Below are 144,179 nucleotides of genomic sequence, written 5' to 3'. Positions count from 1 at the left end.
GAAAATAGTCAAAACAACGACTACTGTGAAATTAAAATTAGTTTTGAATTCTTATTTCTGTTTAAGGTCTCCAGGTATTTGAAGAGGAAAAATGAGACAAAAACAAACATTTCATATGTAGGTAGACAAAAAAAAAAAAATAAAAAATAAATGACTAACCTTGACTTCCATCAGCACACAAAATCCTACATACCCATTGACAGACTTCATTGTTTAAAAACTACTTGGGGATGATTAAGAAAAAGATGATGTAATCTAGTATGTGATAAAGAGAGATATAATATTCTCTACTGGAAGGCATTCCTATCATGTCATATCTAAGTCTAGCAAAACGTTGAAAGTTAGAAATGTTATCAAGCATTAGCAGGCATTTAAAGGACGTCTCTTGAATATTTCTAGCATAAAAAAGTATTTCATGTGATGTAAATGAATGGTAATTTTCTGACTTTAAAAGAGAGCCGTGCCAGTACATTTCAGCGTTCTGGACCCAATTCTGCAAACATGGAGACGCTTTCAATTTGCTCTGCCTGCCTTCCCGCCTTAGATGGCTGCGATTGCAGCGAAATTAATCCATTTAAAAATCTGCGGCTTAAACTTAAGGATTTTCAGTTTTTTCCCCCTTCTCTCCCTTTTTTTTTTTTCTTAGAATATCAATAAGTTCCAATTGAAGAGCAGATTCTTTTGCAATTCAGGCATGTGCCGGCGATAACGGGCGAGTTGGCATGAAGAGAGGCAGAGATGGATTAATTATGCAGAGAACATGGAAATTCTGCTTATCATCGGCTAGCAAAGGAGCCCGGCTCACATAATCAGCAAACGAAGGGAGAGGAAAAAATAACAATGCAATGGCACCTTCCAGCCCATCATCAGGATTTTTTCTACCCCCCCTTGTAATTAAAAAATAACATACACTTATAGCCCTATCTCCTGTGCAGGCAAGGAGTGGATGTCCACAAAATAATTGCACTGGGATATTGGAGCTGGCAACATGGGCTGCCCATGCCTGCTTGCTCTCCCTCTCACCCTCTCTTTTCTCTTTTGGCCTCTCCAGGCACGTTGCTTCTGAACCCGGTCCAAGTCAGACGGTCTCAGGTGTCATTTTAGCTCAGTTTCCAAAAATGCCCAACTGGTACCTTATCATGATCCAAGCAAACATACATACATACAGATGTGATAAATATTTGAAGGGCTGACTCTGGGGAAAGGCTTTGGAACTGATCACCTGTGGACTATCTGGTCAGTTTAGTTTTTCGATGAAACCTGTCCAAATAGCTTTCATTTTGCAAAGTGACTGGATTAAACTGGCAGGCTGTGGAATGGGTGTGTGAATCTTCTCTGATGATCTAACTTATTTACAACTTTTTCTTTCGATTACCTTTGCCAATTCATTTGATAAATTCAAGTACATATTGTTAATGATTGCTGTGTTTGTGCCTCCAAATCAGAATTCACAATTCTGTACTGTTACTGGAAAATCTGTAAGCTTATGGTGTTTTTTCTCTTCGATTGCCAAAAAAGACCATAATGAACCTAGTTTATTGTTTTAAAGAAAATAAAATTTAATCCCACACTCGTATCTCTGTATTTTCCAATTCTGAAAATGAGGATGCAGACACGGATGTTAAATGATACTCTGACTGAATGCCATCAAAGTAGGCTTTGCTGCTTTAATCATCATCCAAATTATTTGACCTAATTAAAGGCATAAGTGCCAAGGAGCCCTGCCTATGTTAGAGGCCATTTCTTCCTGCAAAACTTATTGGTGAGCTAGAGAAACACAAAGATGAAAAAAAACAAAAACAGGGAGAAACAAAAATTATGCAACATATGAAGGAAAAACAGTGTTGCAAAGTGCAGAAAGCTGGAATTGGAAAGCTGGCAGACACTGGAAATGTAATTTATTCATAGAATCCCACCAAAGCAGGGAACCAGTGTGGGGCGCAGTTTACATGCTTGTGGGAATGCTGTTAGTGACAGTGACAGTAATAGACTGATTTTTTAAAACTAATTATTTCCATGTCTATGCATATGCACACACACGCGTGTACACACACACACACACACACACACACAACTAGTACATATGAGTATCATCGAAAACAAAGACCAAGTAAAGGGATCAATTGAATGTTGGAGATATTTGTGATTATTGACTTTGTTAGTTCCTGAGAGAATGCAGGAAAAGTAAAGAAAGAAAAAAAATACTCACGTGGGGTGGGGTTCAAGGTTTGGGTGAGGAAAGGTAGAGAACAGAAAGATAATCCTAATGAAGAAGGATCAAGAGAATAAAAAAGTACATGGGGTAAAGAAAATTATAATTGTGACAGTAGAAATTATGATTTCTTTTAATGTCTAGTTGTTTTATCAATGGATACACACAGTGGATCACATGTGGATTAAATATATAAACAGAAACACTTAGAAAGTCACTCAAGTGTGCATCCCTACACCAAGAAATGTCCAAATGCGTCAATTAGAGACCACAGATTCTTTGGAGCCAAGCAAAGTTTACCAGTGATTTTGGAGCACAGCCACCCAGGTAGGGACATATAGCTGCTTAATCTGGCAATCCATTACCGTTCTACCATTCTGTGCCTCAAACACATTTAGTATCTCTTGGACTTAACCTCTAGTGTAATAAAACCTACCTCTTCGTGTAAATGAGCAGCGATAAGTAAATCTTACTTGGCCTGATTACCAGACCTCACTGATTATTTTTGATGCAAAAACGGGAGATGAGGTCACAACTAACAAAGCTGATCATAAAGTGTGATTTGAAGTTATAGATTACCTACAAAATAAATTGGTGGACTTCCTGGCTCGGGAGAAACTCTCCTCCTCATAGGATCAAAACGTAAAGAGCCAGTCTAATTCAATCAGACGCTAGGGAATTACTTCCCAGAGGGTTACCAGGGGAGCAGAGAATCATCCCAGTGAGTGTCCAGAGAGGTGGAGCTGGTTCTTTAGATGCTGTCTTGCTAAACTGGATGCACATTAGGGTCCCCTGGGGAGCCTCTTAAAATACTCATGCCTGAGCCTCACCCCAGACCAAAACTAGATATGGGACCTAGATACACATACAGATACGGGGGGAGAGAGACCTGTGTATATATTTTAACTTCTCAGGTGACTTTCATGTGCAGCCAGAGCTGAGGACCAGCCATTACCCAGGAGCATTCATTGGTCTCCACTGGGATCCATCTCCAATCCAAACCATTTTCACGGCTAGACTGTGAGCGCCATGAGGGCAGGGACCATGTTGCTTATTTGTGCTTCATCCCCAGCACCATCCCCAGAGTCGATGGTATCTCTTTCCTGATTTCATTTCCCTGATCCTCTTCGTCCCTTGGCCTGTGTACCTCGATTGATTAGAAACCAGGGATTTTCACTCATCAGCTGATGGGTTTCTTGCCTCTTACATTGTAGGTTCTCAAAAAATAATTTTGACCGAAAGAATAAAGCAAACAGGATCCCACAAGACAAAAGGCTCTGTGCCTATGGCTACCTCCTCTCCATTCCATCCCACAGGTCTTGACAGTCGGAAGCTTTCCCCAGGTTTTCTGAAAAGCTGTGCTTGGAATTTCATAGAAGCAGCATACCTCTATAATCTTTTATACTTCCTGAAAACATGTCTTAACATCTTTTACAAGAGACGGTAGATAATAGAATTCTCCGTAACCGTAACTGTAAATGGATTTGTAATCTACCCGTGATTAAAATTATTTTCATCATGAAGTCGGATTCTCATTATTGTTGCAATTTTAATATTATCAACGCCGAAGTGTCTTGGTGATTGATACTATAGACAGCGAAACCCTATATTATAGTAATTAAATTTAAAATGAATCAGACATCCTTATATGTCTCCGTACAGCACCTGATTATTTGAAAACAATTATCTCTGCATGTCACCTAATGCCACGCAGCACTTGGAGCTGCTACAAGGAATTATTCATGGTCACAAAGTTGCTGCAGAGTCGAAATACACAGAATCTGTGTCTTAGGTTCCCCGATGAAGATTTTCTCCATTAAAATGCATGACCACCAGAAAAGTGAGCTCTAACCCAGGAGGAATGCAGGCCCGAATTAGGAAACCTTTGAACAAAACCTTCAGGCTGAAACGAGCATTCATCACTGGCAAGTCTCACTGACTTTAAAGGAAACCCTTTCTCTAGGAAGCCCCAGAAACCACGGGCCCAAGAGCAGCTGTCTGACTTTGAGGATGAGATTTTTCCTTTCCGATCAGAGCCAGGATGTTATGCATAACGCTTTCTTACACTGGGCAGATTCCTTCAAAGGAAATGTCTCTAGGAATTAAATTAAATATTGCTACATCTCCCTGTGTCTCCTCTCCCTTCCCTGGTTAAGATTTCACAGGAATATGCATTTCTCAACTGCAGGCAAGGGCTCCCTTTTCGCTTCTCTTAATAGGACACTTTGTGCAATCCTTTCCGATGACAAGCTTCCTTCACTGGATGCAGTGTCCCACCACCCTCCCCGTACACATTTTTTTTTTGGGGGGGGGGGGAGGAATTAGTACAAAAATTCTTCCATACTTGGTTCATTTGCAGATTTCACCAGGCTTGCAAACAGCACACCTGTTGTGCTGTCTGGGTTTCCTTTTCTGATCATAGGCTTCTGACAAAGAGGGGGGGGAGAAAGATTTTTATCAGACGCTCTTCACCGGACAATGAATTTTCTTCACCATTTGAATGTATCTGTGGAATGCCTGAGTGATTCATTACAGCAGATTCTGAAGTATGACAATGGGCCGCAGAAATGACTGATGGTATCTCTTTCCTGATTTCATTTCCCTGATCCTCTTCATCCCTTGGCCTGTGTACCTCGATTAATTAGAAACCAGGGATTTTCACTCATCAGCTGATGGGTTTCATGCTCCACTCTGTCACAAATCTGCTGCCTGCACTATCTCCCTTACAGCTGGTGGCGGCTGCAAAAACTTTCCCTGCCTTTTTTTCCCACCTTTTTTTTTTGAAGCGGTGCTTTGTGAGTACAGGTTTAGGTCTTTTAAAGATTCAGACATATTTTTAAAGGAGAGATTAAAAATTAAAGAAAAGAAGATGCGAAATCTCTGATTAAGTTAATCCCTATCCAAATGATACGAGTCCAAAAATGAACTTTTTGAAAAGATAATAATATAAATGTTTCATAGCTCTCAGCTTTCTAAGTCCGTCCCCCCCCCCCCAAGATATAATAATGGAAGTATTATGTAAAGACGGAAAAGATGTATGAATATGGTTTGGGGTATGAGCACAAATGGTCACCTTTCATCCATTTTGGAGGACTTATACTATATTTCCAAACTCGGTTACATTCAAATTCCAGTTGAATAAGCCACTTTATAATAGCATCCTGAAATAAATTATTGAACCCTTATTGTTTCTGGAGAAAATATTTTATAATTGCAATATGCTCCCCTTAGGGTATCTACCAAATTAAATCCCAGGATGATATACTCCCCAAGGAAGCAAATTATAATTAAATGATATTCAAAATGCAGGACATTTTAAATACTATTATTAAAAACTCTCTGAAATCTAAAACAATGCTTGATTCAAAGGTAAAAAACACATAAACAATTTTCATCAAAGTAATATCTACCTACAAGATTATTTAGTAGAGCAGTTTCTCCATTTATATTTATTTAACATCAACTTTGAGCCAGGTTCCAGAATTAAAAGCAAACCCCTTCATTTTAAAAAATGCCAGAACTCTCAGATTTGGGGAGGCAAAGTGATGAGAAGAAATAGTGTACATTTTCATAGTTTTGCCTACAGTAGAAGATGGCGGGGCATTCAGAGACTTTATCTTGTAAGTCAGTTTTTTAGTAATTTTGGAAGTCATAATCAGAGGAAAAAATTGTATCATGCAGAGGAGTACATCCACCCTGCATCTGAGCATCCTTGTCCTTTTTCCCACACTTGCCAAGAAAGAACTGTGCACCTACTAACTATTCAGAATGACTGACAAAAGCCCTGGTCAATATTGAGGCCAAGCCTTTTGTATTGTGACTGCCTTAAATAGAAAATCACTAATTAACTTAGCAGTTCCTTTTTTTTTTGGTTGAGTGCAAAGCAAACTGGGCAGCAGAAAAAGCTACCATGCTTATGTTCCAGAGATCTACAAAGAAGTACATCCAACCATGCTATTCAATCTTTGTGGCACATTTATTTCCATGTATTGAAATCCAAATTGCTGAAGATGTTGATTACACAACTCTGGTCAATAATGTGTGCCACAGTATTAAATTCTGTTCCAGATGTCAGGCTAAATGTGTCTTGTTGAACTGGTCTACCATAAAGACTTACAGATTTGAAGTAAAGTGGATTTCATAGGATTCAGATCAATTTCTCGTTCCGTTGTATTTTTTAAAGCCTTAGTCATTTTGAAGATGGACACAAGAGAGAGGTCAGGAAAATACACCTGGAGCTTACATAGACGTGAAGAGAAATCCATTACTTTTGAAGTTATTGGAACCTTTTGTTAAGTCATACTTGGATTTGAGGATGATATGAAGGAAAAAATAATAATCACACTACATTTCAAGTAACTCCCCTCCCCCCAAATAATTAGTAAATGGGTAAGGAAAAAGATTAATTTTAAACAATCTCTGCTTTTGTAAATTAATATTTTCAATGTAGAACGTTACCTGCTACTTTGACCTCAGCTTTAAAATGAAACAAATCACTATCACCATGCTAGCTGGATTTAAAAGCTGCCCATATAATATACTTTCCTTCAGCAGTAATGCAAAAGAACTATGGAACAGTTGGAGAGTATTTTATTTTAACAACAACACAAGTGTGCTGATAATCTGGAGTATCAGGCCCATCTGTAAATTTCCCTAATTTGCTATGTCTTTCCCTTAACACCACCAATATTGTGATAATGCCACATGTTCTTGAGTACCTGCTAGTGCCAGGCCCAGGGACTAACAAGCATGAACAGACACAGTTAGAAACATTGGCCTGTGAGTCTGTACACTGTGGCATTGCCTCTGACTGACCATGTACTTTAGCCATCGCACATTGTTTACTTGTGAGGGTGCAGGAGAGTCATCACTTTAGATGGTGTGTTTCTAATCTGTTAGATTAATTCTATTCTATTTATTCCTTTCCCTGGAATGTTGCTTCTATATATAGCTTTTCAAAATAATTTTATAGACTAAAGTTTGCTATCATACGGGCAAACTCTGAGATACCGAATGTGGAAGGTCTTTTTTTTTTCTTTTAATATCAACAATTTAGAGAAGAAGAAATGGAAACATTCTCAAATAACAGTAAGTGATTTCAGCAAACTTTGTTGACTAATAAATGCACATACATTTAAACCAGATCTTGCATCAAATGATAATTTCTGATCAAAATAAGAAGGTCGTGCATTCACATAAATCCAATGCACCATCAACCCCAAACATTTTATTCATTTGCCTTATTATTTCAATATCTTTTAAGGTGACTGTAGAGAAACATAGTACACTTGGGTATTGTGTGAAAAATACTCAGATATCAGAACACGCTAAGCAGTGTGTCAATGAAAGAGCCTACATCTGTTGTTTGTGTCTTTGTTACTTTCCTGGACTATTCAGTTCACATCAGAAGTATGTATTGAATACAGAGATGAATATATACAGGAAATAACCTCAATATGGAGTCTTTTGATAAGAACATCGATATTTTTGTTAAAAATAAGTACATTATATAAGAAATCTTAATAGTATATCTAATGTAGGGATGGCAGTAGTATCTATCTACTTATTCTAATTTTTAGAAATTATTTTCATAATCTTTCATTATTTCTTTATCACACAGTCAAAAACCTTTCCAGTATTGAATAGGTCAGGTTATATGAAATCTGAACTCTTGGTCCAGATTTTCAAGTTACTCTCATTTGGATTTACCACTTTTTCAACCTCAGTTTTAAAACTCTTCATTAAGTATCCACTCTACCAGGGGTACCTGCAATCCTAAACTGGGTTTTCTTTGGTAATTCCTATACAATCAGCACGTAGTGCAACCTCTGATCCATGGTATTGTTATTGGTGGAGGTGGAGGTCCTTGTCCCCACATGGTGCTAGTGGGAGTGGTATTCTTTCAATATCCCAAGAAAAAGAATTTTCTGAGGCTCACATGGGAGAAGGAGTACTTTTTATTTCTGTGGAATTACATCCCTGAGTTTCCAAGGTCCCATTTCCCCTTATCCTGCCAAGGAAGAAGTATAGTTGTGGCTTCAATAGGACTAGAATCAGAGTCAGTGTCCAGAGTTTCATTCAATACTAGAGGCCTGGTGCAGGAAATTTGTGAACGGGTAGGGTCCCTAGGCCTGGCTGGTGATCAGGGCCAATCAAGTTCCCCTGCCTTCCTGCCTCCCCACCTCCTCCTTCCCTAGCTACCCATGCGCTGCTTCTGCACAGTTTCCCCCCCTTCCCCCGTCTCTCCACCTCCCCTTCCCTCACTCCCTCAGTGCCCCGCCGCTGCCGCTGGTCTCCCGCCATGTTCCGTGCTGACCCCTGGTGGTCAGCACATGTCATAGCGAGCAATTGAACTCCCGGTCTCCAGGTCGAACTCCCGAGGGGACACTTTGCATATTAGCCTTTAATATATATAGATTGGAGTGGTGTCCAATCAAGCATCAGGCTAGCTTAGCTGTGTTCCCCACTGCAGTCCATTGCATGTGGGGTCCATAGGGCCATGTGGCTATGGAGGAAACACAGGTGAATGCAAGGAAGCAGGAACAAGAGAGCCCCATGAGCCAAGAGCCAAGAGCCAAGAGCAACAAGAGAGCAAACTACTTTGTTAAAGGGATTATGCATTCCCAATTTTTCATGGGCTTGCAGTGGCTCTGCCCATTTTGGTTAACCGTCTCTGTCCCCAGGTTTGACTGACAGGCACGTACCTTCCCTATGTTACCACAACTTCACTGGGCATGTGTCTATCTCTCCTCTGTTGGACTCCTTCCTCCAGTGTTTTGCAGGGAATGGGCCCATGGTTCCCTTGGGAGTGTGAAATTGCAGCTTCCTGGTGAAGCTGCCCAAATGACGTGCCTATAACACCTGCCTCCCTTTGGGTCCTTTCCTATTATTAATAACTAGCTAATTACAATGGTATCAGTATTGTATCTTGTTGAATCAATATGAACACAGTTTCATTAGAATCAGGCTGGTCTTTACTCCTATGAACCCGTGTCAGCTAATTTGGGATTGTTTACTGGAAATGCGTTTCGGTCTTCATCGGCTAACGTATTCCTGTTTAAAAAACTCACTTCTAATAACAGTTCATTCCCCAAATCCTCATTATTTTTCTACTCTTTCATCATTCATTTGTCCAAACAAATATCGTTCAAATATTCTGTGCCAGTCCAAGTTTTGTGTTAGATGAGACAAGGTCCACACATGAGGAGATTTTTTAAAAATCCAACTTAATGTTTTAATCAACTTATTGTCTTGACCACTTATTACCATTTATTTAACATATATTGGTTTTCATTCCCTGAATAGATTATAAGTAACCTGAAGTTAGGGAACAGGGCTCTGTTCTTGCTTGCCCAGCACGTCTGTCCACCTAGCTCACTGTTGAATAGAGAAAATGTTTAATAAACTTGTCTACTGACTGAATTATCTTTTAAATACTAAGGACATATTTAGAAGTTTACCACATTTCAAAAATAAATTCAAAATAGGACACTGAATATGACCCTTCTATTAATTATCATATTTACTCCCATATTTTTCTGCTGTTTTCACTGTAACCTGGAGATTGGGAATCTTGCCAGCATCTGGAATTTCCACCTTTGGTAACCCTCGTTAATCTTTGTGATTATGGTCCCCATTTGCTAGAAGCACCCAAATTACATTACAATTACTAGGAATATTAATTGGAAAGTGGATTTTCTACTTTGTCTCCCTTTACTTGCAAGTTGTTAATGGCTTAACACAGGATTACTTTCAGGGTAGCAGCAGAAAAGGAACAAAAAATAGAAGAAGAAAAAATGTGCAGGTGGTTAAAACAGAACACAGGCATTTATGGGTTTCTTTTATTTCTAGACTCAGATTCAGACCTTAGACAAATTTTCGTCCCAGAGGAAAATGATGGGAAGCATGTTATCATCCTAGACTTTCTACTCATTCCCCCCAAATTTGAAGCTCCCCTGGAGACCATCTTGTCCTGATTCAGGAAACCCAAGGATGTAACAGATCCGTAAAAATAACAAGGGGTGCTGTATGAAACAGATACGTCTTTGCTTTCATTGTCCTTCAGCCAATGGCAAGTGCCTGCTGCAGCTTTTATTTACCTTCTGTTAGGCCTGATGAGGACATTATGTTCTTCTGAAGAGATCCTTTTGGCTGTTTTAAGGGAGGAATGAGTAATGTGAGAGATAAGGATTATAATTAAAAAAATTCTTCCTTTATCTTTTAAAATATTTTTGTATGTTTTTGAGAGATGTGGAGAGAAAAACACAAGCATTTTTCCTAGAATGGGACTTTGGATCACTGGTGCACTTGATTACATATTTCTGAAACCCCTGTGTTGTTGTTTTTTATTTTCAAATACATATATATATTATTGGTTTCAGAGAGGAAGGGAGAGGGAGAGCAAGAGAGAGATAGAAACATCAATGATGAGAGAGAATCATTGATCGGCTGCCTTCTGTACGGCCCCTACTGGGGATTCAGCCTGCAACCTGGGCATGTGCCCTTGGCTGGAATTGAACCCAGGACCCTTCATTCCACAAGTTGATGCTCTATTCACTGAGCCAAACCAGCTAGGGTCCCTGTGTTCTTGATTAAAGAAAATTCACTCTCGCCCACTGGCTCAGTGGTTGAGTGTCAACCCAACATGCCCGGGTTGCAGGCTGGATCCCCAGTGTGGGGCATGCAGGAGGCAGCCGATCAATGATTCTCTCTCATCATTGATGTTTCTATCTCTCTCTCCCTCTCCCTTCCTCTCTGAAATCAATAAAAATGTTTTTTAAAAATAAAAAGTAAATGCACTCTTTTATACTTTTATTTTTAGAAAATGGAAGCATACACCAAAATTTGGCCCAAGTTTCATAACAGGAATGAGATAATAAGTCAATTCTAAAACTGAGTTACACTTGAAAAGTATTTCCAAATCAGAGGCATTAAGAGTATTTCTTTCTTGAGGTTATATTGAATCCTTCTTAAGTTTTCATTCTGGTCTGGATGCCACATCTAGGTTTCACCCAGGCCTGGTTGGGTGTGTGTAGCAAGGACTTAAGTTTGATATGAATGAAGGGAGAGAGTTAAGCCAACACCTTCCCACTGTGGTGAGCCAGGATCCCAGAAGAATTGTAGGAATAGAAACTGAGTCTGGCAGGAAACACACAAGATCCAGGGATCACTAGCTCAGGGGTCCCTAGATGCTACAGTGAATATTTTGAAAGTGAGGAGGAACAGAAGAGACTCACAGTCTGACTCTAGTCTTTACTTTTCATTGGCATTTCACTAGGATTAATTTGAAGAAATAGAGTTGTATTACAAAAAAAAAAAAAAAAAAAGGAGAAGCAGGAGGAGGAGTTGAAGGAGAGGGGAAGTGAGTTGTTTGATAATCACCCGACAAGAGAATTTGTTTGTTCGTTTGTATTGTGTTTGTTTTTGAGAATGGAACAGTCTTGTTCACAATATGCCCCCTGTGCTTTGAGTAGAACCCGGCACATGGTGGGCATACAATACATATTTCGCAAACAAATGGAGGAATAAATAAATGAAAGAGTAAAAATGAGCAGGTGGTTAAGACAACTACAGACCAGTTGATTATGCATTAAATATCTCAATTGATAAGCAGAGTACAATAGTTGGTTAATGGATGCCAGGCAGGGAGGCAGACAGGTAGTGCCAGCAAAGCTGTTGACAAGGAACAAGGTCCCTGTCAATGGAGCAGAAATCTGGTGCCTGGGGGAGAGACTGGGCAGAGGACAGTCTGGGTCCTAGTGGAAGTCAGGATAATTGTAAGTGCACCAGGAAGGAATCTAAGTAACAACAACCAACAGCAGAAATCTGGCCTGTGGCTTGGCAGTAAGATGAGCAAACGGTTTAATAAGGTGACAGTGGATTTGGAGCAACCTTTCAGAAAGAAGACTCAAGTATTCAAGCCTGGTCCTCTCAATCCTTGTCAAGGTTAGTTCCAGGAACTGGGAGTAATCAGCAAATAATCTCAACCATGATTACAATTTGGGGGCAGAGTTAAAATCCAGCCTGGGTTTCTGGTGAGTCTTTTTCTTCCAAGTTGGTTCAGCAATTCAGATGTAAGGAAAAGAGTTGGGGGAGTTCTAAGAGGCATCCCAGACTGAAGAGTTTGAATGTCACTGATATAATGCCTATTAGGACACCTCACTACATTCACATTTATTGTAAGTGAATGAAATAAATTAGCTTATTTGACAAGTATGATTATCCAAAAAAAAAAAAATTTTACCACAGTGCCATGAAATATGGAGATTTATCTCCCAATGTAATAAACAGTACAGTACTTATTGAGGAAAGAATTACGATTATTCTTTTTCTGCCCTGGCCGGCGTTGCTCAGTGGTTAGAGTGTTGGCCCATGGACCAAAGGGTCACGGGTTTGGTTCCTGGTCAAGGGCATGTACGTGGGTTGCAGGTTCCATTCCTGGCCCTCACACCTATGTCTCTCTCTCTCTTTCTCTCCCTCCCTCCCTTCCATTCTCTCTAAAAATCAACAGAAGAAAATATCCTCAGGTGAGGATTAACAAAAACAACAAAAGATTATTATGCCTTCATTGGATTAATTTTATTATAAGATTGCACCAACTCATGGTAAAATATTTAAACAATAGAAATAAAAGTAAACATAGTCTTCTCCATTTGGCCAGTACCACTCAGAGAAATGTTAAAAATGCATCCTTGCATCCTATTATGTATGATTTTAGAAACAGTCCATGTACATACAAGTGTATATATGTTAATACTTTTCTTACACGAATGGAATCATGACATACTCAACGCTTTGTAATTGGCTTTTTGCAAATAATACTTCTTAAACTTCTTTCTATGTAGGCACATGTAGATCTATAGATCTATCTTATATTACCCATTAGGCTGCACAATATTCCATTTTTATGTATCCTGTATTGCAATGAACATTCATGAACATGTTATCTATGTCCATTATGCGAGTATACCTGTAGGATAAATTTCTAAAAGTAAAATTTCTGGGCTAAAATACACAGCCTCTTATTCATGGGTGCCACAACAATATATAGTACTTTTGTGTTGTTGTTTTTTTTTTTGTTGTTGTTGTTTGTTTCTATTTCATTTTATACAATAAAATGACAAAATATATTACTTTGTAATATGTATAAATGTTAATACTTTTAAAAGTATTCACTCTGGTTATAGTATTAAACCAGGCAGGGCCATAGCTAATTAACCAATATAACATTCTTTCTAAGGTAGCAGTCAAAAGACGCCTCTTAAATTCCATCTCACAACTGCAGAGAAAAACAGAGGAAAGAGAGACACTAGCAAAGCACCATCTTCTGCTCTGTGAAGACAAATTATTTGCAGCTGGAAGTGGCACCAGCTTTAAAGGTCAATGCTCTTTGTCTGTCAGAGGGAAACAATGGCCTTCACTGTGTTCGAGTCTATAAAAGTCTCTTTCTCTCTACCTCCCTTCAGGGGTAGATAGCAGGTCAAATCCAAAATACATCGTGGGAGAAGTCTTGCCCAGCAAAATCAACGTTGGGAGCTCATCCTGAGTGGAGGAGAGGCAGAGAGAGCTGAAAGGAGTGTGGGAGACTAAATTCCATCCCCTGGCAAAAGCGGGGTCTATAAGCTTCTGGACCGGGCTTCCGGTAACCAGGGAGCACTGGCCCCAGCTCTGTGCAGGAAATCGTCCTCCATGGGCCATAGAAATGGTGACCCTTGCTGAAGGAGGTTTCCCTCTTCTCCCCCAGCCTGGAGAAGTTGATGCCATCATCCTGGGAGTTTGGGAAGAGAGAACAAGAAAAGTTTCCTTGATCATGTACAGGTGCAGGGATCTTGGCTGTGGTGACAGGAACCGGAAGGAGGAGCAGCAGACAAGGGGGAGAAGAAAGGACTGGTATGGGGACCTGCACTCTGTGGCCCCACCCTGGGAGAGGTGCTCTGTGGAGCACAGCAGCAGGGAGGGAGGGGCCGGCAGAGCTGACTGGCCAGGAGCACAATGGCCTGTGTTGCTGGGACCAGGCCTAGGCTACAGAGGGAACCAAGCGTCGATCTTGCTGGAAGGCTCTCTTAGAAGGCATGCCACTATGAGCACCTCAGTTTACAGTTGCATTGTCACTATTGGTTTTGCTATCATTGGTGAAAAATTACCTGTAGCTTTCTCTATGTAGGCTGGAGGTTGGGAAATACATTTTACATGCACGATGTAGCAATATCACACTTATTACACACATGTACGCTCTAGAAACTTTGGCAACCATGGTTTTGAGAATGCACATCTGAAGAATCCAAAACTTTTCATTTGTGATGGTTCAGGTATGGGTCCTGTAGTATGAGAACAAATTATATTTGCCAGCACACCGCGTGGCAAAAATAATATTTTTTAGGTAAAAGAGAATCTATTTCAATAGTCAGGAAAATGTGCCCTTAATCACTACACTCATGTGTCAAGGACATTCTTAGGCTTGTGAAAATGAAAGAAGGGCAAGTGGCATGTGGAAGACATTTAATATTATGCAAAATAAAATCATCATTAAGAGCAAAATTGTTAACAGTGAAAATGGTCCGTCTGGTCCAGATCGATTGACGGCTAATAATGAAAAATGTATCTCCCTAATGAATATTCCATTCTTTTCCTGTCTCTGCAACATTGTTTTTTTTTCCAGTCTGGATGTTTTCCTGTGGCATTTTGCATCCGGCGTTCCCTGGTTTACTTTTCATGGTCATGTAGCTTTTAGAAACTAAACCGTAGTGAGACTGGGGTCCCTTTGACCTTGGGTGGCCTTCGCCTTGCCTTTCACTCTGCTTTGGATTTCTCCATCTAAGTCTGTTCAGACAGCCCTCCAATCACCCAGCAACAAGTTCAAATATAATTACGGCAAACCGAGGGTCTGGAAACCCTGCCTGGTAATTGACTTTGAAAGAGACCTAAAGCTTCTTAGAGAATCAAGCCTATTGTGATGGAATTGAAATACCAGCTCCATGATTGTCTACTTCAGTTCAGAATTGAGATGTGCCCTGCATATTCTGAATTTGCTTTTAACCAGAATGTGCTTTTACCCACCGGACCAAAACTTGACAGTAAGTCCTCCAGCTTACCCAATAGTGTGAAGACATCCAGACACTACTCTCGAGTCCTCATCTGATCCAGATAAATCACTACCTCCTGCATTTCAGCGTGTAACACTAATAAAGGGAAAGCCTTCTGGATCTCCAGTGTGACTGTGGTGGGAACACTTTCCTGCCCCGAACTAGGGCTCATCATTTACTGCGCACAAACAAAGCTCCCTCCCATCCCCACACTTTTATACACAAGCCAACTCTGTCCCTAATAAAATGTGTTCTCATTCTAATGGCATTCCAAATCTAAAATGATAGAAAAAAACATGCTGAATTAGTCCAGTGGTTCTTTGTATTGTGACTCCTGTGTGTTCAGAAAGCTACAAAGCACCTTTCTTGTACTGATTTTTGTTTTGTTCTACAGAATAATCCTAAATTTACTCCTGATTTTTCCTTTCACATTAGCCAGTAGTTGAACATTCCCAGAATCTCTAAAATTTCACAAACTCTATTGCTTGGCCTTTTCCCTTTGCATATAGACGCATGCTTATTAAAGGAGGCTCTGTGAGGACCAGAGAAGGTTTGGGTCACTGAGGGGTCCTATTCTGCATCTTTCTATGTAGAATGAAAGTGAATGGGAAATGATATTTGTATTCACACGATAAGTTTTATTTAAAAAAAAAAACAAAACAAAAAACCTTGTTCACAGAAAGTATCACACCCAGAATTCAATTCACACCCAGAATCCTTAGAAAGTATCTATCTTGCTCCAAGACCATGTTAAGAGGGATGCCTCTGCATGTGCCTCCAGGGCCTTGTTCTCATGCACCCCATGCTCAAAGCTCTCTGCTTTGTTGACTGTCGGGGCTCCACACTGGGGTCCTTCCACAGCATCCCCATGGATCTGAGCCGGTGAGCGTTTTCTACATTAGAACTGCAGAGAAACAGGTATCCCCTTTGCTGGCACTGTGTGAAAAGATCAGCTTGTTTTCTTTAGCTGTTGTCCTATTTATTTCACAGGCAGTCTCAGGAGATGGGCTGGCCCCTTACGACTCCCACACTATATAAGAGCTTGTTCCCAACGAGCAGAGAAAATTGACTAAGATCCATGGTTAGATGACAGATGCGCTCTGTCGCATTGCCAGAGACATGAAATTACAGGTGACACCTGATACACGATAGTAAAGAGCACCCATCCAGTCATCAGCCCGTGGCCTTTATTTTCATGATGTCATCAGCATGCAGGTGGCTTACCTGAGATTCTGGAATAAAATGCTGAGCATTGTCAAGAGGCTCACATGGGCAACTACTTATCTCCCCATCTGTGTGATCTCCCGTGTGATGAGCTTGGACTATAGCCATTTCCATCTCTGTTTTGGTTTACAAAAGTTGTCAGAAGGTTGACTGTGGGCCTTTTATCCTGCTCTGTCCTTTGTCTTAAAACACACACACACACACAACAACCCTGAAACATATAAGACAGTTCAATTATATAATTGCCTGTAATAGCAATAACTTTAGAGCTACATTGAAGTGTTTTATAAAATATAATAAAAAAGAAATGTGAGGTGAAAAGAATATCCACATAATTCCAACCTGGATTGATTTGCTCATGGTGCGCAGAAGACAAACTCCTGGCTTTATTGATTCTACAGGGGTGTCTCCTACAATTTGGTGGCATATTCAAAATACGCCCGAGGAAGTGGTGCCTTCCCTGCGGCCATTTAGGAAGTGGGGTGTTATGCTATTATTTATTTCCATCCGGTTCAGCTACCACTCTTTAAAAAATACACCAAGTTTATTTAATTTAAGGCCTCATAATAGAACAAAATCCACACAAATTGAAAAAAAAATAAGATTAGTTAATAAATAAACGCAACCTCCTGTAATAGATGCATGTCATGTATTTTAAACCGTTTGCCGAACAGCTAGCTCTTAAGGTAAAGTAACTAGCACTGTTGGGAAACGTGAAGCACCAAGTTCAGGGGTGTGTCCCTATGACCATTAGCTGGGTTAGAGCTCATGAGTCCTAGTGGGCTGTTTTGTTTTGTTCTTGCCAGTCAATCAATAAGGAAATGGAGGTGCAAAGGTCAAGTAGGTATTCAAGTTAACTATAAATAGCAAGATCAAAATTAAATTCCAGCTTCACTGATATCAAAGCAAGTGCATCATGCTGCTCATAAATCGTATGGAGGTAGAACAAGAGTGGTTTTTTACATATTATGTTATAATCCCTCCTCATTAAGATATGAGTGAATCCCTGGTCAGGGGCATTCAAGGAAATAGTTGTCATTATCAACCTACAGTTTTATTATTCCCTGATTGTCTTCTGTGTCCCATGCCAGTCCACATCCCACACGGATCTGGTCAAGCCCTCCCATCAATGCTGATAGACAGGTAGCCAAGAACTCTTAGCTCTCCAAGGGTACTGTAGAGAATTATCATTAAATAATTTATGTACTGGTAATTATATTGTTTATTGCTTTAGTTTTTTGTTTTATTTTACTTTCAGAGGGTGCTACTTGGGTAGATTGGTAAACATTTTTAGAACATCAGGCATTCTGGTGTTCCTATATATGACATCTACAAAACTTCTTACTTGCTGTGTGTGTGTGTGTGTGTGTGTGTGTGTGCGTGTGTGTGTGTAGAGGGAATTTTAAAAGGTGTGTGCAGTGTGTACTATAAACTAATTGGCTTTTAATAAGACAAGAACAATTTTAGGACTTAGTACTGCATCAGAAAATGTTCACTGATTTAGAAATAATTCTTGTGTTGGTTACCTTTCGTTTCATATGATTAAACATCTTACTTGGTAAAAGCAATTTATTTTAAAAAATTAACAATTTCATGTGCACCATATCAACACACACTAAAACAAAAAGGAAATGAAAATTTCAGAATAAATTTTTATATTAAATTTAATGACTTTCTGGCTTTCCTGGCTTTCCTGTATATTATATGCTAATGTTTAACACACAGAATAATTTGAACAATTTTTATATCATGAAATGGTACCATTTTGAGATAATGCTTCATATTTGAAGTGGCATTTGTTGTATCAGTGCCCTGGTACAATCGTGATATGGGGCAGGTCATGACATGGGGTCCAGCACTCTGACATATTTGCTTGTTTATATGTTTGTATAAATACAAATAAATTTGTAAAATTTAGTAATGAGAAAGATTCAACTGACTTTTTTTTCAGATTTTTTAGAATAATGTAAACAGAACTGTTTAGTATAATAAGAACAATGAAAATAACCCAACAGCCGAGACCGGTTTGGCTCAGTGGATAGAGCATCGGTCTGCGGACTGGAGGGTCCCGGGTTCGATTCCGGTCAAGGGCATGTACATTGGTTGCGGGCACATCCCATGTGGGGGGTGTGCGGGAGGCAGCTGGTCGATGTTTCTCTCTCATCCATGTTTCTAGCTCTCTGTCCCTCTCCCTTCCTCTCTGTGAAAAATCAATAAAATATATTAAAAAAAAAAGAAAATAACCCAACAATAATATAAAGTTGTGTTTTAATTATAGCATTTTTACTTCATTAGGAGCAATATGCTACTGCATTTTATTTGTATTCTGGGAGACCAGCTATGCGTAATAAATTAGAGATATTGAATGTGATGTGAGAATTGTAGGATTCTATTGTTGCCCATAGCGGATTTAGGGGTATATACCAATAGCAAATTCCCAAATGAGTTTTTAATACATACATATACCAAACAGCCTCATTATCTTCCATCTTCAAAATCAAGCTTTTTTCATATTGTAATGTTCTTTGTCCCACAGTCTAACTTGAACTCATAAAAGGAACACTTATAGTTATGGGAAATGAGGCATGAAATGCTTGCATCAAATGATACATCCACAAATAAATCACAAGTGAACCATGCCATCTATTGTGAAGAAATACAAATTTCTGAAAATCCAACTAAATACTAGCATTAGGCTTGGAAAGAATCCAATATGTAGGGGAGGAGTTATTCATTTAGAGAAAGAATTATGGTGATGTAACGAGACTAAAATTTCTCAAGTAGATGAAAGGAGTTAAAAATTGAGAATCTTCTACATAAATTTCTATACATAAATAGGACATCCTTCCAAAGTGACAGGATAAATATCTCTACAAATATGACCAGTAGAGTCTCATCAGAGTCCCAGAAATTCTTTTATAATGCCTTTTGCCATGAGACATGATGTAATGTTGGCTAACCGTGAGATCTGTCTTCCAATCTATGTAATTTTCACAAGTGGACTCTTAGAAGCACATTATATCACTTCCCAATGATTTTTCTTATCAGTTTGGTAAGTCATGCAATAGTCCCTAAAATAAAAATCAATACACTTCATGCAGACTGCCTTGCTTCTGATTCAGCACAGTCCTAAATAGGAAAGAAGCAAGCTCATGGATGAGATTTTGTGGTTTAACTACAAACACATCCTTTAGTCCAATTTCCATCACATATGTCTCATAATATTTTAGCACTATTCCCCAGTGTGAGACTTGCAAAACTGAAAATTGATCAGAATCTCTACAAAGTGGCTACTGATTCATGTCTACATTATTTCAAACATCTTAATGATCAAAGTTCCAATCATTGAAATGAGTGAAGGAAATAGAGACAGAAGAGTACATTTTACTTAGTTTGGACATTTAAGCTGCTCTAAACAAACAAAGCCTCAACTTGAAAAAAAAAAGTAATACCTGACTTAAAAAATAAAACACAGATAGAAAAAACTACTTTAGAAAACGCCACAAGGAAAACAAATATGCATACTTTTTATTAGAAAAGTAAAGTCTGATTTAAGACACTTTATTTTTAAATTCATGGTTTGTAATACGTTTCTGCTGGAGTAGTAAAACTAGCTAATGAACCAGCAAAATATTCCTAGAAAAAGATGGGAAGTGTATTATATGCTTTTATTTTATTCATTTTATATTTGTGTGGAATATAAAAATTATGCAAAAATATCTTATTTTGCACATTAAAACTATGTGAATCCTTTAGCCTTTTATTAATACCACCATATATCTCTTTGTTCTGAAGATGACTCCTAAAAATCCTCACCCACCATAAATCCATCTCTCATTGATCAGAAAGAGATTAATGATTTCTACTGGACCCAATTTATCTCAACCTTGAAGTCCAAGGCCTACGCCCCTTGTTCTTTAACTCCCAACAAAAAATTTACACTTCACTTATCTCCAAATTGCAAATGATCAGAACATAGTATGAATAATTTTACTGTCTCTGTATGTGTCTGTGCAACATTCTTATTTCGTGTAGAAACATTTTTTCTTTGTTTTTCTGTATCACAGTGATTTTATTCACATTCTAAATCGTTGAAAGAGAGGAACCCTCAGAAAGTACATTCGTATGGTCAAGCTTAATGTCAACAGAGCAGAAGAATATACTTCTCCTATAGAAAGGTACTGCACATTGCAGGGCAATGAGTAGGGATAAAGAATCTCAGAGGACAAAAACTTGGAAACAAAAATATAATTTATCATGAACTACAATGCAATGTGAGTAAATATGAAATGTGTTTGGCTCACTTAAACAGGATCATTTAAATACAGCACTTGGCAGCAATAAGGGCAAGAGAAGTTATACTTGAGCTGAGTCTTGCAGGTTGAGCAGGAGTTTGTCAGGGTGATGAGATGGGGAAGGTATTCTAGAGAGAGGTAAAGATGTGCATTGGCAAAGGAAGGAAGGAGCCTATGTGTTCAGGAAATGATGAGCTTTTTAGCAGAGTTGTGAGATTAGGTTGTTTGTTGTAATAGTGGTCTGAGTTTATATGCAATCTAAGAAGCTTTGACCATATACCTTAAGAAACAGAAAGCTCATGGAGGTTGATTTTTAGCAGGTGAGTGTCCCTATAAACCCAATATTGGGCAAGCCAATTAATTAATACCTTAGGCTCTCAGATTCTCAAGGTGCAATATGGCATTTGGGGGACAAATTATATATCAAATTCTTTTCAGATATGAGTTATATAATTCTATAAATTATGACTCAATTAAAATGATTTTCAAACTTCATAAAAACATGTCAATATTTCATTTTCAAGATTTGCATTTCCAAAATCTTAAGCATGAAACAAAATTTTCCTTTTTTCTCACATAAAGGATCCATAATAATTATTCAAGAACTACTGACATGTCCTAATGTATGGTTACAAATCCAAAAGTCAAAAAGCAGATTTTAGAACAGTTATGTTTTAAATTGTACTAAGTCATTTTTAAACAAAATGTGGAGAGAAAAAAAAATCCATTTAGCATAAATTTTCTCAGATTGCAGACCTATGTTATTTTATTTTACAATCATAATCTCTTTTATTTTTCTTCTAAATGGTGAGTGTATATACCATGAGATATGTGAAATATTGGAGAAAAAACTGAATTAGGTAAATGAATCCAAGATCGACTAGATTATATGGAGGTAACAAACAATCCTGAAATATAGTTAGTTTACAATATCAAGTATTTATTTTTAGCTCACCCAAAAGATTATTTCAAGTCCAAGTAACTCTTAAGAATAGCCATACTCATGTAGCTTTAAACTTTTGAAGACTCTTATCAACACATATTCTTTCACTATCACCTTAGCAGGGTGAAGTGTGAACAGGAGGGTGGAATATTGGCAATTAAATGCTTCTTCCCAGAAGTGACATATGTCACTCCTGCCAACCATCATATCTACACACATTTTATTGTGCAAAGGAAGACATACAGCCTCTCCTAACCTAAAAAAAAAAAAAAAAGAGTATGTGCTATGTTCCTCGTGTACCCAAAGACACAGGGGAATCAGATTTCTGGGGGAGAATAACAGCAATGTCTACCATCTATTATAAAGCAAGCAAGAAATTAACATTTGTTTACCATCTACCATAGGCCAGAACTGTGTTAGGACCTCCCTACTTTGTTAATTTAGTGGATGCTCACAAAAATCTCTTTGGTATTACCAGTATATAGCATCATCATTTTGCAAAAGCCAACAGTCAATCACTCAAGCAAGTAACAAAACTATACCCCCAAACTGCCCCCAAAAGACGAAGGGAACTTAACTCATAATTTTTTATTCCAGATCTGTGTTCTTTGTAAACAATCCTATGGCTGTTTAATGTTTCCACAAGTTTATAAATAATCAAATAGTAAATAGTATCCTTGCGTTTATCACTTAAAAAGTCAAATAGAAACTGTGTCTTGAGGTTGTAATTTTCTCTTTTCTTGAAAACAAGATTTATAAAAACATTATATCAAAGTAGCTGGATATTACAATTATCTGATTCACATGGTATTGAGAAAATCTCCATATTCCATTCCAACTCTTTGAGTGTTCTAAATATGCTCTTTCAGAAATTATAAACATCTGACTCACTGGCTAAAAACTTATCTTTTTTTTGTGTGTTTCATCCATCAATGGCCATAGGAATTAAAAATGGAGCCCAGTTTAGCATAAAATGTGAATCTAGTTACATGAGCCTTTTTTTAAGCTCAATGATAAGTAAAGAGCATTCATACCCATTGAATATCTTATCTCCATGTTTCAATGCAGGTAGGATGATGGTCTTGCAAGAGAGATTATTCAACATGGTCTATAGATTTTATTTCTAAGTTGAAAAAGCAACCCGCAATGTGGCTAGGATAATGGTTTCTATATACTCTTGAAGGCAGTCAGTAGTTCTATGAAAAGGCCATGGAGCACATTGTTCCTTTCTTCCCAAAATGACTATTATAATTTTTTTAAAAACCTGAATTGATAATGGATTTAGTTTGCATATATTAACATTCACCCAAATTGTCTATTTTGGATATTAAATAAATAATATAGGATTTGTGCATATGAAAAAAACGCTCTTTCTCTGTTGCTGAAATTCTCAAATAAGTTTCACTGATTGTACCTCCCTTTCTGGGCATCAGAATATGTCCAGGAGATGTGAAGAAGGAAAAATCACGCAAAGCTCTTCTCATACAGTAAAAATGGTATTTCTTCATTTTAAAACTTTGGGAGATAACTTAGCTGAACAAAAATGTCATAAAATTAAGCATTTCTCATTCACTTTCTTAAACATTGGTTTCCTAGCTATGTTTTCAATAAATGTTATAAAACAAAATAATCATTCTTGTTCAGCATAATTATTAATATCCAAAACCATAAAAGAAATAAAAACAGATAAAGGATGATTAAGATAAGATAAAGGATCTGTAAGGAACTTTAACATATTCTGAAACTCATCAGGTTTAAATGATGCTGGCAATTCGCAACTGACATGGATTCAAGCCCAATCAATGCATGAATGTATCCTGAAATCAGAGGATTAAGCTTCTCATCACACAGTACTAAAGACTCAATTGGTGAAATTTAAAACACACAAAATAAAACACCGAGTCAAGACGTTTTAATAAAAAAAAAAACATTATTCAAAAGACATAGGTATATATTAGAAATTTATTTACTCTTCTCTTGAACTTGGACTGTCTATGTTTGCTATCACTTACTGTATGTTGAATAGTTAACAGGAATGTTTCCCAATCTTCCCAACAACTCTGGAAATTAGCTATTACTATCCTCACTTATGGATTTAGTTAACTGGGGCTCCGAAAGGCAAATTAGCATGCATGAGGTTGTGGGTGGAGCAGAGATTCAAGCCTACTTTTGAGTGATTATATTGTCAGCTGTTTTCTGAAGCATCACAGTCTGTTACAGGTAATTGCACCCTAATTATCCAAGTCACGTGGGCCAGTCACTTCAGGTATATTTTAGAACCACCTCTTCTTCGTTCTCTTCTTTCTACAAATTTATTGCACCTATCCTCCTTTATCTATTGCCATTGATTCTGACCTAATTTAAAATGTCATTATATTTTGCTTTAACTTCTTTAATTCATTCAATTATCAACATAGATTGACTGTTTAACAATTTACTCTAAAAGATAATAAAGTAGTTTTCAAACCCGTACCAATAATCTTTGACACTCCTCCCATTAGGAAGTGAGGTTGATGTCACCTGTCCTTGCATTTACGCTCTGTAACTGCTTCACGGACAGAATATGGTAGACGTGATGCTGTGCCTGCCAGGGCCCAGGGCTTAAGAAACAAGGACCTTCTACTTCCTGTCTGCTGTGAGAAAGCCAAGGTCCCATGGAGAGACCAGGACGGTTCTAGCTGAGATCTCAAGTGAATTTCCAGTATCAAACAACAGGCATCTGATTGAGAAGGCCTTTGAGATGAGTCCAGCCCAGGATCTGAACAAGTACTATTTACCTGAACACAGTCAACCTCCAGGACTGAGAGAAAAATAGTAAAGTAACTGTTGCAGTTCGAAGTCACTAAGATTAAGGTGATCTTCTCTGTAGCAATAAATAACTGGAATTGATGACTAAAAACCAAAGCCTTACCAAGTCTAGTGGGAAATGAAGAAATAAAAGAAAATAAATGTAATGGGAAATTTTTCATCATCAAAATAACTTCAGGAGAGAGCCCAGTATTTGTCTGGGAGAAAAGCATGGGTGAGTTGATGGGCGGACGATTAAGGTAGAAATATTTTTGTCCACACTGTTCAGGGTTGAGAAGTTTGCTGTTTGACTAATCCTAGAAAATTTTAGTTGGAAGGAGTGTTTCTTTTTCTTTTTTTTTTTTTAAATATATTTTATTGATTTTTTACAGAGAGGAAGGGAGAGGGATAGAGAGTTAGAAACATTGATCAGCTGCCTCCTGCACACCCTCCACTGGGGATGTGCCCACAACCAAGGTACATGCCCTTGACCGGAATCGAACCTGGGACCTTTCAGTCTGAAGGCCGACGCTCTATCCACTGAGCCAAACCGGTCTCGGCAGAAGGAGTGTTTCTTAAGTGCCATCCACCACTACTAATCCTTTTTAATACCAGTTCCACTCTCTTGAACTATTTTTGCTATTCTTTTCGTTTTCAAAGAAATTTCTACTCAGAAGAGACTTTTTCAAGTATCTGTTGTCTCTAGGTATTTTAATTCTCTTGGGCTAATGACATGATAGACAGGAGAAGGAGGTGGGGAATTCTAGGAATGAATCCAGGTGCCACTGCAGGGGCAGGGATGCCAGTGGAATTTCTTCAGGCTGAATTCTGTCTGTCTCGGGATACAGCAGAGTCTCTCCCAGGAGTTTTCAGTGTCCCAATATTGATTTCAAATAATTTGAGGAAATATTTGTCCTCCTAAACGAGACGGTCTTCTATGATATTGATGTTTCCCGAAAAATAGGAGTTTTGTGACAATAAAAACATTAAAAAAACACACAGTATTATCTATTAATATGTAACTCTATAAAAGTCTGAATTAGACATTCAACATGTTATTTGGGGCCTAATTTCTCTGTCCCATCCAGATTGCTTTGCTGATTAAAATAAATCACAGTATATATGAGATTGGCAACGCATTTCCCTGGCATGGAAGACTTATTTTTCTAGTCAGCTCCAGGTTTAAAAGAAAATGTTTGGTTATTATTGTTGCGATAGATTAAATAATAAGTGTTTATTTACATTTTAAATTAAGTGTAAAACTTGAAATTATAAACAGATTGGTAATTGTAGGTTGTTCACATTTTAGCTGAAAACATCTAGTTACATGCTCCTCTATTCACATATTCATAAGGAAGTCACATAATCTGGAGAGACGAAACTATCTAAAAAATTCAAAGTCAGAGTTTATGTAATTATACTGAATCAGAGAGGTCCTGTTCTTTGTTCCTGGTTGGGGAAGAGACCTTATGTAATGCTGAAATGAAACATTATTACCGTCTCACTTACTGGTTCTTGGAATTGGTGTAGTGATTACTTCAACGTGGACATCAGTGAAAAACATTTGACATCTGGCCTAGAAAATCAGACAGTAGACCACAGAGACTTTGATTAAAAACTTCATGTAATTTTCTCCAATCAGTAGCTTGGCCTGTTCTTTTATCAGAGTGAAGGTTGCTCTCATCACCTGCAAATTTATACTAAAGCTTTAAACAAACAAGTATGAAACTTGTACCTGAACATCCCCTCCTGAAGGAATACTTACAGAGGAACTTGATGATTAGTGCCCTGGTGATTTGATTTCTTCGGTGTGAAACAAGCCTGGAAACTTTCGTAGATTTTTTTTTTTATTCCACTTGTGTGTGTGCACGTATATGACGTATATGTGTGTGTGCATGCACATGCATATGTGGTGCACATGCACATGTATGTGGACACATACGTGTGTGTGTTTAGCCTTCATCTCATAAAGCATGTGGGGGAAAACTCTGCACAAGGTACTATTGCTTGCTGAAAAAAAAAGTTTCTTTCATATCATCTGTGCTCCCAGCAACTATTCTGAAGCCAGAAATCATGCAAGCCACTAGGGTTCCGTATGTTTAACCTCCTAAAGGGAAGAACCGTTCCCATTACTGAGAAGAATGAACCCTTAGCGACACAACAATAGAGATCCTGAAATGAACTGCGTTGCAGTCCCCACAGATTTTTGAAGTCTCCATCAGAGGCTGTGGCTCTTGGCATCAGACAGCAAGGGCTTTGATGAAGTCAAGGAAGAACTGCAATAATGAGCCATTCTGCTGCCTTTTCTCCTTGAAGACAATTTATATGATGAACCTGATAATTAACTTATGTCCAACAAACTACATCCAATATATCTGTTTTCAGGTCAGAGGCAGTGGCTGTGTTCTGGAATATGCTACCCCATCTACCAGTTCCTTGACAAGGAGACAGTCCCTGCTAATACAGTGTCACCGTAAATTTGCTTATCTCTTAAGAACAACGAGGTGTGCTGTAAAATATGTCGGTACTATCAAAACATTCATAATAAAGCCCTAATAAAATTAGAAAGTTGAAGTAAAAAGAAATCACAGTCTTCAATTGCATGTCTTGAAATTAGCTTCAATAATGGCTGATACATTATATATATGGTATTACATATATATAAATATATACTTATATTTATATTTATAATGCTTCAGCCATAAGCTTGGAATTGGTTTCCCAGGTTCAGTTTTCAAGGAAGGAAGACAGTATGATGAAGTAAAAAACAACTTTCTCCAATTCTACAACTTTATCTTTCATGGTTTACAAATTGTCATTGCACTGGTACACCCTGGAGAATATGAAATCTACTCAATGATTAGAGACACAGTAAAAAAAAAAAAAAAAAAAAAAGAAAGAAAAAAAGCATTTCCTTCTTGATACTACCTGAAACAGCAAAGTAAAAAAACATAGAAGGTGAAAAAAGGAAACACTTGGATCATTTTTCAAAATGTCAATGTTTTATTTAAACCTGCCTGGGGCTGATCTTTGCACTCAATCCATGTACATGGCATGGTATTGGAATTACAACTCTCGGATAGAAAGAAATAAGAAGTACAAGGCCTATTTTTGCATCACAAGTTCTGACTATTTCTTGATACATGCTTACAACAGTCATTTATTGGTCCATTGGCCTACGTCCTCATGAAATCAGATTGCATTTTTTGGAAATCAGGCAGGGGAATAAAATCTGCTCTCAGAGATGGATATCTATTGGGAAACACTTTCATTATGTGACAGCTACAAGAGGTATTCTGCTGTAAAAAAAAATGATTTGTTCCATGTAAAAGTGCATCTAGAGGAAATTGATATTTAGTTACTCATATCAACCATGCTTATAAAAAAAAAGATATCTAGCTTTTATCTTTTAAAAATGTTACATGATCAATCTTTCTAGATGTATTTATTTGTAAAATGACATACCACAGGAAGCTTAAAACTGCTTCTCACAACTGCTGCCTTTCAAATATAAAATTTATTGCTGATAAATCATTTAACCCTTCTTCTGTCAAGTTAACTCATTAATGTCTTAAGAGTAGAAGTATTTCTAACTAAGTATAACTTTAGGCAATGCTTTTAAAATAATTTCTTTTCTAATTAAAGTTACCGTCATTTTATCAGAATAATCAAGTGAACAATGGTTGGTCTTATACGGCATGTGGGAGCATAACATAGATCATTTTCTCAAAGGCAAATTGATATCGGGACGAGTTGGAAATTGGACAAATGTCTTAATTCTAAAATAAATCCCCACTAATGGGATTTTTCTAAGTAATCAACCAAAATATACTTGTTTCAGGTGGTGGAAGCCAAAGTGAAAAGTGATCTCACTGTACTTGTCCGTGTCTTGTCTACCTTTAATATGTGTGCCTTATAAAATCATTCATTTAATAGTTTAAGCTAAGTCCGGAGACCATTTTACATCATGCTTTGCCATGATCAACTGGGCAAATTCAAACCAGAATTGATTTGTCTTGTACCTGGAGTGCATGTGGTAGAAATAAATCAGGGATTGAAATGAAATAGCAAATATTTTGATGACATTGACACCTTTATTCACTCAGGTACTTCTTTTTTGCACGCTCTGAAGTAAGAGGAGTGCCGCTAAGAAAACAGCTTTGTTCCAGGGGGTAGAGCTCGCAGAACCGTTCCTAAGACAAGGCACAGAGTACAACCACCTCTTACTATCTGTCTCAGTTTCTTTCTTTCTTTCTAATGATGATGTCATCCCAAAGAAGAAATGAAATGAGAATTTCTCCAGGTTTCAAACTAAGTAGAAAAATCACAATAGCATCTTGTTCTGTAAAACAAAAAGAGAGCACTTTTATCTCACCTGTGACTTAACTGTGCAAATACTGCTCGACTGTACAGAGTCAAAACCTCTAACAGAAGTCACCTTACGTTCTAGATAAGAATAGAAATACTATTAAGATGAAACTGTGTAAATGAGTGACAGGAAAATTGTAACTTGATTTCAAATATTAATTTGGTAATTATGATCGTCTTAAGGAGCCCTTATCTGCACTTCAGTGGCTGTTTTCACATTACTCTGCTTTCTCCCTTTTTTTTTTTTTTTTTCAGGCTCCTGTTCGTCTTTGTCCTTATTTTCATCTATGTTTTTCTCTTCTGTTTCTCGCCACTCACTTCTTTATTTGTTTGTTTTATTTTGGTTGTCCGCTTTTCTTATTTATTTAGTCATTTATTTACATCTGTTGTATACCATAATTTAAGGTGCTCTTGCTTTCTCTCGCCTCCTACTCTCTGTCTCCCTCTGCTTGCTTTTCTCATTTATCTGTTCACTTATTGAGCATCTATTGTATAGCATAATTTATTTTCTTTTTTTAAATATATTTTATTGATTTTTTACAGAGGCGGTGGGAGAGGGATTGAGAGTTTGAAACATGGATGAGAGAGAAACATCGATCAGCTACCTCCTGCACACCCCCTTCTGGGGATGTGCCCGCAACCAAAGTACATGCCCTTGACTGGAATCGAACCTGGGACTCTTCAGTCCGCAGGCCATTGCTCCATCCACTTGTATAGCATAATTTAAGGATTTTTCCTCCTCCTAATCTCTGTCTCCCTCTAAAGTTGTATCTTCTATGCCTTTCCTTTCCCCCACTTATCTCATATCCTTTTTCTATCAAAACATACATGCACGCTCACACACAGATAATCACACATAGTTCTCCTTTTGTTACTATCAGAGATCAGTTGGCATTGAAACAGGATATAGGTGGGAATGGCTGAAACCTAGAGAAAAATCAGTTTTAATAGAGCTGGCTGACAAAAAGCAATAGAATGCCATCAGGGCAGCTGAGTGGCAAAGACTGTTTGGGGAGCCCAAAGAACAGACAATAGTAATCAGATAATTCTGTGTATTACAATTTCTGAGGAGCATGGATTTAGGAGAATCAGGTAGGCTCTATAAAGTGGCAACCAGTGGGGATTCAACACTTGGAAATACGTATGGAACCCAACCACTGTGACTATACTAGTATTCTCTCTATTAACAGCTAGAGAAAGTGGCAAGAAATCAAGTTTTTTATGCAGAAACCAACTCTCTAAAAATCAATTAAGACATATCATCAGGTATATATTTTTTAAAAAAGAATAGAACTACCATATGATCCAGTAATTCTACTTCTGGATATTTATCTAAAGAAAACAAAAACAAACACTAACTTGATAAGGTATATGCACTCCATGTAAATTGCAGCATTATTTATAATAGCCAAGAAAACAACCTAAGTGTCCATTGGTGGGTGAATAGATAAAGGAATTGTGGTATGTATAGACAGTGGGATATTATTCAGCCATAAAACAGGATGAAATCTTGCTATTTGCAACAACATGGATGGAACATGAAGGCATAATACTAAGTGAAATAAGTCAGAGAAAGACAAATACCCTATGATCTCTCTTATATGTGAAATCTAAAAAAATAAATATATAAATTTAAATTAAAATATTTAAAAAAAACACCTAGTTCATGGAATGGGTGATCTGTTTTTGTTGTTTGTTTATTTTTAGCATAAATAAATAGAATTAAAATATGTCCACACAAAGATGTTTATGCAAATATTTATAGAAACTCTCCCCAGTAAAGTAGTCCCAAACTGGAAACAATTCAAATGTTCATCATCTTGACGCATGGGTAAAAAAAAAAAATTATGTTACAATTCATACAATAGAATACTCCTCAGCAATAAAAAGCATCCAACTACTGATATATGCAATGATATGAGTGAATATCAAAATTATTGCTGCCCTATAACTTTGGTATCAATTCCTTTGAAAATAATTTTGAAAGTAAAGCTTATTTTAAATGTGAACATTGAGTTAGATCAAAATATGTGGCAAACAAACACAATAACCTTTGTTTTCCAGACACTTTTGAATCCTAGAAACAAATATTAGAAATCAGTAGGGATTTTAGAGATGAGCTTGTCCAGTGCCCACATTTTAAAATTCAGGAAATAACTGTATACAGACACCTATAGATTTACTTGCTTACAGTCCTACGTTTGCAAATATTCTTAATTCAGTTCTACACTTTGATAAGATAAATGCTCACTTTTTTATTCAGAAAGGATCATGAAACAGCTTTTAAAGTATGGTGTTCAGTGGGTTTTATTTTTGTACATGATCCTAATTTCAGTTATGGTTGACAATTTCAACTTGGAAATGTAAATTGTGCATGATGCAAATAAACAATGCAAAACAAAAGAAATGCTGAAAGAATTTTTGACATCACATGGGTGGGATGGTATATATCTGGTGCCTCCTACTGGCATATAGTAAATAATCAGTATATGGTTGCTGAGTGACTGAATGAATCAGAAAGCTATTGCTTGACAACTTCACAGAGTAGTTTTTCACACATGAAATAATTATGTTAATGAAAATTGCTTGGATTCAATACATCGTGGTTTTACTTTTTTCTTTGGCTTTAAGTATTTGTATCACCTGAGACACTACTTACATTTATACCTCAGTGGCTTAACCTGTAAAATGGTAATGAAAATGCTGTTTTCACTAAAATAGGTTTTGTAATGAAAAACAATAAGTGGGTTAGAAGCATTTTGATAACGTTTTGTGTTTTTATAAGGCATGTGAGCTATTCAATGTTTATATTAGAACATCAATCACTGAGATTTCTTCTAACTCCATGAGTTTATTTTTAAAGTGGATGTAAAAATCTTGATTACTTATGCTCATAAAGGGTTCTATATTATTGAGAAAATGAAAATTTGCAGATATAAATATGAAAAATCAATACTCCTACAATAGTGGGTATACCTGTGAGTACATACAGAATATTATTTTAATATTTTTAATTTGCAACGAGCCTACTTTACTAGGTGAATCTGAAGATGGGTTTACATTTAATAATCTCCTATGTCATGGCTGGAGATTCCTAGAACTAGGCAGGGGAGGGGAATCGACCTAACACCTAAAGCTGAGCATGGAAAAGAAAAAATTCTTGCATGGGATTCCAGTGGCTAAGAGAAAGTACAACTACCCTCATAGCCACACATTATCAAAGGAATACGTGTTTAAACTAAATTATATTTAGCTCTTGGGAAGTCTGCATATGTTTTCATACATTCTTACATAACTTCTCTGTGCTTCCTCTCCCGCCTTCAGCTGTTAATACAGCTGTTAATATAAGAAGTACAGACATGGCCCACATTGCATTCTTTCACCTAAACAGATCAGTAGCACGAGGGTGACATTTATTGAATAGGTTATTTTTTTTTTCCTAGCCAGTGGGCTAAGCATTTTGCATGCATCGTTTTATTTAATCTCACTACAACCCCATGAAGTGGGGAGTGCCTTCATTTTACAGCTGAGCAAACTGAGGGTTCCCGAGGTTAATAACTTTTTCAAGGTCACACAGCTGTTAAGGGGCAGAGCCAGGTCTAAAATGCAGGTAAATCCATTTCATCCTTGGAGTTCTGCATAACATACCAGTGGTTCTCAGAGTGTGGTCCCGAGACCACCAGCGGCAGCAGCCCCTGGAAACTTGCTGCACTGACAAATGACTGAGCTCCGAGATGGAACCACCAGATCAGAAACTCGGGCAGGAGTGGGGATTTTGTTGCCAACGTTTGAGAAACACCGAATTATATTATGTGTTCTCCATAACAGCAACATGTTTGACATTCAGAAAGAATGCATCTCCAAAAGGCTCCATAATGATTTAACCAGTGGCCTTCTTGGCTAAAGAAGCTCAATAAATAACATCAATAGCACACATCCTAGTAAGAATGAAAGGCAAGAAGCTACTTGGAATCCAATTGACAGTCTTTTGCACATCATTTTATTCATTTATTCCATGGGCCTCAAACCGTTTTTCCAAAGGGAAACAAAATTTTTAACCATAACTTATGGGAAACCAAAGTATACATCATTAGCTGATCGATGTGTTCTCGGCCAGTCAGGGTGTCAAGAGTCACAACAGTGAAATCCAGAGAAGACTGTGCGGAAAGTAGAGTCACCGTTGGCCAGGTTCCTCAGATATTCATAACTGTGATGATTTCACACGGCAAAGGATGAGGGGAGGAGCAGGGAGAATATAACTATTAGAGAAGGTGACAGGTGAGGTGGGAAATACTTCCACCCAAAATAACATTCCAGCCCGGCCTATATGGCTCCGTGGTTGAGCATCGATCTATGAACCAGGAGGTCACGGTTGGATTCCTGGTTATGGCACATGTCTGTGGTGGGCCCGATGCCCAGTGGGGGACGTGCAGGAGGCAGCCGATCAATGATTCTCTCTCATCATTGATGATCCTGTCTCTCTCTTCTGCTCCCTTCCTCTCTGAAAGCAATAAAAAATATAAAACAACAACAACAACAACAAAATAACATTCCAGCTTCCTTGGTAGACACGTGTACCTCTGCACTGCCCAGCACCCAGCACCTGAATACCAGACTCCGGTCAGTACACTGTAAACAGCCTTTATTCATCTAGGAATTTTCTTGCTATTGAAGTGGGTTTGGAGCAGCCAGTGCAGTGTTTTGCATTTCGGAAAATAAGAGAGAGAGAGAGAGAACTAGAACACAGTTTGAGTGAGCCCATGCTTCTTAATTCGTATGAACTGTCTATTAGGATTGTGCTTACTGATGTGAAAGGTTTGGAAAAACTATGTGAGATATCACATTAAAACAGGAAACAGATGGTGCTTAACTGGGTATGCAGGTGAGGAGACGGCGCTTCCTGCCTTGGCTGTGGGATGCACAAGCACAGCCGCGACCTGCTTGTTCTGCAGCCCGAGGCCGAGGGAAATAGCTGCTTGTTTGGGAACCGCTGCTCATCACGCTGAAGATGTACTAATTTCCTTACAGAGACTCTAACACGATAACGAGGATCTCATCTGACCACGCAGTCAGTGAATTGTGCTACGTTCTTGCTATGACAATTCTTTCTGAATATCAAAACCGCTCCCTCTGATGTTCATGTAGAGCCTGCTGGGTTTCAGGGCATGAACGACAGTGCCAGTTTAACCATTTGCAAGTCAGGTGAAGGCTGGGAGAAACGAAAATAATTTATAGAATGCACTAAAACGGAATTGCAAGGAAATTTATGATAGGTAGTCACACAATAATAAAAAACCAAAGATTAATTAACATAAAAATTCTAGCTGTCATATTTCTCTAAGTAGAAATAATTGTAATGTAATTGTATTTCACTGATTGCACCTCCGACTGGGTCCTTCATAAAGTCAATATGAAAATGAAAGACTGTGAAAGGCACCTTTCGGCCGGAAGGAAAACGGCATGATCTCACCAGCTTCGGAATTAGGACCATAGAATTATTTGCTGTAGACGTGCATGTACACACACACACACACACACACACACACACACACACACGCCTTTAATAATATTCGTATTGCTTCCAAAGAATGGGACATTTGAAAGAAAAATGAACTAGGCTTTTTAAAAAAATCTACTTGGGGAAATTGTGAAATGCCTCATGTATTGAGTTTTATTTTTTAAAAGGAAAAACTTTTTGTTCATTTCAGTAATTCTTAAAATAGCAAAGCATTAGAAGCAAAAAAGAATTCTTTAATAGACACTTTAACCAAGAAATTAAATTACTGAATCAAAATCAGTTGTGTGTGGCATTTTTTTCCCCACTCACAATGTGAAGTCACACCATAAGCAAAGTTTGTATGATTAAAACTAACATGTTCTTAGCTTTTCAAGCATCAGGCACCAAACAAATGTCTGGACTGCAGAAGGGAGAGCAGGCGCCGTCTACTTCATCTTTGTGTCTGTGGAACACAATGCCGGCTGCACCGCAGTAGCTCAGTACATGTTGGACCGAATGAAGTAGTTTCCTAATGACACATTGGCCGGGCCCATTACATGTAAGAGTGTAATGTTTCCGAACCAAGAGAGAAGCTCACCCTTTGAGTAGTGCAGGCATTCATCTGAGGCTTCTAAACACTATCTCAGGCACCTTTCATCTCCTCTAATGATGCTGAATCTCACTGCTTTCCCGGACTTTTGGTTAGTGGAGGATGTACGTGCATTTTTCTGTGCATAGGGTGACTCCTGATGCATTTGTGTGGCTTACGCACATGGTGAGCAATTGGCTGGCAATGCAGAAGTAGCCACCTGGAGTAACCCACAGAAGTGACCCGGAATCGTGCACATGCAAAGATAAGGCAGTTCTGTGCTGCTTTTGTATGAGATAATAGCACAGCCATCACTATTTTAGCAATCACAAAGCCTATAAAAATCAGGAGTCGTGGAGTCCAGTCCTGGATTTCTTGGGCAAGTCCATTAATATCCTTGGACTTCTGTTATTTTCGTCTTTAAAGAAATACTCACAAAAACCTATATCAAACAGTAACTGTGAGGTCTAAATAGAATGAAATGCTATATGTGAGAATGGTTAGGGACCTAAATGTTTAGGTAAATGTAGTGCCTCAGGTATTTCATGTTATCCAGAATGTCCAGAACATCAGAGAATAAAAGTTTCAGGTTCCATTAATTTTCTAGTTAATGGAAGATCAAGGGAAGCTATCTCTTTTTCAGTCTTTATTTTTTAAACACATTTCTGAAAATAATCAGTTTGCTCTCCTGCTGTCCTGATTAAAAAAAATCAAGTCTTAAGATTAAATGGGATTTAACAACCTGTTGAGCAGCAATTCTAACTGCAGTATTGTTGTAGTTCATGCTATAGGAGCTGGATCTGAAACTATCCTGATCTAGGGTCCTTAGAAATTTTACTTTTATTTTGTATTTAATTCCTGAAGTCAGCTGATTTTTTAGAACTTTTTATTTTCTATAAAAAAAAGAATGTAATGAAAAAATCATTAGTGGTTAATGTTACTTTGTCTTCAGTTAACACACGGTTTTCTAGTGAAATCTGTTTTGTAGATTTATCTGATTTATTATCAGAGTATTGGGAAATATAAGACATCTTGGGCATTTTTAATTTAGTTTAAGTTCAAAATAATGGGATGAGTGGACTTACACATGCACCTATCACTGCTGTTCAAGGACTTAGCAAATTCATGGCTAATTGGAATCAGTAATTTGAATAGTATTTCCTAAGGACAGGGAATGGCCTGCACTAAGAAAATGAAAATGAATGGAGTTGTGTCTGAGCTCGAGAAGCCCACAGTCTTTGTAATATCCAGCTTTTACCAGAGGCAGTTTGTCCATTTGGGGATAACAATTTAATTGTGGGATATATGTTAACTTAATGTAAGCAGATATGGTTAAAATGTGTTCTTCTGGATTTAAAAGGAGCTGAATATATATATTTTTAATATCGCATGGTGTTGACAACAGTGTCTATTTTAAATTATGCTTATAGATAAACAAGATGATGTCTTTTATTATTTACTTTCTAAATGTATATTTTAAATGGATTTTTTCTTTTTAAAATTTTCTTATGGAGGTATAGTTAGAAATACATAGATAAATTTGTACAAATATAAATATTGAAAGCAGATTGTTTAGTAATGTGTATCTGTTTACTTTCCAAGACTATGAGCAATTTAATGCCAGAGACCATATTCTGTTTGTTCTTTTGTGCAGGGAGATATTCAAAACAGTGAACCGACAATATGGCCTGGGCACTGCCCCGTTGGAGCTGAAGCTGGGCCGAGACACTGGATCAGGGGCCTGGAGTACTCCTGCAAGGGTGCCTGGTATTAATCCTTAGTTTGCTGACCTGTGGGGAAATCTGAATTCCAGGGGATTATGCAAGATAGCTGAAAGATGGCTGGGGTGAGTGGGGTACCCAGGCAGGATTTTAACAAGTAGCAAGGACATAATTCCCACACTGGCTGAAAGTCAGCGTCCGTGCTCAGCACAGTGCCTGGCACATACTGATGCTACTCAAGAACTTTGTGTTAAACAAAAAATAATAAATGTATCCCACACTCAGCAATTAGAGGTGAGCTGAGCCCATCTGAGAGGCTTCTTGGTGAGAACAGGAATACAGTCAGGTGTGTGCTGTGGCTGGTCCACAAAGGAAATAGCACACAGTACAGACATGCACAGAGACACACAAACATCCCATTGAAAATGGGTTGTGCATAAAGGGGAAAAGAATGGTTATGCACCAATGATACCAATACCCTTTATTTGTATAGTGTGGGGTCTGGTCAAAAGCATTCAGCCAGAAAAATATCTACAAAGCTGGGTGAATTGTAGCCATGATGGCTGAAAGTATCTGGCTTCAAATTGGGTATCATGTTCCCAAATTTATTTATTTTTTCCAAATCCCAGGAGAAAGAAGCAAAATGTCCTAGTTAACACTCAACCAAAATAAATCCCCAAAAGGTGAAAATCCCTAATACCTGAAGCTGGAGGCAGAGGGGAAACAACTGACAAATAGAAATAGTAAAAGAACTACCATAGGCAAATAAGCAACAGAAAATTAATGTTTTTAAACAAGAAGAGGGGGAGGGTTGTATCTTTTGCTAACCTATTCTGCTTTGGCTCAAAAGCACTCGAACTTCATTAAGGATGAAAGGCTTTCTACGAGCCAACAGCTATGGTTGCATAAATCCATTTGGGCAACACGTATGGATTAAACAATATCTTGTCCAGGAATTATCCATGTCAATAATGATTATTCCAAGGTCTCCATTTTCAGGGTGGACTCCATGTTTTTTACATTCTCTGGGTGTCTTCTGAGGAGACAGCTTCACAGACAACAACACCGCACTCACTCTAAGCCTTAGAGACAGGCACCGTGTAACCAATGGCACCTGCTTATCGGAGCCTTGGCAGGAAGCTCAAGATGCATAAACCCAGTCTTATACCTCTTCCTTCCACACTGAATGCTTTCAACTCAACCAACTCCCTGCTCTTCCTGAGCAGGCTACCCTCTTCCCATTTCCGCTGGGAAGCTTCTTTCTGTCTAGAACCTCCTTCTTGGTTGTTCACCCCTAGCCTTTGACCCTCCGTCTATCCACACTGTTGCTAGGGAAGCTTTCCTGCTTTCCCAAGGGGAAGCGTGTCCCTAGTGCCGTGTACTGTGTGTCTGGGACACGGCACACACCGTGCTCTGCTTCCTGTGGCCCCTGCCTGAGCTCCTTAAGTTGCAAAGGCCCTGAGGCCAGAGCCTCCTTTGCCACGTTGGGATCGTTCCGTCCATCCAGCCGGGTGTTTATGCCTAGAAGATTCTAGATCCGTTTGGCCATTTTTACTATTCAGAGTGAGAAGAATAACTGTGTGAAGCTTAGGGTTTCTAAAGGTTTCTACGTGTGCAAAACAAGGATTCCAAAAGGTCATGTATTTCTGCTGCAGCAGGGAGGTGCTGATACGTCTTAAAGACTCTCACTGTCATCAATAGTGCTCCACCACTCACAGCCCTGCAAGGGACTCATGCTGCAGCCCTGTTGCCAGTCTCAGACGATGACCTTCAATAAATCACCTGCTGTCTATATAATCATGTGATTTTTTTAAAAAAGAATAATACCTTGGCTACCTCCCTGGAATGATTTATAAGTTATCATTAATAATCACTGTCCATATTTTAAAGAACACTTCTCTAAGAGGCTTTGATCCAGAAATGAATAAATTCAAGGCTGCTTTCCACAGCTGACCCACTTCTCAGCGACCCATCCTGCTCCCTCATAGACCATGCAAATGGCTTTTCATACACTAGATGATAATATAAAAACTGATATTAAAGAAGATGTTACTGTTACATACAAGATAGCTATGCTTCCCAAATTAGTAATTCTGAATCAGATTTGTTATCCTGTTTGTCTTCTTTAAAATCTCATTTATGCTTTTTTTGCAAAATTAAATTACAACAAATACTTAGTGATGGACTTAAAATATTCAAATAGACCATATCTCAACTACGTCATTTTTTTATACTTGCATGTGATTTAATCTGACAAATTAACAGCAGTTTTGATGTTTGAAAAGCACTAGTCAATGAATGCTAATCTTTTAAATCATAGATTTGTAAATAAATGGAGTTAAGGTATCCGAATAAGCTTCTCTGCTTGTGGTATTTTTTTTTTTAAAATCCTTATAAACAAGAAAAATAAAGCACAAGCAAGAGCAAATTGCAGGAAAATGACCACATATTAAAATAATAACATAGATTCTACATTTGTGCATGAATGTGCCATCAAGGCTAATATAAACACAATGTACTCTACCTAGCAATTCTATCCGTACAAAAACACATTGTATTTTAAAGTCTAGAATATATTCAGCAATGATGAGTGTCGTAAAAGCAGCCATGAGAATGATCCTCATGTCTATTCTTCAAAACTTCACCAAGAAATGTATTTCCCATATTGTCATCAACCACCTATTTGGCTTCATCAATTCTTTTGAAGAACATACTATTGACATACTTCCAGATAATAAGAGATAGCTAAAATAACAGCTTTTAACCCTCTTCTTTGATGTCTCCCTTCATAATAGAATAGACTTTTAAAATGCATGTAGAATCATATCATTGGAAATTTTATTTTATCTACAAGCCTCAAATAAATAAAGCTGTGTGTTAAGCAAATTTAGTCTTTTCAAATGCTTTCAGACTAACCATTACATTTTTTTTTTTCTTTTGCCCCACAAAAAGCCACTGAACAAATTAGCAGGTCTGTCGGAAAGCCTATTTAGAAGCAGGGTTTTTTATCAAGTAACATTTTTAAAAATTGACTTAACTTTTAAGATTGCATCAGTGTTCCCACCTCTACCTCGCCACTAGTTATCAGCAAACTACTAATCTAGAAGCTCATAGAGCCCAGGATCTCCAGACTCCATTTGTCAATCACCTTACCTGCTTTGCATTAACCACAGGCTTTGTGGCCAATGTTTACCGTGCTGAGGAATATTTACTGAATTAAGCCAAGTTGTCAAAGTGATAATAGCCTTGTGTCATCAGTATTAATATTGACTCATCACACCTCCAAAACATATTTTAATAAATTACCGTTTCCTTAAGGAAAACAGAACACAGTATAAATTCAACGTAAAATCAAGAAAATGCTGTTATGTTTATTGTCGCAAAGCATCAGCGGAGCTATTCTCCAGGAGAAAGAAAGGAAGACACACACTCTATTCTCTTCTATAGCAGCTACCCGGACTGCTGTCCATCTCTGAATAGTTTAAAAGAAAAAAAAAAAGACATCTAAGGCTGAGGCAGGCTACCTTTAGGCATTGTGCACTTGGACTGTATTTACACATATACAGGTGGACCGTACTAAAGTCATTCATGAGAAATCCCATGACATGGCTTACGCAGGACTATGGAAAATTGGGGCAGGGGCAATGAAAACTCAAAAGGGAACCGTCATAGCAGAGGCCAAGTTCCCTCTAGTCAGGAGCTACAACTCCATTTCCATGTGGAATTGCTGGAACCCTGTACCTCGTTGGTCAGGCACGGTGCCACTAGAGCCCAGGGTGCTTGTTCTTTACACTTTCTGGAATGTCGAAAGCAGAGACAGTCTACTTTTAACCGGTTTTTAAGGCAGTGACAGCCTTGAGGTGGTTAAGAGTATGTGTTTTGAGTATCAGATCTGGGTGTTAGTACACAAATTATAAGAGAAAGTTTATTTAGAAAGTCACAGAGGTCGAAAAGGTGAGCCAGTTGGGCTACATGGGCTCAGGAAATGAGTTACAGAAGCAAGAGCAAGAGCCCTTGGAGCTCTGGGGGGAAAAAAAGAGAGAGAGAGAGAAAGAGAGAGAGAGAGAGAGAGGCAGAGAGAACTGGCCCTGAGGAAGGAGGCGGGTAGGGAAAGGGCAGGTATGCTGGTGAGCAAAAGAGAGCACTCACTGAGTCCTTTGTCTTGAAGGCTCTCACCTGAAGGTCTCAGGGGAGGGTCTCAATAGAATATTCGTTAGTTTTCCAGGTGTGTCCACTCAGGGGCGTGGTCTCCACTGATTGGCTGGTGCCAGGTCAGGAGACCATGAGTCTTTGCAGCTGGTCCTGATGTCAGCCATGGCGGCACCCAGCCTGACTTGCTGCTTCTCTGGGCCTGGAGCTGAAACACCATTTGAGCTTACATGTCACCTCTAGGGCTTTCTGCTTAACCCATCGTTAAGCACTAAGTGTCTGTAGACGCAAGTGGCGGACCTTGCTCACACGCCACGCGTGTCTATAAAAAAAAAAATGTTTTCCCTAAGTGGCAGCCCTGACCAACTTTAAAATCATGTTTCGTGAGACTTCGCAGCTGAAAATATTCAAGAACGCCCGAATTGTGAGTCATAACTTTATTTTTATAATATTCATTGCAAATTGATTTTTTAAATTAAATTCAAAATATTGTGGATTGTGGGGATGGTTTCCATTTTGGACGGGTGAGAGGGAGTGGTCGTGTAAGAGCTTGTATGGGAGCCGTATGAGGCTATTCTCTGACCCCCTTGTTCCTCCTCTAAGGAGGTCGACCCAGGGCTGGTGACATTCCAGGGGAGGAAAGGTCAGGGGAGGGTACGAGCTGCTTGACCATCCATCTGAAAGGCCACAGTCTACACCACGTGACCAGCGATATGCTAGGGAAGGAAATGAAGGCTTACAGAGAGCTCCAGTGAGGTCTCACCTTCAATGGTAGGATGCCAGGCACCCGGGGCTTTCCGAGTGGTGACTTTCCATACCTGGCCTATTGTTCCTACTCTGTTCATGCCTAACTGCCTACTTATATCACCATCACAATCATCATCATCATCATCATCATCATCATCATGATGCCCCAATGTAAACTGCCAACTAATTCCCAAAAGCATTTGTGGTGAATGTTCATAATCTGTTTACTTTATCTCATTAGTACACTTAAAATCACAGATAAGGGAAATCTTAGGAAAACAAAGGAGTTGCTATTATAATGGTGAGGGAGACATTCAAACCCATTCAGAGCTTCCAGTCCTGTTTGGGGGAAGAGAAGGAAAAGTCCATTTCAATACAATGTAGTGATGGTTAGCACTGTGCCCTCTGGACACATATAACCCCAGTTTGGGGGTCATCATGTGGAGCATCCTGGAAGGTTTCCTGAGGAAGTGATTTGAAGATGACAGAGACTACAAAGTGAGCAGGAGTTAGAAAATACATGCTGTTGTGTGGGGGGCGGGGGGCACGCGAGGGGGGGGGGGGGAGACAGGGATAAAGGATAAAGGTGCCGAGAGAGGGTTCACATGGCAGGAAGCCACCATTACAGACAATAATAATGCATGCAAAGGCCTGGAGAGAGAAGACTGCTGGAGTGTGTGTGGTGGCGGGGAGAAGTGTAAGCACAGTAGCCGCATTACTAACTTGACTTTGTTGGTGGCCGGCTAACTGGCACTGTGACCAGGCACAGGTACTGGAGTCACAAGGCTTGGAGGGAGTGACGGAAGGTCAGGTCAGGGCTTGGATTCCACCCTCAGAGACTCTTATTCAATCGGTTTTGGATGGGGTCTAAAGGCCGATGGTGTGGAAAGGCTTTCTAGGCAGTCAGTATTTAGATTTAAATTAAATCGACCTATCAAAAGGGAGCCCTAGCCCTAACTGGTCTGGCTCAGTGGATAGAGCGTCGGCCTGCGGACTGAAGGGTCCCAGGTTCGATTCTGGTCAAGGGCATGTACCTTGGTTGCGGGCACATCCCCAGTAGGGGGTGTGCAGGAGGCAGCTGATCGATGTTTCTCTCTCATCGATGTTTCTAACTCTCTATCTCTCTCCCTTCCTCTCTGTAAAAAAATCAATAAATATATATATAAAAAAAGGGGGGGGGAGGAGCCCTAAAGGACTTTCGTCCTGACTCTAGGGAAGTGGGTTGAGAAGTCAGGTAGCTCTTTCAGGACCTTGCAATGAGAACACTAGCAACTGCCCACAGGCACTTCCCCATCCTCCTAGGAAAGGGTGCCAACGACGGATCCTCAGGGCCACAGCAGGGACCCCATAGCCCACCCAGGGTCATGTTTCTGCTTTCCAAACCAGCCAAGGTTGTGTCCCATGTACCCATTCTCATATATATCCCAAGATGAATTTGTGTGTTGTTTTTTTTCCTGGAAATAAAATAGAAACATTTAAAAATCACTTTCCCAGATAATGACAATCCCATCCTTAGCTGGCAGCACATAGCTGTTCAGTGTATCAGCACACTCCAGAAAAATTCACAGAAAAGATACTCAGAGCTTGAAATCCCTATGATTTCCTTTTAATGTGGTCTATATACTCTTTGTTTTTCCATGCCCCAGGACACACGGGCATGGGCTAAGCGATAGGTGTTATTTATTCTCAGCCAGCACCCAGGAACTGGCCAGCGTTGGTAGCATGTTGCGCTGTGAAAGGAGCCCTGCTTTGGGTTTGGTGGGAAAAGAACCTGCAAACTTGGCTCACTGCACTGGAGCTCTCCCTAAGGAGTAATTGCTCATGTAAAGAGCAACGTTCCTTCCTTATACAAGGTAACACTGCTCTCTCGCCTGTATGCCTCATTTGAGTTAGCAGCAGTTTGAGGTGAGATTCAGCTTCCATCCAGACAAAATTACTTCGGCTATATTTTATATTCACTTTTCTTTTTCCTGGAAGTCAGAAAGAGCCCCTTGAGCTGTCTCCCACGATACTCCCGCCATTCATTCTCAGCCTTCAATCCTCCGAGCACCTTGGTGCTCTAAACCTTATTTCCAGATGCTGCCGGCTCCTGACTGCCCTTCAGAGAGTTGGAAATAGAGATCCTGTCATTCTGGGGAAAGTCATATTTGTGGTTCACAGTGGGGACCTGGGGCTTGATGTGAGTGAGGACACATTCAAAAGCAATATGCAATCAAATTATTGGTGAAGTTGGATCACCTTCTTCTGGAATTTTAATAAAGTATAACTAAATATTTTAGCTAATATCCCTATGTAATTATTCAACCAAGAGAAAACAAGTATGTTTTGTAGGATTTCTGTCAAGGAAGGAAGTAAAGCCGTGTAAGACACTTATTTGTAATGTTTAAACAAAATTCACTCAAAGGGAGCTGTTCCACTAAGATCATAGCTTTAGTCATCAATAAATAAATAATAACACAAGTCGCCAGAACTGAATAAAAGCTCCAGCACCCACTGCTTAAAACCTGCCAGGAAACACATCCCCCAAGGAAGAAAGGTAAAAATATCAGAGGGAAACTGGCAATCTCGCCCTGGGATCTACAAGATGCCTAGAAGTGAATGTCATTTTCTCACCAATAATCTGCACTTTAATCTTACATGAAACAATTTTTTTTTCACACAAAAAGTCTCTGTTCCCTTGTATTTGAAAAAGAAAAAGAATTAGAAATAGGCCCAATTTCTTTGAGAAAAGTAGGTTTCTTCAGGTTTCGATTGGCCTTTCTCATGACCCCCTATACAAGAAGACAGATAATAAATATAATGATTTATACTGAAAAGAGAGCAGTGAGGATAATGGCCCAAACAGTGCTGTCTTTTATTATGTTACCATAGTAAATAATAGCAGTGCCGCTCGCACTGTTATACTTAAGGTTGTAGCAGCGATTCCATTATAATTCCTGTTTTTCAGAAGTTTATAACTTGGTCTTGACAATATACTCCAGCCTGAAACTAGCCATTTTCTTTTTTTATTTTTTTTTAGTCAAAGGCTGGTTTTTCTTGATTGTCATGCTTTTATAGAATTATCAAATTGGAAAATTAACTAGCACTTTCAGTATTTTTTCTGGCTATACTTTGCATGTATATATTGAAATCCTATTCTGTAACACACACACACACACACACACACACACACACACACACACACACGTTTGCCTACATGCTAAACATTTGTATTTAGTAATATGGAGAGTATTCAATACATTCAGTGTTTCCTAGTTGGGAGAACCACTATAATAGTTACTACAAAATTCCTAAAATGGCATATGTTAAAAAGTTTTTATACATGTTTGTTGATTATGTTAATAGAATATTTGTTTGATTAAGGTGCATAGTTTCACTTGAAATGGAAACACAATTCTACTAGAGGGTAGGCAATCCAATTTAAAAAGAGACATTAATAAAGAGGAAATTAATATATCAATAAGCCAGAGTAAAAACGGACAATTTTTCAGTGAATCAGATTTGTACAACTAATATGAGGAGAGAAATGACATTTAGACTCAAGTTATAGTCTGTTTTAATTTTTACTTTCTCAATAATTCACTCAGTGGGAGACAAAATTTTTTAGTAAAAAAATAAATGTTACTTGTTCAGTAGAAGAAGGCGAATTGGGAACCACATAGAAAATTAAAAACAGTGAGTAACTTGTGTCCCACAAAGTCTGAAACTTAGAATGATCTGGCACTGGTGTTAATGCTACTGACTTAGACAAACAAAAGGAGTCTTTCGGTTAAAGGAAAAATGTTTCTTGAACAAATTATTGGGAGGAAAAATTTGGACACCATAGCTCTTGTTTGGACCTAAGAGAGCCAAGGCCTAAATCCACATACTTTCTATTGAAAAGAAAGGCTCTCTTTACTTTGTATTAGGAGCTTCTCTAGGATTCTGGCTTATTCACTCTTTCTCCCCAGTGCCTAGAAATGCAGTTTTGCCTAATGGATGAGTGGAAAATGGAACCTTGGCTTTCATAGCAGGTTGTCCAAGACAATTTGCCAAGATGAGCAACTCTTCTTAGATTTTTATGTCAAAACATGAAAAAAAAGAGGAACTTTTTCCATTTTGAGCAATACTTCAAAATATTTTAAGTTGAAAGAAATTGATTAATTTTGTCTTTTTCATTCCAAACTCAAGAGGTTGCTAAACATGGAGGGAAAATAATTAGCTAGGAAGACGTGGGGGAAAAATCTACTATGTTGGCAACATTCTTTAAGCTATTGCTTAGAGTATAAACTCACCACATGAGACCCTGGATTATAAGAACTATAAATATAGGGAATATTTGTAAATTGTATAGAACCTCACTGAATATGTAAATAAAAGAAACAATATCTATTAGAGATTCTGTTCAGAGAGTGATCCAGGAGAGTGTGAAAGGCAATGGAGACAAAGTAAGCAGTGTCTACAACAGCTGGATTGGAGCTGTGCAGACCAAATATTTGAAATCATGCATTTGAAAACTCTCATATTGTGAGAGTCTTTTCTATAAAACTGTAGGGAACATGAGGGTGGACTGGTATGCAATAATAAACAGAAGATGTATAAAATGATCTATTTTTATATCACAGAGTCTCATTAACTTAACTTTGTCATTTGCTACTACCCCAAACCATTGTGATCACCAAATATTGGAAAACCACCAGGAGTGCTTTGCCTGCTTTCATGCTAATAGCACCAGGGCGTTCCACATTACTTAATAGGTGGGAGGAGGAGACTCAGATGTGTTTTCAGTGTGGGAGTAAAGATCAGATTTAAAACAAAACAGTTAAAACTAACAAGCCAAAGCAGAGAATGGCCAGAGAGATGTTGCTCTTTACAACAGGCATCAGAGAGAACAATCACCTGCAAAGGGCAGGATGGTGCAGTGGTTACCAGAACAAACTCTGCAGCTCCGCTGCCTTCTGAGACTTTCTACTATGCCACACCACCTCTTGGATTTTTTTTTTTTTTTGTCATCAGACACTTGAGAATTAACAAAAACGACCCTTGAAACTTTGTCATCTTCAAAATTTGGGGGATAAAATGACAAAAAATGACATAAATTGGAGCTTCTCAAGACCCAAGGCTCCTGGAGGACCAGACAGCAGTTCTCTCTCACTGCCCATCCCAAAGGACCGGCTGGGAATGGCCGCTGGACATTGATTCAGAGCTCAGTGGGATGCAACTTCCAACAGCACGGAAGCAAACACTGCCTGGTGAAGGGAAAATGCTAACTCACCCATCTATCTCCACAAATAAGAATCTATTATTTTCTACGTTAGTCTGTGGCATTTTCACCATTGGTATTCGCCTGATACTCATAACACTCTTCACCAAAAGATATTATTTGCTTTAAAAATCTATTTCTGCAGAATAACCAACATTGGATGTGAATATGTTTCTGTTATTACGTTGATTCTATCACGATACTGTGATTCTTTAGTCAATAGTGAAAAGATGTACTGCATTGTAAAAATGATCATTAAGAAATATAGTTACCACTAATTGTTTCAAGAAATGAATGGCTATTTATTATATAACACCCAGACACATGAATGTGATTCCTTGTCCAGTTTGTGTTGATTTAAGTGCTTTTTATAGGTGACGGATATTGATCAAGTACTTTTGCAAATGGCCTCATAACATGGAAAGAATTTCCTTTTTCTTTTTTAGTAGCACAGATTTCAACATGAAATATTTTGCCAGGATGCCATGAGCACCAATAGTATAACATAAACCATGGAAAAATTCCAGGACGTGTTGACATATTTTATGAATGTTATGGGATGGCAGATTGGAGGTGTACATCTGTGGGGGTTGGCCAGTCATCCCACTGCCGTCTGTGTGTCTCAATGCTCAAATGAATTAGCTAATATAAAAACAGCGCCTAAACAAGTTTAATGGCACAGCATTTCATTGATAGGGTAGAGACTATTCAAATCTGAGTCAAGAAGTGGAGAATCGTGTTCAGTTGCTATTACTTGAGAATGAGGAATGTATAAAATGGAAAAGCTGCAAGCACCCACAAAGAAATGCCTTCTTAATAGAGCTTGGCTGTTCTCCATTTTCTCCTTTTTATTATCTTGTTCTGTTTTACTGGCAGTGATGTTTTTGCAACCTAGGATAGTGAGCAATGATCTTTTATCAGAGGACTGGAGAAACAACCCCACACCTCAAGGTCCTTTAATGACTTCCAAATCCCTTTCTTCTCGAGGCAAAACAAAACCATAATATGGAAACTCCAACCTTTAATTTTCATTTCTGAATTACTCCTTCTACCACACTTCTCCAGAGAGGGCCCCTGGTAGCTGATCTAAGAAAAGAATCACTTAGCAATATGACATTCTTGTCCTGTCCTTTGCATAGATATAAACACCCTCAACGTTAAATCCCAGCTACAAGGCTTGATGTCAACAGCTTCACACTGAATTCTCCTCTTGCCCCTCGTATTTAATTCCTTCATGACGCCTCTTACTGGTTAAATAGTGTAAGTGATTTTTGTCTGGTATATTGGCTGATTTCAACTTTCATTATGTCTATGCTTAATTCTTAAATATTATTTTGCTTGAGTCATTTTTTCTCCATGGATTCATTATCTGCTAAACAATTGTGTGTGTGTGTGTGTGTGTGTGTGTGTGTGTGTGTGTGTGTGTGTACTACAAATGAAAAAAAAAGAAGCAACAAATGATGCCTTAGGGGAAACGTTGCATATGCATATACAATAGGTATAATTGGTGTTAATTTCAATGGTGGGATTTTTAAGTTAGACAAGAAACAATAAAACTTTTTTATTTTTAGCTAACAGTTTGTGGGCTAATTTAGTCCTTGACATCTTTCCAAGCATGATAGCTGAAATTTGTCCCAGATGGACTTTCTCTGCTGTTCCAATTGCTCGACAGCAACATAACAGCCATTTATAACAAAGTCTGCAGAAATGGGCTGGCGCTCCTAGTCTTCCAGATCCGTGGGTCTGTTTGTAAGGAGAGTGCCCCCATAAATCACCGTGAATTAAAGGGGAACGCACACACGTCCCAATCAAAACATCAGGAAGAAACCGTTGCCCAATAGATAAGAACACAAACAAGTGCAAAGCATCACTTGAGTTTTTATAGAAGGCCCGTGTTTTTGGAAGGCACCCCGTGCTGTTTCACATGCTGTACTCTCTCTAATCGGACTGACTCACAGTCTTGTGATAGCGAGATAAGCTAGGTAGGCAAATTTTTATAGAGTTGCAATTACTGAAATTGTCATTACGCTGCTCACTGTAAAATAAATATAGATAGAAGTGAAATTATGCACAGGCTAGAAGTAGAAAGTGTTTTGCTTCTGTTTGCTAAATTAATCTCTTCCTAAATGGCTGCAGGCCAGGTAGGTTAGCATTTGTGGTTTCAAAGGTTTTCAGCGCTTGCAATGAGCCATGAAATTACTGCATGCTGCTGAAAATGGCAGCTGATGAAAGGAAAAGAGTGAATCCCAAAGGCAGAAAGACAGGAGGAAGCAAAATTACAGGCAGAAAGTCTGATTTTTGATGTTGCTCATTGTGAAATGTACACCCAAACTTTTAATAAAACATAAAACATTAATAAACCTGCTAACAATTCCTTACAATTTCTTTTGAAGTCTGAGTCTAATTTCTGAATACTTATTAAAACAGGCAATTCAGAGGGGGCTGAGCAGTTTTCTATCTACGGTGTGTGCCGTACTGGTAGATACTCTACTCGTGACTTTTGAAATAAGATTTTTATTGATGTTTTTAATTGAATCACACAAAAGGATTGATTTTCAGTTAATAAAAGAACCCAGAACCTTTTAGGTTCTGTGAGGATTAGCTAGTCTTAGTTTTGATACTGTCATGGGCGTATAGTACTGTGATCTGTGGTGCTGCCCTGTTTTAAATCATCAGAACTTCCTCGGAATAAGGTGATGTCCGAATCTTCAGGCATCAGTTGGAAAACTCTCCAGGCTAGAGTGCTGTGATCGGCAGCCTACCCCCGTTTTCAGGAAGAATGGGAATCAGTTGGATTCTATAAAACCAAACACCATGCCATAGAGAGGCAGGTTATCATGTCAAAAGGGAACATTCTCCCAGTCCCCAGGCTTTGTCCCTTGAGGACCAATTTTAAACTGAAGGTTGCAACAGTTCTTAAATGTATGTATAAAGGTGTTTCCCGTCGTGTAATGAAAGCCAATCTTTAAGACTCTCAGGCATTCCATAGCCAGGAGAAATTCCTGAAAAAAAAAAAAAAAAAAGATGATCATCAGTTAGAAATCCAAATTTCTGGATATTCAGTCTCCGTGCAACAGTGGTTCCTCCGTAGTAAAATAATCATGCCACTGCTAAGGAATGCAAAATAATTACACATTCTTAGAGATTCCAAGCACTTGCACTGGCGTGATTTTATAGATTAATTACTGGGAAGACAGGGGATTGTAAAAGTCTTTGGATTAAATTCCGTTATGGAAGGCATAAATAATCTAATGATTACTATGCATGCCTGGTCAAATAGTTACTGTCACCAAGTTATTGGAGTGCTTTTTTCACTGCTAGCAAGGAAATGATCTGAACTGCAAATTGAGTTCAGCTGTAAGGAAGAGATGCTTCAATCTCAGCTCCTGAACCTTCAACAAAGCGGGGAGCAGCCAAGTTCGGAACAAAATAGCCCAGGAAGTATTCATTTATGCATGAGATAGTGATAAATAAGGCCCTCACAAGGGAAATACCTAACTACAATCTGGTCATTTGTACATTCATTTTAAGTGGCCCTAAAAATATGTTTTTTTCTATTCATGGTGTACTGCCCCCAATTTGTTTTTTAAATAGTTATAGTGGCCCTGGCCAGGTGGCTCAGTTGGTTGGAGTGCCGTCCATACTCTAAAAAGGTTTGGGGTTTGATTCCAGTGGGCACATACCTAGGTTGCGGGTTCCATCCCTAGTCGGGGTTCCTGCAGGAGGCAACTAATCTCTCTCTCTCTCTCTCTCTCTCTCTCTCTCTCTCTCTCTGACTGTAATAAATTTTTAAAAAACATCTTCAGGTAAGGATTTCAAAGGAAATAGTCCCAGTTATGTGATTTCAAGCAGAAGTGGTTTACTGGGAGTGCATTTGAATTGGAGTGAGAAAAACAGAGCTTTGCCACCTAATGGCCATGTGACCATGCGGCAAAGGGCACTCACTACCTTCTTGAGTCTGATGTTTTTTGGGGTGGGCATCTGCATCCTGATAGAAACACTGACCTAATAGAATTAAATGAGTACGCTTTCCACCTTGTAAACTAGAAACTTTTCTACAGTAGTGAGAGATGATTTGAAAGTGAATGTTGGAGACATTGTTAGTTTTCAAATAAGATTGATGAGGAAGGTAACCAAGACGTCTGGAAAATGAATCAAGCTGAGGCTGGAGCCTAAGTGGCCACATGGAACGGAGCCCCTCCCTGGTGAGGAAAATCCGCCACCAGGCCACACACCTGAACTGCTTCCTGATCTCTGCAGGAAATGATTTGCTTTTCTTCCTTATTCTGATTCCCACCTTACTGAGTTTTGAATTGAGCTACAATTTTCAAGCAATTCAAAACAAGTTCCATAAACTCTGCTTGCCCTGGTCTGTATCAAAAGAAAGAGGAAGGAAGGAAGGAAGGAAGGAAGGAAGGAAGGAAGGAAGGAAGGAAGGAAGGAAGGAAGGAAAGAAAGAGGGAGGGAGAAAGGAGGAAAGGAGGGAGGGAGGGAGGGAGGGAGGGAGGGAGGAGAGACCATGCTTGCCCTTTGTTCACGTCAGCCTGAAAGCACATTTCCCAGTGTCACATTCACATACGGATCGTAAAAGATGCTGACCTTAGAAAAATAGGGTATAAGTTTTACCATCCAGTTCAATTTAGTCACAGTCATACCTGCTGTCAAGTTTGGTCTGAAGTCAAATTGAAAATTCAGAAGGAATGGAACTAGAGGATGCTCATCATACCGTTGATGCCGACGGTGTTTGGAAAATACAGCTATTTTCCATTAATGCTTCTGTTGCAATTGTTATTATTTATAGTAATTCAACAGAATTGTATTTTCCAGTAAAAAAAGAAAAATTGTTTCAACAAACCTGTCATATACAAATAGCATCAAAAATTTCCCTCAATAATCTTAGAACTAGTATAGTGACTTGGAAATTAATACACAAATAATCTATGAATGCTTTATTAAAATGCTATTCTGGCCTTTGCCGGCTTGGCTCAGTGGATAGAGCATCAGCCCAGGGACTGAAGGGTCCCAGGTTCGATTCCAGTCAAGGGCATGTACCTCAGTTGCAGATTCGATCCCTGGCCCTGGTCAGGTTGTGTGCTGGATGCAACCAATCGATATGTCTCTCTCTCTCTCTCATTGATGTTTCTCTCTCTGTCTCTCCCCCTTCCTTCCACTCTCTCTAAAAATCAATGGAAAAATATCATCAGTGAGGATTAACAACAACAACAAAATGCTATTGTGAATGTGAATAATATTGGAATCTGTCTTGAAAAATTTTTATCTAAATTTATTATTTCTCCATGTAGTCAACAAATGTTTATTGAGTGTATAGTATGTTCTAGATATTGTTGTAAACATTAATAAGCAAGACAAACAAATCCATGCTCTATTGGAGCTTAAATTCTAATGAGCTTGGGTACATGCTGGGGACTGTAAATCAATTTCACTTAGATTATCTGTGCACATTAATTAGATATGAGCCAGGAGAACTATGTTAAAAAGAAGTATGGTGGTTATATGTAGGTTCAAGAGGAAAGACTGCCAGGATTGTTGGGTGATGTCACATGAGAGCATAAGAGAGACGTACTGGCAAGCCTGCTATACTTTTGCTACTTCTGCTTTCTAGCAAATCACCAATGGGCTATAGGCATCAACTTCAGCAGTTCCCTCTGGGAAATTATTGGTGCTAACCGCATATACCACCTTGCAGTTTGCCATCTTTATGAGGTAAAATAAGGTAAAGGAATTTTCTACTTACATTCTATATGCACCAGAGTAGGCCCTTGAGTTTTCACAAAAGATTCACACAAAACATTGCCCATCACTGTCTTCCCAGAGTATGCCAAATTCAAACTCTCTGCTATCTTATAATAACCAAGTGCTTAGTCAGACTTTCAGGTTAACCTTAACTGAAAGTTGGTGAATAGCTACAAACCAAAGTTTGGCCAACTTGACAATAAAATACCTCTGAATACATACAGGCAAAAGATGTGACCCTACAATTCAAACAAGACATGCAAACACAGTGGAGCAAATAAAAATCTTCAACCATACTAGTAATCAACACATTGCAAATTAAACAATAACAAGTCTCCATCCCCCCACCCCACCATCAAATCGGCAAATGTTTTAAAAGAATGGATACATAGTGTTGGCAAGGGTGTGAGGCAAAGGGCACGCTCATACTTGGAGCGAAGGATTACCACCTTTTTGGAAAGCAATTTCTCAGTGCTTACAACATGTAAAGTATATACTCTCTTAGAGAGCATTTCCATTTTTGAAAAGTATCCACACAGACACATCTTTATTTATTGTTATATAAGTTATGAGAAAAACAACTTGTTCCTCAATAGCTGATGGTAAAACATCCATCCTATGGAATACAAAGCACCCACTAAAAAATAAGTTCAAAAGAGAAGTACTGAGATAAGACTAATGATATATTACACTAAGGTAAAATAGAGGAAAATGTGTGCAGATATGTGCATTATATGTCTGTATATCTATCCTATATAATAAAAGGCTAATATGCAAATTGACTGAATGGCAGAACGACCGGTTGCTATGACGTGCCCTGACCACCAGAGGGCAAATGCTCAACACAGGAGCTGCCCCCTGGTGGTCAGCACACTCCCACAGGGGGAGTGCCAATCAGCCACAAGCTGGGCTCACGGCTGGTGAGTGCAGCGGCGGTGGTGGGAGCTTCTCCTGCCTCTGTGGCAGTGCTAAGGATGTCCAACTTCCAGCTTAGGCCTGCTCCCCAAGGGGAGTGTACCTAAGTCATTAGTGTGACATCCCCTGAGGGCTCCCAGACTGCGAGAGGGTGCAGGCCAGGATGAGGGACCCCCCCAACCCCGCCGAGTGCACGAATTTCGTGCACTGGGCCTCTAGTATAAACATTAAAAAATATCCAATACCATATACACCAAACTATTAGGCAATGTTTATTTATCCTAAGAAGTAAACATTGGAGAAGTAGGATAACCTTTTAGTGTTCACTCCGTAAGTTTCTGTATTATTGAATTTTTAATTAGAATTACTTTTTTGTAATAAAAAGAGCATAATTTTGTAATAAGATGAGCATAATTTGTCAGAAATATTTAAATCAAATTAAAGTCATATGGCATTGTTAATTTTAGAAAAAATAAAATTTGCCACCCCCTTCCCACCACAAGCCCTGACAAAGGATATAGGTTCAGATTAATATAAAGGACTTTAAAGCTATAACAAATGCTTGTGTGCCAAATAGTACTATATTAATGCTATTCAAGGTATTTGAATAGTTTGAATAGTACTATATTAAAACTGTTACTAATTTAGATTTAATTACCAAATTGCAGAAAATACAGAGGACAGAAGAAGAGTACTTTATTAGTACCATTGAAAAAAAAGTGTTAGAAAATTTTAAAAAGTGTATAGAAATACCTTTTTCACAGACTTTAAAGTCGCACTAAACTTTTACATTTTAGATAGACCGAAAATAGTGATACAATAATAAAAAAGGATGTATTGTGAATTTCTTACATGTACTTTACCTCAAGCTAATCAAAGGATAATGAGGGAAAATTTTATCTTAAGTAAATTAATAGGTGAAGAAGAAATTATGAAATAAAAATATAATAAATATTTTAAAAATAAAATAAATGAATAAGTAAAATGAAATAAAAATCTCACCACTGCCCTAAGCTGGTTTGGCTCAGTAGATAGAGCGTCAGCTTGTGGACCAAAGTGTCCTGGGTTCAGTTCTGGTCAAGGGCATGAACTTCAGTTGCAGGATCCTTCCTGGCCCAGGCCCTGGTCTGGGATCATGCAGGAGGCAATTGGTTTATGTGTTTCTCCCACATCAATGTTTCTCTCTGCCTTTCTCTCTTTCTTCCACTCTCAAAAAAAAAAAAAAAATCAATGGAAAAATATTCTAGGGTGAGGATTAACAACAAACAAACAAAAATCTTACCACTTTGCTGCTCCTAATGGAATGATGGAGCTGGGCTGTGAGCGAATATTGCTAACAACACAAAGAGCAGGCATAGACATGAGTGTTTCCTGATGGAAGAACTCACCACCACAGGGAAGTCATTTTGCTTGAAAAAGAAATCTGATCAAGCATTTCTATCTACTTATAAAAATACAGGAAATAGAGGACAGAGGAACATCTTAAATGGGACCACATGGATGCAATCAACAAAATCCAAGCTGTGGGAAACCATGAAACAAACCACCTGGTTTCTTCTACAAACAATCTATCTATATACTAAAACGCGAATGGCCATAACAACCAAACGAATGGTCACCAGGAAGTATATGGACCAGGCCAGCAGGGGAGGGCCGTTGTGGGTGACCAGGCTGGCAGGGGAGGGCAGTTGGGGGCATTATGCAGGCAGACAGGTGAGTGTTTAGGAGCCAGTGGTCCTGGATTGCTAGAGGGTGCAGGCCAGGCTGAGGAACACCCCCCCACTGTGCATGAATTTCATGCACCCAGCCTCTAGTATATATATAAAAGCCTAATATGCTAAGTGTCTGACTAAGTGGTTGACCATTTGGTGGACTGCTCGACCAGTCACTATGATGTACACTGACCACCAGGGGGCAGACACTCCTAGTAGGTTAGCTTGCTGCTGGGGTCCAGCTGATGGGGACTGGGCAAATCAGGCAGGACACTCCCTGGAGCCCTCCTGGGGTCCTTCCCTGGCTGGCCAACCCCCATCAGCCCTCATCAGGACTGGGCAAGGCCCCAATCACCAGCCAGGCTGAAGGACCCCATCCGTGCATGAATTCATGCACCGGGCCTCTAGTTGAAGTAAATAATAGCAAGAAATGAAGAAGGAATCTATAGAGTAAAAGAAACGTGGGAGCACAAAATCCAGTCACAATGTTTGGACTCAATAAACTGATAAAAAAAAAACAAACACCTATAAGATAATGGAAAATTTAAACACCCATATTTGGTATTAATTATTGTTCATTTTATTTAGGTGCAATATTATTGGTTATATTATATATTATTGGTTATATTATTGTTCATTTTATTTAGGTGCAATATTATTGGTTATATCCCCTATTCCTGAATTATTTTAAGTAAATCCTCAATATCATATAATGTTGTAAATACTATATATCTCAAAGGATAAAGACTCTTTCAAAATATAACCATATTATTGGCTATATATAAATATATGGTTATATTTTGAAAGAGTCTTTATTATTGGCTATATATAAATATATGGTTATATTTTGAAAGAGTCTTTATTCTTTGAGATATATAGTATTTACAACATTATATGATATTGAGGATTTACTTAAAATAATTCAGGAATAGGGGATATATTAAGGGTAAAAAAAGCTATCTGTGAATTGCTAATTGTCAGAAAAAAATGAAGGTTTATGGTACTATTCTATATGCTTCTGAAAAAATGTGAATTTTTTTTATAATACAAAGTTTAAAAATAAGGATACAGAGAATTTAAATTATAAAATGTATATGCTTATACCAATCAAATATTTCTCTTTCAAATATCTTTGGAATATCTATAAAAATTAATCACTTTCAAGGTTCAACAAGAATCTTAATAAATTTGAAAACAGAGACTATTTCACCAGCAATATTCAATGATGATAATAATATAATATTATAAGAAATTAATAGTATTGGAAATAATGTCAATGTTCCCAAATTAATTAACAGACTTGACCTTTTTTTTTTTTTTAGAAAAGCCTTTAGAAAAGTTCCCTATATTTCATCTTGAATTAAAATCCAAACAGTAGCAAACATAATTGTGAAAAATGATAGGAAAAGAGGGTCACCTCCAGCAATTGTGATAGAAATAAAAACATGATCAAACATTGTGTAACTGGAATAAGAATTAATAGGTAGATTGATGAATTAGAATAAATTACATCAAAGTAGGCCTTAGATTATAGAAGAATTTAATATTTGATAAAGATGTATAGATAATGGGAGGAAGAAAGAATTCAATAAAGATGTTGAGGAAATTGACTATTTAGAAAAATAAAATCTGTGTGATATAAACTAGATGCGTTTTATGGTCTGCACATTCTCCAGCTAAGGGAAGCTACCTTTGGCACAAACAACTGAATGGCTATAGTTATCCTCTGTACCATGTGACCCCTTTTCCCTGGGCCATCGTTTTGAATCAGGATATATGATTTATAAGAGACATATTCTTCTATAGTCTGGAATGCATCATTAGGTTAAAAAATATGAGTTTGACTATCAGACCACCCTCTTAGGAATATAAAACTGGGAAACTGAAGAATTTTGGCAGTTAGCAGAGGGGCTTAAGGGATTCCTAGAAAAGTATGATTGAATATTTATGTCATGTAATATTGTCAGGGCCAGGGTTATGCCTAAAAATCTCTTATGAATTAATAAATAAAAACTAAAACTCAACTAAACTCTAGAAAAATACTACAAATATTTCATAGAAGAAATACAAATGACAACCATTTCAAAGAAAAATGGTTAAACTTCTCTAATACCTATAGAAACGCGATGAAAACAATAATGAGTTTCTAACTCTCCTCTTAGTTTGAAAAAGATCAAAATCTGTATTGTACCTTTGAACACTGACAGCTGAGCTAGGCCTTGACTTGTGTACTGCTGGTGGGAGTATAAATTGACAAAAATGAATCCATCAATACATTTTCTGAAAGAAATTTGAATAGAATCTGTCAAGAGCCTTAAACTAATAAATACCGGTGTATACTTTTTGATCCAGAACTGTCACTTCTAGGAACCTATGCTAATAAAACAATCAATAATATCTGCCTAGATTTACATAGAACATCTCTGCAGCACTTTTTGTAGTAGTGAGGAATTGAGAAATGAGAGAATGTTAAAAAATTATACTAATAGTAATAATACAATCGATCACTAACATTTAAGAGCATACTGAAGTGCCCAAGTTTTTTACTATGTATTCTGACTTATCTCACAACAACCCCTGGAGGTGGGTTCGGCTATTAACTCTTTTGCCAAATGAGTGAACTGAGACACAGAGAGGTCAAGACAGCTGGCAAATTGCTGAGCGGGAGTATGAACGTAAGTGGTCTGACTCACCATTGGCACTTTTCACTGCTGTACGCCAGTGTTTTAGTATGCCAGATGCAGGGCTGACATTTTACACTGCCTTATTTAATACCAAGCCAAAAAAAAAATTCTATTGATATTGCCATTGTGAGCACCAGAATGCCAAAGCAAAGAGTGTTCGTAACTAACTCAGCAAGAAATAGAGAGCTAAAAGAGACAGTTTCAAAAGAGATTTCATGCATGTGTAAATTGGCCATATTGTAACATGGTCATTTGTTAAGCACAGTGCTAAAGTCTAAGGCCTGGGAAAATCAGCTTCATAATTGTGGGGAGTGAAAGGGGTTCAAACCTGCTCTCAAAACTGTGAATGCACAGAACCATTAGTCAGCAATCCCACTTCTCCCATTCGATCCTATTTACATGTCAGCCCGTGTACACCAAAGTATGTGTGCGATGTCTACTTCAGCACTGTTTGTAAACAAGTATGGGAAACAGTTCAAATATCCATGAATAGGGGATGATTCAGTGAATTGTAATATATCTGTGCAATTTATGCCAAGGAATTGTGGAAGTGAATGAGGGTGATTAACCCATACACATCGGGAGAGAAAGCCATTACCTTTTATGTGAAAAGATATGTGGCAACCTCCTCAAGATCCTAAAGCATCTGCCTCCAGTGTCTGCAGACTTAATCGCTGTGTACTATTGCTTCTTTAAAAGCATGATTTTTATCTTTTATTTCTTTTTAAAAAAATTTTCAATTATATACGACAGTCAACGTATTAGTTTGGGGTGTATGCACAGTGGTTAGACATCTGTAGAACGTCTGAAGGGATCCCATTGCTAAGTCTAGTGTGCTCCTGACACCATGCATAGTGATAAGAATATTATTGACTATATTTCCTAAGGGGTACTTTACATTCCCGCAACTATTCTGTAACTGCAAAGCTGTACTTGATCCCTTCACCTTTTTCACCCAGCCCCCGCAAACCCTCTCCTACCTGACAACCATCAGTTTGTTCTCTGTATCTATGAGTTTGTAAAAGCATGATTTTTAACAGACATATAACATTGTGTCATATCGCCACTTATTTAACTTTTGTCCTATTTTTTCCACATTCAGTTATTCTGAACTTTTAAGATAAACATCCTTATAGATAAATGTTTGAATCACTAATTTGGAAAGAAATAATTCCAATGTTCTCTTGCTTAATTACAAAATAATCATGTGACTAATTAGCTCCTCCTAATATCCAGTTACCACAATAGAAACAATATTTGGTAAACACAAACCATTCGCAAATATAAAATAAAATTTTGGTTCTATTCCAGATTTCAAACATTACCAATCTCTGATCATTCTTTGCAGTGAAAATTCTAACTTAATATTGTGAGATATGCCGAGAGAATGCCGCCTCCAAGAGAGCAGGGATCTTTCCTACCTTATTCGTTATCTCCATTGTCAAGGATCATGTGTGCACCAAGTTGACAATCAGCAAACACTGAAGGAGGAAAGGAAGGAAGGAAGGAAATCTGTATGGGGAAAATAATTCGCAGTAATGACTCAGAAAATAGAGCTTCTATTCAGAGGAAGTTTATTCAGTTGCTGTGATGAAAAGAAAATACAACTGCTCTGTCGGAAAAGGGCATACTCAGAATGTCTCAGGGAAATCCTTATTTGAAGGATGAAGGTATGTGCCCAAAGGGCCCATTTCACATTGAATCTTTTTGATCCAGCCTGCCTAATGATGCTAACCATAGCCACACCACGTTTACCTGCCCTACTAGCCATGTGACAAAGACCCTTCTCATCATGTACTCTTCAGAATCACTTCATATAAAGTCTGTGTCAAGGGCGAGATACATTTTAGTTCTGGCCTAACAACTGCAAGGGCCTGCTCTGCCTTTATTATCTCTGACCACTTCACTGTGGCTGAAGGCTAAAGGTTCATCTCCAAGGTCAACAGCAAGAACCACAGGAGGATCCGTCTGCTATCTCATCTGCATCACTGGATATGCCTCCTCCCCTTCCCATACCACCACACTGACAGTACCATTCCTAACCTGGTGCTCTCCCACATCAGGCTTCCTGTTATCAGCTACATACACGCTCCATCAACAAGTATTTCCATGTTCTTCCACAAGGCTTGTAGTCCTTTGACATGCTGAGCTGGTGGGAACTGCCATCCCAGAATTCCACTGAAGCAATTGCCTGGAACCTACCACCTGTGAAGTTCTTTAGAGTAACATCAGGTGGCCTCCAGGTCACTGTGTGAAGCTATGGCTTCCTAGCTTCCTTAGAATCCAATGGTTTGTTGTGTTTTACAATGAGCTAAATCATATAACCTCAGCTGACCTCTCCAAACTCATTCCAACCAGGTTTCCTTAATTCACCATGCCAAAGCCTCCTGGTCCATTGTTTCATCCTGAAAAGTCCTTTCCTTTCTTTAATCCTCACACTGTGTGAGTATTCTATCTAGAACACTCTGTCCTTGGTTCTTTGCACAGCTGGCTTCTCTTTTGGTTTAAATATGTCCTCTCTACCAAAGACCACCCTAAGGCCCCTATCTAAATAGGTTTCCCGCTTCATTTCCACTCACAGAATCCAGTATGCAGCTGTCCTGTTATCTGTCCAGATGTGTAATTGCCTCTTTGCTGATTATTTGCCTATTTTATGTCTAATCATCCCCAATGGGCAATGAGTTTTGTGAGACCAAGAACTATGGCTGCTGTTCCGACTACTGTCCACTTACCACACCATTCAGTGTTAATACTGAACTCTAAATAAATAATTCTGAAACACGGTCCCCCATACACTATGTCATTCTCAATAAGAAACCATAAGTAATAGATAAGATGTAGAAAAGGGAATCTTTAACTTCTGTAACTTATTTTTGAAAGAAAGCAAAATGTGATGACAAGAACTACAGGTTTTGAGAATGAGATTAAAATTCTGTCTCTTTGCTAACTTGAAAAGTTTTTGCTCATATGAACTTTGATAAGTCTCTTGCCCTATCTCAGTCTAGTAATACTGTTTATAAAGTGAAATGATTGGATTTTTTTATCTCATGCCTTTCTTCTAGCTCCCACAGATCTTCTGAAGATTTTTTTAAATGTAATAGAATACCTTTAGATTTGCATTTTTCAAAGAATATTCCCAATGGAGAAAGAAGGGGCCAAGTTCGAATGATTTTGGAATCATTTGAGTTAAGCAAAGTTACAAAGCTGTTTTTGTTCTAGGATTTTGTCCTTAATATAATAATGTTGGCAATCCCTGAGAGGGAAAGACATTTTAGAGCAATGCCCCAAAGCATTTGGGCACTGATGCCTTGTTGGCATTATTTGGGAATAATGTATATGGGATACTGGGAAAGCACTACATTACTGGTATTTAAGCAGAAAAATTAATACACATAAGAAATGTAACCTTACAGTAGTAATAGGATGCATCAGCATGTGTAAGTAGTTTTCATACTTAGGAGTGAACATATAGTCAGAGTAAATAAAAATAAAAAAAAAAAAAGAAAAATCTCAAGAATAGCTCTACCTGCTGTTTGTTAAAATCATTATGTCTAAATGAACTATGGCTTTCAATATCATCTCTATGCCAACGACTTCCACATTTTTATTTTGTGTCCATCTCTCTCCTAACTCCAGGGTTTTGTATTCAGCAGTTCCCCCACACTTCCATTTACCTGGTTGATAGACATCTCAAACTTAACAAAATAAAACATAGAACTTTTTATCCCTTACACTAAACCTTTTCTTCCCCTCATCTTTTTCATCTCAATAAATAGAACAACCATTCATCTTATTGCTTATATCAAAGGCCTAGGAGAAATCATTTAGACCTCTATTTGGTTCCTTTTCCCAATCCCATGCTATACTACCCACATTTCTTATCTCCATGCTACCATCCTAGTCCAAACCATTGTCATCTTTGCCCAAGATCATCCCCATTGCCTCCCAAATAGCAGCTTCTAGAGTCCATCCTCCACTTAGCAGCCAGAGTGGCCTCTCTGCTGTTTACCATCAGTCAGGTACCAGGACTGATGTCCCCTCCTTATGGAGAGGACCTTACTGAATGTACTGTTTAGAAAAGCATCTTCCTTTGTGCCAACCCTTCATACCCTTCCAGTCACCCTCACTTATCCTGTCTTGTGTTTTTTATAACACAAATCACCAAATGAAAATATTTTGGCTCTTTGTTTACCTTTTTATTGTGTGCTTTTCCTTTCTGCCCCCAACTTGATTTTAAGAGTCAAGAGAATAAGGACCCATGTTGGCTGTATATTCTCATCAACTAGACCAGTTCTTATTATTTGGTAAGAAGTTAAAATTACTTATTGAAGAAAGGAAGGAAAAAGGAGTAAAAAAGGCAGGGAGAAAAGAAAGAAGAGTGGTAGAAGGGAAAGGGAACAGGGAGTGAGACGAGAAAGCAAGGGAGCACAAAGAGAAGGAATGAGGAAGGAAGGAAGGAAGGAAGGAAGGAAGGAAGGAAGGAAGGAAGGAAGGAAGGAAGGAAGGAAGGAAGGAAGGAAGGAAGGAAGTTAGGGAGGGAGGAAAGGAAGGGGAGGGGAGGGAAGGGGAAGGAAGGAAGGGAAAAAATGCCCTCTGGTAATTCCAATAATAACTTCTTGGTTTCAAATCTAAGGACAAATTACTTCTCTAAGGTTCAAATACCTCATTATACAATGGAAATAATGATAGAGCAAGAGATGATAAGGCATGCAAAGTGCTAGTGTGCTTGACATATAATAAACAGAAATAATGTGTTAACTCTGCACCTCCTCTCATTCTTCTGACCTCAGCCACTTGCTCTGACACATTCAACAGTCATCCAGCTCTGCTGGTCTACTCTCTACAGCCAACCATTGGACCAGCCAGGAATCCTGAATCCCTGGTTTCTCTCACCACCTCTAGGCTTAAATGTAACGCTACATTGAGGGGTGTAGGATCTGTGTTCTGGGCAGCTAAGGGACGTATATGTTGGGGATGGGGGGGGGGGTGTTCCAATGGATAAAATTTGACCAATGAAAAAGAAGTTAGGGGAAATGCAGACATTCAGACAGATGAAGTCTCTCATTTTCTCTTCCATTGAGTGTTCTGAGGCAGTTTCACCACAGTCTGATCAGAAATATGCTGTGTGGCCAAGAGGGTGCCCCTTCCAGGTGATGTAGCCTTTATCTCTTAGGTTTACTAGGAAGCAGTGGCCAGTGAGGTAGCTCATCAATTTACATCGCTTCCTAACCATAACTTTCCACTTCCCCCTTTCTCACTTTCACTTCCTAAAATTGTACCCCCTCAATAAAGTGTCACTTTTAATTCTTGACTCAGGCTCTGTTTTCTAGGGATTTTTGGATAAGACCATTTTTATTAATTTTAAAATAGTTCTGCCAGTTTACACTCCCATACCCAGACCTCAACAATTGATCAGGCCATCTTTCTTTTTAACTATAGTTAAAGTCATAAAATACCTGTATGGCATGAATCTCTTGTTTATTGGGGCATTATAACAGAATCTCACTCATGTATTAAAATCAAGAACAAAACTTTATTCTGCTTCAAAATTTTTCTTGAAGGAGGCACGCAACTGACTTATCTCATATTCAACTGCCCTACTAATTCCTTCAGCTCTCTTAAACATGTTTTGAAAAGCTCTTTACTAACTCCCACCTTCAGGTCCCAGCCTCTGCCAGAAAAAACACCCCGCCCAACTCTGCCAGCTATCTCTCTCTCATCATTAAATCAGGCTCTGAGATAGGCTCTATTCCAGAAGGCCTCCCCTGCCTAATATAAAGAATGACAGGAATTATGTAATCACTAGCCATGTTGCTCCTAGCACGAATTTAAACTTTTTCTTTATATAATACACATATTGCATATGTACCTGATCCAATGCCTCTTGTCTTGATTCCAGAAATTACAGAACAGTGTTTTTTTTGTAGTTTCTATAAAAGTTACATAGACTGAGACACTTACCTTCCATGATCATCAGCACTGAGCTACCTAACCCATGATAATTTAGGGAAAAAGCATGCTTCTCAAAAAAACACACACAAAAAAAATATAACCTCCAGATATTCTGACTAAAATTCAGTGCATAGAAGCTAAGCAATCTTGGCCATTTGGAAATATCCCTTTTCTGTTAGAAGAAGTCCTGACAGACAGAGTAGAGATCCAAAACAGTACAGGCTCTACCACTTACCAACTCCTTCCTGACAGAAGGCAAGTCACTAAACATTTCTCAGCCTCAGTTTCCTCCTTTGAATATAGGGTGCATGCTAAATCCCAAAGTCATTTGTTGTGAGATCTTAAATATAAAGCACTTGGCAATAATTATTAGTGGTAATAATAGTAATAATGGCATTCCCAGAAATCCTCCAATTTCTTAATCATCATTTAAAACTATAGTGACTTCATGATGCAGCAATATTCTAATAAATGTCCTTTTTATCATTTGAATTTAGACTGTGCTGTGTTAAGTTTAAGTACTAATAGCTTGTTTATTTTTATATTATTTTTCAATTAAACCGATTCCATGTTTAATGAGTTAGAAAGTACTTGAAAGTGTCCCTCATTATAGACTGTCTCTGCATCCAAGACCATATTGCAATGGTCAACATCCCTGCCCATGGGATAGTTATTCTTACCAACTATTGGATGTTGGTAATCTGGAAGACAACTAAACACTAAATACTGGACTTTAAGAAGCCATGAAGAAATAAAGTGTGCATGTTCATTCCCAAATCAGCCAAAAATTTTTGTACAGAACCAGGCACATGCATAAATGATTGAATAAATGAAGAATGAAATGAACCTTTTAAAAAAATTTATCTTAAATGAGGGGGAAACAGCTTTTGCTTAGATCAACTCTTAGTTGGTAACAGTTTTTATTTGTGATTTATAATACCTACCAACCATCTAAATCCCAAAGTCATTTTTGAAACAAACTCTAATGACACTAAGTGTCAGTCAAAAAAGAGGTGATTATTGCACAGACCCTTGGCTGATGGATTCTGATCTTAACAAATTTTACTCACTGATCATAGCTTTAGATTCAATGGAAAGGAAGAAGTTGTGAAACACTCTGAATTAACTCAAAATTAAAACATTTACTTGGCTTCCACTCAGGAATGCAGAGAATGAAAAACCTTGGCTCCTGTCTGAAGCCTCCCATGGCACATACGTCCCCACCCACACCCCCCCATTTATCACCACTCTGGCTTACTCTTATCATTGCATGTATCATAAAGCATAAAAACCATTTGTTACATGTTCTGTGAGGAACTGAAGGCCAGAAACCAACAACAAATCCATCTCTCTATCCCTATTGCCTATGACATATTCATGGTTTGTTTGTGTGTGTGTGTGTTTTTTGGGGGGCGGTGTGGTATAGACTCCATCCTCAATAAACATAGAACTATTGAAATGATCAAGCTTATGGTCTTCTAAATCCACCTGTTTCTTAGTGAAAGCTCAATAAGCTTACTGAAGGGTGGATTGGAATAGTAATTAAACATGATGTATATTGAGCCCTTAAATTATACCCACCTCCAATGTAAACATGTAGATAGCTTATTAACACTTAAAAGACAGTCTAAGAGATGAAGGCTCTTGGAACTCAATCTTCAAGATCTTCCCAAGGGCCTCCTTCGTGAAGCCCTCATAGACCAACCCAACTATAGAGATTGTAGTTGTTTCTACATGCTTAGCATGGAATCTTCACATATTTTGTGAAATAAGAAGGTTATAGTGAAAAACAACCAAATATAAAATAGGCTATATTGTTTATATCACCCTTTAGGTGTTTAATTATACAGCCTCATGATAGTTTTTTTTCATTATTATTAATTCTTAAAACACCTTTAACCATTTTTGTTATGATTAACTTTTGATGTTGAGATCTTTATTGCTAATTATAAGATAACCTTTTGAGGATAAGGACCATATCTCTTCTATGTTTCTCTGCCTAATGTTAGCTCAAAGCCTTGCACGTAGTAATTGCTAAATGCACGTTTATTGAAATAAAGACATATTTGGGAAAGTTCTCTTTTTTTTTTTTTTTTTTTTAGTAATTCACATTGAATAGAAGAAACAGCTGTAATGAAGAGTTTTACATTCTTTTCCAAATTCCATTTCTATAGACAGTACAAAGTATTGTTAGCAAGTCAAAAGTAAATAATTGTCAAATCCTTTGAAGATTCACTTTAGTATAGCTAGTTTTCTCAGTGAGAAAATGTTCACGTTAGGAATCATGCATTCATAGTTAATGTGTGTCTACTATGACTCGGTACTTTATATTTATTATTTCTTTTAAACTTCATAACAACCCTTTGAGATAAGTACTATCATTGTTGTCATTTCCACAGATGAAGAAACAGAGCCAGGGAGGTCAAGGAGTTTCTCTGAGACTACAAAGTTAATACCTGATAGGGCTGTCATTGAAACACCAGTAGTCATGTTCCAGCACTCTTGTTCTTAACACTGTACCCAGTTGCCCCTAGAAAGGGTCATTCTTCACATATTATGCTGATCATGGTCACAGTTGCATTTAAAATTCCCAAATCAAATTTACAAAATCACTAATACACAAGGCTGAGTACCAGTGCCCACTGCTTTCTGGGTGGGGATATTACACAAGGTTTGCAAGTGCAAAACTAGCATGTGGTACACATTCTCATTTGACAATCAAAAGTGAATGCAAGCTTGTTCAATTTAAGTTTACAGACACCTTAATTAGAGTCCTTACATTTTGGTAAGGAAACATCTATAAGCAATTTTAAGTTTAGAAAGAGCAGTAATAGAAATGAAATATCTGAATGTTTATACAAATCAAAATAGAAAAATATGAAGAGTATCTGTCTCTATGAACAGTCTCCATAGTGACAATTTGGCAAAATACTGGAAAAACATTCAAGGTATTTAGAAAGACTATAAAGATGTTTTATAAAGATGGCACAAAAAATACTTTCTCAGGAGCAGAGAGGGAGACCGACTTGGAATTTCAAATTAACTTTTTGTATGATGCATTATTTAATAAATGTTAGCATTAATTTTTAAAGAGTTTAATTTGCATACCATTACTGGGCCAAATGGTTGACGAGGATCACAATTAAAGAAAGATGCACCATTCATTTTACTAAGAAGAAAAAAATCCAACAAAGTCAAATCTTCATCATTACATGGAGCAAAGGCAGCCTCTAACTGCCACAAATGTAGAACTCCCTGACAGATGCTGTTTAACTCCTGCAGTTATTTAAATCAAACTACTTTATGCCTGACCCTATGCAAAAGCTCAATATCCTCTCAAGGAATAAATGTGTTTTTTTGTGTTTTTGTTTTTTTAATAGTATGGACTTCAGGGAGAAAAATAAGACACTAGAAAAGAAAAGCAAATTAGAGAATCAGGTTGGGAATATAAACATAATGTGAAAGAATATGTCATCAGTTAAGGTCACACCATGGACATAAAGCACTCAGGAAAAATGCAAGACACCACTAGTACGTTAACTAGCCTTCAGCTCCCACTTGATTCAAGCTGTGTTTAGTCCAGAGAAGTTATACAGAAAGCAGACATAGGACCTACTGCCATGTATGTGATTATATAAATCAAATTTAGTGTTTTCACGTGCACCTACCCACAATTTTCTGAAGGAAAGCATACTGTGTCCTGATTTACTGTGTGCTAGGCAAAGAATGGGTGGTCATGGACCGAGTGACAAAACACTTGGTTTATGTAATAAAGTTAGTGTATGACCTGCTTGTAATATGCTGCCAACAAAGCATACTCGGAGCGCTGGGGCAGGGTTGGGAATACCCACAGGATGGCCATTCCCATCCTGGTTCTGAACACGGGGCTGGTCGTTAAGTGCACTGGCTTACTGTAATGCTCACTTGTTTTTATCATGTTTTTATGGTTGCTACACTTGGAAACACTTAGGATGGCTTGCCCCATCTTTAGCTGTGTCCATCAGAACACTGACTATATGGCTTTGTGTGGAGTCCATTGAACCTTCACCAATTCCCATGGTGGGCCCAAGCTGTGGAAGCAAGCACCCCAAGCTCACCTCACATTTAGATGACATGGCCAACGACCACATATTTGCACAAAAAGCCCAGTACCTTTTGGAAGGAAAAGGTTGGAGGGGTCCTTTTTGTTTCAAATATTATTAAATTGAGAGCAAAGTAATTCATATTCACTATAGAGAATTTAGAAAATAAATGTTTGAAGAAAAAAAACACACCATGATGACTATCAAGAAACAAATACTAAAACATTATAATGTTAAGACTCCCAAACATGTGCAGTAGAAGCCCTTCTAACCAGCAGGCTTTGCTTAATCAGAAAAGGTTTTATAAGCTGTAGAATCTTTAAAAGGTACACATACATAATGTGTAAGTTTAACTTAATCACTTTTCCCTAATCTTTGATGGTTCTAACTAAGCTTTTTCTCTGACTACATGTCTTTTAATGGAGCTCCATGTTATCTTCATAACATAACTAATAGTCCTAATGAATTCTAAATGATTTCTAGATTGATTTCCAACACAGAGGAACAATAATAAAAAGATATATAAAGAAATATCAGTGTAGGATTCTAGATTGTAATCATTTCCTGCAGTGTTACACAGATTTCTTATCCATACCTAATTTGAGCAAATTCTCTTACCTACCCAAATTTATTCACTTTTTTTTCAAAGAATTTTATCTAATCGATATGTGAATGCATCATATCTATATATGAATATATGTAAGTACATATGAGTATATCTTGATTGCCATAAATATATTACTAAATGTATATGTGAATTTAATTTGTTCTGTATGTGATAACAGATTCTCTCCCTTCATTTTTATCTTTACATCATTTTCTACTACAGTATACATGTATTCTCAACTTTTGCTCTTCAGTGAGTTGGAACCCATTTTCTGTGATGCGCCTTACCCTCCTTGCTGCTGCTAATGCTAGCGTTAGTAATGCTACCACATCTGTAGATGCCTTGAGGACTTATCCTAGTTTATAAACACCACTCCTTGCCTTTCTTCCTCTAAGCTGGCTTTTTTTCCTATAATATTTTTATGCATTATTCCATCATCTCCGTATTTATAAATTTGTTAAGAATTAAGAGCAGTTAATTTATGAATTTCCCTTCAGACTCCTGGATGAAATGGTTTTTAAAACTTATTTTTCCTCTGTACCTGGAGTGCTATGAATAATTATAAATTTCCAAGTAGAGTTATAGGCTACTTTTCTTACTTGTTTTTCATTATTAGAGATGTTAGAGACTCTCTGATAGATATTAGACTTCAAAGAGCTTCACCTTTAAAGAGCCAAGTATGTTATAGCTTGTTATATTTAGTACATAATAATCTTAGAGAGAAATCTCTTGGCACCCCCTTCCTGATTCTTACTAACAAGAGCAGATTTGTTCCTGGGTGAGATTATTTGTGAGTCTTTCTGTCCTTGCTAAAAAGATAAAATTATAACCCACCAAGCTACTCACTTCATGGTTCTTATAGTTTTTGCTTCTTATTCATGCCTAGTCCTTTGATTCTAACTTTGGAAATACAAAAGCATATCATTGCTTCTGTTCCCAGTCAAGATGCCCTCTTGTGTCTTTTGGTGAAGGGTTGAAACGTCTTTCTTGAGAAAGACGTTTTTTACTGGTGAGGTGAGGGGAGGAGGTAAGAAACTAATATGGCCCTTTTCTCCTTATAAAACAGCTCCAAGAGAAGGGCCATTCTTCTTTCCTCCCACTACAAAAAGCCTATGAATGTGCATTTTGTGTGAAAAGGTAGGAGAAGGGAGGGGGAAATGGGATTCTCTTATGATCTTCCCACCTTGGGTGCCATAGTTTTTGGTAAGTAGAAAGTCTCCCTAGGGCCAACAAATAATTGATCATCATTCCTATTTTCCATAATTCTTAAAACTTTCCATCTTATTTTATATGGCTATTCAATTGAGAGGCATGATAGAAATCAGACATTTTGACTGTCATCATAATCCAGAATCATTTTTAGGAGGCCTTCTCTAACGTCAACATAATTTTTCATAGTAAGGAATGGTCTTTCTCCTTGTTAGTCTCTGTCTCAGTTGAATCTAGCCATGGGGTTAAAAGAGAGCAAGAAATAGTTCTTATCAGTAGCATAATGGAAGGTAAAGGAGGGAACTCTTGTCTGACACCTGTAGGGATAAGTAATTAAGTGGCTTCAGGCACCACTACTCTCCAGGGTGAATAACTTTCTCTATAAACTTAATCCAGTAACCCCACACTTCTGCTTCACCTTCAAGGTATAGTCTCACAGAAGGTCCCAATACAGTAATATTATAGTGTGAAAGAATGAAATTGATCATAATTTCTCTTTCCATAGCATTTACGAAATAATTTTCACATTATATGTCCTTCATTGCTTCCTTTACAACCCACTTTATTATTCCTGAGTAGAAGATGTGAGCAATATTTATGATTCTTTTACTTATAGGAAATAAAAGTGAGAGTGATAATATACACAACAATACAATCCTTTGAATTCCATTCTTATAACTAAAGGATAAAAGACAAAACACTCATATATTTAAACTTAAGAGGCAATATCTTAGCTGTTGATGGTCTCAACTTGCCAACAGCAGATGAACAGACATGAGGAAAGTCTGAATTAATAAAAACGTTACTCTTTTTTAAAAGTCTGAATTAATAAAAACGTTACTCCATAGGAACACACGAATCCCAGTGGACATATTGTCATAAGATCAATATTAGCTGTAGCTACAGAGTACGAGATTGTTTTTCTGAAGTTTGTCAGACCAAGAGTTCTTCTCAATACATCTATTGAAAAATAACTCAAGTTACAGCTTGAAAATAACACTTTTAAATTATTTTTCCTATTTGCCCCTGGGGAACTGGGTAACCATCTTGAACTTGAAATTCTCTCTGTTGAATTAAAGATAGAAGCCAGCTTGTTGTTTTTTTTAATATATTTTTATTGATTTATTAGAGAGAGAGGAAAGGAGAGGGAGAGAGAGGCAGAAACATCTATGTCAACATGGATAGGCTGCCTCCTGCACACCCCCTGCTGGGGATGGAGCCTGCAGCCCTGGCATGTGCTCTGACTGGGAACCCAAACAGGGACTGAGCCACACTGGCTGGGTCCAGCCATCTTGTTATAAGGCAGCCACTGTACAAATCAAGAATTGCTTTATTGTTGCATAATTTTATTCCATAATTGATTGTGTCCTGGCAGAGAACCAATACCTAAAGTATGAAGATGGAACAACTATCCCATTTTACTTCAGAAATAATTCATTTCAATATTTTATTGTGCAAGTTTCTTGAGTTACTACTATGATAGTAAGATACTAATTTTAGTCAACTACAAACTTGCCACACAGTTTACATACAGGCATGGAAATGTTTTTACTTTGAACTAGTTACTAGATGAAGGTTTTAGGTGTCTTCATATCTCATATGCACAATAATTTTTAAGATAAATTAACCTTAAAAGAACAGCCTCCAGGAATTACATTCTTATTTTGGTACCAAAAATCTATGTGACTTTGGAAAATTTATTAACAGATCTGGTCTTAAATGTCTTTCTTTCTAGAACAAAATGATCTTTGAGGTCTCTTAAGTTTTAATATGTCACGATTATAACAAATTATACACATTCCAAAGGAATGAAAAAAATAACTTAGCAAATATATAATGGTGGTTTCTGTAACACAGGAAAGACACGTAAATATTTAGGGGAATACCTCATATTGTGAGACAGTTGTTTCTGAAATATTACCTATAAAATATTAGCATCCTCAACAATAGTAATTATGATAATAATGACAGCAACAACATTGCATGCCATCTATGTTATCAATTTCTTAATTCTGTTGTGGTAAAATAACATACTTTGTATGATTTCAATTATTTTAAATTCATTGAGTTTTATTTAATGACCCAGAATGTGGTCTATCATTTTTTAAATTTATCTTTATTGTTGGAAGTATTAGAGATGTCCCATTGTTGTTTTTTTCCCATTGACCCCTTCCACCTGGAATATGGTCTGCCTTAATGTATGTTCTGTGAACTTTAAAAGAATGTATCTCTTGCCCTAGTTGGTTTGGCTCAGTGGATAGAGCGTCAGCCTGTGGACTGAAGGGTCCCAGGTTCAATTCCAGTCAAGGGCACATGCCTGGGTTGTGGGCTTATCAATGACTCTTTCTCATCATTGATGTTTCTATCTCTCTCTTCCTCTCCCTTCCTCTCTGAAATCAATAAAAATATATTTAAAAAATAAAAATAAATAAAAGAATGTATCTCCTGTTGTTATTGGGTGGACTATCCTTTAAAAATCAATCCAGTCAAATTAGTTGAGAGAGTTCTTCAAGTCTTCTGTATACTACTGAATTTCCAAATTCATTTTCCAGCAATGTTTGAAAGGAGTCTCTTGAAATCTCCAACTACATCTCTGGATTTGTTTGTTCCTCCTTTTAGTTCTAGTGGGTTGTATTCCTCTGCCCACCCTCTCCCTGCCCCACACACCTGCCCACCATCCCCATGTATTTTGAAGCTCTTACAATATTAGGTGTGCATTCATTTAAGAATGTTTGTCATCTTGATGATTTGACTCCTTTGTCATTTATAAAAGTCTCTCTTCATTCCAAATAATATTCCTTGTTCTAAAATCTACTTCACCTGACATGTAGTTTCTCCATTTTTCTGCTGATTAGTATCTGCATAGTATATCTTTATTCTTTTGCTGTTAGTCTACTTGTGTCTTTATACTTATAGTGGGTTTCTTTTAGACATCGGATACTTGGTTCTTCCTTTTAAAAATCTAATTTGACAACCTGTCCTTTGGGATATTTAGATAATTTTAAATTAAGAATGGATGCAATTTGGTTTAAATCTATCTGACTACTTTTTCTATTTTTCCTTTGTTTCCTTGTCCCTCTTTTTCTGTCTTCTTCTATATTTGTTGATTTTTTTTATGATTCCATTTTAGCTCCACTACAGTTTATTTCATTCATTTGCTTATTTTAGTAGTTGCTATAGAGATTATATTATGCATCTTAACCCAATTACAGTCTGCCTTCAAATATTTGTTTCCCCTTCTTATCATTTGCACTGTTGTCATGTTTTCCTTCTATATATGCTATAAACATCACAATATATTGTTATGATTTTTGCTTCATGCAATCAATTCTCTTTTAAAGTGATGACAATGCTGGGAAAATTTATTTTACATTTTCCATATATTTATCGTTTCTGATGTTCTTTGTAGATCCAAAATTTTATCTGATATCATTTTCTTCTGCCTGAAATACTTGTTTTCACATTTTTCCGGGTAGGTGTCTGCTGACAACAAATTCTCTTAGTTGTTTTTTGATTTTTCTAAAATGTCTTTATTTTTTTTTTAAATTTGGTGAGTTAAGAAGACTAGATAAACAGTTTTGGGGTTATTTATTTGCTTTGTTTTATTTTCAGTACATCAAAGACATCTCTCCATTATTTTCCTGGCATGCATAGTTTCTGATGAGTAGTCCATTCTCTGCGTACTGTATATTTTTTCTTTATCACTGATTTTCATAAAATATTTTTATGAAGTGTCTTGATTTTAAAAAAATGTTTATTATGTTTGAAATGATTTCTGCTCCTATACATTTATATCCAATGTGGAAATTTTTCTCATTATTTTTTTGCCCACCGTTATCCTCTCCTTCGGGGATTCCAATTACATATCATGTTAGGCTGTTTGATACTGTATTTATGCTCTGTTCATTTTTCCAATGTTTTTCTCTTCATGCTTAAATCTGAATAGTTATATCACTGTATTTTCATATTCTCATAATACTATTTGCCTCAACCTACTTGAACACATGGACAGAAATAACTTAAAATAACTCTCTTAATGATCTTTCCTGCTATTTTCATCATCTATATTATTTCTGGTTCTGCTTTTGTTGATTGTTTTTTAGCCTAAGTATGAATCAAATGTTTCTGCTTCTTTGCATTCTTGGTATGACATTGTTGGATGTTAGCTTTTTGTGGTGCTTCTTAAACTAATGTTGATTTTTATTTTTGCATGCAGCAAAATTTCTTGGAATTATTGAACATACTCAAAGATTGTTTTGAAGACATTTGAGAGTGGGTCCAGAGGAGATTTGCTCTAGCCCTAACTCAGTCCCACTGTTAAGGCAATACCTTTCTGGCACTCTGTCCATTGCCCCATGTATTTTAACATCTTTCTACGCAGGCTGTTGGAAACACAAACTATCCCCAGTGCTTATGAGTTCCAGAAAATTCTCCCATCTACTGCCATTCAGTGGTTGTTCTCCCGCTTGTGGAGTTTCTTCTCTCACGGGTTCAAATCAGTCCTTAGCCAAAGACTTAGAGGACCTTTCCACAGATCTTCAGAGCCCTCTCTTTCTGTGTGTGCAGATTCCTTGTCTGCAAACTGTAGCTCCCTGGCCTTCCTGACCTTTAAAATAGCTCTTCTTAGTGGACCAGGCTCTGTTTGGATACTCCCTGTCTACACTGCAACCTGTATCATACACTTGAAATGTGCTAACAGAGTAGATCTTAAGTGTTATCACCACAGGAAAAAAAAGTGCTACTATGTGAGGTGATGGATATGTGAGTTTGCTTGATGGTGGTAATCATTTCACAAAGTATGCATATATCAAATCATAACATTGTACACCTTAGTCTATAAAATTTGTATTTGTCAATCATACCTCAATAAAGCTAGAAAAAAAGTGAAAAAGTCATTGTTTTATATATTTTTTGTGTGGTTTTGTAATTGTTTAGGGTGGGATAGTAAATCTGGTCCCTCCCTAAGTCAATCTTAACCGAAATAGTAGATCCAAAATCATAACTGTTTAAAAGGGGGGGAGGAGGTAAAGGAGTTATTACTTACATACATTATGTTTATTTACTAGAAAAACTTAAGAAAATAAATAGGGAAAGCTATTAGATCTAATAAGAGAGTTCATTATAGAGGCTGATTATAAAGTAAGTTTATAAATCTCAGTTATAAATTATAATTTTAAAAGAGTCCATTCACAATACCAACAAAAATATCAGATGACTGCATGTAGACTTAAGAAAGATAAAGGAAGAAAATTTCTGAAGAACATTAAGTAAAGGAATATCTGTTTCCTGATGGCAATATCAATAATATAAAATAAAACTTCTCTCTAAATGTATCTGTTATTTTATTCAACACTCAAAATAACAGAATCAAATAATAGCTTTGAGTCACATGATAACATTTTATAATTGTTTTAAAAAACAACTCTTGGAAATTAAGAATAACAAGATATAGATTTACCTGATAAACTTGTATCTCAAAACACCCACTAGGACCATAATAATTGTAAAACAATAAAATGTGGTCATTAGTGTAAGGAATGAAACTGGCATTCTCACTATTACCATTGTTTATCATTGTTCTCTTAGCTTTAACCAATACTTTAGGCGAAGACTTGGGAAAGACCCTGTAGGTTTAAATGAGAGTTGTAAACATTGGAAAGGAGAAAATAAGTAACAATTTACTGATGACATAACACAAGGTAATTTTCAAAAAAGAAAAAATAAGCAAAAATATTGAAAAGCAACTAAAACATGAAGATGACAAATTACACAAGTTTGGATAGAAATATAATAGAAATTTATTTTAACTCAAACAAGCAAAACTATTTTATGTTCTCTATTATTTAGAGGTGTACACATAAATGATAGAAAGATAAATAAGAGCAAAGCAATGATTATCACAAAAGTTAAGTTAATGATCATCTCTGGGAAGAGGAAGAGGAAGAGGATCATGAAAGTAAAGGGCACATGGATGGGTTTCTGAAACCCTGATAATGTTATGTCTTGACCTCAGTGTTGATTACATGAGTGTATACTTTATAAATATTATTTATGTTTTTGAACTTTTTAAAATGCATGTTTTACCATTCAGTGCAAAATTATATATATTTTTCGATATACATGTATATATGCCTGTATATATATATATATATATATATATATACATACATATATATATATATCCTCATTCACAAGAACATCATGTATAAAAAAGAATCAACAAAAATGTGTAAAATATTTTTGTAGAAGATAAAAACTTTTCATGAGAATCATAAAAGAAGCCTTGAATAAATAGAGAATGTGTTTTAGATGAGAAAGCTCAATATTCTGGAACTGAAGATCATCACCAAATCTATAAATTTTATGCAGAGTCTCTGAAAATTTTAATGGATCTAAAATTAGAATGGGTCAAAGTATTCCAAAACTTATATGGAATACTAGGAATTGTAAGTACCTGCTCTATCTACTAGTAATATTTCTTTTCAAACACTATTCAGAGAACTGATATATATGAAATAATTAATGTATGAGAAAAATATTTCTAATTGGTGGAGGAGGTAGAAGACTTATAACAGTATTGAGAAAATTCAGGAAAAAGCTAACTGAATAAGTTACTTCTAGTTTAAAAGAAATTACTATAAGAAAAAAATTAATAATTCAATGATTTTAGGGTGAGGAAAAATCCTATGGCGGAAAGGATATCAGAAAAATTGGTAGATTTTTTCTACATATATATTTAAAATCAGCTCAGTAAAAGCACCATAATCAAAATTATAAGTCCAGTAACAATCATGTAGCAGACAGACACATAAAGGATTCTTCAATAAATGAAAGATGGACAATCTACTAGAAAAATGGGCAAAAGACATTAGAGGGTAACTTGCAAATGAAGAAATAATAGCAGTATATATAAAAAATAATCTCACTGAATCAAAATTATGTAATTTAAATGTCTTTAATCTATCTTAATGGTAGAGAATTAAAATATTATTATATCCAGTGTTGTCTAGAGTGTGGGGAAATGGATATTCATACATACTGCTGAATAAGGCAGGAATTGGTATTTACAAAACACATTTGACTATATGTGTACTCTTTACCCAACAAATCCTTTCTTAGAAAAGCTCATTAAGGAAACATTTGGACAAGTGAGAAACACTCTATGCAAGGATCACAGCTTTATATAATAGTAAAAAGATAAGAAACAACATAAATACTCAGCAATAGGGAAATTGTAAAGCATACACAATGAAGTATTTGGTCATTAAACATTATTTATAAAACATATTGGTGAAAACAGCATGTATTATATAGTCCCATTTTTTTCAAAAAATAATATGTATAAAATTATATATAAATATATATCTATATATATATGCATGCATTGAAAAGTATTCAGAAGGCTAAGCAGCAAGATTTAAACATTAGATATCACTACATGGCAGGATTTTGAATGACACCTTCTTTATCATTTTCCATTTAATATGAAGAATATTTAGAAAATACAAATGAAAACAAAGAAATACATTCCATTTATTATGCTGAAAAGAGTTTTTAAAATGTGGATTCAGTGTTGGTGGGAGAATGGGTAGGTATCCCATTTCATATACAACTTGTGGAATTATAAATTGATCAGAGTTTTTCATAAATTCAATTTTCACATGTATCTAAAACAATATTGTATTTAATACTGAAACATTAGCAATTGTTTAAAAATTAAAACAATTAAAAAAATAATATAATAGCCACAATGGAATCCTATGCAGCTATTAAAAATGATGATGCATATTTATCCGTAGCAACATGATAGAATGTTCATGGCACCTGTGAGAAAAGTATATAAGAGTAAATTTTTGGAATCTAATTATTATTACTAGTAAATGTGTATCAATGATGAATACCTTGGATCCAGTAAAGGTAAACACCTAACATCTACTTGAGTTAAAACAGCAAGAGGAATTCAAACCCTAATGTCCCCGAAGCTACCGAAAAAGCCACAGAACCAACTGCTCGCCCTTTCCTTCTGATATGAAGTTGAAGTCATTTGAAAAAATCACATTTCACTCTTGCCCACACCCCCAACCGAACATGCATTCTAATGTGTGGTTAGAATCGGGGGCTAGCCTCATGTGGCCAGGGTATTTTTCACGTTGCTCACTCTCCCAGGAATACGTTTCCATCTGATCATTAGCATGACCATCTGGCTTAAATCTGACCTCCTTGGTGAACCCACTTCACCAATCTGATCACTTCTTACTCCAGGCTCCCATAGTTGTCTGTTCATACTTTACATTAAAGGCTAATTAATATTTCCACATAGCGAGCATCATTACCCAACCTGGCCGATAGTTCCACCAAAGTTTATTTTATACATAATGGAAGACAGCAGCAGAGATAATTCCACGAATGAAAGCAATAGTGTGCAAACTCAATAACTAGTGGTTTCAGAATGATGTTGGTTTTTTTTTTTTAATGTTATTTTATGCACACATACATATAATTTTCTTCTACTCCTCTACCCTCTGTCCCAGTTAGGGGTTCTCACAAGCTAGCGGAGTGATTGTGAAAGACACACTGGCTCTCACGGTTTCACATCCACTTAAGCTGAAGCACACAATAAAAAATATAAAACCAAACAAAAGCACAGTTGGCTTATATTCTTAGGCTGCGGCTTTCCAGTCATTGCTTGGCCTATGTTTCTAGTGTGATAGGAGTGAGGATCCCAAGATTGGGTCCAGAGAGGAAATGTATTCAGCTGAGGCCTGGAGAATCACTTAATGAAGCAGAGAGTGGAGAAATCAGAAATATTTTCTTCTTGGTGTTTGTGTTTTTGCCTTCGGCAAGCATTCTAGCAGTAATAATGGTAATGCCATGTCTCTAAAAGAATCCATGATTATGGCTCGTTTGTGTTAGCATCTCTGGACAACAGGCCCCTGCCTGCCAGTGCTCAGACACTCATAAGCACACTACCAGCCGGGAGAGACCTTCTATTGGTTACTTAGTGATACTGCCTCTGGCAGGGTAGCAGCAAGTCTCTCTCAGGGGAAATTGCTAATCTTACTATTTTAATTTGCAAGTCACAGTTCTCTGGATGATGATGCGATTTCAAATAACCCAGACAAAAACAGACGCTAGTTTAACAAGCTAAAAAAAAATACAGGCAAGAAAAGCAAACAAAAATATTTTTAGTTGTTCTCTCTAGCTGTATAATTGAAATATCAAGTCTCCCAAGAATCATCTTGCAAGGGTACATCATAGATACAGGCACTGATTTAAAATGCCATCTAACCTGAGTCCCAGTAGAATCCATTCTCATATTTGACCTAGTGCCACCTAGAACTGAAAGGTTAAGTACAAAAGTAGATGATATTTACTAGTAAGCATGATGAAGAAATATACTTTCATAAAACTTTTATTTAATATGGCTCACTTACTGTGTTTACTTACTGGAAGATGTAAGAGTTTTATAATATTTTATCTTTAGAATAATAAACAGTTTATGCATGAATTTAGATATGTATATGTATACTAGAGGCCCAGTGCACGAATTTGTGCATGGGTGGGGTCCCTTGGCCTGGCCAGCAATCAAGGCCTATGGGGGGGGGGGGCAGGTAGAGGGGGGAGGAGCCACAGGAGGTCGGCTGTGGGAATCACACTGACCACCAGGGGGTAGCTCCTGTGTTGAGCGTCTGCCCCCTGGTGGTCAGTGCACATTATAGCAACTGGTTGACTGGTCATTCCAGTTGTTCAGTCATAACAGTTGCTTAGGCTTTTATATATATAGATTAGGTATTTGTATTTTATTCACAAAACCCATATTCCACAAAAACCAATTAAACCATAATATGAAAATCACATTTATGAGTTGAAACACACACCAACAGACTATTAAGTCCATCTGTTCAAACTTTATATTGAACAATCTGAAATAATATAATTAGAAAATGTACCTAACTCAAATAAGAAACAAAGCAGTAAGATTAGTTATAGAAACAAAATGCTCCTCAGTTAAAGCTTAGAGCTTCGTATAATTGGCACAACACCACTATGACTTTATTATTATAAATAAAAATAAATAAAAACACATGCAATTGAACATCCAATTTTATTATTGAGAAATCACCCTGTATCATTCATTTTCAGTGGATTTAAGAGATAGATTCAGGCATGAAATGACCGCTAAATACTATTTGGCATTTACTCACGATCATCGTAAAGGGAAAAGCAATTAGATACATCACTTGCCCTATATTTGTACCTTGACGATTGGTGGTTATGCCTGAGAACCTGCTGTCTCTTCTGGAAACATGCATTTGACCAGTTTTGTCTCTGGTAAAGCAGGTTGTTTCCCTACTGAGAGGAAACATTTTCCACAGTTACCTGTACAATATTTACATGACTGATCTTAATCAGAAACGCCCTTTCCAATATGGTTAGTTCTTCTTGGCTCTGATCTGGAAAGAAATGCTCCTTGGGTAGGAACTTCTGTCTTTTCCCAGATCCCCTTCTTAGTCCCAGCATTTGTTCAGGTGAAAAGGACAATGGCTTAGCTTCGCTTAATCCCCTTTTAGTTAGTTATTCAGCTCTTCGAATGCGAAACTCTGCTGTCGTGTTCCCAACTTTATATCTATGAATCGCTGCTTTCCAACCAGTGAGTTGGGCTTCTTGGTAGGTTCAAAAGTTTTATTTGATCAAATAACAACAATTTTCTCATTTTCCTTAGCATATTTTTTATTATGGACATGGAAGATGATATTGATGAAAAAGAAAGGTGAAAAATAGCTGGTGTGTATGCACATGTACTAGTACATGTATGCACACATGGGTGCATATAAAAATGACTCCACATAAAATTATGAATGATCTCAATCTTTCTTTCCTGAAATTTCTTCCTCCTTTCTGGCATTTTCTGGGAACTGGAACCTGGTTCCTCTTGGCTATTGGGTCTTACCACATGGTCCCTGTATCTGGGATTGCCCTCCTGGGACGACAGAACTACAGACTTCATATATTCCTCTGTGTTTATCTGCTCAGGATTTTACTAATTGAAGTGGGGGAGTAGGGCATTCATCCCTCAAATGTAAAAATCTATTTGTATCTGGTTGACTCTGAAAATGGATGCATGTTGTATGAGAAGAAAGATGTGGTCCAGAGTTTGAAGGAACATTCTCTCTGTTTTCTCTTGTATCTCAACAAGTTCCAGAGATTAAATTCAATTAATTTAAGCTTTTACGGAGCCTGTGGTTCTGTCCTCAAGAAACTCAGTATCTAAGGACTGAGAGCGCCTAGGAAGCAATGGTACAAGCTACCAGCAGGCTTGCGGGGACCCGCCATAAATGCAGCGAGTAGAAAGAAACTCCGGGCCATTTCCAGATTAGGTATTCAGGAGGCCAGGGAGCTGATTTTCTTACCTCTGGAGAATTGTGAGAACATTAAGCATTCAGTCTAGACAGAAGCATTAACCTAAAAATTGCTTCTGATGACACCAAAGTTAATAGAGAAAAAAATAGCCAAGACATGCAAACCTGCCACTTAAGGAATTTGGAAACCCTTATGAAAGTTTCATGGAGAGTGAGGCTCTTGGATATTTGTATGTAAAGGCTCAGAATTTAAATATTCCACATAGAGAAAAATGCAGTGTTCAAAAATGGTCTATCAGAACACTACGTCAGAAGTAAAAACTGAGGTATGTTAAAGAAAAGTATGGACAATTTTGAAGGGTGATAATTTTACAAAGTAGAGGCTTCTGAAGAAGGTAGAATTGGGGCCAGGGGCAGAGAAAAAAACCATAGTAATAGAGAAAACCAACTTAATAACTTTCTGCTTTTTAAAAAGAGGAATACAGGATAAAAAGTTCAAATCAATGAACCCTGGAGTCAACTGAGAAATGTCAGTAGGAAAGGAAGCTGACAGATAGATGTTCAGATGGGAATGGCAGGCGAGGAATAACACTGAGCAGAATTTGCTGCCTCATTCTCTTCTCCCCCAGAGTTAACCCGGCATCTAGCTTCCCCTTTGTATCAGTCAGGGTCCAATCAAGAGGTAGAAACACACAGAGATTTTAATCAGGGACAACCTCACAGAGAGTGGTCAGTGTGTACACACAGGGCCCATGCTCAGAAGGGTTTACACTTGGAAGTTATACTGTGGACGCTGCATTGAGATTCTTCCTAATTTTACCTTTGAATTTGCATTTTGTGAGTGAAGCCCATTGGGACAAGAGCATGTTTCAAGGGCTTAGAGCCTCGGCTCACAGGTGGACTCTCCTGTTGATGCCTCCCTAGACTGGGTTTTCAGCCACCCACTCCTCGCAACTCTGGGGCCCCAGTCCCTGATGGGCCTCCATCTCCCCTGCCCAATGACTGATGCTTCTCTTCACCCCCAGCATGGGCCTGGAGATGGGCAGGAAAGTCAAGGTTGGATGGATGTACAGACAGTCCTCAGGTTACGTCGGACTTGACATACGTCGTATCATGGTTAGGTCGCCATCTCCCATTTATTTATTTAAAAAAAAAAAAAGTTCCGTCATTTTGATGTATGTACATATGTGCTTTATGTTTTTTTTATTATTTATTTACCACAAGTAAAGGTCAGGAATTGTTATCTTTCTTTTAAATTTTTGTTACTGTTTCACTTCATTACTGCTGTGTGTGTGCTCCATGTGAGTGACGTGGGTGCTCATGTAGGTGGGTTCCAATTTAACGGCGAAAATTGGAACGGATCTCCGATGTAACCCGAGGATCTGCTGTATCCCAAACTCATCTCACAGACTCGTGGAGCTGGGCATAGTAGCAGCCATCCCCTCCCTAGGTTGGCCAGTCCTGTGTGGATGGAATGAATCACTAACCCACTACTATCTAGATACCAAGTGTGTCCCGGTGCTGAGGTCTAAAAATCCTTGAGGGCCACTGACCAGCTGTGGGTTGGGTGGTAGGCCCAAGAGAAAGAGTGTCTCCTTCCCCAGACTTCACATCTGGCCAGGGTGCACCACATCAGTTCAGCAGTCCGTGAGAGAGGAAGCCCAGTAGCCATCAGGCCCAGACCTCTGTATGATGAGGCAGGTCCCATGAGAATCCACACTCCCCCTGTGATGATCCCCATGCCTGAACGCCCTCCCTTAGCCATCTTTCTGCCTGGAGATAGCCTCTCTCCCACCTTCCCGCCTTCCTGTGTCTCACTTGCATTTGTTCCTTCTGGCCAGCGTGAGGAACTCTCCAGAAATGAGCCACAAAATATCCATTGTATAATGTTGGCGATTTGACATTTGAACGAATGGTCTGCTATTTACAGTTAAAACTGGCATTTTACACTGTAAAGATATCGAGAAAGAATATATACTAATGTTTTAAATTCTTAATTTTATTTTCACTTAGAATGACATGAAACAGAAAATTTAAAACACCATGACAAAAAGGTTTTTGAACAAAAAAGATCTCCATTTTATTTTTTACACCAATTCCCAAGGTATCTAGCTGGCTCTGATTTTAATAGCGAGAATTTGATATAGAGAATTATTGCATGGGTATTAAAAACAAGAAAGCACTAAAGGAAATAAGGCAGCATGGAGGTAGCAACTATAGGAAAGGTAGCTACCACCTTTATGAAAGGAGGAACGGAGGGAAGAGGTTGAGATCATCAACATTTGGAGGAGAAGCCCCGCCCAACAAAAATTCAGCCCTCTGTGAAGTCAGCAGCACTGCTGTTGGGCAGAGCTTTCTGCAATGATGGAAATGGTTTATGCTCTCACGTGCGACTCTTTGAACTCCTGAGATGTGCCTGAGAAACTGGAATTTTAACATTTTATTTCATTTTTATAATTTTTACTATCCATGTGTTGTGGCTACCATACTGATTAACACAGTGCCGGAACCTCCGAGTCACAGGAGGAATCTTGTGGCTCTGGGATGAGGCCTCTGAGGAAGATGTACAGGCCAACCAGTGCTGGTGGCTCTAGGGGGTGGGATGGGGCCGAACTGTGAGTGTTGAGAAAACTGATCAGTGAATCAGCAGCTGCTGCTGGAGAGAGTTACAGCCGCTGGGGAGAAGCAGCACTGCTAGGGTGATGCCCACAAGACCAGGGAGCAACAGAAATGGTGGCCCTTCCTCCTCCTTAGCGCCCCCTTTTGGGACTGCCTGAGAGGGCAACCCCTGGAAAGCAGAAACCAAGTCTGCAGAAATAAAATACAAATAAGCATTGCAAAGCAGAGGAGGGAACAGTGGGATGATGCTAACACACCCTCTCAGCATCTCCCTTGGATTATGACTTCTGGAGCTTTTGAGATAAAATTGTATTCCTTCTTCATGAACCCCCATACCAGCCCCACCCCCCAACTCTGCCGCTCCTCTCAGATGGCACCTGCTTCCCATTAGTGGGCACAGACCTTGCTCAACTCCCAGATCTCTACTCAGTGCCCAGGATGTGGCAAAAAAAAAAAAAAAAAAAAGCAAAGCAGAAATCAAAACCACTAAAATATGGCTGAAGATCTTAACTGTGAAGAAGGAAAAGCAATGATAGTGAGGGAGGTCAGCCTGCACTATGTAAATTTACTTTTCCACAGCTAACAATTTCCCTAAAAACCCAATACTGGTTCCATTCCTACAAATACAGCTTCTTGTAATGTTGTAGTTGCACTTTACAACTTGAATATGGTCACTTCCAAAATCCACAAAGCAAAGCAGAGGGTCCTTGGAAAATTCTTAAGCAATTGAAAACCTAGCCCCGGGATTAGGCCCACGTGGTCACGATAAACTCTATTTTTCTACACTGGTGAAACTTGCAATCTAGCAAGAAGTTTAGAAATAAAAATATAAAGGGATTTTAATTAGTACAGACTTGACTCTTGAAAGAGAGTTCATCTGAATTTGTCCCTAAAGAACAATTAATTCCAAGGTTCCTAGAATTTTAGCTTCAAAAATGCACTGCAACAGCACTTGCTTGTTGAAACGCTGTGAGGTGGTACTCGCGTTTATTCTAATCCATGGTGTCAGTTCCTCTCTGAAATACACATCGCTTCCCATCTTCAGAAGGGGACTGTGTACCTTCTCCCAAAGTGTGTCACAGCGCATGCTTCCATCTCTTGTTAAAGTCTATTTCCTGTGTCAGACAAGAAGGTAAGACAGTAGTCACTGGGGCGGGGGGGGGGGGGGTAATTACCCTCCTGAGCATGCGCCACCCCTATTGGTCTTTGTGGGGCTGCATGTGCACAAGAGATGAATGTAAGCCATGCCATTTTATGAGAACTTAGCTTGATTCTAATAGAGAAGTTGTACCGAGGGTCAAATACAATCCATTTTTCAGTGTATTTTTTCATAAAAGGATTCATCCCAAGTAACATTTTATTATAGCTTATTATTATTTCCAAAGATCTTATATAAATTAAAATCTAGGGTTATAAGTGAGATATCAATTAACATAAGAATCAATTTAATGGTAATTTAAATAGCTAACTGTTATAATTTTTGCATAATGAAGTGGCCTCTGGGCTTAAAGTCCTAATCATGTCTAATTAATTTAAAGGATGTTACTTTTTATTATCAGTGAAATTTCTGACAGGTGATAAAACATTTAGGGTTGCCATCGCAAACTTTTTACATCAGCTGTGCTGTAAGCTGACAAGCCATAGATCATCCCTCTGAAAATACTACCTATTTAGGAAAAAAAAACCCAACACACCTCAACTATCTCTCTAAAGTTATGGAACTGCTATTTTATCCATGAAAAGGAAAGGAATTCTATTCATTAAAATAATAAAAGAGTTGACATTTTATTTCCATGATCTCAATGGCTGTAATCAACCTTCACAGGGAATAATTGCAAATTCAGAAAATAATCTTCATAACCTCTTGGGTTTATATAGTACGGGTACTGCCAGAAACATGAATATACTTTCTGCTGTCGATAACAATAAATAAAGGAATAAACAAACAAACAAATAAATCTTGATCTATTGGGGCTCAGATAGCAAATAAATCTAATAGCAGATTAGGTAAAGGGCTTGCCATTTCTTTAAAATAGTTCAGGTAAGTGTCTCCCATGAAAAGAATGCTCAGTAATGTAATGCTCCACAAGGCAGCCCCTCTCTAAGCCCACCAGCCACAGAATATGATGTAAAGACCACCCCCTCCCTCCCCATTTCAGAATGGACAGCCTGACATAGACGTGGCTGGGCAACTGCTCCTCCCCCCCCCCCACCCTCCCGAGTAGCTGGTCTTGTAAATGGGCAGTGTCTTAGTGTCCATCGTCTGTTACCCCCACCCACCCTGTGCCATGGACATCTGGGCCCACTCATCATCAGGCCCCCTGACCAGTTAGGATGGTGACTTCTGGCCACCCTCACCCATTTACCTGCCCCGGAGTGCTCTGTGTATAAGGGTGAATTTGAGTTGTGATTTTCACTGGATGTTTATTTATAAAGATTTGACCTGTTCTCATGTCTGTCTCCCAACTACAGTAATCTTTAGCGTGTCTCTTTGTGGGATTACCCTGTGCCCTGAGTTTTTTTGTATGGAACCATTATCCTCCAGCCCTGGCTCCGGGGCCAGGAGCTGGGCCTGCCGGGGCCAGGAGCTGGGCCTGCCAGGCCCAGAGCTCTGTCCAATAAAATTCTTGGATGTGACTGGAAAAATAATAAATACATAAAATTACATTACAAAATAAAAGAATGCTCAGTCATGTAAAATAAAGAAAAAATTTTCTTTGGAGACTATAGACTATGGTCATAGAAAAAAACAAACCCAAAGCATGGAGAGATAAGCCTAAATAGATCAGTCTAAAGCAGATATAGGGTAACATGCAATTCAAGCAATGGTGGAATATGGATGACTCCTGCCAGCATGACCCCCAGATTTGGACCACTGGGCTGTTCTTAAAGGGAAAGAAAAAGAATTACTTTAGAAATCCCCGGGAGGGACTTTCTGTAAGACAAGCACAATCAGAACCCAGAGTGAGCAGTGGGGAGCTGTGATCTGAAGGTCGGTCTGTGGGCAGCATGTGGAGGCCGAGGGAGGAGACATGACGAAAGCCATGCATAGAGGCAGCAGGCAAAGTCCTTAGGGATATGAACTTGGCCTCTGGCTCTGGGACTTTGGCAGGTTATTCCCCCTCTTTCTTTTTCCAGTTTCTTGTTCTCTGAGGTGTGACTGATCTATTCAGGTGATTGGGAAGGGAATTCAAGGGTTAATATGTGTAAAGGACTGTAGGTACACAGCAAGCACTTTATACACAGTAACTGTAATTCTATGTCTTAGGTTAATTCCTTTCGTTTAGCCCAAGAACTGGAGCTCTCAGCTTGAAAGCTGTAGTGAGATTATGCTCCAAACCTATAGAGACAACAACATTTTCTTAACCTTGGATCAAATGTGATGTCTAGATTCAGGCTAAATCGATTCTGATACCCCAAAATAATACAAGCAACTTATGATGGTAACAAGCAAAACTCCTGGATATGAAGTCACAAGGCCACTGAACTTCCACTTATTATTGTCAACTGTAAGAGATGCAAAACCAAACCAAACCAACGCCTTAGCCGGTTTGGCTCAGTGGAGAGAGCATTGGCCTGGGAACTAAGGGGTCCGGGGTTTGATCCCAGTCAAGGGCACATACCTTGGTTGCAGGCTCCTCCTCCCTGGTCAGAGCTCCTGGAGGCAACCAATCGATGTGTTTCTCTCACGTCAATGTTTCTCTCAGTCTTTCCCTCTCTCCTCTACTTTCCATAAAAATCAGTGGAAAAATATCCTCAGGTGAGAATTAACAACAACAAAACACCCCAACAGCATTGGCTCCAAAGCCATCTGAATGCCATTTTCACCACTTCTGGCTGTTGGATCTTGGACAGGGTAGTTCACCTATCTGATATACAATTTCCACATCCATAAAACAGGGCTGACAATACCTAGTTCAGACAGTCTTGTAGAAAAATGAAATAAATAGGTTAAATAATTAGCAGAATGTCAGACCAGCCAATTATGACATGTTAATTCCATTCCTTTTCTCTTTTTTGAACCTCAATTTTATAATCTGTAAAACGAAAATGTTTATATTCGGTATAATATTATATTGGCACTGATGATTTTTCTAATTCCTCCAATGTGTGTTAAAGAATTTTATTGTTATGCAATTCTTTTTTAATGATTGCCATTTCTTTGCTCAATGGTTTTTACAGGGAGTAACGTTTAACCCACAAAGTATGTATAGCATAAGCCAACTGCTAAGCTTAAGTCATCCTGGGGGTTAGAAAATTCCAAAAAGTGCCCTAACTGGTTTGGCTCAGTGGATAGAGCATAGGCCTGTGGACTGAGGGGTCCCAGGTTCGATTCCCGTCAAGGGCATGTACCTTGGTTGCAGGCACATCCCCAGTGGGGGGTGTACAGGAGGCAGCTGATTGATGTTTCTCTCTCATCGATATTTCTGACACTCTATCCCTCTCCCTTCGTCTCTGTAAAAAATCAATAAAATATATTTTTTTAAAAAAAGAAAATTCCAAAAAGCCACTTAAAAGGAAAAACAGTAGCAACCATAAAGGAAAATAAGGAAGAAAAGTCTTTCAGGCGTCACTCAGATCAGGAGACAATATTTTCCTTGTTAAGAATGGAAAGGATATAAGCTTAAGAATGAAAGCCTATAAAACCTCTCCTATTACAACAGGATATATCCCCCAGGAAGAGCATGCAAAGGAAGCCATACGGAATGTTCCCACCTGAATTCCTGCAAAGCGGGGGATTTGTGAAACAGCAAGTGAAAGAACAATGAAAAACAACAACAAAACAATATTATGTACTAGACATCTGCTTCTGAGCAGTGTCATGTGGGTCACAGTAGGAAGTTTTTTCTTTGCTTTTAGAACTGGACTTTGTACAATTGCATATAAATAAAATCCAGGCTGAAAAGCTTTGTAATTAACAATGGGATTGCATATGCCTAATCTAGGAGCGCATATAACTCCCTTCAGTGGTCCTGCCAATCCTGCATTAATTCAGGGCCAAAGCCCTAGCCGGTTTGGCTCAGTGGATAGAGCATCTGCCTGGGGATCGAAAAGTCCTGGGTTGAATTCCAGTTAAGGGTGCATACCTGGTTGCAGGCTCCTCCCCAGCCTGGGCCCTAGTCCGGCTCGTGCAGGAGGCAACCAATGGATGTGTTTCTCTCACATCGATATTTCTCTCTCTTTCCCTCTCTCTTCCACTCTCTCTAAAAATCAATGGAAAGATATCCTCAGGTGAGGAATAAAAAAATAAAATAAAACCAGGGCTGCAGTGTTTCCCAAATGGACTGTTGCAATAGTGTCCTACATGGGTGGCTTTCAGAAGTTGCTGCATATGAAAGTGAGCTTATGAACTTCAAATTTTCCAATGCCCAGGCCACACTCTGGGCTGATTAACTCCAAATCTCTGGGGATGAGATCCAAGCACAGGTATTTCTTTAAGCTTTCCGGGTTATTACTATATGCAGATGAGTTTGAAAAGCAATGTTCTAAATATTTCCTGGCCTCTAATTTAGGATCCTTCCCTGTGGCCCATCCTCTTCATTATCCCAGAACAATGAAACTCACCTGCAAAAAAAATCCTTTCAAAAGTTCCCCATTGCCTACAGGAATATTCTCAAAGTGCATTGCAGACCAACAGAATAACTTTAATCTGCTTATGAAAATGTAGATCCCAGCCCCACTTTTCAGGGGAACGGGGGGGGGGGGGGGGGGGGGGGGCAGTGGGGGGGGGGGAAGGAGGAGGGCAATAATTTGCATTTTTAATGGTCAAACCAGATGCTGCCCATGAATCTTAAATTTGGGAACCGTGCTCTCTAGGATAAAGGTCAAATCCTTTATCATGGCAAAAAGGTGCTCTGTCTTTGGTTTTTGCCTAGCTTTCCAGAGCCTAGTTTGCTGAACCTCCTCCACTTTGCTCTCTTCCCAACAGCCCCACGCTCCAACGATTCCAAATTTATGTCTCAACATGTTGCCCCCTTCGCTTAGAACATGCTTAGGTAAGTCACTTAACCATCCTGAGCCTGTTTTCTCATCTGTAAAATGGGGATTGTAATATGCTTCATTGTGGCCGTTTGAAAATCAACTGAAATACTATAATTTGAAAATGTCTAGCTCTGGGTGGGCCTTGTCCAAAGTAAATGCTTAATACTCATTCATTCACTAATTCCAGAACTTGTAAATTCTGAGTGTCCAGGCAGAGCTGTGCTTAAATAATGCTAAAGAAGTATCAACTGAGGAGTTATGGCCTGAACCCTGGGATGACAATCCTACTACAGTAGAGTCAGCATATTTGCAAAATGAAAAAAAAATAAAAGTGGGGCGGGGATGGGTTAAGTTGTCATACTATTAGGATTTCACAGGCCACCCATCAAATGTACTAAAAAAATAAAATAATCCCTCAAAAAATGGGATGCCTGATCTTCTTAGTTCCGAGGCAGCTTATTCAAGAGTGAAGTTTTAAGAATTGAATAAATAACTGCATATATTAAACACTGGGTTAAATTCAGACTCTGGCCTAAAGGTCCTTGCAATCTAAACGGAACAGCATGCAAAGATGGACACAGGCACAAGGAAGAATTCATAAAGTTATTTCTTAAAGCTTTGTTATTTTTCACGTTATCCAGTATTCTTGACTGATAAATAGAAGGAGGAAAAAAAATAAAAGGCAAGCAGAAATTGGTTCCTGGTCCCTATGTATAGCAAATATTTACAAACACTAATTTGTAATTACGTTTATTGCTTTATATGCACCTAACAAATCACTGAGTTCCTTATTAATAATAATGATGATGATAATGAGAGCTGACAGTTATTGAGCATTTAGTAGGTGCTGGGCATTTAGCAAATGCTTTAGTATATGCTCTATAACATACAGAGAGAAATATTTTTAGTATTTCCATTTTTTTACATGAGACTAAGGAAATGAAGATAAGCTATTTAACTTGTCTAAGGTTCTCCTATCCCTGCAGATCCAAGATTTGACATAATGTCTCTTTAGCCCCAAGGCCCAAACTTTAAAAAAAAATATATTTTTATTGATTTTAGAGAAGGGAGAGGGAGATAGAAAAACCATCAAGATGAGAGAGAGTGATAGATAGGCTACTTCCTGCATGCCTCCTACTGCGGATTGAGACTGCAACCAGAGCATGTGCCCTGACTGGGAATCAAACCGTGGCCTCCTGGTTCATAGATCCATGCTCAACCATTGAGCCACACAGACCAGGCCCAAGGACCAAACTTTTAACTACAACAAATCTGTGTTGCCTCTAATCATCTTCTCTCCTCAACAGCAACACTGATTTAGGAAAAGGCAACTACTCATCAATAAGAGTAAATCTCTTCTTTAAGAGGTGACTCAACATAGATCTACCCACTATGTGGCTGGGTGTAGTGACCAGCATCACTATGGTTCTGATGTTTGAAGAATTCCAAAGCCTCCAACAGTATTTCACAGTCTGTTCAGAGAAAAGGCAGTTCCCATTCCTTCTTCTGGTATATTCTTACACTGGATTGAAATGTTGGTTTGGAGCTGCTCAAGAATGGTTCATTGCAGCTGGTGGCAGCTTGATTTTTCCCCTTAAAAGCTGATGCATAATTAAATAAAACTTTAAAATTCTGCAGGCCCTTTTTATAGCAAGAATGAGAAATTTTGTTTGTTTTGTATTTTTCAATGAGAAGGCCGTCACCATAAAAATGGCCACAGAACTGGGAATTTTTTCAAATAAATTAATTTCAAAATATTGTGTTTATATTTACTGTTTATTCAAGATACTGTGCTGGGAAGTACAAAGTGACTATGATTTGGCATCGTTAAGTAACTTAAAAAATTTGGTTAATGACAGAGAAATCAGTGTTTATACAACCAACTTTTATACAGATGCTTCTAAGACAATTCTCTATATTACAAGGAAGAGAACAATTATTTTTCCCAGAGAAGGAATTTTTAAAATGGCATAATAACAAAGAAAACCTTGTAAAATACTAATAGAAAAGATAAAATTTTATTTTGTTTTTAAAATATTGGTATGGTTGTGTCTTGTAAAGGTAGAGAAAAAGCATTCTAGGCAGAGAACAGAACGCATTAGGTTTGTTTTGATGATGCCAGAAACAAAACTAGAAACAATGGGGAGATGCTATCAGGGAACAGGAAGCCAAGGAGAATTGGGAACATCGTTACTAGCATTAAGACAGAGCTTGATGGTTTTCCACTTGGTGGGAATATTGCAGGGAAAACTCAAACATGAGATGTTTTCTTAGACCAGATAGATTCATAATATTTGTAAACCTACATTTATTACTGGATGTTACATAGTCAGAGGAACTAACAAAAGCCCAAACTTCCAGGGAACACCCAATTTCATGACCCTTAAACTCCTAACATAACATAGTAAACTAAACTTCCAGATTCCCCAAGTTATCATGCTACAAAGTTACACATCAATTGTACCCTCCGGGACAGGACTTCCCTGGTCTCCTTATCATCTATTTCCTTCTGCAAGAGAACAGAAATACCAGCATCTGAGAACCTCTCAAGTAAGACCAGCTGGCATCAAAATAAAATTGAAGCACAAAAAAACAAAAAAGAAAAGAATGATAAAATCACATACTCAGTTCCCATCGGATTCTTCTAAGTTTCTATCTGATTAGTTTAAAGTTCACATTATACAAATTTAGACTCTCTTCATGGTCATGGAATAGCCACTGTCCTCATGGGGAAAGTCTTTGCTTTCTTTTTTTGTTTGGCTACTTAGTAAAATGGCCACCTTCACGTATAATTTGGGAGCTCATAGTTATTAAAGAATCTAAACACTTGATTTACTGATCAAGATGCCACCACCCTCCGTTCCATGTCGGACTAAGTTGCAACCTCCTATAGTTTCACTCTAATTCATGATCTTATTTTTGTTGAAGCCATGTGAAGCTATACATTTGTAGTCCAACATTTTAATTCATCTTTTCCCCCACTTGTTCCACAACTACTTGGCTCACTCAAAGTCCCATGAGTTTATTTTTTATTTTTTGCCATCTAAATATGGACAATCATGTATTTATACTTTACAAACAACATATCTGTATATAAACCCTATTCTAATTATTAAAATCAATAAAAATTAAATATAATCTATAATACTTACCCCTATTTTAATTATAATTATTTAAATTTTTACACCTTATATTCTCCCTTGTGTGAGTACCATTAAGAATCAATGACCCTTCACAGGAAGAGAGAAATAGAAACATCAATGATGAGAGAGAATCATAGATCAGTTGCCTCCTGCACGCCTCACATGGGGGATCAAGCCTGTAACCTAGGCATGTGCCCTGACCAGTAATCGGACCGTGACTTCCTGGTTCACAGGTCAATTCTCAACCACTGAGTCATGCCAGCCAGACTACTTATTACCAAATTTAAAACTCTTTTAACTGTGAAAGGGTAGAATAAAAAAAAAATCCTTAACCTTGTGAAGGATGTTTACTGAAGATATTTTAAATATTTAGTTATATTCTTATTAAATTTAAAGAAACTATGTTCTCTTCCCCCTTCCTTAACATTGTACTAGAGTTTTTTTCATCATTTTAGATAGCATAATTACCTGTGTAGAAATGCAACAAAAACTCTAGTTAAATAATTAGAAAAAAATAAAATTCATCAGGATTTCTGCATAAAATATCAATACACTGAAAATTTTTCTGTTTCAGGGCCTTCATATTTGCTCTTCTGTCTACCAGGAAGGATTTTTCTTCAAGGTATGTGAACAATTTTCTTCCTCAACATATTTATGCCCTTTCCCCTTGTAACCATTATTTTTATTCATAGCATTTATAAATACCCACTGTTGCAAGACATATTTCCCCACTGGATTGAAAGCTCATATATGAGAAACTCTCAAATATTTGTATAAAAGGCATAAGGATATTATTGTGGCATTGTTTTAAATAGTAACAGCTTAGTTGTCCATTCAATGGTTAACTAATAATTAAATCATGTAATACTCGTGTGTTAGAATATAATTCAATGAGAAGATAACTGACATTAATCAACAGGGTTCTCAAGCCCATAATATTGAGTGGAAAGAAACAACAACAGCATAGCATTATGTATGGTATGATACTGATTACATATATTTTAAGATACTGACAAACAGCTCAATGGAATATATTTGTGGCAAAGGGTAACTGTGGACTTGAATATACACCATCCTCTGGTGAGGAGAAGGGGAGGGACCTTAAGAGGGGAGTGTTAAGGACCTCAATATTGCCTCTAATATTTTCATTCTTAAAGATGTTCTGAATCAAACAGGACTAAATGCTAATGTGGATTCATTTTGGGTGTTATGTAGTACTAGAGGCCCAGTGAACAAAATGTGTGCATGGATAGGGTCCCTAGGCCTGGCCGGCAATCAGGGCCAATCTGTGGAGCGATTGGGGGCCCCCCCGCTGGCACCTGCCTTGGCTGGACTGGGGCCTGTGGGCTGGGGGCAGCTCCTGCATTGAGCGTCTGACCCCTGGTGGTCAGTGTGTTTCATAGTGACCAGTCGTTCTGCAGTTTGGTCGATTTGCATATTAGGCTTTTATTATATAGATTCTTTGTATCTGTTTGTTTGGCTTGGGGTTTGGTTTGGTAGCAGGGGTGTTTCGTTGTTGTTGTTTTGTTTTTATTTGCTTGCCTTCCAAATTTAAAAATTAATTTGGAAGGCAAACAAGTAAAAACAAAATTAGTAAAGAAAAAGGCAGGATAGCCAAGGCAGAATCCTATCTCAGGAAGAAGAGCAGAAAAGTATACACAAGGCAAGGATGGTGGAGAATGGGTTTGGCAAGTAAAAGTCGGTGGACACCTGCACTAAGATACAAATGCTCAAGAACCACTTCGAGATCATTTCTGCTGTAATTATGATTCCCTTGTAATTAGTAGAATCTTATCTCCCATTTTATCTCAATCCATCAAAACAGGGCAGAATGAAATACTCTGGACTCTTAATTTTTAGGAATTGACCTTGAGGTCCTAAACAGAGGGCACGTTATGAAAATCAAGTGCAATTATAAACTGTTTCATGGTTTAAAATGGTTTGAGCTTTACAGCCCCAGCGCCCACAGAGTGAATCTGAGCTTTGTCACATCATGGCTGAGCAATTTTGAGATGGCTTTGTCCCCTCTAAACCTCCATTTCATCATGTAATAATAACATTAGTATTCAAGCTCATTATCATAGTATTATTATATGGAGGCAATAATAGTTTCCACTTTATAGTATTGTTGTGAAAATTAAATTTGATCATGCTTTTAAAGCTTCTTAGCACAGTGCTTGCTCCAAGGCAATAACGCAATACAACAGCTATTGTTATCATTTCATTGTATTTAGTGAAACCATTGTCTTTTCTTCTCTCCCGGTAGGAGGCTTGATTTTTATGTAATCTGAGAATGTGACCAACATTAAGCAGGAGATGCTATTGGAAATCCTTTTTGGTCACTTAAATATACCATTAATTTGTATATGCTTACTAGTGCTTGTGTGTGAGGGGTGGATTGGGATGCCTGCCCAGAATCCCTGTTCCTAAGACTATCTCTTCATAATCACAAATGGGCAATCAATCCACAAGATTGCAAAAGGAGCTGCCAGATTGTAATAAGGTGACTCCACCTCATGGCTACAGCTGACTGGTTGATCGAAGCAGAATAGGGCAGAGTGTGGGCAAAAAGAAAGAAGGATGCAGCAGACACTCAGAGAACACAGAGAGCCCAAATTAGCTGGTTTTGAGAACCTGGCCCCAATTCATTTCTTAGGTTCATTCGCATTCTTCTGCTTGAGTTCTGTATGAAATTTCAAATTCCCTATGTTAATTCATGTTTGTGCTCATACTACTCGAGCTGAGTTTTGTTACTTATGATGCCAAAAGTTCTGGTTAATATAAATGCGAGTGAAATACAAACATAGCTATTTTCCTACTTACCCATAGCTAGTATGTAAAAAGGGGATTTGACTCACAACTTAGAAAAAGTGACTGAAAAAAAACTACATAACTTATTTCCAAAGCTATATTATACATACATCTCATTGGTTTAAAATAATTAGCATAAACCTGAAGAAATGGGAGCTTTAGAAGATTCAGGAAATAACCAACCGAGTGAGGGAAGTATATGTCTATAGATCGTCACCTCACCCAATTCTGTGTATTTAGACATCATAAAAGAACTTATAAAATAAGACTGAGTTCTTCTAGATGGAAAAAAAGGTAACAGAAATGACATGGCTTGGCCTAAATACAGTTAAATAATACCAGGAGACAGAATGCAAATGAATATATTTTGTGTGTGGAATAGATATGCTGCTAATTGTGTTCACTTATTATCATAGAAATGACATGTTTTCAGCTTTAGTTCTATGCCGCCACAGTTAATAATTGAAACACAAACACATGAAACAGTAATTTAGTAGCAGACTTTGTAATTACAAAAGTATAGTAAGGGTTTATTTTGTAAACATATGTGAAACTCCTTTGTACATGGTGTAATTAACACAAGCATAAAAATATAAGGAATGCTTACAGAAAAACTCCACCCATATTATCACTAAAGCAGTGGTCAAAGTAAAAAAACATACAAGGCTCCATGGATCCAAAGGTTTCGCAAAGCTCATGCGTGGGACATATGAACTGGTTAAAAGGTCATGAAAATAGTATGTATGCTTTGAACTGTTTCCTTGATATTTATTTTATTTTTTAAAATATATTTTTATTGATTTCAGAGAGGAATGGAGAAGGGAGGGCGAGAGAGAAACATCAATGATGAGAGAGAGAGAATCATTGATTGGCTGCCTCCTGCACATCCCCTACTGGGGATCGAGCCTGCAACCTGGGCACGTGCCCTTGACTGGTATCGAACCCAGGACCCTTTGGTCTGCAGGCCTACACTCTATCCACTGAGCCAAACTGGCTAGGGCTTGATATTTATTTTAGAAATAAAAGCTACAATTCTGTATTTTGAAATGTTTTATTTTAGTGCAATCTTGGTCTGTTTGTTAGCTTTTCTGGTGGGTTGGCAGGGCAACATCGTAGCTTAAGTCAGACACTCATTTTAAATTCTTAACAACTAACTATTTGATTATGGGCAAGGTCCTCACTGTCTGAGGCTTGGTTTCCTCATCTATAAATATGGGTGATTAGAAGATTCATTTAGATAATGTATATCTTTAAAACCCCATTGCATTGGTTCTATGTAACTGAGACTTGGACTAAGACTATTTTATTATCTAGCCTACCTATATTTGTAGGCTAGATAACTGATAACTATAATACATTCCAGTACTTCACCCAGAAGTTTTCCCTTGCCCCTGTGAATTCAAATAGTTAAGGGGCATATTCCATAAAGTTTAACTCTACTAGGCTCTATGCAAAGCATCTTACAGACCATCTCAATTAATTTTCAAAACAATTCCATCAAATAACTGTTATCTTCCCCTACTGTATAGATGAAGGTAATAAGGCACAGTAAAGCTAGATACCTTACCAAAATCAAACAGTCACGAATGAACCTAGAACTTGAAACTAGGTGAGCCAGAAACCGAACAATTGTAAAAATTGATTCTATTGTTTTTATGCTAGTTTTAGTCACATTAATAGCTTATTCATGTGCCAGATCATTTAAAAACATAAATTTATTCCCACATAAAATATGATCTGAAATAATGATATTTGTCCTAAAATATAACAAAAGAAAAAACAGAAATTTTCAAGGGAATAATGGGAACTTGAAGATAAAAATTAAAAAGTAGAACTTAGTATTTGAGTTGCCTTCTCTGTGGCCCAAAGAATGTGGGGTCCCATTTCTAAACAGCAAGCCTACATTTTCGAGTGTCCCAGGTTAATAGTTATGAATGCAGAGGATGAAACGTAATTCAGGTAGGGCCAGAAACTTGTTTGTCTTCCCATCAGTGAGTTAGATTCTTTGCTGTCCCTGGGTCAGCCCATTGATCCCCCAAAGACAAGCCTCATGGCAACATAGGAATCAAAGTAATGCTAGCCTAGGGCCCATAAGTGGGTTATCTCAGCTTGAGGACACAGAGAAAAGGAAAACCATCAAGAAAGGTAGATGATTTTTCAGCTAATCCGGGCAGAGCACATTATTATTTTTGACCGAGATGAATATTAGCAAAGGAATATTTGGGAAACCTGAAAACCCTTCATTTTCTTTGGTGGGCACCTGCACACATTTTAAAGCAAGAAGCACAGAAATCCCTATCTCCCAGCTCTACATTTCCGAACACGCTCGACAAAGGGTGCACTCAGATGAAACATCAGTTAGCTTTTTCTTTCACTGGGAATGTGCTTATTAACTGTTGTTCAAATAGTTTGTAGACATAACAGCCCCAGGAGTGAATGTGGCTTTGTATTTACAAGGTAGTCATTTGTTGTTATTTATAGTTCTTTTAATTTCCACCTTTTCACATTTAAATTTTCTTCCAAAGGTTATGATTAAAATAGGCACTACTTAAGAGAGGAAAAAAATTCCCTTTAATGTGCATGTTTTTCATACAGATTTTCAAGCCTCAGAAAGAATCCAGGGGGTGCCTGATTTATTCCTTTGTCATCTTTATGGACATTTATAATTTGCTCCCTAAGAAAAACAATCATGGTATCATTATGCAAAACTAAGACACAGCTTCTTTTAGCAGAGGTCATCATTCTAAACAGATGTTCTTCCTTTCATCACTAAATTGCTCCAAATAAGAGAAGTAAAGGGAACTAACATTTATATAAAATGTTAATAGTACAAAAGTCTGCTGGTTAATAGATGTTCATTTTCATAAGTAATTCTTAAACTAGTAATGTGGGCATTATTATGGGTTGCTGCATAGCAGAGTGGTTAGGGAATGGCTTTCATGCTGCACACATTTGGGTTTGCATCTGAACTCCGCCACTTACCACCTGTATAACCTTGAACAAGTTTCTTAAATTCTCTGTGTCTCAATTTAATTTCCTTATTTTTAAAAAATAGAGAAAGTATGGGTAAACAAAGACATGATAAAAAGCTTACTATAAAAACTAAGTGAAAAAATCTAGGCAGAACTCTTAACCCAAAGCCCTAATATCCTTATCATTACTACTCTTCTCACTTCTCAGAGGAACACGCTGTGGCACAGGGGTGTTATTTGAAACTGGGTCCCCCCCCCAAAAAAAAAAAAACACACCACAAAACAAAAAACAAAACACAACACCTAATGTTCTTTGCACTGCATTGTAATAAGATAATGGTGACCGAATGAGATCTTGTGAAATTAGATAGGGAAGAACAATGTGTTTCAGATTAGAGGAGAGATATCTTTTATCTTGAAATTACCAGGCCAAGTACACAATAGTCTCATCTGGACATCGTTAAAAATCCTAGAAACTTATTCATATAGACATGTCTCTAAAAACACTAGATTATCCAAAAAAAAAAAAAAAAAAGAAAGAAAGAAGAAAGAAAGAAAGAACTGTACCACTGATGGGTATACTCTCTGAAAGAAAGCGATGAGTCAAGGACAGAAATAGCAGTCTTTCCTGGTGCCCCCACAGAACACCCATCCATTCTAAGGGAGAGGAAAACATCTCATGTTTTACCAACTCAGGATCAGTCATGGAAATAGCTGGTAGTAGTCCATAGTCCCGCAATATGCCAACATGCAAAAAAAAAAAAAAAAAAAAAAAAAGGAACTTAAACTTATCAATCTGAATGAAGAAGCCAAGTCGAGTAAGAGACAGTATCGTCCCTTATGACCTGCACACAATGTATGTCAAAGTAACTTTCAGGTGCCTCTTCCTTCTGCTCTCTCAGCCATGATTAGGGCCAAATAACATGCACTGAGTAAACCTACAAAGAGACTGTTTGGAATTAACAGCAGCATTTATGGAAAGCCTGATGTCGCCTGCTTAGTGAGTGAAGAAAAAGAAGTTTTATGTTTTAGAAATAAATACAGACATTTAAAAACCAATCATATAAACTGTCATCTGGTTATATTTCCAAATGAGAGCGCCACTAGCCCCATCATAGCTCTACCTCTGAAGTTCAACTTAGGCCCACACACACCGATAGCACCCTCTACTGTCCAGCAACAGCACTGAAGCAAATTGCTACTACTTGGCAACCAACCATTCATTCCAAAGAGAGGCTTCAAAATAAGGAATGAAAGTTAAGGAGGAGAGGAGATGTGTGGTAACCAACCGCCAACATGAACCTCAATGGCTGCTGTCTCCTGGTGTTCACATCCTTGTGTAGTCTCCTCCCCCATTGTACCAAGGTTGGTCTAAGTGATCAATGAAACACATCAGAAATTATGGGTTGTCTTTCTAATACGGAAATATAAATGATACTGTGTCTTCCATCTCTTTTGTGAGCTCTTTCATTCATTCTCTCTTCTCTCTCACTCATTTTCTTTCTCTCTCTCTCTCTATTTCTCTCTCTCTCTCTCTCTCTCTACTTCTCTCTTCTTTCTCTTCTTCTCTCTCTCTCTTCTCTCTCTCTCTCTCTCTCTCTCTCTCTCTCTCTCTCTCTCTCTCTCTCTCTCTCTGACTTGTTCTGGGGAAAGCCATGTTGTGAGCAGCCCTATGGTGGAGCCCACATGGTGAAAGGCAGAAGCCTCATGCCAACAGCCACAAGAGTGAGCTTGGAAGGAGGTCCTCCAACCCCAGTCAAGCCTTCAGATAACTGCAGCCCCCACTGACCACTTAACCACAGCCTCATGGCCCCTGAGCCACAAGTACCAGACTAAGACTCTCAGATTGCTGACCCCCAGAAACTGTATGAGATAATAGACATTTGTCGTTGTTAAGATCAGGGATAATTTGTTACATAACACCAGATAACTAAGATAAGAGAGGAAAGATAGAGGAACAAGATGATGAAGAGATGACCTGAGGGCAATAATCAAGACTGGAGATTGTAAGGATTATTTGCTTAAGTTTCCCCTTTTATTTTTATGAGTGTGTTTGTTTGTTTGTTTGATTGTTTTTTATTCTGGGTTGTGCCAAGCTCCTTCGATTTTTACATTATGTATTCTGATCTTAATGTTAATATTTGCACTGATTGCTTTCAGATACAGCCTTTCATTAACCTGGGACAAACAATTCTAAAGAATAATGATGTCAGTATTAACTATCAGAGAGAAGGAGAGATTTGAGTAGTGTATGCACATGTTTATATATAGGTGTATATGCACATTTATACCCATAAATATTGTATGCAGGCCTATATGTGCATTGTGCTCTTCTAGAATTTAGAAGTGAAAAAAGAAATCAGTTTCACAAAGAAACAGGAAGCCTTACAAAAATTCCTCCACAGAACCCTAGCAAACTTTGAGCCCAATTAGAAATCCCTGCTTAAACATGTACTATTTTTTCTCTCTGTGAAATGTGAATTTCTGGAGTGATTTTTATGGGGGAAAAAGAAGAGAAAACAACAAGGCTGAAGAGCCATGAGAACTTGGGGCTAGAAGTCCTGAATCTTGGGCACCAACCCCCACTTGATTATTATCACTGCAGTCCTTGGGCTAGCAGCAGCCTCATAACTCAAATGGAAAAATTAAATAAAATAATCTTAAGTCAAAGGTATATGAATTTTTATGAATGGAGAGGGAAGTGAGGCGACCATGTGGAAAATTAACAAGGAAAAAGTAAATCTCCCTTCTATCGCTGAGAGAAAATTTACCACCTATTGAGGACAGAAATGTCCCCCTCTCATGGGTTTTCTATGGTATAAGAAACGATGCTACAATCTTCATATCCTCATTATAGTATTTGGTTTAGGGTTTCTCTGTGTGCTCAGCTATGCAAGGTCCTGTGGTGGACATATAAGAAGTATAAGGCGCCCTAGCTGGTTTGGCTCAATGGATAGAGCGTCGGCCTGCGGACTGAAGGGTCCCAGGTTCAACGCCAGCCAAGGACACATGCCTGGGTTGTGGGCTCAATCCCCAGTAGGGGGCGTGCAGGAAGCAGCCAATCAATGATTCTCTCTCATTGATGTTTCTATCTCTCTCTCCCTTTCCCTTCCTCTCTAAAATCAATAACATATATATTATATATATATATATATATATATTATTTATTTTTTTTTAAAAGAAGTATAAGGCAAGTTTCCTTCACTCAAGGAAATCCCCATCTCATTTGGAAGCCACAACTCCAGGAAGCAACATGCCAGATGCTCCGTCATTTATTGCCTTGATTCAATAGAAAAGGAGGAATTCTTGGAAGAGATCAGTGGTGACAGCATTCTAGAAAAGGATACCTCTAAAAAACAAGTTGAACTTGGAAAGAGGGTCTTTCAGGTTAACACAGTTCACTCTACCTTGCAGTCCTGCTTATGAGAGGCAAAATCTGTGGAATTGAGAGACGGTCAAGTTCCTCATCACTTTACAGGGAGGTGTAGGAGCATCTTCTGAATTGTCAAGCACTGTAGCTGGTGGCCCTTCACCCTGTGGCTCCCCTCATTCCTGTTTCATCTTTGTTTTTATTCCTCTCTTTTCTTGTTATATATTACTAATAATAACATCTGTTCCCATGTATTAATCCCTTACAATGTGCTCTCTCTGTTTCATTTGATTCCCCCAAATATCCTATGATGTCAGTTTTATTATCCTCACTTCACAGATGAGAAAACTGAGATACAAAAGCATTAAGTAACTTGCCCCAAGTTACAAAATCAGGAACTTCACATTCCTATCTGACGCCCTAACTCTCCTTCCACTCTGTTAAATGCCTCTCGGTCTTAAGACTTGTTTAACTATGTTCACGCTCTCCCACCCCATCCTCCTGCTCCACCAGCAGTCCTGCAGAGCACAAACAAGCAAAAACACAGGTATGGTAGCAGAGAAGTCTGAGCAGGGAGAGAAACTCGTGCTCTGAAGGGTCACAGTGGCTGGCATTGAAATGGCAGCCCGAAGTGAAGCTGGTTAGAAGGGAATAAAGGAGGGAAGCTAATTTCAGGTTTTAAGGTGGAGTTAGAAACTGACATCAGCCTCAGATTGCCTCACAAATGGCAACTGTACGAGAGAAAATACTGGCGGAGCTGCCAGGGGCCAGAAGACCTTTCCCTTTACCCAGGGGGCCCTGGCTCCTCACAGGAGTAACAGCCTGTGTCAGACCCCCCTCGTCACTGGGGCTGCGAATGGGGCAGCCTTCCTAATTGGGATTTCCTTAAAAAATATTGAACCTTTTTTTTTTTTTTTTACTATTAAACACTATCTTCAAAATCCTAGGGCAGTGTTCCAAGAGCTTTGATTCACCCTGAAATGATTTGGTTCTCAGAATGTTTCAATTTCTGGATTTAGCAACTCTGCGCTGTGGTGCAGAAAAATATATTTTGAAAAATCCTTGAAGCTAAGGGCTCAGAAGAGCCAAGTAGCCAGCTAGAAATTGCAGAATATTTTATTTTGTTTCCTGTTTCAGCATCCTGATTTCTGCATGATGAGCATCTAAACAAATGCAGGACAAAAATGTATACAAATTTGATATCAGGATGCAACCTTTTTCATATTTACAGTTCTTAACAGAAAATGAAGCTGCTACTGATGTTTGCTAATTACCAGTTCCTGTGTGATTTGTATGATCCGGGTTCTTGCTGTGCATATAAGCCAGGGGTCCTCAAACTTTTTAAACAGGGGGCCAGTTCACTGTCCCTCAGACCGTTGGGAGGGCCGGACTATAGTTTTAAAAAAAAACGATGAACAAATTCCTATGCACACTGCGCATATCTTATTTTGAAGTAAAAAAAACAAAACGGCAAAAACACCCGCCTGTGGCCCGCGGGCTGTAGTTTGAGGACGCCTGATCACCTAGAAAACAGTGCGTGGCACATACCAAGCACTTAATGACTGTTGTCATTTTTATTATTAAAATAAGAAAGAGCTTTTATACTCATTTTTTTTGCATCAAAGAAACATTTATTTGGCCCTGACTGAACAACGAAGTAGAAATCTGTTTTTAAAGAAATATAATTTGGAGGGTCATTTTTTTTTTAGTTCTATAATTAACAGATTGAGTTGACATTACTCACTGATTCAAATTTTTCTTCTTCCACTTCGTCATCGGCTTATTACAATTGTGGCGTTGTCTCCAACACTCAGTAAAACAGCTCTCTTAAAAGGCATCAAAAACGACTTGCAAAATCCAATCTGTGACTCAGTCACAACATTTAGGTGTTAGAAAATATCCCTTCGTGTTTCCCTCTCACAATGCTCACACATAATAAAGACCCGCCACTAACGCCCTCACCAGCACCATCTAACAGGTCAGACAATTCTTGGTTTTGCCTCAAGTCACTTTCTTCAATCTCTCTCCCCCTTTCAGTGCCCATTTCCTCTGCCCTCGTTGGAATTCTTATTATCTCTCATCCAAACCAATGGAGTTCTTGCCCAACTGGTATCCAGGCTCTTTCCCTTCCAATACATCTTAAGTTTTTCCACCAACATGATATTCTGAAACAGATCAAACCAATGTTTCTCCCCTTTCATCTTTGTTTTTGTGCTTTTCTTCTCATATATTACTAATAATAGCATCTGTTCCCATGTATTAATCCCTTACAATGTGCTCTCTCTGTTTCATTTAATTCCCCCAAATATCCTATGATGTCAGTTTTATTATCCTCACTTCACAGATGAGAAAACTGAGATACAAAAGCATTAAGTAACTTGCCCCAAGTTACAAAATCAGGAACTTCACATTCCTATCTGACGCCCTAACTCTCCTTCCACTCTGTTAAATGCCTCTTTCAGTTAGCCTCTTTCACATGCTCCACAATGTCCCACCTGCTCAACCTGTTGTTTTATTTTTTAAATATATTTTTATTGTTGATAGTATTACAGATATCTCTCATTTGCCCCCTTTTCACTCCCTTCTCCCAGCTCCCCCCCACCACAGGTCTTCACTACCCTATTGCTCTTGTCCATGGGCTGTGCATATAAGCCTGTAAGTTCCCTGGTTTATCTCATCTTGCCCCCCAACCTACTTGTTATTTAAATGTCTTCATAACACAGCTTTTATGTACCTTTCTAGATTGAACTTGCTAGCTACAGCAATTTTTCTTACTGTTCTTAGAAAATTTCCTTACTTGATTACCTTAACGTGTAGGTGGTTTGTTTGTTTGTTTGAATCTGTCAGGAAGGGATTCTCAACTCTCCCCATTGTCCTCCACCTTTTTTCTCAATGTGCATTTTGTTGGTTTTAACTCTAATCCCTCCTCTTTCAATTCTCTCTCTCTCTCTCTCTGTCTCTCTCTCTCTCTCTCTCTCTCTCTCTCTCTCTCTCATTCTCTCGATCTTGTGCTCCTCTCTCTTTTGCTCTTGCTCTCCCTCCCCCCTAACCCTATAGAACTTCATTTATTACTACAGTGTTTACCTAGTTTTACAAATAATTGTAAATATGCTTGAATCTGAGACCACATAATGATGACCCAGAAGGCAAGAACCATGGTGCATTCCTTTCACAGCACTCACTGTTGTGTCTAGCAGTCTATGATTTCATAGAGTAGCGATTTCATAAATGCTTAATGAATTAAAATAACCTTATACCATTGTCATTGAAAGTTAAAAATTACTGTGTAGATAACCCGTTCCATGTTTAAGTATCATTGCATCAGGTAACCTGCCTGACATCTTTGTTGCTTGTATCCTTAGCAATTAGCACAAAACTTGCTAAATGATAGACATTTCAACACTCATTGAATAAATGACTGGTAGAAGAAATCAATGAATCACTAAAGGGAGAAACTAAGATTAATCACTGAACAATTTTAAGTAAACATGAATCTTCTCAATTTTACAGTTTAATGTACCTCCTGAATCAGGATTCAATAATTTTCCCAAATGGTCTAATTAAGAAAATGATGCTAAAAGAAGTGCTCAGAGTGGTTATATTTACTGGCAACCACACGGGAACATCCTAAACTTCAATTGGCAAGTCAACAATGAAGCAACCAGGTGTATTGTGGTCTTTCCGAGTGGTTGAAGCGTGGGTCTCTTAGGAAACAAAGGTGTGTATCAGGGGGCCAGTTTCAGAAACCAATATTTGGCATCACTTTGCTGAGGGAAGCGGAAACCCATCCAGCTGTTCTCCTGAGAAAGAAGACCTTTGAGAATAAGTGGAGAGCAAGAATAGAGCATGCAGCCATCTCAAAGCTCCATATATACACCTTCTGGCATGCTTCCCCAACGCATCTAGTGTAGTGCTCAGCACAGAGAGATAAAAAATGCTATTGATTATTCGTCTAGCCACTTCTGTGTGGCCAAGAAAGGTGGGCAGCCATTGGAAAGTATTCAAAAATGCCATTCACTGCCTGAAACTGTAGGACGGACTCCCCTGAGAAACACAGTTGTTAAGTCCACACCTGCCCAGATTCTACCACGGGGAAGGTTTGAATCACTTCTTACGTTTCTTTTGTCTGTTCTCACTTACTAAAGGCATTTCAGTTGGCATAAATGTTTAAGATTAGAAAGATTAGCCGAAATTTCAAAAAGTCTTTCCCTTTGTGGACAGGGTGACATTCACTTTGGAAAACGAAAATTTTGAGATAGAAAAATATTAAGGAAATTTTCAAATCGTCAACATGAAGTGAATGAAAACATAATGAATGATGATTAGGAAAACGACGTCACTCTTTTGCATGAGTAGTCTCTAACTTAATACCGTAAATCATTCAGCTCCTAGATTTAATGTTTTATCCTTTCAGTTTTCAACTACTTGAAAGTAATATATGCACAGGTTGGGGCATAATGCCTGAGAGTGAGTAGTTAAATGATCTTTCTCTAATTTTCTTCATTTTATATTCCAAGCAACATTTCATTTAATTTCCTCCCAATAATACAGACATTTGTTTGCTCCTCTTTCCTTACCTTTTTGTTGTCCTTGTTGTTAATCCCACCAGAGGATATTTTTTCATTGATTTTTATTATTATTATTATTTTAGAGAGAGTGGAAGGCAGAGAGAAGGGAGAGAGAGAGAGAGAGAAATATTGATGAGAGAGAGACACGTTGATTGGTTGCCTCCTTCACGTGCTCTGACCAGGGCTAGGAATCAAACCTGAAACCCAGGTGCATGCCTTTGACCCTCCCATATGCAGGCCAACTCTCTAACCACTGAGCAACACTAGCCAGGGCTCTTGCCGGTTTTTTTTTTAAACTTTATTGTTCAAAGTTTTACAGATATCCCCTTTCCCCATTAACCCCCTCCATCCCGCAGTCCCTCTCCCCCAGGCCTTTACTGCACTACCGACTATTGTCTGCGTCCATGGGTTATGCATATATGCATATAAATTCTTTGGTTAATCTCTTCCTGCCCTCACCCCTTCCCTCTGAGATGCATCAGTCTGTTCCATGCTTCTATGTCTCTGGATCTATTTTGTTCATCAGTTTATTTTGTTCATTAGATTCCACATATGAGTGAGATCATGTGACACTTGTCTTTCTCTGACTGGTTTCTTTCGATTAGCATAATAGTCTCCTTTTTTAAAAGAGAACCGAAGCTGAAGTAAAATGATAATATTCCTGCCAAACAGGCTAATACTGCAACAAAGTCAAGATCAAGTCACATATAAATTTTCAACTTAACATACTCACCATTAATATTTATTGATGAACAAAATCAAGGAGCTGGGCTATCAAGTCACATCCAGCAGCTCTATAAACAGACTCCTAAGAACCTATCACTTCTTCCCACGATGTTTTAATTTACCTTTATCTTTTTGCCTGGCTGTTTCCTGGAAATATTTTCTCCTTTTCTCATATCAAAATTTTATCTTTCAAAAATCAAGCAACAGATGAATTGGGAAATATTTTAATTTTTGATCTCCTCAATTTTATATCCAGTTGAGATATACTCAAATACAGAATTTTGAGACTCATCACTTCTACAAATGAGATGATAGCCTAAATTATATCTCTAATGATTTTTTCCTGCTCTAATAGTACCAAGTCGTATGGTGACTCTAGTAAAAAGAGCATAATCATAAGAGAAGAAAGGTCAATGCAATCCAGAGACATGTGGGTAAACGTTATGCTTCATGAAATGGATAGGATTTGAGCTAGGTCTGAAGGACGGGTAAAATCGGGAGTAGCAGAACCAGGTGATTCAGGTAAGAGTAAGACATGGTGAGGTTGGGCTTAAGATGGAGAGATTTGGGAAGATTCCAGATAGGACAGGAAGAGCACAAAGATAAAACCATTTACAACAGAGATAGCAAAACACGTATCACCTTTTGTGTAAACTCAGATCAGTTCAGTATCTGTCAAGAGCCAATATATGGTCTCGATGATGAATGTGCTATGATCATTTAGCAATGTCAGCCACGGTAAGGGGAGGGAACACAGTCTCCCACCTGCCACTTAGCACATTTCTCATCCTTATGTTGGATGGACCAATGAGGTAACCAGGCTTTAATACCTTGATAAGGATGATCTAAAATAAATAAATAAACTTATTTCATGTGAGCCATTTATTAATTTTATTTTATTAATAAAGGCAGCTATTGAACTGATCTGAGTTTAGCCAAAGGTATATTTTGGGTGAATAAGAAAGAACCCATTAAGAATAGCTTACCCAAAATGACCCCATCATATATTTAAAAAGTTAAAATCTCTTTCAGCACATTCATAGAAAGATTTAAAAAGTTGTTGGGAGAGAGGGCACAGACTGGCATACTATATTAAAATAGCAATGTTAGTAAACATTCATTTGTTTAGATTTAATATAAAGCATAGGAAATAGATTGTAGAAATAGGAAGGAAGCTGTGCCCCTAAGGTAAAATGCAGTTTTATAGTTATGAAAATTTAATTTGACTGCTTTCTCAATAATTGCTCATATTTGTAGCAGCAGCATGCCAGCAAGATAACGGTCAATCAAACGGACATCACCCTGCAAATGCTCTTTAAAAGCCTGCACTGTGTTTCCTGATGGGAGAATGGCACTGCCTCCCATTGTTAAAAGATGCCCAGCTGAAAAGCAGAGTGAGAAATTGGACAGTAGGAAATCTTTACATATTGCCATTTCCCTCCCTCTCTCAAATTAAATTCCTGTTGGGGGCTGGAACTAATTTTTTTTTTTCTTTCTGAAAATGGAAAATCTGTCACATCATAAACCAAACCTTGAGCACAGAACGTGTGAGGCTCTCTCTCTTTTTTAAAAAAAATTCTGTTTGTGGTCAGGAAAAATTAGGACAGGGTATGAATATGAGCTGGGCAAATATTTCCTTCCTGGGTGAGTGAGGGCTGGCCATCGGTCCCCCAATGTATGAAACATTTCCCTGGATCCTGGTTGAGGACCGGCAACAGAAAGCTTGCCGTCTGTCTCTGTCTTCCTCCGAGCCTCCTCTCATTCCTCTCTTCCTTTTGTTCTCTTCCTCGTTCCCTATTTCCCACACTCTTCATGACCGTCGAGAAAATGCCATTAATAACTGGTACAAAGAACCGTGCGCGGTGCATGGAGATAAACTGGGGATGACAAAATATCAACTTCCTGCTGCTCAATTGAAGCCCTATCTGTACAACTGGTAATTACTTTTAATTTAATTAGGACTCCTGGTATTGTTTCTATCTCATAGATTACATTATAACATGCAATGTGTTAGAGCAACAAGACAAATTGAGGCGAGAAAACACAGAAAATATTACCTTTTTTTTTTTGTCTCTAAATAATACCACGGTTTAACTCTTCAAAATGCCCTCAAGTAGCCTCACGATGAGCTAATTATTATTTTTCCTATTCCTTTGGCTTGAGTAAGCAAAAATTGCACATAATCTAATAAAAAAAAAACTACATCCCCTGGATTTTTGAAAAGGATATTTTTTTAACTCCACACTTTCTCCTTTCCTCTCTCATACAGAATAAACAAATGATTTATGCTGTTGCACGGTAACACAGAATTCATGGAACTGGAAGGACAATCATTGGTGCTGGAGACAGACTCTGACCTTGACTCTTGTACGTGGCTTAGGAAAGGCAGGAAAGGCGCCATTTTTAGGCAGAAACACACTGTAAGCCAGGCAAGGGAGCCCAGTTGAGATCGCTGCTGACTCGAAGGAATAGGTGGGATCCCTTCCATTGGGGAGGACATGCACTTAATGTCATGTCCACAGGGAGTTCACAAATGGTGAATTACCAAATAACCTCCAATGACTGTCTAGATAGTTCAATTATAGACGTGTTGGTTAAGACTCCGAAGATTCATGTTTCCAAATTGCTAAACTATGGAATACATAGTGAGGCGAGGTGAGAGAGAGAAAGAAACAGAGACAGAAGGGAGAGAGAGAGAGAGAGAGAGAGGGAGAGAGAGAGAGAGAGAGAGAGAGAGAGAGAGAGAGAGAGAGAGAGAGAAAGAGAGAGAGAAAGAAAGAGAGACAGAGAGAGAGAGAGAGAGAGAGAGAGAGGAGAATATGAATATAAAGGCACCAGAGCAAAGACAACTGCCTCTTTGGAAAAAATATTCCCCACACTGAGCTTATAATCATTGTCCAAATAAAATAGGAAAAGAATCTGAATGAATGAAAGGTAAAATATGATAAAACACCTCTAGTAATATTTGATCTTCCTATCTCATAAATTAGACCTGGAATTTTAGAAGGTAGATTTACTAGCCTAGCAAAAACTTACTCTGGAAATTTTGTAACACCAGAAAACCAACCAACCACCTCCTCAAAAAAATGTCCCTCTTCTAAATGAGAGGTACATGTTCACAGATAGTCTTAGAACCAAAAGACCTTAGATATCACTTTGTATAATAGCTTAATTTTTCTATATGGTGAAACCAAATTCACAGAAAGAAAATTATATATTTTAGCAAGGCTGACCAATGACTAAATTCGAAGGACCAAATCTTTATTTTTAATCCAGAATTTATTTCCCTACTCAGCATCGCCATTGCACATTGTTCTAACTAGAATGCAGACTAGTGAACTACAAAGGCTTAACCACCGTTACACAAAGTTAAATAATACCTATTTTTGTCCTGCTATTTCAAGAGATAAAAACACTAAACTCCACCTGGATGGCTGAGCTGATTATGCCAGTGTCTCTGTTTCTAGAACAATGCCTCTCTGGCAATCTCGTATCCACAGTCTGGTATAAAAGGGACAGCTGTTGCCCTATTTGCAGCTCAAGAAAATAGCACTGGCAGCCAGTTCCTGCAAGACAGGAGACTCTTGGCAAAATGGCAGTGTTCTCTTACAAAAATAGCAAAGCATCATCTGGGTAAATTCAGGAAAGCCTGTGACTTCTACCAAAGTGAAATTGCGCAGCGCTGATGGCAACTCAATCCTGTGTTGGGAAGGAGATCTAGATAAAGGTCCACCTGGATGTAAACAAGATGTGGAGAGTGTTGGGAGCAAAAAAATTGAATCAATTTCTTAGGCAAGTTATGACATTTTCTTCGTCAAACATTCAAATAATTCTCATTAAATATTCAGCTATAAAATTGTATCTCTTAAAAGTCAATAATATTTCCAAATAAGGCCATCTAGCTATACCCCATACTTCTGGGGAAATTCATATGACATTTTACCAAGAGCTAGCATGGGGAGCGGGAGGAAGGGTGATGGGGAGGAGTGGGATTGGGGCTAGATTATATAAAAATATTGCGTTTACCAGTAGAGCTCAGTGACTTGATGCCCCACAGACCTAGGGATAAAATTAATACAACACATGCCCTCATTGAGCAAACAGGCAGCAAGTTGAATAGATAAAGCTGTTGGGGAGGGGTCATTATTAATTTTAAAAAAATTGTTGCCATAACTGAGAAAGGAGAGGCTCATAGAATATGATTCTAATAAAATCCCATAAAGCTTTATGAAACTAGAACATAATGTTGAAATACATCCTAATTTCTTCACGTGAGATTGTGTACAAGTCATGCCAAGAATTAAAATGAAAGTTTCTGTGTGTTTCTTGTTAGTCGTTAGAAATGCGTAAGGTTTCACCTCCCGTGCACTAGGAAAAGGGGGAAATAAGATTTCCCATTGAGAAGTCAAGAGTAAAATCAACAATGGAGCAAAGTAGAGAGGTGCAAAGTCACTCCAAGAAGAAAAAGTGACAAGCAAGTTAGCAAGCCTGGACTGCACCCTGTCTGAATAAACAAAAGTATCTGAAAAAGAAAATGTCTACTAATAAAGATTCAGTGAGCAAAGAACACATACAAAGGAGAGTCCCAGAGCCATCCTTGGCAGTGCCATCTTACATACTGTCCAAAAGAAAGGGAGCTTTTGGATGTTAGCATGTTCTCTCCAGATGGGATGCAAGGCCATGGCAGGCGTGAGGATGGATGCATGGAGTTAAGCATCAAAGGATTCAACAGATTTCTGGTCCCACGAGCAGGATAATTCTTATCCTGAAATAGAAGCATCAGAATGTATCTTAATTTCTTCAAAACTTCAGTTTATCTAACACTACATCTTTATCTTTCTTTTTCCTATCCTCACTAAGTATCCTTCTGATACACATGAGATGTGTCCAGAGAGATAGAATATACTGATACGATAAATCAAGTGTTTCTAGTGTGTGTGTGTGACCCTTATATTTCTTCCAGCCTCCCTTTGGTCATAGTGATCTGCTTTCCCCCTGAGAGTAGAGACCATGGGAAAGCGGGGACTCGGATGAAAAGAAAAAAAAAATGTGGAAGAGCAATGATGGTTTGAGCTACTAAAAATTGTTTGGTGGGAGTAACAATATGTTCACAATAATTTATATTGCTCAAGAATCTACCATGGCTCTTTGTCACCTAACATCAATGATTAGAACCTTAGTGCTGAAATACACCTGTAATCATCTTGTAGCAACCCACCATTCTATGAAGAAAGAAATTGTGGCATACCAAAGTGAAATCCTTCCCCTACAAGAGAACTCTGCTCAGTCTAAGGTGTTTCTAGAAATACCCATCAGGGTTCTTTCAGCACCTGGCGCTGCTGCCTGCAAAGCCTGTTTTCCAGAGAACCTGAGCCAAAGTTGTGGAAGACGAGAGGTCCTACAGAAGAGTCTTTGTGTGGAGTTGTAGAGGTTCACTTTGACCCTGGCTTCCAGGTCAGAACAAAGCATTGACCTGCTCTTCAGCAGGCCAAGGATGCTTCCCTCGGGCGGTATTTCCAGCCCAAAAAGATGCCCTTCTTTCTATGATTGTATTCTTTGGATCAGCCAACCCCAGAAATTGAGTTGGAACTTGACTTTTGAACCCTGCTCTGAACCAGGCGGGGCAAAGCCTGACATCTCAAAGTGACCAGTGGATTGCAAAGGCCGAGCCTGATGAAGACATAGACGGGGAGAAGCTCAGCACCTTTATGGACTGAGTCAGCATTTGGGTGGGGGAGACAATCTCCATGGCTGAATTCTCACAAGCATACTGCCAAGTCCCACTGAATGGAGAAGGAATATGATGAACTCAAGAGTACCGCCTCTAGGAGAAAATAAAGCACCTCAAGGAGAAAGTTTTCAGACAGAGGAATATCCAGGAATGTATCTAGATATAACCTCAAAAGGAGAATAATATGTAGTCAGACCTTCCAGGAATATCTGTAGGTGATATTAAATAATTCAGTTCTACCTATACACATACACTGACTTGCGTCTGTCCTAATGCACTCTTTACTGGATGGAGACTGTTGAGAAAAAATAACTGCTGGCATTCATTGCTACAAAGAATGACTATTCCATTACATTTATGCTTTGTGGTGGCGCGATCTATAGGGCTCTGTAGTAAAGAATGCAGAATTCCCAACACTGCCAGTCCTCTGCTCCTGTCCACTCTCCACTCTCTCTTCCTTCAGAGGACACTTGTTCCCCAAATCCACAGCTCTTTCCTCTGGCTTCAGCTTCTCAGTGGCAAGCACCAACTTTCATGGTATTCCTTATACTTTGATGTGCAATTTACTTGTTTAGATTACTTCTTTTTCTTTTTGATTAAGTGGGGCTTAATGGACAAAAGTTACCTTTGCCATTGAATCAGTATCACCATGTTATATCCTACTAAGACTTCAGCCTCAAATTCAAGAGGGTCCATAATCTTATCTCACTACTTGAATCGTGTTTATTTTCTAACCCTCTGACTAATCTCATTGCCTTCTGAAAAAAGTTGTGTTCACAAGAAAAGGTCTCTTTTCTCTTTCCACCATCAATCAACACCACTTCTCTCTGAGAGTGGCCTTCTTCTACAGACATCCCACTCCAGCTCACACAGCACCTGGCTCCTTACTGAACTACACCTATTGGTTTTGCTCATTTGTGATACAGCCAGGCCTCATGGGTATTTGAGTTGGAGGTCCTTGTTCTGTTAGAGCAGTAATTTTCAAGCTGTGCTCCTCGGAAAGCATAGCCAATTGGCCTAAATTTATCACTCTTAGTAGAAAAATGACTCAAAAACATTGTCTTGCTCTCTTCTGTGGAGGGAAAGAAGGCTTTTTCTGTTTTAAAAGCTCTCTGCACCCCAATAGTCTGCATTGCCTGCAATCATCCTATTATGTGTAGGTTAACAGGGCAAATAATAATGATAATGAAACTGATATAATAACAGCAATAACTAAAATCTGCAGATCACTTACTATGTGTAAGATCCTGTTCTAAGTATTTTTCTTAACTAAGTCCTCATGAGACTCACATCAGGTTATATACCATAATTATCCATGTTTTCTTAGTGAAGAAACTGTATACAAGGCACTACAATTAAAATTGCCTTACAAGTACTAACCTATTGAGCAGGCTACTGGTTATTCATACCCTAAGGAGAATTACTGTAGCTAGATGCTCACTTCTTTTTTAAAAAAATATATTTTATTGATTTTTTACAGAGAGAAAAGGAGAGGGATAGAGAGTTAGAAACATCGATGAGAGAAACATCGACCAGCTGCCTCCTGCACACCTCCCACTGGGGATGTGCCCGCAACCACGGTATGTGCCCTTGACCGGAATCGAACCCGGGACCCTTCAGTCCGCAGGTCGACGCTCTATCCACTGAGCCAAACCAGTTTCCGCAGATGCTCACTTCTTATCAACAAGTCATGATGGACATTCTGAAAGAAAGGAATTCTTATAGCTGGCAATGGAGAAGAGAGCCTGGCCCTGCCTGGCCCTGCCTGGCTCCTGGACTCTGCATCCCTCCTTTCTAGCCATTTAAGTTCAGGGCCCCTAATGTGGTAGATTGCTAAAGGGTCTCAATTCTTTACTCTTCCCCTACGTCCATGCCCTTTTGCAATACAGCTTTGCAGCTCCTCCTATTAAAAGGTGAAGTCCATTTTTCCACCCTCTGAGTCTGAGCTGTCCTTGTGACTTTGGCCAGTAGAATGAGGGAGAAGTAATGAAGTCAAACTTCTAAACCTAGGCCTCGAAAGACCTTGTATGCTTCTGCCTGTTCTCTTGGAAGGCATTCCAGTGTCATGAGAATAAGGCTGAGCTAAGCCTGCTGGATGGAAAGACATGTAACCCCCTTGCCATGTAAGGCCATTGTAGACTGGCCATCCTCAACCAGCCCCATAAACTCACTGCAAACTCTTAAGTAAACTCAGCTGTGATAAGATAAACCTGGCCTGGATTAACAGAACCATAAACCCACAGGCAATAATAAGGGCTTATTTTCATAAGCCTCTTAGTTTTGGGTTGGTTTGATATAGAGCATTAGAAAGCTAATAAGCTAACATACAGGTTGCACCCCATCACTGTTTTAGGACCAACGCTTGCTTACTATGAGTAGATGGATATGAGGAGCTATCAACTGTGCTTTTGGAAGGACTGTCATGGAATCACCCTTTAACCAGTTTAGCACCAACCATGGTCCCAGTTTTACCTGGGCCTCTCTCTGTGTTGAATTTCCTCTCTTGGTAGACTTCCCAATTACTCTAGATCTGGGACCTACATTTGTCATATTCCACAGCTCAGGACTAGACTCTGGACCAGTTACTGGAGTCATGGACTTACAAACTGGAGCCAAGGTCATCTCAACGCACCATCTGTCCTCTTGGATTTCAACATATCCCCCGCCCCTGAAGTCTCTGCTGTAAATTTCCCCGCAGAACACAGCCATTTGACCTCGTGGAAGCCAATGCTTTCCTGACATGCTTGTCACCTTTATCTTTGTTCTGTAGACACTGCTCTGCAGCCAGACTGGTCTTTCAATGTGTGTGATACCATAGCAGGAGAGACCAGTTTCCGGAGCAGGTGCCTACCTATTTTTCTTCAGCAAATTCAAGGATCATTCTTAGACCTGTCCCAATGATTAGCAAGAACTATTTAATTCTCACCTTGAAAGGTAGTCCTGGGTAAGGAAAAAAACCCTCTGGACCAGAGAGAGAGAAAAAGCACAAGAAGGAAGGAGACAACAGCTTGTCTCACAGTTTCCCAGAATTCCTTGAGAACCTTGGCTTCTTCATCTCTATATGTGCTTGAAATAAGTCTGCATCCATATTTTATATTCAACAGTTAAAAAAATAAAATTGACCAATAGCATCATCTTCTTGTATAAAGGAGAGCATATTTTCCTCCAAAGAGAATCCTATAATATGTCCGCTTCAGGAAAAAAAAAATCATAGAAAAAGAAATCATAGACAAAGGGTGGGGGAAAGGGGAAATAGAGGAAGATGGTCAAAAGGTACAAGATTCCAGTTATAAGATAAATGAGTACAGGGGATATAATGTACAACATGATTATAACTAAAACTGAAGTGTGATATATAGGATAGTGGTTAAGAGAGTAAATCCCAAGCATTTTCATCACAAGGATAATTTTTTTTCTTCTTTTTCTTCTATTGCATCTGTATGAGAAGATGGATGTTAGCTGAACATATTGTGGTAATCATTTCACCATATATGTGATTGGAGCCATCATGTTGTACATCTTAAACGTATACAGTGATATATGCCAATTATTGTCAATAAAACTGAAAGATATGCACTTTTATTTGATAAATTGAAAAAAAAATCCACAATACCCTAGAATCTTTTGATGATTTTTTTTTGAATGAAAATGAACTGTAAACAAAACCAAATGAGAGGGTGGACCTTTAAATCACTTGGAAAACAGCATATTTTTCTTTCATTCCTTCATTACAAAGATGTATAAATTCCTTCCCTTCAGAAACACAATATCTAATAATGAAGGGGAAAAATTGAAAGCTGCCATAAAATTAAATATTTTGCATCTTAATCGAGTTGCCCATCATCTTTTACCAGCAAATAGAAATGAGACCTGTTTTACTGAGTGGTTGCCAGGATTAAAGAAAATTGCATATTTGAAAATAAATGCATGTGCCTAGCACATTATAGACACTCAGAAAGTGAGTTTTAAGTACATTTGTAAAGGTCAAGTGCTTACTGCAATGTGATTCGCCAGGGGCAATGCTGGAAGTTAAGACATAAGTGTATTTCCAACTATATTTCAGGCATCTAACTGGGAACCTTCCCTTGAATACTCATTGTGTCACCTTGTTTATTACAGCCTTCAATAGTCATGAAATAGTCATGAGATTAGAAGTGTGCTGCCTTGTCTTAATTCTCCGGCACAGGTTTCATAAACGTGGAGACATATTACTTGGATAATTCTGCAACCTCACACTTTTATAAGTACATTTATAAAACTTAATTAGGAACAGTATATACGGTTTGGCAGGTAGTTACTGAAACAGCTCTATAGTTTTGTGAAATATATTAGATTTGGTACACAAATAATGTAATCATTTAATGGGTCAATTTCAATTACACTTTTCCACTTGGCACCCTGGAAATCGATTTCTTTAACATAGAGACATTAGTCATTTTCATATTCCGACATATATTTCAGTCCCATGAATGGAACTGAAACGAAATTTAATAAATCTTTTCTTCCATTTCAGCCAAACGTCGTCCTCCGTCTGATGGAAATTAATGACAAAGCAGCTTCTAACTATCACAGACGTTAAAAACTTAGGGGGAAAATACTTTGTTGCATGTTCACAATGTTTTTGAAAGGGCTTTGAGGTTGTTATTAAAAATGGTGATGACATTTCTCAAAGGAGGGCCGCATAAGCCTGTGAGCATCTGTCATATCGACTTATGAAGTGAGAGCTGCGCACGCGATGGCAGGAAACCTTCCTTCTCCTCCACGCACAGCCCTCTGGTGGTGTGGCCGCAGCAGGGTATTCACAGTGGCTCAGTGTACAGGGCACTCCGGGGCCTACATAAAGGATGGCCACCAAAAAGAGAGAGATGGATTCTACTTTTTCCACTCAGTGTCAACCTTTCCAAAGCCAAGCACCATCCTTTCTTTCCTGCTGTTTAAACGGGGCCCCTAGGAACAAGGGTAGTAGCTTAAGAAAAGGCGACTTCACGTGCGAAATGTGCACAGATTGTGTACGCTCCAGCAAGGGGCCGCGTTCCTCGTTCATCTCTATAGAATAGACGGAGAGCGAGGCATTACTCAAGGTTCCACATCTAACAGCAAAAACAGAAAAGAAAGTGTTTACTTTGGCTTTCTTTTCGTTTTTCATCCTCACGGCTGCGTGTGTAAGAAACAAGAGAGGCTTGTTTTTCCTCTCAGTCATACTCTGACATTGGAGGCTAACGTTCATAAAAGAGGCTTAGTCCAACCCCAGGAAATCATTTGGGGGTAATTACCACCTGGCACTAAAGGGACATTTAACAAGCTTGCCTTTTTCTGCTGTGAGATGAAATCGTCAAGCCTGGCTTTCATCGACGGCCAAGCGGGTGTTTCCTGATTCAGGCAGGTTTTTACATCGGTTTAGATTCAGATTAGTTGGGTGGCAATTTGGGAGGTAAGAAAGGAGTATTGGTAACTTAATCAAGTAGGGAATATTCGATAATCATACACTATTATCCTATATAATAAAGATGTAATATGCAAATGGTTGTTAACGCCGTGAAGTGTAATGGTTGTTAACGCCGACCTCGTAAGGACCGGATCACGGATCAGCAGGAGGGTGGGGCATCGAGCTGCAAGCGGGTGATGGAGAGCTACAGGAGGGGGCAGGGCAGCAAGCTATGGGGGGGGGGGGGGCTGGGGGTGGAGGGACCTACAGGAGGGCGGCAGCGAGCTACCGGTGCACAGATTCGTGCGCAGGGCTACTAGTTTTACAATAATTGGTGAGTCTGACATTATATGGGAATGCCTGCCTTCTCCAAAGAGGAGTAAATACAAAATTGAAAGTAAGAAATTACTGCATATCAATTAACCATATGTGTTGGTGTTTATATATGTAACATACACATGCACACACACACACGCACACACACACACATGCATACATCTTCCTTCTCCATGCATACTGTTTACTAATTTGAATCCTTAGGTGTGTAGACAAGAGTTTGTTTTTCCATAATCCTGCATTTCTTAATACTTCTTCTGTTGTTTGGGTGTAGCTCTTAAGATAAAGCGTAATAGCATCAAAGTTGAATAAGGGCAGGGAATTCTTAAAAGTGGCAGAAAACAGGAGACAGACTCAAAACACAAGAAAACTGAGAAAGAAGATAGAGAATCAATGGGAACCTGCAAAGGAAGAAAGGTGACGGGAGGTGGGTAAGGAGAAAGCCAACCACAGTTATAGTTTCCAAATGAACGCGGAACTCCAAAGAAATCTCAGAGCTGTGTTTTTCTGCAAGTCCCATCATGAGGCTGGCAGAGGCCGAACCTCTGTAATGTCAAGTATTCAAAATCAGATGGAGTTTAACAAAGACAATGCAGTCCTTTGCTTGATATTTACCAAGAACAGGCTTCGTAAAAATCCCTGAACAATGCATACCAGGGGAAGATATATGCTTATGTAAGCTTGCACGCTTGTGTCTACGAGGAAATTGTTGTGTCCAAGAGATTTCCTTCCTTGCATCCGCAGCACCCCTCCCTTCCTATCCACTGCACCCCCCGATCCAGATACGTGCCTGTTCCCTTTCCTTTTCTTTGAAAAATGATGTTTGGGCAACATAGCTAGTCAGTAATCATTAATGGGTTAAGAGGGTTGGAAACTCATTTGATTTCATAGTTGACTGTTTGCATGACTACAGGTTAAGCTGTGATTAGATTTCCATTTACACTCCCTCATTTTCAGGCATTTAAAAATAACTCAGCCCTAAAAGTTCCTTCTAAATTGATTGAACTGAAGCTTGCCAATGAGTCATGGATAACCCTCAGCCTCAAAAACACAAACAAAAAAAGCAATAGCAAAGTTGGAGGAGTGGAGGGAGTGTACCAACCCAAAGCTAAATTTTTAAAGCATTCTTTAAAAATTCTGAATGCAAGCTAATAAATGTCAGTTGTGTATAACCATCCTAAGTCATTTTGTAATAACCCAACGTAAGCTAAAACATTCAACTACTGCACTTGCAAAAGATGTAACACACACACACACACACACACACACACACACACCACATGTCCTCATGGAAGTTGTGTAAGACACATTCAAAGTCAAAATGGGTGTTTTGTGATGGTCTGGTCTCTGAGGAAAATCCAAATAAGTTTATGAGACCTGATAAAATATCCCTTTTCCCCTCTTTTTTCAGCTGTAAATGCAAGGCTATTCAGGACTTTTGCCAGGCTGCCAATTCACAGCTGTGGAATCACCTAAAAGTGTAAGTGTTTTCAAAGCATTCAGCCAGTGACATGGGAGTTCAGGAGAGCCCCTGCTGGTGGCATCTCATTAGATCTCCAGGACAATGCAGCTATTTTTCTTTCTGCCCAGGCTCCTCAGAGGAGGAACTGGTCTCTTGACCCATCCTATGACTTCCAGATTCCGGTTTCCTAAAGCACTACAGCCTCTTATTATCAAATTTGAAAGACTTAAAGTATTACTTTTCCTCATGCCAAGGAACACAATGATGCTTTCAAAAAAGTCAAGAACAATGTGAACCATTACTGTTTACAGGCATATTCTTTCCATATTCTAGTATTTGGGGGAAGGTCATTTGTTAAATAATTTTCCTTTGGAATGGAGGGGTTAATCCTTACCAAAAATAAGACCAATAAAGCTTAAAACAGTAGGAAAAAACTAAATAGGGATTTAGTCTGGTAAAATTTTATGAATTTGACTTCCACTAATGCATAATTCATTATACTATGTCCTAAGATAGACCAAATGCTTCCGTTGGCTATTGATTAAGAAAAAAACTTCCTATGCAAATTAAAAAAGAAAACAAGACTGGTGGGGGTTAGTGGAATGGGGAGATATACTAAGCCTAGTTATGAAACTTATGAACACAAGTAACCCTAAAAGCAGCATCCTTCAAAACACTGCTAGATGCTCAACACTCTGGCCACATACTTGAGAATCTATCAAGTCAAGGCAAAGGCTGCCTTCAAGGAGTTTACAATCCAATTGACAAGCAAACGTGGATACAAATGCTTCTGATATTCAGTTACAGGCAAAACAAATATTAACTGTTGTTTTAAAAGTAGCTACAGCTTGGCCAGTATTGAGCATTGACCCATGTACCAAGAGGTCGCTGATTCAATTCCAGTCAGGGCACATGCCTGGATTGCAGGCTCCGTCCCCAGTAGGGGGAGTGCAGGAGGCAGCCAACTGATGATGTTTTTCTCTCATCAATGTTTCTATCTCTCTATTCCTCTCCCTTCCTCTCTCTCTAAAAATCAACTAAAAATAAAAAAAAAAAAACATTTAAAAAAATGTAGCTGCCCTAACCGGTTTGGCTCAGTGGATAGAGCATCGGCCTGCGGACTGAAGGGTCCCAGGTTCGATTCCAGTCAAGGGCATGTACCTTGGTTGCAGGCACATCCCCAGTAGGGGGTGTGCAGGAGGCAGCTGAATTGATATTTCTCTCTCGTCGATGTTTCTAACTCTCTATCCCTCTCCCTTCCTCTCTGTAAAAAATCAATAAAATATATTTTTAAAAATAAAATAAAATAAAATAAAAAATGTAGCTACAACAGAAGTTAGTTTGGGTCTTGAATAGGAAATAATAATATTGGGTTTAAATATGTAATATATAACATTAAATACGGCCATATATGTACATGTGTATACACACCAATTCCTATGTGAGACAAATATTATTTATCAACCCCATATAGACGTTATTATTTTTCTCAACTTACAGAGGAGGAAACTAAAACTAAGAAAAGCATAGGTGGCTTGTCCAACATTACACAGCCATTAACTGGCAGTGCTGGCATTCAAAGGAGTCATTCTGGCTCCACAGTTGGGCTAGTGCTTAACTCAGGCAGAAAGCTCTTGTTTGGTAATTCATTGACATACCCTCTTCTCAGGGTATGTAACTCATGGACCTTCTCAGGGTATGTAATTCATTGTACTGAGAATTCATGGTGATGGCATTTTTGCCATCAGGTAATGTGTTTGAATAATGTTTACTTCATATTCACTGTTTATAGAAAGCGGAAAATACACTGAAAATAGTGCCATTTGTATATTCTTGCCCCTTTTTTATGATATGATGCCTAAAAGAAGGGAAACATGCCTGGCATCAGCTTGACCACATTTTTTTCTGGCTCTAGTGTTTTTTCATTGTGCCCATGAAAATCCAGGTTTGCAGTGTCATAATTGGATGGGGAGTTTTTTTTTATTATTATTCATCTTTTATTCCTAGTAGTTAGCACAGTTCTTGGCTCACAGTAGAAGCTCAATAAATATTGATTTGAAATAATGAATGACATTAGGTGAAAATCCCAGAAAGGTTATCATTCTTAAACTTACTCTTCTGTTGTTTGTTTTTTTCATATAAAATGAATGAATACCTCTCAATTATTCACCAGAAATTAAATTCTATAATGTTTAATGAACCAGAATGCACGTCATATCTTGCCAAACTCCTGTATCATTTTCCCTGTACCTGGATTTTCTTGGTTATTGCTGACATTTTACCTATTATAATATTCTCAACAAAGAAAACCAAATAGCCAAGCTGCTGTTAATAGCTTTGGGAGTGAATCAATTTATTGTCATAGCAACCAAAATTTACAAAACAGATCAATTAAAAAAGATTTAAATTCAAACTAGGAAGTGGACGTTCCTAAGAAAAAAAGAAAAGGAAAAAAAAAGATAAACTATTTTATTTTTCAAAAGGTAACAAAGACAAGCCTCTTTCTGCCTCTGACAGTTTTCCAAGGTAAAGAAGACAACCTACCCAGGGTCTAAATTGCACGTAGGAGTTGAGGAAAGGTAAAGAGACAGTACTGATGCCCAACTACCCAGCCAATTGGTGGCTGTAGGTCCCTGCTCTGCCCGTAGGCACACTTACCTCTCATTTACCATTCAGCTCTCAAATACCCTACCGATTCCAGAAAAGTCATCTGACCTCCACCCCTCTCTAGGTTCAGAGAGCACCCCTGGGGAGAGCACTCACAGCACCGTGCGTGACTTTCCTTCATACCAATTATTAATTTGTAATCAAGCATGTGCTTTTTGTGATTCCTTGAGTAATGATTGTCTCTCCTCTAGACCATGAGTTCAGCAACTGTGTCTGGCGTCACTCCCATTGTATACCCAGAGGTTAGCATGGGATCCGGAACATAGAAGATACTCAAAAGAAATATATGTCCTTAGGCTGGAAGGCTTTATCTCGGGGTGAAATTTAGATTTCTAAAGCTAATATTACTCATCTCTCAGCTGGCCTTTTTGTAGGAGCTGGTGACTTCACCATGCTTGCGAAAGCAGTCAGTCCATAGTCCTACCCATGAGGGAGTCTCAGCAATGACACATTCCCATCGGCGTACACCAGAGTGTGAGTAATTCCCTTAATTACCACTCACTCCAGACTCTTCTCTCCACTTAAGAAAGCCTATTGCAACTAAGTGAATGTGAGTGACCTTATTATAAGAGAGAACCTTAGATCTGGTTTAATTTATAAGAAAACATAAACCATTTGGAAACATTACTCTTTACAGAAGCAATTCACTCGTGTCACACTGCACAGTCGGTGGTCACGGACAAATGTGTCAAAATGACTTAGTGTAGAACAGCAGCACTGATGTGAGCTCTCAGGGTACCCATCGGAAAAGCCAGACCTTCCTTCAGAAAGCGGCTTGAAGTCTGCCCTAGTTTACAAACAACCATGCAAGCAAGTGCAATGCTTGCCTTTTCTTCTAGCAGAAAAACTCCCCTGGAAGGTCACACCATCAGTAAGAAGGCAGGAGAAGTAGGCTCATAAAGTTTAGAACCTCACCAAACTTCTTGAGGGACCAAAAATGAAAACAAACTGGCTTAACTACACTTTTATTTATTCTTGCATCTCACCTTTGCTTAAAGCTCAATGTCCAGACAGAGTCGAGTGGCTTATTTTGGGTCATGTGCTCATATTAGTTAGAGGAGGGCAGGGTGACCTGGCTTGTATTCCCACCAAGACTACACAGTGGGTGAAGGAATTCCCAAATGAAAAGAAAAGATGAATGCTGCCAAATGAAAGATATGTGAATGCTACTTTTCATCACTGCAAAGTCCAAGCTTGGGCCTAGTCCAATTAAAGAACTACTGTTATGAAGGGGAGGACTCGAACATTCTGTGCCTCTATAGATTTTTCTCTTTCCCTGGTCTCTTTGGTCAACTGTGGACTCCTTTCTCCTGCCTCTACTGAGTGAATTGATGAAGGAGGTGTCTGGGTTCTAATGTTGTTTTTACCATGACCCTAGTTCTGGTACCTCAGACCCATCCATGGGTACCTATAGACTGGCTAGTTTTCACTGTTTCCTTTTGCTCCACTTCCTTCACTAGTCATTTCCATGTAGACAGAGATCCCAGAACTGATCTCCCGCTCTCTCTGGTGTTCTGAGCATCCAACAATGCCCAGCTTTCCCTAAGAGTTGTTCTGTGCTGCACAGGATGCCCTGGAACTGGCTGGAATGGAGAGCGAGACTATTTGACACACATCTCCACCTCCCCAGAGACTGTGTCTATTGGCAAATAATTTTTAAACTCAGTATTTTATAAGGTAGATATTGCCAGTTGCAGTCCACCAAAAATAAGATACCTTCATAGTGCTTCTGTGCCTACTAATAAAATGCCTGGTGAGCTAACCTGAATAAATTAGCTTCAAATTCAACTTCCCAAACTACATGAGTTATATATAATTTATCCAATCTTGTTATATTTCAGTCTAGTATACTTCAGCCTATTGTTCTATTTGGTCAGGGTCTCTTTGATCCTGATTCTGTCACCTTTGTATTAAGCCTTTCTTCTAGTCTCTTGTCACCTGAAATTTTGATCAGCACTGTTAGGTAAAGAAGCTGGCCAGGACAAGACAAAGAGGAAATGCCAGTTGCACCATTGTAGGCCTCCCTTCAGGCTGCTATTCATCTCTGGTCCCTCTGCTCTGAATACAGCCCTTCCATCAATGTCAGCTCCTCCTAGCCATATTATTATATTTCCTCCTCTTGTCCGCCAGAATATCATGAGCGATATGCTAAAATTTCCCTGATCATTTCCTATGGCTTCCACATCATACTAGGATACTTCCTAATCATAACAATAAGAGGAAGGATGTGAGGTTGTTTTGGTTTGTTTTCTAAGTGATCATTGATTTTGTTTCTGAATGATCATAAATAACACATTTAATAATCCATGTCTGTGTTCCCCTAGGCATTAAATCAAACATACTGGTCTTTAATATGTAGAGTTCAAATTCCTCCCTCTTAAAAAAATTGGAAAAAGTCCTGTATCATTTTTCATCATTCTTTAGAATTCATTCTAGCTCCTCTTGAAACGCTTAGAATGAATCCATGAAAGCTGGGGGAACTGAATTTTTAAAACATCTTGGGCCCGGCTGGCATGATTCATGGTTCGATTCCCCATCAGGGCACATGCCTGGGTTGCAGGCTGGATCCCCGGTGTGAGGTGTGCAGGAGGCAGCCAACCAGTGATTCTCTCTCATCATTGATGTTTCTATCTCTTTCTTCCTCTCCCTTCCTTTCAGAAATCAATAAAAATATATCTTTTAAAAAACAACAACAACAAAAATCTTTTCACTTGCATTATTATTTACTCCCCTCTTAACAGGGATAGTTGTAATATTTTAGTATAAGGAGCATTCTTTTTAATAGAAAAATGGAATTAAAATAGATTGCAGTAGTTGCCTGTCCACTTTAGCAGTTATGCTCACACAAATTGTCCTGTGGAGAAGACTTGCTCCTGACCATTGTTTTTCCTCTGAAAATATAGTAGAAACCCATTACTTATGTGACCCAGCTGTGTAGTTTCTGGGTGAGGTCTGTGTGTGTGTGTGTGCACGCGCGCTCACGTGTATGCGTGTGTGTTACATTTAAATGATCTAAGTGTACATTGTTTGCCATTCCTTTGATGCTGGGTGAAGGTCTGTTCTTTGACCGTGAATCCCCTTTGGAGTTCTGCAATACTTTCTTGCATAAACCATACCTTTAAAACATAGGCTACCATCTTCCACTTTTGATCCCTTAAGGTGCAATGAAAAATTAAAGCACTGGCAAAATAATCTGAGTGAGGTAATCTTCTTGGTTTTAAAAATTTCCCTAATTTCTTTTGGTTATAATGCGAAGTGGTTTATTTTGTTATTATTTTTAGCAACTCATTGTTTTTTCAAGTTAGCACTAAAAGTTTAAGAACTCTTTTTCCAGTCAGGTCATGAGTTTGCCAAATATGTAACTACTACAACACATAAAACTGGCATAAATGGAGAAGAAACATGACTGCCTGTTGGCATGCACACAGCTCCCATGTCAGGTTTGCCTGGGCCTCCCAGGCTTGCTAGGAAGAGCCGAGGAACCGTGCGCCTTCGGTGGGCTGCCGTATTTAGCAGAAATGTTTTTAAAAACAGGATGAAGAGTGTCAGGTCATCTGGCATGACATTAGGCAGAGATCGGGTAGGAGAGCTTATTCTGTGACTTTTTGAAACTCTTTCTATGATTCTTAGCCTTCACAAACCTCAGCATCTTCGAGCTTTGTTGTATAATATAACGAATTTTTACGGACTGTTCTCTGTCATTTCCTTCTGGGCTGTGGATGCTCCATTCACTATTTATTTATTTGCTTATTTATTTGTTTGTTTATTGATTGATTGAGTTTATTGGGGTGACATTGGTTAACAAAACCATACAGGTTTTGGCCTAACTGGTTTGGCTCAGTGGATAGAGCGTCGGCCTGCGGACTGAAAGGTCCCAGGTTCGATTCCAGTCAAGGGCATGTACCTTGGTTGCGGGCACATCCCCAGTAGGGAGGTGTGCAGGAGGCTGCTGATCGATGTTTCGAAGCTGATCAATGTTTCTCTCTCATCAATGTTTCTAACTCTCTGTCCCTCTCCCTTCCTCTCTGTAAAAAATCAATAAAATATATTTAAAAACAAAAACAAAAAAAAACCCAAACCATAGATTTCAAGTGAACAACTCAACAAAACGTCATCTGCACAAGTCCCATTCTGTCCCCATTTATCCCCCTTTTGTCCTCTTCTCCCGGTGCCCACCCCCTTTGCCCTCTGGCTATTACCACACTGTTGTCTGTGTCTATGTGTTTTATATATTTTTTTTCTTCTTTTCTTTCTTAACTCCTTCACATTTTTTTTCACCCAGTTCCCCAACCCCCCTCCTCTCTGACAGCTGTCAGTCTGTTCTATATATATTTTTCCTCTGACTGAGAGCTTCCTGTAGCAGCAATCACCTCAAGTGTCTTGCTTATTATATCAGCAGATTCCCAATCCTGGTAAATACATAGCAAAGGGACTGCCCAGGGTACTCAGTCAACATTTGTTGAATAAATGATTGCCTGTCATAAGACAGGCACTGAACTAGATGCTTTGTATATCTTGCCTCCAAAACATGCGTGAATTTTTTAAGACCGGAACATCCGAGTTTACAGGGTGTAACTTTTTCTTTTCTATGTCTCTGAATCAAATGGTATTTTCGCCAAGCCCGAACCTTGGGCCTGATGAAAATTTCCATCTTAGTCATTAGGACCCCTTCCCATGCCATTTGTACCATGTAAAAGTGGTGGACTTATGCCTGGAAACTGGGTGAGAAGCAGCTTCTTTCACGCATGGTGCCTTCCATCCTGGTATGTCATGGTCCACTGCACACAGGGGCACATGTGCCAGTGCTGTCTGTCAATCACCATCATTCCAGGGAATGCTCCAAGAACTGCCGCCCAACAGCTGACTCCGTATCTCACACCCATTCTCCACTGGAGGCTCTCTGTGCCATTGGCCTTTGTCACACCATCCCCAGCTGGGGAAGCACAGACTCCCCCATTTCAACCTTTACCCCTCTAAGTACTTCCCTACATCTTTGGACAAACCAGGTAACTCCCCTCAACAAGCCATTCCTGGGAAGGGAGTGGGCAAAGGCAATGTGAACACAAATTACTCTTTTATTTTTTAATAATAACTCAATCTTATATCTCATGGGTCTTATATTTATGTGTATTATAATAGGTATAAGATTGTCCACACAATGAGGGCTAATGAGCAGTAAAGTTGGCCACTCCAACCCCATCAGCCAATTCTGGCAGGTTCTATGTATATATTCTTCAGTCTCCAACACGTCTCCACATTCTAGGTCAGAACAAAATGTGAAGTCGAGTTTCCTGTCCCATTTGTTAATCTTTATACCCTTTTCCTTCCCTCGTGATGAAGCAATACTAAACACACTCACCCAATTAGCTAGGAAACACTCCCAAGCTGTATGCCATGAACACTGCTAACGCCAGTGGGCAGTCATTGGACTGCTACCTTGACTGCCCTGTGTTGTATTTTTCTCCTAGTTCAGTGGTGATTGGAAACTTTATCACCAGTTTTGTTTTACTTCTCTAATAACGTACCAGTATCACCTACCGGTCTGATGTCACCACAGACAACAAAAGAATCCTGCAGGCTCGATCACAGTTCTGGCCACAAAGGAACTAAACCTTTCTTTCCCAAGGAAGAAATTAGCATCATCATTTTTCCCATAGTGGTTGTCCCTAAAAACAACTTGTATCCATCTCTTAAGTCAAAATATGTAGCATGTGAAACCACTGGTTCATAAATATATTCACAGACTATATATAAGAAAGGGGAAGAATGAGAAGTTCAGCCCCTTTACGAGTCTATAGCAATTCTAAAATTTCATATTTTAAACAGGAAGAAGCAGAGTCTTGGTTGTTAGTTTTGAATATCTTGACAGGTTGATAAAGCTAGAGAGACATGGGGGAGTGTGCAGTAATCTGGTCAACCCAGGTCAGTCTAGACAGCTGTGTGAATTATCTGAGCACTCACATTCAAACCATCTAATTATCTAAATGAGCTGGATAATCTATGCAAGCTCAGGTCCAGTAAGGTGCAGTCTTGGCTGACACACATCCTGGAAATAAAGAAGAAAAGAATAATAATGCCCAAGTTCCCCGAATTAGTGCGGAATATTCTCCGACATTCACTGAGAGGTGGCAGTGGTCAGTCCTCCCTGTGCTGGACTGGCACTGAGGAAAGCTTTCTCACATTATCCTGGTACTTAGAATATGGCCTACAAAAAAGTGCAGAGGGAGACAGAAATGGGTAAACAATATTTTTAAGTTCATCCAAATTCTAGAATTTCAGATCAGCCTACTTTAGTGCTGAAGAACTATCTGGTCACACATGTGATTCATTCTCATTTCCTCCGCTCCAGTTCTATGCCCACAAATATGTTTATATTTTTAAACATGTAGAAATCCTTTGGGGTGAATGCTAGACACTCTGGTAATACTTTGTATCTGAGGTTTCTATTAAAGGTTGGTTAGCACCATTTGGAAAGAAAGAGCCTGCCCTGCGTGCTGCTGTTAAGACCTGTAGTCCTCTAAGATAAGATGCCCTCCTTCGTTAGCGCACTTCTGCCTTCTAGGTTTATAAAGGCATGAATAGTCTTCATCCTCACTTTAAAACCCACTCAGAATTGCCTTGCATAAAGTAAGGCAACTAAATTTGAAGTTTAAAATAAGACAATTCTTGCAGGGAAAAACCAGTCACTTATCAGTAGAGTTCCATGCAGCTCACTGGAAATTCAGAATTTGGAACACAAATTTAGAATATTAAACATGGCATTATTCATTGCCTGGCACCGAGTCATGCAAGGCAGTTAGCCAAACAAGCTATCTCTCTACTTACAGGTGAAACAACGGTTTGGAGAATCTTAAAAATTTGAAAACATTCATAAATCAAAATAGGAGGTTTTCTAAGGGGAAAGTTAACATTCTGCCAAGTTAAGCAAACTACAGAAGAAAACAAGTCGGCCGTTTACAATGGTTTTTATGACAGACACTTAGAGTCCCTCAAACAATATCAATTAGTGTCTTTAGAACAGACTTCCCAGAGATGATATTTCAATCAGTCTATTTTCTGCATGTAAAGCGCTTTCTTCCATTGTCTCTGACTGCAGAATATAGGACAATGGGCAGTGCTGCCTACAGTGGCAGAGCTGGGGTTTTGTGTATGTGAACGCCTGAACTGATATAAAAATTATAGCCCTTCTAGAACCTCAAATGAAAACTTTTCCCTACCTACCAGCAACAGAACTTGTTCAGGTGTGGGTGTTTTTCCGGCTTCCACGTATACGACCTTCTTTACCAAAAATAATTTCTCCTTTTGAGAATCAGCTACATTCCCCATGCTTTCTAAGGTTTGGTCAGTCATTGTTATGAGGCTATCACAAGTAAATAAATGAAAATCAAACAAACATAGGATTCTAAAAAAAATAGAAAAAAGGAAGATAAATTCTTCCTTACCAGGTTAAGTATTGAATTCTCGTTTGTTATAGAAATTCTAGACAGGGAATCAAGCCAAGGAAATTAAGTTTACTTACAATGTAAAGAGTTGAGGAAGAAGACTAACCAGGGGTGTAAACCCAGAGAAGCCTCCTGGGTTTGTTTGTGGAAGATTTTTAAAGGTTTGGTGCTTGAAAAGATCCAGAGCTGGAGAATTGGGGGACCATTAAGCTGTGTGAGGTGCGTTATAAATGAATCCCTTCGGTATGTTAAGGATGCAAGTAAAAAGTCAAGGTCTTTCGTTTGCATATCAGTTCCTTTGAAAGCTCCTTTATGAAGAATATGCAATTCATCGCATTGAGTTTTGTTCAGGTTATATCCATACTGTAAGCTAACTCACTCCTGACCCAAGAGAGTCACCGTTCTGAATCCTCAATAGATTGTTCCCAGAATAAGGCACAAAGATCCTCCTTCAATGGCAATATCAACCCATCTAAGTTGTAATGCTTGGAGTTGCCTTTGACTTCATTATTTAAACTTGCCATTTGATGTGGGTTTTGACAGAGAATAGTTGCCAATCCTTTTAGTCTTTCTTAAAGATGATAGTGGTGGTGGCATGTTAGAAATACGGTACCACTCACTGAAAACCTTTCAATAATAGGGATAGAACAGAGCTTTTCTAAATCATCGGGTTAGCACTCCATATGTTCTCTTGTTTTTAAAAAATGTCTGAGAAAAAGAGCTGTTAGGTACAGATACCAGGCTTTTTCCTTTTGTGCTTTAGAGGAAATACAAATTGGACATTAGCACAATTGGGACTATTTGCAATCTCTGCAAGTTGCTGCTTGCTCCAGGGCGTAGCCTCCTTTGCTCTTCAGCAATGATGACAGCAGGCTTGCATCCACATGACGGATGTCTGTGACCCAGAGCTTCCCTTAGCCTGCACCAGCCTGGAGAACGGTTCTCGGGGCCTGCTGCCCAGCAGATCCTGAGACTTCCTTTGCTGTCTTTCCGAGAAGCCCATTTGCTTAGTGTGGTTTGCATCACCTTTACCGGCCCAATCTCCTCCGCTTTCTTGGTTTATTGCCTTGGTGAAACCTATCCTTCAGTTGAGACCATGCAGTTTTTGTTCCTGTATCTAGCTTATTTCATTTAGCATAATGTCCTCCAGGTTCATCCATGTTGTTGCAAATGTCAGGATTTCCTTCTTTTTTAAGACTCGCTAAGATTCCTTTAAAAAGACAAGCTCCATTCCTTGGTATTTGCCCAAAGGATTTGAAAGTAGATGTCCACACAAAAATCTGCACATGGATCTTTGTAACAGTTTTATAACCTGTCCAGACAAGGGAATATTATCCAGGGTTATAACTTGTACTGAGGAGCTACCAAGCCATGAAAAGACATGGAGGAAGCTTAAATGCATATTACTAAGTGAAAGAAGCCAATCTGAAAAGGCTATATAGTATATAATTCCAACTATATGACATTCTAGAAAAGGCAAAACTAAGGAGACAATAAAAAGATCAGTGGTTGCCAGGAGGAAGGGGATGGGGGGAGGGGTAGAGATAGGCAGGGCACAGAGGATTAAGGTAGTGCAAATGCACTAAGATATTACAATAATGGATACATGTTATTATACATTTGTTCATACCCATAGAATGTACAATATCAAGAGTGAACTGTAATATAAACTAGGAACTTTGAGTGCTTATGATAAGTTCATATAGTTTCATCCTTGGTTGGAAAAAATGTAAAAAGGAAGTCAAGCTCATAAAAGCAGAGAGTATAAATAAGTTCTGGAGAGCTGATGTACAACAAGTGACCACAGTTAATAATACTGTGTTATATACTTGAAATTTGCTAAGAGGGCCGATCTTAAATGTGCTTACCACACACACACACACACACACACACACACACACACACACACACACACAGTAATTATGTGAGGTGATGTATATGTTAAACTAGAGGCCCAGTGCATGATTAAATCATGCACGTGTAGGGTCCCCTAGGCCTAACCTGCCATCCAGGCCATATCCACTGCCCCGCAAAGCCTAGCACGCTCTGCGGACACTGCTGGCAGCCTGCTCCCCACTTTTGATGGCAGGGGGTTCGCTGGTGCCGGAGCGGACACACAGCTCCCCGCTTTCGATCGCGGGGGAGCTGGGTTTCTGTCTGCTGGTGCACCAGGCCTTTCAAAAGCCTCTGGCGGAGGCTTTTGGCCTGGTGCAGGGAGCGGACAGACACCCAGCTCCCCTGCTTTCGCTTTCGATCGCGGGGGAGCTGGGTGTCTGTCTGCTGGTGCCAGAGCGGACACCCAGCTCCCCGCTTTTGATGGTCGGCGGCAGGATGTGGGCTCGCTGCCCCAGAGGCCCCTTCTGTGCTGCAGCACAGCCATGGCGCAGACGCTGAGCTCGAGCCGCTGCTGGTGATGCGAGCTCAGCGTCCTGCTGGCCTAATCGGCCACCCCGAGTCCCGCGCCCCCCCTCCCCCCCCCCCGCCGCGCCTCCTGGCCAATCGTGGGCATAGCGAAGGTACGGTCAATTTGCATATTACTCTATTATTAGGTAGGATAACTTGATTTTGATAATCATTTCACAATGAATACATATATCAAGTGATCACATTGTATACCTTAACTATATATCATTTTTATTTGCCAATTATGCCTCACTAGAGGTAGGAATAAGAATTTTTTAAAAGAAAGAAATTGTACTGAGGGACTAAATGTGGGAACTTTGCTTGACTAAACATATTTTCATTCTACATTGACGGTTTTGGTGAGCATAGATTTCTAGACTGGAATCATTGTCCCTCAGATTTTTGTCACTGAGCTTCCAGAGTTGTTGAAAAACCTGAAGTCATTTTTATCCCCACTCTTTTCTTTATGTGTGACCACATGACCTACTTATTTGTATGTTTCTCTCTGGAATATGTTAGGATTTGCTCTTTATCTCTACTGTTCTGAATTTTGTAGAATGATGCTAGACATTATTATTTATGGGTCCCTGCCATGATGAGCATTTTTACTTCATAAAACTTAGATCTAGAAATCATTATCCTTTAGCTCTGGAAAATTTTTGTATTATTTCTTCTATCATTTCTTCCCCACCATTTCCTTCATTATCTTCTGTAGTAACATCTGCTTTTTTCGATATTGAAACTCCAAGCATGAGCTGCTAATTTTCTTCTCCTGTTTTTTGTTTTGTTTTGTTTTGTTGCCTATAGTTTTATATTTTTAACTTTTGTGCTTTCTTCTGGAAGATTTGCTCAAGTATATTACTCAACCTTTTATTGAATTTTTAATGTTTCTTTTTTTAATTTCCAAAAGCTCCCTTTTAATATCCCAAGTCATTCTTACTTACAGCATCCTGCTTTCATTTCATGTAGTCTGTATCTTCTCTTACCTCTCATGGGGTAATAAATATAGTTTCTTTACATTTCTTTCACCACCTGTATCGTCTCTGTATACTCTGCCTTCCTTTTTCCTTTTGTTTTGGTTGCTGTCTTTTATGTTAGTTTTATCTTGAGACTTTTTTAAAAAAAAGTAATAAAGTAGTAAAATGCTGGTTTGACTATATCTGCGTACATGGGTGGTGTTTGTCAAATAGTGGGCTTCGTTGCAGCAAGGGAAACTTGAGAGGATGGTACCCTCCAAACTGCCAGCGTGACAGGGAAATCTTAAATGCCCATTCTTGTGACCCTTTTCTCTGGAGTGGGTCAGTTTCCCAGAGAGAAATCCTTCCCTCTCCTGTCTGAGTGGGGAAAAGAGACGCCCTGTGTTCTGGGAGGTGAAAATAGAAAAGGAGCATGGGAGTTTCTGTGTCCAGTGTGAGCCTTTCCCTTAATCCTTCTACGTTCCTGTAGTACCCACCTCTCCCGCTGCTTTGCCTCCTGGTGAAGATGTTAGATTCCCTATTGTGCATCCTCTCCAGGAACTACACCTTCCACATTCCAGTTGGGAAGAGGATGGAATATAAAGGGTCCCATCCTCTCATTGAAAGGCATGTCACCAAGCCAGTCCTGAACTCATGCCTCTGTTCATCCCTTCAAAGGTACATTTTACTATCAATCTCTGAGTCTCAGGGGTATATAAAATTTGTAGCATATTGTCCCTCTTTGACTCTCCGCTGTAGCCCTCAAACACTTAGCTGTCAACTTTTCCTATGCAGCACAGTTGCCTACCATGCGCTCAACTGCTTGCCAACTTCCAATTTTTTTTAATATGACTCATCTGCTTTCATCTCCTCTCACGATCTTTCTCTTGTGTGTTTATGTCTTCCCTGCCATTTAATGAGATTTGTAGAGAAAGTGCAAATAAACACACGTGCTCAACCTGACATGTTAACCTAGAAATCTATGGTAGCTTTTAAACAAGTCTGCCCTCCAACGAAGTAATACCTACAAAGAGACATGAGGGTTTGAAGTCAAGAGTGAAGTATTATTGGTATTGAGAGATGTTCAGGTGTAATAGAACTACTTTATGTAGCTCTAACTGATAGTGATGGTGATAACAATGACCTTTAGAGGTGATAGTGACGAGGTAGATGAGGAAATGTTTGTAGAAATGTTACATAAACTATAAAGCCTGTTAATCATTATCACCTCACCATCATCACCCTCATAGGTATAAACTAAACTTATATCAGCTCAGTGGCAATACTAAACTGAAAAAAAATTTCTGGCTTTTATCATCAGGCAGCCCACTATCCAGTAGCAAAGACAATGGCATTTATGTGGTCAAGATAAAAAAAAGCCAGAATACAAGAGGGGTCATGGTATATAGTCTATATATCTGAATTTGATCTTAACATGTTTTCCTTCACCTATGAGCCTTCACTTGTGCCAGTCCCTCTTTCAGACCTCTCTTTGCCACCTCACTTCACTTTGCTTTACTTAATTTGGGATCAATTTTTCTGTCTCAGTTTATTACTAATGATTATTATAATAATACTAATTATAGCTAAATTTATCGAGTGCTTACAATGATCACATAGATGTATTATACTATAACTTTACATATATTACCTCATTTACTGTTTGGAGTTACTGTGTGTGATAGAAATTCCCTTTGTCCCATTTTACAGATAAGAAAACTGAGGCATAATTTGTATGGCACTTTTTCAGGGAATTCCCCAAGATCTCAGGCTCAACTTTAGCTGTCTCTCCTATAATATGGTAGTTTGGGTATACACTCTAGAGCCAGAATTCTTGGGGGGAAAAAATGCTTAACCACTCTGTTCTTTGAAATTCCTATCAGAAAAAAAAATGCGGGTAATAGTAGTTTTCATCTTACATGGTTGTTCTGAAGATTAATACTGAGAAGCAGCTTGAACAGAGCCTTGTGTGCAGTAAAGCAGTGAATACAGGCTAGCTATTACTCTGTCTCCAGAGCCGCTGGTATATTTCCTAAGACACTTATTACATTATATCAAAACGGAATTGTGTTTTCCTTTCAATACATCAGTTCAATATGTCAAACACACATACACTATTCCCATTATACAAACAACTTAGAAGCAAATCATTTAACAACTGAAATGACAGTGCCACAGGTTCAAGGTCCTAGGTCCAACATAGTAGCCAAAACCTATGTAGGGAATGGCCTGTAGATCACGTTCTCCTCCTTGATGGGTGTAAGTTGCAACTGCTGCTGCCGCCTCTGCTGTGCATGAACAGATCTGAGCTTCTAATTTCCTGTATTTCACTCCTCACTTCCCATAGGATTTTGAGCCCCAAGAGGGAAACAATCATGTTTGCTTTCTAATGTTGCCTCTTACTACTCAGTACAGTCCTGGAACATAAAAAGTGCTTAGTAAATAGTCCTTGAAAATGAGAACCAAGGAATGAATGCTGGTAAGAATTCAATTCCTTTGGGTCAATTTTACATGTGCAGAAAATGGGTGATGGTAGAATATTCAATTAGCTTCCAGCAGAAACATGGTCATTAGAAGCAGCAAAGGCAGATCCTGCAACAGCTCTGATTTGGAATCAGAAGTACAGGCCGTAAGAACAGTGTTCATGATTTCCTGCCATGTGATCCTGGGCAAGTTGAATAATCCCTCTGAGCCTCAATCACCAAATAGGTTGGTGTGAAATCAAATGAAATCATGTACATGGAAGCATTCTGTAAACTAGCTATGCCTGTGAAGGGTTACTCTGAAAGACTTTTCCCCAGACCACATCAATCTAGAAGTGTAGTTGGGTTATTAGTTTAATAAACCTGTCATTCCTCAGGGTGTTTCATGAACTGTTGGCATCCCCACCATCCTAAGTGCCTGCTAGATTCCTTGTTGATGACGAATGTATAGCCATTGTGTGAGTGGAGAAGGGGGGTCAGGAAGCATAGACTACTCGTGTCACTGTGTCCCCAAGTTCCTAGAGGACAAAGAGAATTGGAATGTTCAGAAAAGTTTTGGAGTTGCCAAAAGGTACATAAAGTCAGCAACAGAACCCATACAACACAAGTAATGACTCTATTTCCACACATGTGCTGGGGTGGGGGTTGGGAATCTCAAACAGCTCAATAAGGGGGAAAGAGAAATACAATGAGTTGCACTTTACATAAAGACCAACCACCACCTTCCCACCAACCAATTTGATTGGTTGATTCATTATTAATTAAATAATTTATTTGTTCAACTAATATCATAGATAGTCACCATCCACTAGGCCAGGCGTCCTCAAACTACGGCCCGCAGGCAACATGCAGGTGTTTTTGCCGTTTTGTTTTTTTACTTCAAAATAAGATATGTGCAGTGTGCATAGGAATTTGTTCATAGTTTTTTTTTTAAACTATAGTCTGTCCCTCCAACGGTCTGAGGGACAGTGAACTGGCCCCCTGTTTAAAAAGTTTGAGGACCCCTGCACTAGGCCTATGATCACATTGGCAAGCAAAAAAAAAAAAAAAAAAAAAAATTGCTACTATCTCCTCCCGTAACTTACAGCCTGAGGAATGTAGTTAGCTAGCCTATGCCTTTGCTTCTGGGTTGGAATAACCCAAATAGCTTAACTTGAGTGAGTCTTTATTCATGAAAGAAATCATAATGGTTAACAATGGGAGAGGGTGTCCTTTCTATAGAGAATATGAGACAGACATTTATTAGCATGCTAGAGGCCTAGTGCAGGAAATTCATGCACAGGCAGGGTTCTTAGGCCTAGCCAGCAATCAGGGCTGATCAGGGCCTTCCAGCTGCCAACCTGGGCCTTCCTGCCGACACACCGACCACCAGGGGGCAGTTCCTGCATTGAGCATCTTCCTCCTGGTGGTCAGTGCATGTCATAGCAACTAGTAGTTCCTGTCGTTCTGGCATTCCAGTAGCTTAAGCTTTTATATATATATAGATTAGATAGATAGATAGATAGATATAGATAGATAGATATATCTAGTTAGTTATATCATTTCTGAAAAGTAAAGTGAGTTCTGGAGACAAGGATAAAAATATTTAAGTTAAAAATATTCATCATACAGCCTGGCTGGTGTGGCTCAGTGTTGAGCATGGACCTATGAACCAGGAGGTCACAGTTCTATTCCCAGTCTGGGCAAGTACCCAGAATGTAGGCTTGGCCCCAGGCAGTTGATCAATTATTCTCTCTCATCATTGATGTTTCTCTCTCTCTCTTCTCTCCCTTCCTCTCTGAAATCAATAAAATGTTAAATATGTGTGTGTGTGTGTGTGGGGGGGTATATATGTGTGTATACATATATATGTATATGTATATACATGTATATACATATATATACATACACACATATCATATAAAGAAAACTTAAAGGATTTTAAAATCTAAACAATGGAAATAAAAGCCTGATTTAAAAGTTTTTATTTATTTAGAAAATGACCTTAATGTAGGAGAAATGTGTCCCTCACCTAAGGTAGAATTTCTCAGCATTCAATGACAATGAATTGTAATGGGCAACCCAGGAATTTGAAAGAATCTCATTTCCAGGAGATCCATGGATCAGACATCCAGTTGCTTCATGACAGAAGCATAAGTAAAACATCTCTCCCTGTACTTTTCAGCTTTATAGATAAGCGAGAGGCCAATTACAATAGATGGCAATTAATTCTGTTTAGAGAAAAAAGTAAATTTGTTTTGAACCTATTTATTCTTTTGTTGCAAAGATCAGACCAGCTCCTATAAATCACTCCAACATTATTGGACCTTTCACTGTACTGGGTGATGGAAATCTACAAAAAATCTTTTTAACTTCAGTAAATCTATAATTTATTGGAGAGACAGAGCTAATAGCTATTACCTGGCTAATAATCCCTTACTATGTACTAGGCATTATATTAAATATTTTAAAGTCTGCTTTTATTTAATTTTTACAACAATCCTAAGAGTCCTGTATATCATTTCATTACACAGATACAATAACACAGAGCCTTTGAGAGGTTGACTAAATTACCAAGGGCCCACACACAGCCAAATCATGGAGCCAGAATTCAAATCCAGTCTACCGGATCCAAAGCCTATGGGCTTTTGACCATTATTCTCCAACTTCTGCTATACTCCCATACAAATTACGGTGATAATAATAGCAATAACAAGTGATGGTAACAATGATACTAAAAACAAATGTTAGCTGTAATAATAGTAACAATCTACACTAATAAAAGAGAAATATGCAAATTGACTGTCACTTTGTGACACCAACCAGCCAATCAGGAGTGAGTATGTAAATTAACCCAACAAAGATGGCGGCGGCCCTGCCCACCAGCCGCTCCGGGCCTCTGGGCAGCATGCATGCAGGCGCGGAGTGGCAGGCGGGGCAGGACGCCTGCTATGAGGGGGAGGGTGGGGGGTGGAGGGAGCTACAGGAGCAGCGCTCCAGCCAGAGTGAAGACTGAAGGCTCCAGTTGGAGTGAAGGCCTGGGTCCCAGTTGCTGGAGGAAAACCGGTGCCAGCAGCCAGGGAAAGGAAGGCCTATTGCACGAATCTTCGTGCAACAGGCCTCTAGTAATAATATAATGCTTATTGTAAGTGTGGCATAAACAAAGTGTTTTGGGATTAGAGAGGATGGGGCAACTGATTTCAATTGGAGGTCACTGGAAATCTTTGACAGAAGTTCACTTCAGAAAGACAATTAACTGTCTACCCTTGGGAGGAGCTGCCCAGCCAGAAAATTTTCTCTGCCCGTCCACCATGACTGGTAGATCTGAGTGAAAGTGGCTTTCCATCCAGGATACCTATAAGAAAGCAAAACATGAACGTTTATTCTGTTAAGCCACTGACATTTTGGGATTTACTTGGTAAAGTCACTAGCATTACACTAATATAAAAGGTATCTTAAGCAAAGAGTAGAATATAAGCAATGTCATAGAGGCATCATGCATGCAGGCAGAGGGAATAACTCACTGCTTTGGAAAGGACAGCAAATGGAGAGGTAATTTGGGACCATGAAATACCATGCACCAAGTTCAAACTCTCAGCAATGGGGATCCCCAAGACAAGGCAGACCATGAGTAAAACATATCTCATTAAAAGCTAATGAATGTTCGCATTTCCCATTAGCATTAGGGGCAGAAAGAATCTGGAACATGGATGGCTACTTGTTCTTCAGACTAAATAAAAAAGGCTATGTCTGGTTTTAGATGGAATATTTACTCACCCATGCTCACACATGCACACAGACAAATGTACATGCATATGCACACCCATACACAAGTGCATGGACATCCATGTTCACCCCTGAAAAGTACTGACATGCACACATGCAGATGTGTACATGCACACAAATACACATGTCCACATGTGTACACATACACAATTCTTCCTTCAAGCAGTTATTAGATGGTACCTAAATTATCTCATAACCAAATGTTTTTTGTTTTTTTTAAATATATTTTATTGATTTTTTACAGAGAGGAAGGGAGAGGGATAGAGAGCTAGAAACATCGATGAGAGAGAAACATCGACCAGCTGCCTCCTGCACACCCTCTACTGGGGATGTGCCCGCAACCAATGTACATGCCCTTGACTGGAATCGAACCTGGGACCTTTCAGTCCGCAGACCGACGCTCTATCCACTGAGCCAAACCGGTTTTGGCTCATAACCAAATGTTTATGTAGCTATCTATTTATTTCTAAGATTGCCTCTGCTTGGACAACTGGCTTAATTATTTTTGTGAGGAAGAAAAATGGCAACTTGTAAAACCACATGGCCTAATACATGCAAGCTCATTGAAAATGAGGGTTTCATTTCCTCTTCTTTGCCATCCAGAAGTAAGTCAGGATGGAAGAGGTATAACTCAAGGGAAGACAGAAAGTATGTCCTGTTTTACTTCTCTGTCTCTTCTTTTCTTTCTATTCTTAAAATACTTTCTTCTGTGGTTCTCCACACACTCTCCTCAGGTGGGTTCAGAAGGTCCCAGGAGCTGCCAACACTTCTCCTCCAGTAAGAAACTTGTGCAAAAGGCCAGCTGCTACCCAGAGGGATGTGACAGATGGCAGGATCAACGTGCCGAGCGCGGATGGCTCACCCACGTGGAGAGGCATCAGGGAGCTGGAAGCAGAGCTCTGGAAGTGATTCCTGGCCTGCTTCCGCTTCTCATATTGACAATTCCACACCCTTCTAATCTGTGAATTTTGGAGGTTGAAGAGCCCAGATGCATGCTTCTTTTTGCTTTTTTTTTTCCTAAGAGAGAAAATTTGTTTTGAGTTCTCCAGAGCCACCATTTCATTGGGGATATTCTCTTTATTGCACGGTACACTATTTGCTAGCATCCACTGATGGCTAACTCACAGTCTTCCAAATGGTAACCCTAGAGCAGTGGTTGGCAAGCTCATTAGTCAACAGAGCCAAATATCAACAGTACAATGATTGAAATTTCTTTTGAGAGCCAAATTTTTTAAACTTAAACTTCTTCTAACACCACTTCTTCAAAATAGACTCGCCCAGGCCGTGGTATTTTGTGGAAGAGCCACACTCAAGGGGCCAAAGAGCCACATGTGGCTCGCGAGCCGCCGTTTGCCGACCACGGCCCTAGAGTAATGTCTTCAAAATGATTACCAGGGGCTCCTCAAGGACCACAGGGCAGCCAAAGCTAAGAGGGCACGTGGGATGACATACCTGGAATGACATGCACGTGGGATGACATGCCTGGGATGACATGCCTGGTGTGCGGGCTGATGTTACAGCCAGCCTTTTGCCACTGGCCTGATGGAGGATGGCAAGGCAGAGGGGACAGAAATTGTAGCTTAGATAAAGATTAATAAATACCTTCTGTGGTTTTCCTTCCTCTTGAGAGCCACCAGGCAGTGCCAGGCAGGCAGCTTTTCTCTCAGATACCACCGTTGGATGGGAAAGCCCTGCAAAGCTGTGGGTGAGGCTCTACAACTAACCTTCACCTTCAAAGAACAGAGATTGTAGGCAGTGCCAACCCCCTTATCCTCATAGGTTGTTTAGGTTAACATGAGCATGATGCCAAGTTTCTAGATTCAAGGTGTTTACTGCGTAGAGAGCAGGAATTTTCTTTATCTATTCCTTTCTTGTTAGCGAGATGCTGACTACTGTGGTTGTGCCGAACTCCGTCATTGCACCCCGTCTCTTGGTCATAAAGGGACCAGCAGGAAAACAAGTGGCTAAACACCTCCAGGGTAGCAGCTGGCAATTTGTGTCAAGACGAAGAGGACTCGTGTGAAGTTTAAAAACCTTGTTGTTTGAAGAAGCGTCGCAACAGGCCCTTTGAGGTGCCTTTTCCCAAAGTTGAGGTGACGTTGAGCCGGAGCCATGTGCTGTACACATGTGGGCAGATTTTAGAAATCTATGTTTGAAGAAGCAGGAAAGGTGACAGCACCATTCATGGACTTGGAAACGTTTTGCTTGTATTAGATTTTTTATGCTCGGCTAAGGGGCCTCCAAGTGGATTGAGCTCACACCTATGGCAACAGTATAACTATATTCTGCCTCAAGGGTTTTCAGATCCTCATGTGCATAGAAGCACCTGGTGAACTTGACAAACTGCAGATTGCGGGGCCTCGCCCCCCAGAGACTCTGATTCAGCAAATCTGAAGTGGGGGCCAAGAATCGGCATCTTGCTGAGCCTCCCAGGTGAATCGGATGCAATGGTCCTGAAACCAAGCCAAGAAAGAGCGCTGATGGAGCTAAGTGCCAATCTAAAGCTTGCACTCTCCTTTCCGGTTATAGATAGGACTACGCTGTATTGTCATCCTGGGTTGGTCTTACTGGAAGTGGGAAGGACAAAGAAAGAAGGAACATGGCGAAGAGAGAAAGAGGGATGTATGTTGGGTTCCTCAGAGGCTGAGGCTGAGACAAGCATCCTTGTGCAGTGATTTTGAAGGGAGTGTTCTCAGGAGAAAGGGGGCAAGGGAAACCCGTCAGGAGAGGAGAAGGAACTAATCAGGGAGGGGTCCCACTGCAGTCTAGCTCCAGCGTGATGCCACAACGAGCTCCAGAGCGAGAATCACACCACAGAACTGATCCGTCCTTGAGGCCAGGGGTCAGCACTTTGTATGCTCTTATCTAAGTCAGTCCTTGGCTGTGGGCCAGCCCTGGAGGTGGGGTGCAAACTCTCCCAGCACCTCTGGTGTGGTTTCTTCCAGTAGCGAATACACTGGAGGAAGAAGCAGCTGTGAGTTTACCCAGCCCACCTGCTCAGCAGCTGGAGGAAGGAAGCATCCGCCCAATGAAAGACTCTTTGGTGGAGCACCAACAACACCAGCTCCAGGGAGGAATAGAAGGGAGGGAAAGAGAGGAAGAATCTTAAGCAGTTCTCAGCTAAGGATGACCCGAACAAACGAAAGTTCTGCTGTTTCAGTCAATGACCTGAATGGCACCAAACAGCCAGCAAGCCACTTCCTGTGGCAAATTCCACTGAGCGTCCACCCGTTTCTGCATGCCTGCACACCCACAGATTTGAGGCTAGTGTCTAGATAGCTGTCTCTGCAGCAAGCTGTGTTCATGAGACTCCAGGGTGCAAAGGCACAAGGGAGACCAGACCACAGGCAAAGTTATAGAATCTTAGAATCCAACCACTGAGCAGCCTAACCATTCCTCCCCAACGCACAGGCCATCGTATTCCACTTTGTGCCATCTGCAAATCTAGCGCACATACATTTTCACTGCAGTTAAACTAAAAAACATCAGCCCCGAGCTGCGTGGGGCTCAGTGGTTAGAGCATCAGCCTAAGAACCGAAGGGTCTCGGGTTCGATTCCAGTCCAGGGCATGTACCTGGTTTGCAGGATCTCCACCTCGGTTGAGGTGCGTGTAGGAGGCAACCAAATGATGTGGCTCTCTCACATAGATGTTTTTCTCTCTCCTCTCTCCCCCTTCTCCTCCCTTCTACTCTCTTCAAAATCAATGGAAAAAATATCCTCCAGGAAGGATTGACAACAACAACAACAACAACAAAAATACAGTCCATCAGAGATCAACCAAAGGACTTGTATGCATGCATATAAGCCTCACCAATGGGCACAGACAACAGGGGGGTGAGGGCATGAGTGGGAGGGGGGAGGGGGTAATGGGGGAATAAGGACACATATGTAACACCTAAATCAATAAAGAAATTAAAAAAAAATAAAGTCCATCAATCAAGGCTGCTGATGTAATCAAGTTTTCAACAACTCTTTGTATAGGATACAAAGTCACATTTTCTACCTTATTCAAAAATTGCATAAATTTTTTTCCATTTCTTCTGAAATTAAAGATGCCAATTACTATCCCATTTCTCTCTATCCCTTCAATGGCCTTATTTTAGAAGGAAATTAATTAGATAATATCAGTGAGTCAATATTTGCTCCCAGTGTCACTGCTTTTTAAACATGTGTTAATAAACTATGTA

Source organism: Eptesicus fuscus, chromosome 19, assembly GCF_027574615.1.
Source record: "Eptesicus fuscus isolate TK198812 chromosome 19, DD_ASM_mEF_20220401, whole genome shotgun sequence".
Lineage (NCBI taxonomy): Eukaryota > Metazoa > Chordata > Mammalia > Chiroptera > Vespertilionidae > Eptesicus > Eptesicus fuscus.
This window is presented reverse-complemented; position numbering follows the sequence as displayed.